The sequence below is a fragment of the Porites lutea genome, chromosome 1 (assembly GCF_958299795.1).
Source record: "Porites lutea chromosome 1, jaPorLute2.1, whole genome shotgun sequence".
Taxonomy (NCBI): domain Eukaryota; kingdom Metazoa; phylum Cnidaria; class Anthozoa; order Scleractinia; family Poritidae; genus Porites; species Porites lutea.
Genome location: NC_133201.1, coordinates 17,087,182 through 17,231,360, shown reverse-complemented (window position 1 = coordinate 17,231,360; position 144,179 = coordinate 17,087,182). Strand labels below are relative to the sequence as shown.

The window sequence follows — 144,179 nt, the reverse complement described above, 5'->3', positions numbered from 1 at the left end:
TGTTCGTTCTTTTCTTCATTTTTTCTTTTGTTTTGTTTTTTGTCCCACCAGAATGCTTCCTGGTCAGGTCAGGACTGGTCGCTGGCCTGACAAATGACATGCTGATTGAAAAAATATTATTTGCAGCTTTGACTAGCAAACCTACACGGCATTCACAAAGCCGTAGAACTAGACCACTCATATTTGTTTGTTGAATTTATAACTGCAATATTGTAGTGATATTTGGCATAAATACGACAAGTGGTATTTAGAAATTGTTATACAGTTGTACATGATTTCATGAGCCGTTTGGCAAGTAAAATTTGAGACAATTTTGAAATATCACAAGTGGTACAAACTATGTTATTATTTTGTGAATACTTGTACCCGCAAAAGGTTTGTAATTTTCACATGTACAGTGTAGGTATTTCAAATTAAGCTGAAATACCACTGCTCTAAGCCAATCAAATTGCATAAATTTCTCATGTAGACTAGTAGCATAATTTCAGTTATTTGTTTAAAAGCCATGCACTTAACTGGTTAATGACCAGGCAACTAAAAGTCTGTCTGGACAAATGGGTTCTCTTGGCCGGACATTGCACATTGACCGGCTGTTACTTTGAGCTCTGGCATAGCAAAATCACTGTATCTTTTATAAATTTTGATCTTGCTTATTGGATTACATAACTGATACATGTGCTTTAATACCATACATGTAGGTTGAACTGAGTCTCTTACCATTGTGCATGTGCACAAGTGAATGATCGGAATTCAAAACTTTCGAGCTTTTGGGGGCCTCCCTGCTCTTTTTTTTAGTTCACAGCATGATGTATATAATTTGTATCTTATGTGTGGGAGTATGTCTATTACATGTTATACATGTAGGAAAGGAGGACACCTTTTGGGCCGGAGTTGGGCCGGAGCAGAGAGGGGGTGGGTCATGAGGTTTTGAGCCTTGTGCAAGGGGTGGGTCGTGCAATTTGCAGCTACCCTTAGGGGGTGGGTCACCCTATTTTATTACATAGATAAGCACTAAGTACTAACGAGACAGTTGACCACACTTGTTATATAAAACACAGCCAGCTGGAATTATTGCTAAAATACTCACAAACCTGTTGTGTGAGAAAATGCAACGGGTGACAGACCGCACATCCCGTGAACCCTTTATTAACCTTTTTTTTTTTGGCTCTAACGAGCATGTCCTTTAATGATTTTCCTTTTTTGTAAGGAAATGATTGGTGGTTCTTTAAAAATTTATTAAAGTTATGGTTGGCTTTGTATAAGATTCCATTTTTATTATTCAAGCTTCCTTTATAGTAGACACTGAGGGTTGGTATTGTGTCACAAATGGCAATATTTCTTTTTCCTCCTTGTATGTTTTGTTTTAGGAGTTTAGACTCGTTTTTGTAAATTTTATTTCTGATAGTAGGTCTTCTATCAAAGTTTGTGGGTAGCCTCCGTCCATCAAGCGTTTTTTTTTTTTAAATTTGAATTATTTTCCTCAAAGGTTGTTTCTGAGGAGTTTTTTCGTAGGATTCTCAAGGCTTCTCCTTTGACAAATCCTTTTTTAACACTTGGAGGGTGACACGAGGTGAAATGTGTGTGTATGAAGGTTTCCGTTTGTTTAAAATGTGTCTTTGCATCAAGGATAGATTTTTCTTGAATCTTGTGCCTTTGTATAAAACCGTGTCTAAAAACGCTGCATCTCAGTGTCAGATGTTTCGGCCATGAATTTAATAGTTGGGTGATGTAAGTTTGCTTGTTCAATGAACGTTTCGATGTCTGGTTTACTCATGTCCCATAGGGAAAAGACGTCGTGTATGTAGCATTTCCAAACTGTTGTTCTAAAGACAGTTTTGCTTAGAGTTGTTGTTTCAATATATGTCATGAAAATATTGGCAAAGGAATCAAAACTGCTGTCTTTGTGCCCATTACAGTTCCATGGTTTTGTAGGTAGTGCTTTCCATTGAAGTGGAAGAAATTTTCTTTGAGGATTAATCTAAGAATTTCCGGCAAGTAATGTGTAGGAATGGGTTGTCTTTGTAGAAATTTTCATATGCGTTGTGACAGACAATTTCAATATACCCTCGTTTTGCTGTATATTTGTGTCAAGACTCATAACGTCCATCGAAACAAGAAATGTTCGGTTTTTCACATTTGTCTTTTCAGTGAAAGGTATGATTTCTGTGTTTTTGATATTGGTTGTAGCAGTGTATCAACAAATTTTGTCAAGCACAGAACAAGGTTAGGCCATCCTCTTTTTTTTCTCCGTTTACCGTTGTGCGACCGACCCAAATGTTTGGCATTTTTTTAAAATAAAAGTAACGACATAGTTACACCATTTTTCACTTGAAATAATTCTTTTAATCTGAAAAATGAGCATAGTAACAGCACAGAGAAAAACAAGAACAAAAACATGAACATTTTTCACAGTATATTTTACATTTTGTTAATCCAAATATGTGAATGTTAACTTTTAACGTCGTCCTGGGGTTCCAGGGCCCACTATTCCGAGACTTCTTGTGATTTTTTTTAAAGTTTTTTTTTTTTCCAATCCGACCGACCGACCCAATATCAGGAAACGCATTCGACGGTAAACGAAGAGAAAAAAGGGGATGGCCTTAGAGGAAACCAAACATCCATGTTTTAACTAGGGGGTGGGTCGTGCAATTTCCAACCTTGCTTTAGGGGTGGGTCAGTCATTTTTGTGCCGAAGGGAGGGGGTGGGTCATGTGTTTTTTATCAACCACATTTCCAAATGCTCCGGCCCACCCCCTCCCCCTCCCCTATACTTTTTGACCAGTCCCTTATTACATGTATTTCAGTTAATTTTTGTTTTTTCTTTCCATGCACTACCATACACAAAAACAAAGGACAAAGAAAAAGTAACTGTAATGAGGATTTAACTGCGAACATATTCAAGGCGTGACATTAGTGCTGTCCCATAACTCATAGAGCAAGTTAGAACAGCTACTTAAATAGCACTTTGCTTTGTTTTTTATTCAGCAGATCTCCTTGATACAGTGTATGCGATGTTGGTGCAGAAAGTTTATCCATTAGTTAGCTGGATCACTGAACTAAACTCCAGCCACAAGTTACTGCGCTGTATGATAAGTTAATAAAGTCAAGTTTTTCAAATGTAAAACTTGAAATGCTACATGTACATTTGCTTCCATGCTAAAAACAAAAAAAACTGTTGTCCAACTTGTTGATATCAGTATTTTTGAATGATTATTTTTATTATTGTAATAATTTTCAGAACATCTTGAGTAAATGTTTGGTGTTTTTGCATATATTTAGTTTTTTGGACCAAAAGACATGTTCATGATATGCATGTACTGATGTACGTAGAGCAAAGCCATGCACGCCCTCCTGTGAGCTGACCCTTATCGCAAATACATAGAAAATGTACCTTCCACCAGTTAAAACTTATTGTTAATGACATTTGAACGGGCTGTTAATAGGAAGGCGAAGGAATAAAGTGCAAACAATGGGGAAATGGTCTTTAGAAGCAAATGTAGTTGTGCGTCACTTGCGCACAACCTTTTTTACAGTACGCATACTAAGAACATTTATACAGTCAGGAACGAAGCACTACCGTACAATATAGATGCATTCTTCTGTTTGTTGCGGTTAAGTAGCCTGCTTTCATTTGTTTGGGCTCTCTAATCACAGAAAAAAGCCAGGTTCTAGCGCAAGCTGCTTACAAGTTCTCCCACATTCCATTATCGCTCAAAGTGGTGTCTTAATATATCAATAATAAAACCCATTAAATTAGCATAAACTTTTACACCATAAAACAATGACGCCATTCCATGTCATTCACTTTTGAGGTCGAGGTCATGAACATAAATTTCCCTTCTCTAGCTGTACTCTCAATGATCCTACTCTTGCCGAATTCAGGAAAAACACTTTCAATAAAACTTTATAGGTAAGCCACAACGCTCTTAAAACAGCAGAAAATTTTGTTTTGAAAAGGCGGTATAGGCCGTGAAAGAGAGTTTTACATATACAGCCCTTTTTTTACCTATTTGAAAACCGAAATTTTCCATTATAGGATTAAAGAGTATTGAAGCTTAAGAAAAAATGTCCATTGAGAATGTATTTATAAAACTACAATAGAAAGCAGTTTATTGAGGGTACAGCTCTAGAGGAAAATGCGAGTTCATGACAACATAAAGGGTTTTGTTGGATTTTGTTTTTTTATATAAAATTTATGGATTATAATAATAATAATTAAAAATTTATAACGCGCCTTTTCCATGCAAATATGATCAAAAGCGCGTAATAATGACAACTTAGGATGCCACCAATCGATTGATAATAAAAGGATCATCAACGCGAGAAGATGTTAAGGTTTGCACTGAAATGATATATAATCCATTTATTCCCATTTATCCAGTGTCTTAGCTTTCTCTCGGAAGCCTCTCAGAAACAAAGGAACTGTGACGTAGATTGAGGAACTAAAATTAAGAAACACGTCACTTCACTAAGATACAAGCTAAGTGAACAAGCGTGCGTTGAAATTATATGCAACAGTACTGTTAACATTGGCGACCCCAAGAAAGGGATAAGCACGCACGCAATTCCAATTTTCACTTTTTGAATTCTTTTGTCATAACGTGACATATTAGTCTGTCAATTTCGTCATCAGCGGAATTAAGTGCGCCAAACAAAGTTAGACGTCAAAAAAATTCCGAAAAAATCTCATTTTTTAAAAACGAAATTTTTTTCGAAGAAGTTCTTGTAGTACGTAATTTGTTCTTTCAGTCAACATAAAAAATGTTTGAATCATGAGCACTTTAAAGAAAGCTGAGGACAATCCTTTATTTCTTTTCAGTCGAAAGTCCTTTTAACGTTTCTCTCAACATAAAAAATAAAATAACACATGCTATTTCCATTTCTAAACAAGCCTGTAAAATGAAAACTCTTCTAAGGGGTTTGATCCTTTTTTGCCCCGTGATATCAGAGAAACGCATAGCTTAACCAGAAAACTGTATAAAATGGACAGCCGTCACGGATCGTAAGTGCGTCTTATAACTGTTCCTTGTCATCTTTAAGCATAGAAAATTGGCCACTCTCACAGAAATTAGTGATATTACGCTATGTCCGCGGGAGGAGGCTGTACTGATGGATATTTGCAAGAGCAACAATCGTCTATATTCTGTCCCCTTTCAATGTTTAATTACAAACCTAACTGTGATAACTGTTTATTAGCACGATGCCAAAATTGCGTGCAGTTCTATTTGTCGCGGCTCCACTAAATTCTATACCAATTACAGAGCATATTAGGAGAACTGGCCCACGCACAATGTGAGTACACTGACCAAATGCCACGTGTACAAGTGTTGTACAGATGATCATAAGAAAACGGTATCTATCTTTTTAGAAACTTGTCCTCCAGGGAAACCGGCCGTGTAAAGAAGCCTTAATCTTAGAACATGTTCACTGCGTGCAAAAACTTGATAGTCGAGGGACTCGTGTATACATCAGCAGCCTTAAAAAGTTTGCTTGACAGCAATGCGGCTGAAGCAGAATTCCTGACTCGAGAATTGCAAGTTCAGTAAAGCTCACGCGAAAGATCTTTTATCGCAAACTTAGACCGGAATTGGCGTGCGAAGCTCGCGCGCCTCGCGCGTAAATCCCACGCCGGTTTCTCGACCCTTGAAAAACTTTGAGAAGAAAACTGACCGTTTTGCATGCTAATCAAATCCAGGAGCCCATGGTTCTTAAGGGATTATAACACTGAAACTCGCTCAATATCAGGTCTCGTAGGTCACGATATTAGACCATACTTCGTCATAAACATATTGACCTGAGAAGCAATATAAACAGCTCAATTTTAGGCTTAAGAATCATTCAACTTGGCTTTAGGCCAAACAGATTAGCCATTAACGTCAGGAATTAAAACCAGTCTAATAATTTTCAATTAGCTCAAAGCAAAATAAGTTTCACCAAAGTAAAACCATAGAGCTACAACAGAATTATATAACGTTTGACTAAACCTGAAGCACAAATTTTTAAATCTTATTGACCAACAGTTTAAACTGAGAAAACACGCTATTCTACTTGTTTGAGAACCTGTTTAAAGCATTTTTCAGTGTTATGAGGCATCCTCTAATATATAATAAATTGCCCCCCTCCCCTTAAGTTCATCAGCTCTTAAGGAAAGGCCCAGCATTTTTTACAATCTCATAAAAGACAGTTGTGTATTTTCTGTTGGCCAAGAAGTATTTCAGTCATGTAGTCAGATGTGCTGTCACAACTTTGGTTACTAGCACTATAAGTTTCATATTAATTTGGTGTAAGGGGGGGAGGGGAGGGGGGAATGGCAGACACCCTAGGACAGCCTACCCATCTATTTAGGTGAATAAATGAATGAATGAATAAACAACTTTATTAACGTGTCAAAATCTTCCAGCTGGCCACAACTAGCCTACTAATCGGGGCACCTAGTTAATAAAATCTATTTAATAAGCTTAAGATTACGTTTGATAATATTTACAATAAATATTCACTATAAAGTTACATTAATAACGTTATAAAAATATTATATATAAAAATGAATAAATAAATAAATAAATAAATGAATAAATAAATAACAATAATAACAATAAAATAGTCTACAATCTAATTAATCTTAAAGTAAATAAACAAGTAGAGTCTCAAGTATTACACAAGTTGCAATTTGAACATCTGTTCTCAGCTATGAGACTTGAAAGGTCTTTTTTCTGAATACTTGTTTTGAAAGCCGATAATGTGTCTATAATCTTGGACAAAACTGTTGAGAAATTGCATACTTGGGGGGCATTTTTTCTAAACTTCGTAGCTGACCGATTCTTCCCTCCCCCCCACCCCTTCCCCTGGCAGCAGTGTTGTTGGGTCTTCAAAAGAAAGCCGGATCCCTAAGCGTTTGTAAGAAGCAACTTTGAACTGGGGGAGGGGGTTTTCTTTACGCAAAGCCGTTGATTTGGAAATAGTTTTGTTGCGTTAGGTAGTGCGCATTAATGAAAACATTTTTCTCGAGTAGTTTTGTCCAGGATTGTAGGTCCCTGTCCTTTTTAGACAATTTGGACCATGAGAAGAACTTGGCCCCAAATAGATATGGGCTAGTCAAGGTAGCTAAGCCTTATTAGTAATATAAATAATTAACACATGTGCAGTGGAAAATACCATCAACAAAATTTATGAAAAGCAAAAATGAGTGCAAGCAAAATGGAAAAGAGAGACAATCCAGAAACAGAAAATTCACTTCAATATCTCAGAGAGAAAATGCAGTTATAGATATGACTCTGATCTTTCCTATTTTAAGTATTTTCCCTGCTGTGTGCATATTTTTAATTTTCTAGTATGTGGATGTGTAGGGAGTAAAGGGAGGAGATTTTTCAGGGTTAGGGTTACCTCGATAAAATACATCTGTAATATGAGATATCTTGTACCACACCCTTCTTTTGGCACATTTAATTCTTTATTTTAGAAGTATAGGGGGCATTTTAGAGTCAAGACTCTCCATATTACAAAATTCTGCTTACACCCGTGAATAAGTTAAGGCATCACATACATTTAACAGATGTTATTTCTAGAGTTTGGGTGTTTAGTTTTATAGCATCTAGTCAAAAATGGAAACGTAAAATTTCATAGCCCTGGGTGGGATATCTCTGAAATATTATCACCAACAGAACCAGGGCACTGCAGCTAGTGTGCAAAATGGGAGTTGGGGTGGGATATCTTTGAAATTTTATCAGTCGCAGAACTAGGGCACTGGACTTGGTCTGGACACTGGTGGCTAGGGTGGGGTATCTCTGGAAAGTAATCATTGGCAGAATCACTGCACTAAGGTTGCACATCTCTGAGCAACAGGGCGTTCTTGAACCATAACTGACGTGAAAGTTCATTGTCGCAAGAACTGTAATTATTACTACATAAACAGACTAGCATTTAGAATTTTTTTCACAGCGTTTTATTCAAATCTCAAGAGTAAACGTTTTGTACTCGGTCACAACTTACATGAGGAGATTTTTCCCAGTTATCCAGTATTTTAATATAGGAGTTTTGCAGCTGTTACACAGAACCCCATCTAAGCTTGACGAGTCCGCGTGCAAGCCAAAACACGAAACAATATCACTCATGGACAACCGTGAACCGCGCAAAATTATGAATGATCTGCGACTTATTAGCCTTGAGACCAATCTCTCATATTACACCGAAAAATTTGTATTTTCTGCACTCTACGAAGATCGAATAGATAACTAAGACCATGGCAAATTTTAAAACAGGCGCCATTTTTCTTTGGTGCATTCGCTGCGATCCAATACTACCGCGAAGATCGTCTAGCGGCTCGCGCATACTTGCAACGTTACCACTTGATGTTACGAACGACTGTAAAATATAGACTTCATTTGCATGAAGAATGAAAGTTCTTTAGCGCAAAATTGAATTTTGCCATCTGGGAAACACAATAACCAGTCTATAAAAATCAAGTTATAGATTAGATTACATTCGCAGAGTTGAATATGAATCAGGCACTGCATTAACTTCTTTGGATGACAACGAGTGAGTCAGAGTGTTCTAGAATATAATCTTTCGTGTTTTTCCTTTAAGTTTTTTCTTCTGATTTTCGGTAAAGGCTTGTGGGAGAGTCATCAGAGTTATCCAGTACAAAATTTGTTCCAAGCAGTTGTGTTCAACTTAGAATCCGGCGAAATCATGCATCTGGAGTTGCAAACCTACAATCTTAAGTGATGAAGAGCCAAGTGCGTAAAACTATTAACAGCAGTTCCTAGTGATTCTATGAAGGGAAAGCTCTAATTTTAAAGAGGGTACAAAAAATCAAATTCGTTGTTTCTTTGCCATGCATGTTGCGGGTCTGTCTTCTGGTTCACAACATTTGCTCCGGATATCGAATCTTGAGTCGATCGTTTAACCTTCTGGCACTGCCTGCATTATACGAGTTAACTCTACTTTACACTTTCCTTCTCTGCCCTGGTGTATTCTCTATTTTGGAATCCCCCATAATACACTCTGTTTTCCCCCCGAACTTTGCATAAACTATCGTTTCAGATGCTCCTGGGAGGACTGTAAATTCCAATACAATGACTTATGCAAAATTAGCGGGGCAAAAAGAGGTATTGTGGTGCATTCCAAAATAGTAAAAAAAAAAGGTTCCAAAGACGTGGTTTTGAGGGGAATTTCTGAGGGGTAAGCCTTGCCTTAGGTGAACTATGATTTCCCCTGGTGGGACTAATAGACCTTCTTTATTGATGTAACTATGTTTATGCTGTGACATTTGTGACAGTATTCAGTAGCTCATGGATAGACTTGGCCAACCTCGTTCCCAGGGTTCTATGGGGGCGGGTAGGAGAGAACCCTGGGAACGAGGTTGAGTACTTGGTCCGTGCGGTTTGGTAAAATATGGCGCTTTTTTAATTATGGATACTTTTCTGAATTGATTTTATGTTGGCTAATTACAGCATTAGTGAACGAAATTGTCTTATGATGCAGGAGTCTTTGATCAAGATGGCATTTACAGAGCATGAAGAGAACGTTTCAGAGTTTACTACAATATTTAGTCATGAGGGTGACAATGAGGTTAACTGCTTAACGCATAAAGGCCTTTTTTCACTATCTTAAACGTATAAATTACAAAATATTAACTCACAAGCGAATAAAAACAGGTAATTTTTTAAGCGAATACAGAGCGAAGTAGACCCAAAAAGTTAGTAATTGGTTCAAACAAATGAAAACTTTCTGAAATAAAAAGACGATATGGTGAGATAGAATGAAAGCGATGAATGAACTTGTTTTTGATACAACCCTTTCTACTTTCTTGTGTAAAATGGTTTATTGTCTTAGTGTCCTTCCTCTTTGCTTGCTTGATTTTGCAAATAGGTGATTGTACCGTCTATAATCCGGCGTAACAGGACTGAATGAAATCTAATTCCGCCTGTAATCTTATGAGCGATAAAACAAAATCGCAACCAGGTTAGGCGAGAATCCAAATTGTTTTTTTTAATCCCCTGACAAGTATAATTACAGATTATTCATTGCACAAGAAATTTTATTACCGATTCCCTAGCCTTACTTTCAACGCATTCAAGAGTGTGCGTGCAATGGCGAATACTGCATTTTTCTGTCCAATTATACTAACTTACGCATGACACATACTTTCCTATTACATCGTCCTATTAATGCTGAAATCAGGGCAGTCGATAGCCAATTAGATTGGACAATATGAGAATTTTGTTTTTGAAATGAGAAGCGAGTCAATGACTGTGTACAGAAATTCAGATGTCATTGAGCGCTTTTGTTCAAGAATTTTATTCACAGAAAGAGGATGAAGAGGAGAGTGGCGCCGTCTTCCAGGCTGAACCATGGAAAACAAATCAGGGCGTCAGATAGGCTGGATTTGTAGGAAATAATACTTTTCAGTCTGCTTTGATGGAATGTTAAAGAATATTGCAAACCAATGGATTGCATACTGGAAAAGTTGGAGAGAACTTGGAAGTCTTACGGGAGTGATTGATTTGGAAACCCCACCCTATAAACGATTTTAACGACTGCAGGAAGCCAATTTACTGACTAAACGTTTTTTTGCTGCTTACTGACTAACTAGTGTCTTTTAAGCTGTTTACTGACTAAGTAGCATATTTTTAGCTGTTTACTGATCCTACAGCTATACCCCGTTGACACCCTCAGTTACAGTTGAGCTCCAGGTCTTAATTAACGTTGTCTTGTAATAAGGTGGATTTACAGAGCATGAAGAGCAAGTTTCAGAGTTTTATTCTCTTGTTGTGGATAATAGCCATAAACTGTAATGATGGATTTCTCACATTTGGAGAGTGGAAGACGAAATCCGGCGATCCTATACCACACCCTTTGTGTTACGGAGCAGTATATGATGAGCTTTTAGAAAGTAACATGATACAGCCTGATCACAGCGTGCTGGATGTTGCTTGTGGGTAGGGAGCTGGCATGTTACAAATCAAATCCCAGAATGGCTGCAACATCCAAAGTCAGCTGCAAAGTCTGGACATCAGCGCTGCAAATGTCGAATAGCGAAGCGAAGACTGTACGACACTGGAATTACCGTAACGCGCGGTAGCGGAACGAAGATGCCCTATGAGGAAAATTAGAGTATTACCAGGTTATTGTAATTTTAATCTTACGCTATCGGTTATGCGAGAACAAGCAAAAGTAAGAGGTCCGTTCGTCGGTTACGTAGGAGGTCCAATGATTGATATTATCGTTAAAATTGCTTTCTCTCACAAAATTATCGAATATGTCTTTGTTGAGGCCGAGAAAGAAGTTATCAAATAAACAGTCGCAAAACCACAGGCACACCATCCTCTGTTTGTGTTTCGGACTGGATTCACTCAGAAAATTTAAAATGAACATTTCTATGCTTGGATATCTTTGAGCCGTGGGAATTACATTTCACGTTTGTAAAAGTGTTCTTTCTTACATCTCAAAATTAACAAAACAAATAAATTTCAAAATAAGAACTAGAATACTCTCAGAAATTACAATACTACTGAGTCAGAAAGTTTTGAGGGAGCTGGTTCTTGAAATAAACGCACAAGAATCCAACATATTTCAATATTTTTAATCTTTATTTGTATATATTAAAAGTAAAAAAAATAGAGGTTTGCGGGTTTGTATCTTGATATAATTATAAGAGATAACTATATTTCACGTTACATTCTCAGTAAGACTGTACATTCCGGTTCTAGTTTATATACCTAATTATTTTATTTCTTTACAAAAACGCTTAGACAGATTTTAAATCATCTTCAACTTTTTTGAAAATTTGAAATGTTGCGCCTACTTTTATTCACGCGAGACGCTCTATCTAAACAAAGGTGCCCAAACGTACTGTGCGAGTTATGGGAATCTGTACTAGGAATTGAGCAATTCTTGGTTTGCAACCTCGTGGCAAGGCGCCATGTTGGGGATCAAAACAATAGAATTTTTTCGCGCAGAATTTACATGAAAATAGAGTTTAGTTCCCAGAGGAGAGAAATGCTTTTGTTCTTGACCACCAACATGGCCGCAGTGACGTCATATGCAAACCCGCAATGGAGTTTTTGTGTATTGAATAAACCGTAGCCGAAATTTGCGATTATTTTTGCAATAAATTAATAATCTTTGACTTGGAAAGTACAAATAAAGTTTGAGATAAAGTGTTATCATACCTCATTTAATGACTTTAAAAAGTTTTTATTAGTTCGTCTTCTTCCTTTGTGGTCTATAGTTCACTGTCACACTAGTACCCAGGATCCCAATGACGTGTTCATATCTGAATGACAACTGGAAGAGTTTCATAGTGTAATCATCTAAGTATAGTTCAGTGTAGTTTTACAAATTAATTAGATATATATTATCTTGACGCCATCTTCTGTACTGCCACAAAATGATTTATTTCCAATTCCATTCCAGCTTTAAGAAAACGTTGAAAATGCAGAAATTGAAAAGTTTTGAATGTGAATTTCCATCACCATTGCTTGCCTTCAGTTTGTGAGCCTACATTTTGTTTACATTAAGAGGGGTATAGATCTGGCCCCGGTTGTTCGAAAGCTGGACAGCACTATCCACCGGATAAATCTCTACCCGGTGGATAAGTATTAGGAAAACCAATTGCACTATCCACTGGATAGAGATTTATCCGCTGGATAGCGCTATCCAACGTTTGAACAACTGGGGCCTGATCCAAGTTGTCTCCCGTCTTAAAGGTAAGTCAAAGTGCTGGATAAAAAAAAGTTGTACTATTTAACGGATTTGCTTTTAAGCGTTGATCTAACAGAAATAATTATCAACTTGAATTTATCCCAACATCAGAAGTAACCAGCATACCAGGTTGAGAAAACATGTCGATCACCTGTCTTGAATGAAGAGCATAAACATAATGAACCAACCCGAAATTGCAACTGTTTTGAAAATAACATTGGGGCAAAAACGTTGTTGAATTGGTAAATTATAAGATGTAAGAAAGAGAGCGGAATTGCACAAAAGTTAAACTCATGACTTGTACCGACAAGGAAAGATGTTTTGCTCTGCTGGGAAAACTTACAAGCTGTAGCTAAAGTGAGGAGGAGAGGTTTGTCCGTCAGTCTCCAGATTTTCTCATATAAGCAAAAACGGGAAGGACTCTATCGAAAAGTACCGATTCAAAGGAAAAGTCAAGGCCCGGTCAAAGTGCCGGCGAAAATGTTGATTCAAATTCTTCGAGAGCAAGAAGTTGGACAAACAAGGGAATATAAGGTGAATGGGCTCATTTTTTAGGGTTCACGTTTTTGAAAATACGGACCTTTGAGGTCGAGAAATTTGTGTTCACAGAAATGGAGGAGGCAAAAATGAAGTACGGTGTTATCTGGAGTGAAGCAGCCTATATCGAGATAAAAAGTTTTTAATATTGATCAGACAATATTGCAAATGTTTGTCAAACTACAATTCGTCGAATAACATTTCCCTCCCATGGGAGAGGGAATAAAGTGCTGAGAAAAAATTCTGGTCCAAAACTAACCTCACCGGCGTGACTTACTCAGCCTGAGAAGCAAAATGTTTTTTTATCTCTCTTTTCTTTTTCTTCTTCAGTCTTTCTTTCTTTCTTTCTTTCTTTCTTTCTACTTTCTTTCTTTTTTAAAGCCTATTAAGTTCAGTAGTTAATTGAAATCGCTAAAATCAATTCCAATTTTTCTGCCGGTTCGCTCTGAATCTCGTGCTTCCGTAAAGTCAGGCTACAGGCGTTTTCTTTCACTGTCCGGGTGATACAAATGTGCGCATGCGTAAGGTACTGGCCAGACCGCGGAGTTGTTCTGAATGTGTGCTTCAGCTCTGAAATTGGCCTTGTTTTCTTTGGATGCAGGAATGTTTTGGGTTGCCTAGCCGTTATGTTAATTCTTCAATCAGCGACAAAATTTATTCAGATACTTTCCTGACTTCAAAGGGGAAATGAAGCTTGCCCTTCCCTCACCCCCTCTATACAATGTCGTGCAGCTGTTTGAGCTGCTTGTAAGAAATATATATATAAAAAACAAATTTTAATGGAGGGTTGGGGGGTGGGGGTGGGCGGGTGTGAATTGTTTTGTTCTAAGAAGTTACCCATTTAAGGACAATGTCTATACAATTTTGTTGCCGACTGTTGGTTGTTTTGAAACCCCTACCCCCCCCCACCCCCCTCACCCTTAAACGCCCACGCTCTCCCCATTCTTCCTCAGTGATAAAGTGAAAGATGTCAGCCACGACAATGCATATGGCATGCTGATGAGCCCCAATAAGGGCGAAACTGCCTAGGTGATATGGTTGTGCGCATGCGTAAGGTAATGGCCATACCGCGGAGTTGGTACTTGTGCTTTTGGGCTGAAGTGGTATTGTTTCAATAAGAAACAGCTTATTGCTTACTGTTTTGATTTATAAATCTCGATGCGTCAAACAGAATGCTTTGCATTTCCCTTTAGCTGAATAGTTGTTTACAGGGAGCTTAAGGAAAGTTTTTTTTTTGAGCTAAACAAGTAAACCGGAAGTGGAAGTTTTGCGTTCTTTGGCAGCGGTTTGGCCCCAGCTTTCTTGCAAATCGCTGCTATGAGATTAAAGTTCAAATTTGTTAGCTTCAACACATTTAAAAAGGGACAACGCCCCACGTCTGGTTGATGTGCATCGCTGAAAAAAGCCTTTATAAAACTCGAGATATGTGTAACGAACGGGCAAAGCTCAGGTTTTAAAAACCGGCCGAGAGAGAAGAAAACGTGGAAAATAAAGAAAACTAGGTTTGTCCAACAATCGAACCAGGCTCTAAAGCAGATGTAAGCTTTTTAACTTTATGGACTCGGTCTTTAAATGAGATTAAAGGAATGTCGCGAAATTTAAATACCCCGCCCTACGAGAGTACTCCCCTGTAATCCATATCCCCGGCGTTGCGCGTGCCAGACGTTGCTCATAGACTGGAAAAGAGGGGAGGAGCGCGGCTCATTGGGTTCGTAAAGTACTGGATCCCAGTCGGTTCAACATGGCGGCAAAATGGTCTGCCTTCCTCAAGGGGAGAATGCAGAGAAACTGTTCGAAAGAAGCCAAAATTTACAAAAATCAAGGGAGGGACTGTCAAAACTAAAGAGGAAAATATTAGCTGAAGTTAAGTTCCTAAAATCGGTTAGTGTTATCATCAATCAGCCTACATGTACGTACAATAATTGCAATTATTGTAGCTTCAGATGCATGTTTGTTAAAATGATTCTGTCGTAGACAGCATCTTTGACTTCTTGACCCGTACATCTGAAGAACGTAACGTAGTCTTGGTAGTGCTAGAGTGTAGTGTTCTGAAACAATTCGCATGTTTTTTTTTTTCCAGCTAAACATTGATACAACGCCTTTGAAAGACTCGCACATGATAAGCACAAACCTTTTATTTCTCGAAGCTGTGCTCGCAACAGCTGAACAAGAGAAAGATGTGTGTGCTGTTTTCAAGCCTTTTTGGGATATCACACGGGAGTTGAGCTATGTAGTGGATGTTGCTGTCGACAATGGTTATTACTGGATTACGGTTACTGCAAGAAATGCATCTGCACTCCATAGGACTTGGCAAGGTAACAATCTGTACATTTTGTTTTAAATAATTATAAAAGCCTTCACAGGGTTTTCAGTAAGATTTTAAGCATGTGGCAAAAGGTTTGGAGTAGGTGGAGAAGGAAAAAAACTCGTGGCAAAGGAGCAACTTGCCAGTGCCCAAAATCGCTAGTTACTGGAAAAATTTTGAAATCTGGGCCTCTTAGAATGCATTTTCAGCATCCTGGAGCAAAAATTAGAGTGTTTGAACAGAACACAGACATCATTAAATTTTGGCTTTTTTATTCAGTGACTCTATTAAACTGGGGTAATTTGCAAAGAGAAGTAGGCGGTAAGTTCATGTGAAATAGCTGGCGATTTAGCCCGCCACCAGCTTTTATTGAAAACCCTGCATCACTCATGCCATTCACTTTTAATACTGAGTGGCAATTTGCCCTGACAAGAGTCAGATTAGGGCTAAGCACTGACTCGAAATAGTAGGCTTCTCTTTAGGGTTGGGGTTGTTGTTACGTAACTTCAAATCAAACTTACATCAGCAGTGAATCCTCAGTGGTCTACAGGGGGGGTACTCCCTATGATGGCCTCTATGAGGAGGCTCCGCCCGAAAGGGGTACCTTTTTCAGGCTTCAGGTATATGAAAGGGTAGGGATTTTACTCGTTGAAGTATCTGTCATCTGGGTCTGTTAAAGGGCCCAAAGGGCTAACAGATAAATTTTATGGCTTTACTAAGTCGAGAAAACGTTCTATTTTTGTGATTGATTCCTATTTAAATAACAGTGGATTTACAGCTGTTAAAAGGGATGCAAAGTTCTAAACAAGGTATGTGAAAGAGGTACCATTTGTCAGTAGAAGGTATATGAAAGGGGCACCTTTATTGTGAAGAGTGGTATATAAAAGGGTAAGGGGTTGGACCTTAAAGCGGAGCCTCCCGGCTAAAAAATTTGTTGAGTATCCCCCCCCACGGTGCTCTAGATATTGGTTTATGTAGTACAGTAGAGACTGCAGACCCATACTCTGAGTTTGAATCCCACTCCGGTTACTCTAATTTTTTTTTTATTTAAAATTGAACAGACTTCTTTTATGAACATTTTGTTGAGCAGAATTTCAATGGGGGGTAGAATACATTACTAGTGAAAATGGTATGAACTCAACTCATAAAATATTATCACAAATATACTTCTGTAGAAAGAATCCCGTATGATTAGGGAGTACAGGCTGGTGTATGGATCCCGTACAAATAACCACTGGGTTTACATTATGTATCAACGTCAACATGTCTCCATCTGGTAAACCCTGGGGACATCAATGGGTCATGCAGGGGTTTGACAACTTACTGTAGTTCTTACTGAGGTGGAGAATTTAACACAAAACAAATTACATCATTTTTCACGTCTCTAAATACCATGATGAAAATCATAGGTTGCATTAATTTTGCATTAGTCACTGGTGATTGTTCTCAGCTGCCAAGAGAGATGGCTAGATGCATGAACCAGTGACCTTGTCTTTGATGTAAATTGAAAAAATTGATTTACATTGCATGCAGTAAGTTCACCAGAGGTGAAAATCGTACTCCAAGCTTCTAACACTTTTAAATTTTTTAAAGACAAAACTTGAGTACTATGCTGAGCCCTTGGATTATTATTGTCAATGTCATTGCAAGGTTAACTACTGTGTGTATGTTAATTTTGAGAAAATGTGCTGATTATGTGATAATTATATATACAGGTCATGGTGACTTTGGTGATAAAGACATCGTCCATCAAGCCAAGGTACTGTGTGTTGTGTGTGTACAGAAGAATTTAATGTTGACCCCAGAGGTATCCTCAAAAGGCAATGTTTTCCTCTTGGTGTGAAAGCATGGTTGTTTTTAAAGAGTAGGAGCAGGGCTTGAAAAAAGTCCCATCCCGTCATCCAGAAGAGTGAAAAATCTAAATCTGAAGGTGGCTAAAAATTAATGTGTAGAAGGGGTTTGGAATTTTTTTATGCTTCTACTGTTTCAAAAGCATATTCAACCAGCAGTTATGGTATAGTGTAACTAGAAAAACCCAGTTTTAGTCAACTCAGCATGCAAAGTCAGAAGGTTGTGTCCAATGGCCCGGGGCTAATGGATTTTGCTATCGGGCTAGTGGTGTTTGTTCTTAAAGGGACTGGTTCACGATAAGGCATGTGTGAGTTCTGACAGTAGCTGATTGTTTTTAAACCAATCGGAAGCGAGTTAGATGCACGCAAGTAAATTTACAAAAGAGAGTATTTCGGGGCATTTGGTTTGATTTTATTTATCCCCATAATTCAAGTTTATTCTATGCTACTCCTCAGATTACATGTTGCGGCCGATAAGAAAAAAGATTTACAGCCCTGTCCTGCTTTGAAACAAACATCTACCAATGTGTATTTTTACGAGGTTGTACCCATGCTAACAAAGCAGTCACCGATCGGCAAACAAAATTTGTAAACAAACACCTGATTACTGTTCTCTCAGTTAACCTTATATAAACCCAGAAATACCTACAAATAGTGCCTGACCGGTGACAAAAATACACAACGTATGAGTATAAAGATTATCCATAATTGAGCATAAATTTAATTGCTTATGAGCAAATGAACAAATTCATTCGCGTTGCATCGGGTAGTGTTCCACAAAACAATGTTATCGAGTAGAACACATAAAAGAAACTAGATTATAAACAGAATATTCAGGCAATAATTTATTTTAAAAACATCAATTCTTAAACATATACGATCGTAAAGCAAAGATACAAGGAACATTTCAAGTGTACCAGATCGGTGCAGATCACGCGGCCTGTTGTGGTATAACTACAGGTCGGAGTCAAAAATCAAATCAAAGTTGAACGCACTCATGCCTTTAACCACTTTCCAAGTGTCGTGTATTCTTTTCGTAAGCCACGCACTACCCCTAGAACCATACCAGATCGATCGGCTAAGCTTCTCTATCTCCAAAGACTCTTGAGAACTTCCTGTTGCCGGACGGCCACGATGCTCTTCTAAACCTCCGTGATCAAAACTTTAGTTTTTGTGTCTTCTTAAAACGTAACCAGTCAAACAACACAGCCACAGGTTAATCACCACTACCGAAGTATAACTAGACCAGCCAAAGCGAGGGATGTCCGAATAAAACGAAGGATTTTCAATGATTGTACCGGTAATGGCGATTTCGAATTTAGTGTTGACCTGACAAATTTATTCTGAACAGACAAACAGTGCGCATGCGCATAACCGTGATCGCATCCCTTTAACTTGCCCAATGGGCAAGTGCTTTTTTTTGGGAAATTCAAATTACCGAAGGATTGTAATCAATCCTGCTAATCAAAAGGGTTTTGGGGCTAGTTAAAATGACTTGTGGGCTAGTACATACTAGCTACAGCTTGCCCAAATGATTTTTTTGATTTTATGATTAATATTAGTGGTAAAATAATAGTAAACGTTCTCTGATGATGGCAAAGTCTGGGTTGGAACACCCAATGAAATCCTGGGCCCGGTTCCTGAAAGGCCGATTAGTGCTAATCCAGGATTGAAATTTTGTTCTGTTTTTGTATTAACCTTCCCGCGTATTGCTTAGAATAACATTAATTTTTGTCTTATCATTACTATACCTTGGAGTGAAGGCTCAACACTATTTTGTAGGCTTGAGTTGCGTTTTCTTAGACAAGAAAACTTTAATTAAAATTTTGCTTAATCCTGGGTTAAACAGTTTAGTTACTTATGTAGTGGTTGTTGCCTGCGTCACAGATGAAACTAAACTCTGGTTAAGTCCATCTGTGAAACAGCGCTGAAATCCTTGTTTTGGGCCCCAGCTGTGTACCTGGATTCAAAAACTGTTAAATGTTTCTTTCAATATTTGTCCCCATTTTGCAATGCAAAGAGTTTTTTAGCATACATCTACCAGAAAATATGGCCTGACCTTCAATACAAAAAGTGTCGCTTATAGTATGTCGGTAATGTGTCAGTTAACTGTCAGTCATCTGTCGGTGTAGGGTAGTTGTTCTTCACAATTACCCATTGTTTTGACCCGTCACAAAAATTAATGAGCCATGACCATGCTTAAATTTGTTTGGCTGGTCAACATGACCGACAACAGTCCAAAACCTGCTTTGTGCCCTGCTGTTACTACCACTGTATCCTTGTTTATTAATTTTCCTACTTTATTGGACAGGAATAAAAAGCAGTGAGTAAGCAACATCTATTGAACTATTCAGCACCACTTATCATGGTATCCTGTTTTAATGGAATCACAGAATCATTAGCAGGTGCCTGTTTTAATGGAATCACAGAATCATTAGCAAGTGAGTAGAGATTTAAATACAACTAGAAACTTAGTACAGAAGAGAATAATACAGTCAAACCTCTTTAATACGGACACCAAAGGGACAGGACCAATTGTCCGCTTTACAGAGGTGTCCATATTATAAAGGCAGGGAATGCATGATATTAATTGGCATTTCTTGGATCAAACAAACTGTCCGTAATAGAGAGGTGTCCGTAACACCGCAGCAAAACATCTACACATGCGCCAGTTTGAACATTTCCGATCTCTTTTTCAGTCACACTTTCCAGTCAGATCAAAGTCTCCCACATGTGCTCGGATTCATTCTGTGTGCAGCTTGTGGTTCAGTTGTTTTGCTTCATGCTGCTCGTGTTTTTGACTATTTTGTAGTTATTGAAATTGCTTTTATGGATAACCAGGCACAGATCACTCAAACAATTAGTCGATTAGATTCAGAAAAGGTAAGTTGATGATAACTCAGTGTTTAATTTTGGCTAGAGCGTCAGGTAAACTGATTTTCATTCACGAAAACAAAGTTTTTGACTGTTATTTTTCACTTAACCTGGCTGAAACTAAGGCATAAAAAGTTATCATTGCAAGCTTGTGTATTGTAGTTCTAATTTTCAGTTCTTCATTTTCTCAGTCTTCATGTCTTAAAGCTGATTTGAGCTTGATTTGGAAAACGACAACAGACAATCGCTTTATAGTTTTATTTACCAGTGAGTTTTACCGTGTTTTGAAACGAAACTCTTCAGAGTTGATTGCCATGAAAAAAATTAATAAGCTTAATTATACTGTTGAGGTTGGCAGCAAGTTGACAACTCTATTTATTTTATTTTTTTTGAAATTTTCATGTCATGTATTTAGCAGCTGGAAGTTTCGTGTTTGCATGAGATGCAGCTGAGCCGCACAGTCTGAAATTACTGAAATCTTCAACCAAAGAACAACCATGTAAAATAATTGAATCTATAGGCATTTTCTTGAATGAAAGTCATTTATAGGCATGTTTAGTTTCCCGGCACTGAAAGCTCTGGTTGTTCATGACCGCAGTCATCAAAGTCGAAGTTGTTATTAAATCCCGCCCATCCTTTGTTTTGAGTTCTTGTTTTCTCTGATAATAAAAAAAATTATTGAACGGGTTAAAATTTTATTTCCTGGTGTTGTGATGATGATGATGTCTTTATTTTGGTTTCTTTCATAAGTATTGTTATTCTTTTCTTAGTTATCACCTTCTCCCAAATTAACTTATGCCAAACCAGTAGCATGCAAGAAAGCCAGTAAAAACAAATTCGTCTTGTTGAGCGCTCGCAACCTGCAAACTTCAAACATCATTATTTTTCACCATTGGTGCAAACAGATAACCATGTGGTGCAAAAGTTTGACACTAGAAAAATATATACCTTATTATAGGAAATTAACGCTCCATGAAATTAAGGTATTGGAAATTAACGCGACTTAAATTAACGCAAATTTAATGGAAAATGACTTTCGAAGAAAGAAAATTAATGTGAAAGAGGAGGCAGAATTTCATAATGAAGGAAATTAACGCGATTAAGACACAGTTGGTGGTGACAACTGGAACAAATTTATTTCAACACTGGATGCACAAAAATTCAAAACTGAACAAAAGTGAGCTGACATCACTTCTGACAGCGACAACGATGAAGATGAACTCGAAATAAAAGAAAGAAAGCTTGTAGTTAATGTTTTTTAGGTGTCAAGAACTTGTGTCTGGACAGGTTCCAAAATTGGGGTTAAAATACTGGAAATTAAGAGCGCGGAAATTAACGCTGCACTTAATTAACGTCGCGGAAATTAACGCTCAACAAAATTTAACACAACTTAAATTAACGCGAATTTTAACGATTCGCGTTAATTTCATGGAGCGTTAATTTCCCATAATAAGGTAAGCTTTCGAATGGAGTGATTTTTTTCGCCCCCTTTTTTGTCTGTTTCTCCCTTTTTGCTTTTAAACTTGACATGACGGCAATGTTATGCTTACGCAATTGGTTTATATACTTGACCAGAAATAAAAAGCTGACCGGATGTTAACTTTTGTACTCATGCGCAGTGCGTTTTGCCGTGGTGTTGGTGTCCATAAGGAGAGGTTAGACTGTAATGTCATAGTGCCTTATTTTTGGGCACATGCACAATGCTATATTCAAGGTTTTTGGCAGTCGTAAAAGTTTAACATTGTATGTAGGTGTAAAAAGTAAAATGCGAACAAGTTTGTTCCAGCTTTTGCTTCTTTATGCTGAAACAGAAGAAGAGAGAGACAGGGGCAAAAAGCATTAATAAATTGATTTTTAGGTTAGTAAACATTGTGAATGAATAGAATGCGAGACTGGGGAGAGATGTGAGAGAGATGGCTTGCATGCTTTGTGCAAAGAAAACTATTTTTATTGAGAAAAATACAACTATTTTGCAGTCTATGTTTGTCATTAATAAAATGACACAATGGATGACCGTTGGCCTAAGGGGAAACAGGGTCTGGAATGGGGGATTCTGCTCCTGTATTTATTCCCACTCAATTTTCACATTTTCATCCCACACTTTTTATCATAAGATTGCTTTCTTGAATCCCATTTTTTGTTTCCCTAGTACATTTATAGTTGAAAGTCTAATTGCTGCAAAACCCTGTAAATGTATGATGTAGATATTTTGAATTATACCTCAGAATAATGGAATGGAAGGAGAAAAGTGGAAGAAATGAAGAGGAAGAGAGGAGGGTTTTTTCCCCGTCTCCCTACTCCCATCCCCTGGATGTTTTTTCCTGCTCACTTTTCTTTGCACCTCCTCCAGTATTTGAACACCTGAACACGCTATTCTCTGGGGCTAGAAGACTCGTCTGATTTAAGGGAACAGAGCTGAGATCATTGTACTGTTTCCCATAAGTTTATCTGATCAAATAATTTTGAGATTAACAATAGATGTAAAAGCTTGAGCAATCACTAGTATGCTAGGACCACAAGCTCATTCCTGGCATCCAGTTGTAAAAGTGAGGCTTTAGTCTGCTTGTCTGTTTGTAATAATATTGTTACTGGACAGCCTGGGTCAATTTTTATTTACACTGTATAGAGCTCTTGCTTTGATAGGAGACACCACTGAACGCTCACCTGGTTGATTCACATTTGCTGCTAAAACCTAAGATTTCCCGACAGACATTCAAATAATCCTACTTCCCATGCCCAGATTTGGTGGATCATGCTTTCCAGGTAGCAGCAGTCTTATCCCTTTTCCTGTCAGGATATTTTGCATTAATTTTTCTGAATCATGCACCGAACTTTGGTCAAACCCGAGATCCCAAAAATACCTTTCCAGACCCTGTGGAAAGCCATTACAGATCATGGGGGGTGGATGGTAGTACATATTTGAGACGGTCTTTGGTTTAGTCCACTGGGTCTTTGTTCTGGTCCATATAGGTTTTCTTTTTAGTCCAAAGGGTCTCAGGTAAAAGGTCTTTGTTTCAGAAACATCCATTGTAAATTACTTACTTTTCTACATGTTTCTTTTTTTTAAAGAGGCATCAGCAAACATAGATGTCTGTGTTAAAGGTCAAGTTTTGCCTGATCCTGGAAAAGAAGCTCTAGTCAGCCATGTTGAACAAAGACTCATAAATTAATTCAGTCCTCATGACAAACAATGGTAAACTAGTCTAGCTATGCATATTTTTTTAATCTTTATATGTCACTTACATGTACAATGTACATGACTTGTAAAGTTTATTGTCTAAACATATTGCCCTTATTGAGTTAAATGGTATGGGACATATATGGCCCAAGTCTGGAAGTGATATGGTAAAAGCTATGGTCCATGTATTTTTATTATGTGGATTTGATATGGGCTACAGCCCCGCATATCAAACCCATAGATATCTCTCTCTTTCGCTCTGTTGTCTATTGCTATGGGATGACTACATATTTCATAAAGGTCCATACATTCTCCATAGCTTTTTGCTTGGGAATGGTATGGTGTGCCCCATAGCAATACCATATGATCCTCACCCTGTGTTCTGTGGGATAATTTGCTGGGCAAATTTTAAGACTTTTTCAAGAATTCAAGACTCTGTATGAACCCTGCATATATATACACTTACATGTATTAATCTTCATACATTTCTCTAATTTTGGCCATGGTCCTTGCTTTTTCTTTCAGACCCAGAATTTGTAAATAGCCTGCAATACCGGTTTCAATGAGTAAAAAGGGATGAAAACACTATTGAACATGTCTATGATGGTGCCATTTATCAAAACAAATGTGGACCAGGTGGTTTCCTTTCAGAGAAATATAACCTCTCAGTGAAGCTCAATACAGATGGTGTAGCATTATTTCGATCATCACATGGTTCAATTCAAAGAGGTGGTACTGTGGTAACAGTGTTGAAAAGTTGACAAACGTCTGTTGGAGATCAAGCCCCCTGGTGTAATTAGTAGAATCCTTAAAAGTGTTTAACATCACCTTAAATTTTGGAAAGGTAATATCATACTGTTAAAATTTATAGATCTGCTTGATTAATATTATTATTACTATTTTTATTTATGTTGAGAACAAACATATAGAATTTAACAACGCATGAAAAAAGGTTGCATTTTTTGTGGCTGTAAAGAAAAAAACTGTAGGTCTTTTAGCAAGAGTTGAAATGTCTTAACTTTGAAGTAAACAATAATATTTTCATTTTCAGTAATTATTGTTGCAGCAACAGAGTACCGCAACTGGTTATTTTACTATTCCGTCCCCTGCATGAAACGTGTTCTCAGTGAGGAATATTATCAACATTATATGCTTTACTGGTTGGTGGAATTTTCTTGTTGTCTGGCAGATCAATTTCTCCTGAACAACTTGAAATAGCTGGAAAGTTTCTGATGCACTTTGTTGAGATGTTTGATGCATACTATGGTTAGTAACTTCATGACATGAAATTAGAGACTTTTTACCTTTTGTTTCAGTTTCTACTATCACGAGTAGACACTAATGATTGGGTATTAAGTTTTATTCATACATTAGCAGATAATACCACTGATCTGCACTAATCCCTAAATTATACAAAAGGCGAGTTGAATAATATTATGATTTGCTTTAATAAGCCAATCAGAAATAGAGAAATGTCATAAAAAATAGATTTGTATTATAGCCTGAGTGAGTACTATACTTATAATGATTAACATAACAAAGGTTTCGTGATAAAAATAATTTCTACTATGTACCTTGTCCTCTATGACTGGTTTTGTTAGAATTAAATTTCGACTCTGCTTGCCATGAAGCCTCCAGTAGCTCAGGGGTTAGAGCATCCAAACTAGAACTCAGAGGGTCGTGAGTTCTATTCTCACCTGGAGCTCGGAATTTTTTAGGAGCTATATATATGGTGTCAGAATTCTCCTTTCTTGAAAGTAATTATTTTGTACCTTTTCATTTTTTCTCCATAGGCCCAAGATATGTGTTGATGAACCATCATGTGCTGCTACACTTGAAGAAAAACGTGTCTGACCATGGGCCCCTCGAGTCTAGTTCACTTCTTGTTTTTGAGGATTGGAATGGTGACATTAGAAACTTCCATGGAACACAGAACATTGCAAACCAGGTAAAATTGCACCCCTACGATATACTCGTTTGGCACCAATTTTAATACTGTTTTGGAACTTAGGGCCTTTGAAGCTCAAAACTATTTTCGAACACAAATTCTCTAGACTGATCTCCATACATTTTGTTAAAGAGTTAGTTGAGAGAATTTGATAAAGGATCAAAGCATTTCTCTTTAAAGTGATCATTTTACTAATTCTCATAACCTTCTCTTGATAATGCATTAATTTTGTTGGTAAAAGATTGTTGTTGGTCACTCTTAGTTTTTATTTATTAATAAATAATAATTATGTAATTTACGACTGATTGTAACTTCCAGGTGCCCAGTTGCATGTATGTAAGGCAATGAAATTTACAGTGTAGTTTACTTTTTTCCTTTATTTTTTATCATAGTGTTCTAACGTAGAGCGGCAGCATGCTGTTATAGAATACAATGAGACAGAGTGCTGTTTTGTGGTTCAAGATCTAAACTCAGCACAATCATGGTACTTATATAAATGATTGTCGTGTACTGAATGCAGCTGTGAGACTTCGTCTCCATTGATGTAATAAGGTTTGGATTTGGTATCCTTTTAAAAATGACAACAACAGTAAAAGAAAGTGTGTGGTGAGTGTAGTCCTAATTAATGCCCCAATATGACTGTTGTTGACAGTGACTGACATTTTGACAACCGACCACCTTAAGTCATAGTCAGTCAGGGTCAAAGTGAGTTGTATCTTTTTAGTTGATGATATTTGATATTTTGCTCGATATAGTTAGATGAATTAACAATGCATACCTAATGTATTTGATTACAGAACTTCCTTAACATGCGTACATTTAAACAGGAAATGCAGGTTTTGAATTCCTTGTTGATTCATCTTCAACACTTCATTACCCATCCTTGGGGCTGTCTAAGCCATAGGAATCATACAGACTCCGTGTTCTGTCATCACCGATGGCAACATCACAGTCAGGTGGAGTCACCTCCCCTCCTTATATCAACCCTGTGACATCAGTGAGTACTGATGGTGTACCACTGTATACAAGCACTGAACCAGTCAGTTTGCCTGGGACTGGTGGCCCAGTATCAGAAATAAGAGGCCCATCTGACCCAAAGGTCAGAATTTACGGACTCGGGAAAAGCAAACCTGATGAACTCTTATTTTGCTACGATTGGCCTAAAGCTATCCAACACTTTACCCCCGCCTACAAGTTGTGGACACGGGATAACTTGCGCAGACAAGGGTGAGACGGATACTCCTCGACTCACAGATGTCTATGTTTCAAAGTCTTTAGTGGCGGACAAAATAAAGGCGCTAAAAACAAGAAAATCCACGGGTCCTGATAACATACCTCCAAAGCTTTTAAAGCTAGCAGGCGATGCGATTGTCCCGTCACTCCTCAGCCTATTCCGACTCTCCATTATCACCGGTAGGGTGTTCACTAGCTGGAAAACTGCGAGGCTTACTCCAGTATATAAAAAGGACGATGAAACCGATTGCTGCAATTATAGACCGATATCATTGCTAAGCGTACCAAGCAAGATCCTTGAATCAGTAGTCAACGACACAATTGTTCGTCATGTATACAAAGCTAATAATCTAGTCACGGACAAACAATGGGCATACCGTGCAGGATTTTCAACAGAACTGTTACTAATACAACTTACTGAAACATGGAAAGAAGCTGTGGACGCAGGCTTAGTGGTAGCAGTTGCCTTCATAGATTTTAAAAAGGCATTCGATAGTGTGTCGCACGCCATTCTCGAAACGAAGTTGGAAAGGGACTTTGGCATATCAGGGCTACTCCTGGATTGGCTTAAAAGTTACTTGAAGGAAAGACAGCAATACACAGCTGTTAATGGATCAACTGCAGAGATGATACCAATCTCTTTTGGAATTCCTCAAGGGCCTGTCTTGGGACCGACACTTTTAAAAATCAAATCAAATCAACTTTATTGGTACATCCAATTAAAATGGGTTTTCACATACCAATTACAATAAAATCTAATATGAACAATAGAATTTCAATATAAACATTTGAAAGTGAAAAAACATTACCATACTATTTAAAAAATATAAAATATGCATAATTACACCTATTGAGTGTCAATGGCTTAAAAACTCGTCAAGGGCACGTCCTTTAATCGCATTCTTAAAAACATTAAATGACTCTATGTTTGCTAAACTTTCTGGAAGGTCATTCCAGAGCTGAACAGCCCTATATGAGAAAGATCGCTGACCTGTTGCTGATCTAAAAGATGGTACATGAAGTTTATCTTTATTCCTAGTATTTCTAGTATGCATCTGCCTTCTTGTCGAAAACTTATTACACAAGGATGGTGGGGCTAATCCCTTTATACATTTGAAAGCCATTAAAATGTCTCTAACCTCCAGTTGCTTAGCAACCGGCAACCAGTGGAGTTCCTTTAACATCGGCGTGATGTGCTCATACTTTCTTGTGCCAGTCACAATCCGTGCCGCAAAATTCTGAACTTTTTGAAGCCTAGCAATGTTCTTTTTTCACTCTCTTCACGAACGATCTTCCGTCCTCAGTATCTTCCGGATCCGTCTGTATGTTTGCCGACGACACAACGGTTTACTGCATAAGTGACACGGCAGAAAAAAGTATTGCCAAGTTAAATTCTGCACTTCGTGAATTAAACGAGTGGTGCCTCATTAACAGATTAACACCCCACCCAAGTAAAAGTGAGGCTATGCTAATCTCTAGAAGAAATCCCCCGGTTAACATACCCCCGATCTTTATCGGAAATTCTACGATTGAATGGGTATCGAAATCACGGTTACTGGGAATGACCGTCGATGAGAAACTGACCTGGACTCAACATATGCTGGAACTCAAAAAATCATTTGCTAAAAAACTAGGATTACTTAAGAAGTCGAGATTTCTCCCTAGAAACGTTCGTCAGGACCTCTATTTTAAGGTCATCTTGCCTTCAGTGACCTATGGTCTTATACTATGGGGATCCTGCTGCAATTCCGACTTATTTCAGTCCCTGGAAAGACTTCACTGCAGGGCTGCGAGACTTATCTTTCATTTGCCGAAAGACATGGCATCTTCTGATGTCCTACAACAGGCTCAATGGCCGACTCTGTCTATTTATTATAAATTAGCCATTTTTATCTGTCTTCATAAAGCTTTCCACGATAGGTTACCTGTCACATCAATCGATCTGATTTCTAAGAAACGGGCCACAAACTATTCAACCCGGACTTGGGCTTCTTTAATTGTTCCACGCTTCAACGCGCGTTACATGAAAGACTCTGTCGCGTTTAGAGGCTCAGTGGAATGCAGTGACCAACAACTGTAGTGCCCTGACAAAAAACATTCCTTATCGTGATCTCAGGCTAAAGCTTAAATCTCAAGCTAATTTTAATGAATTCAGCTTTAAGATGACATCTGCATCCACTTGTAAGATGACTTTGTATATACTTAAATTTATGCTCATAATTTCATATTTGTAAGCGTTAATTTAGTTCAAACGTTTTGTCTGTATATACCGCTAGTTTTTAGTTTTTTTTTTAGTTTACTTGTAATTAGTTAATTGCAAACGACCCCACAAGCTCATGTAGCTTTAATACTCATCGTTTTAAAATAAAGGCTATCTTTCTGTCTATCTATCTAAAGGTTATTAAGTTGTTATGAATGCCAGCATGCTAAGAAAGCCATGTCTGATAATTTGGGGGTGGTAGATTTTGCAATCAATCTAGTGTATATTCTGTTCTCAACTTGCTTGACAGGCAAGTGAAGATTTTTGGTGAAATTGAAATTTAAAAAAACCGAGGTAGATTATTCAGTCGGTGACACAGCTGCAGCTCAAAAGAAGAAACCCAGTACTCCCATTAGGAATGGAACCTATGACCTTGTGGTTACTAGTTCAGATGCTCTACCAATAAGCTACATGAGACTCATGGGAGCTAAGGTTACTAAACTGGGTTCATGTGACAAACATATTGCATGCTGCTTGGACTAGAATATTGATATGTCATAGAAATGTGATGGCGAATTCGAGGCCTGGTATGTATGGTGCAGGTCAAAATTAAATTCAGGTAAAAGGTTGATTCTCAGACTAGTTTTCCTTGTCTCCTAACCCTAATAATATTAATGCACTAGAGCTGGGAGACAAAAAAAATTGAGAACCAACCTAGCTTGAAAAATTTTAACCTAAATTTAATTTTGACCTGTATCAAATAATTATACAAGAAAGGTGTTTATTCACTCAGTGACACAGGCAGCTCTGAAAAAAAAAAATGAGTGCTCCCAATAGGAATAGAACTATGACCTTCTGGTTACCAGACCAATATTCTCCATAAGTCCACTAAACTAGGTTCTTCCACAAATCTTATTAGCTCTGTGACACGATTTGCTTATTGTAGTGTGGTTGTTTTTCAGGCTAATGTTATGCCACACCCTCCTCTGAGATCTCGCCCAACAAGTGCTGGTGCTACCAGGACGTGACCCAGCTCTACGGGCAGAGAAAGGATACCTGGTCCTCCTGTTGCTAGAGGTAGCTATCATCATCATCGACATTATCATCATGATTATCATCATTATTATCATCCGGCCTTTTCAGTTGGGATGCTGTGAATAATGATCTTATTCCATGCATTCTGTCCATCATTGTGTTCGCAAGGTCCTCCCTGTCAATTCTGGAATTCCTTGAGATCATATCTGGGAATGAACATGGCCACTTGGTTTCCATAGAAGAAGGGATTGAATGATCACCCCCTATAACTATAATATCAAATATCATAAAAATTATTACTATTTAGGAATAGACTAATCAAGTTGGACATCCCTGATTAAAAGTGAATTTCTGAATATGACTGGACTAGTCTGGCTAGTCTGCAGTTCTGGTGGAGTTAAAGTTACAAAGATTTGTTTATTTTGGTTGCTTATTTGCTTTATTTGCAGTGGATTTTCATGGTTTTATTTAAGATCATTTTTAAAATGAAATCCTTGCAGCAATTTTTGGTAGCTTTTACCACACTGACTTAACCATATGAATGTCAGAATTTTAACAAGAAAACATAGCACAGAATAATGACAATTACAAGTATGCAGTAGTAGTAGTAGTAGTCACCAGAGATTGAAATCAAACTTCTTATGTTTCTTTAAAATTGTATGCTAACATTAAGGGCACTGAAAAATCTGTGATACTTTCCTCTAAAGCATTCATAGGCGGGAGAGGACGGGGGTTAGGGAGCCCAGAAGGATAGGCAGCAGGAGGGATATGAGTTGGGGGGGGGGGTTAGGGAGCTCAGAAGGATAGGCAGCAGGAGGGATGTGAGTGGGGGGATAGGGAGCCCAGAAGGATAGGCAGCATTAGGGATGTGAGTGGGGGGGGGGGGGGGGGTAGGGAGCCCAGAAGTATAGGCAGCAGGAGGGATATGAGTGGTGGGAGTTCTAAAAGTGCTTGAAGTCAGAGCTTGCATGTAATATTTTGCATTTGAAAAAGGTCTAAAGGGAGGAAGCCCGGGGATGGTACTCCCTTTTAGAAGCCGTATGGGTATGTACTGCCTCAAAGGGTAGGGTTATTGGGCCGTTTCAGTCTGAAAAAGGTATAGACTTTGCACATTTTGGTCTGGAACCAGCAATGGTTTTCAAGGGAACTAGGTGGATGTATAAATGTGTTTGTCATTTTAATTCCAAATGAACAAGAAAGCAAGATGATATGCAAATTTGAAATGGATTTTAAACAAATGTTATGTAAGTAATTTTAGGTCTGAAATCGGGTGTGTATAATAAAATGTTTTGTCTGAAATAGGGTCAGGATTTTGAGAACCGGGCGGTACATCCCCACCAAGATTTCTCAGGAATACCCCACCCGGGGAAGAAGGCAAGAAAAAAGGGGTGGGAGCCAGTAATGCAAGGTATGGGAGGTAGGAAGTTTAGCACCCCCTCCTGTCCCCCCTGCTAATAATGCTGAGATTTTCATGTGAATTGTCTCCTGAATTTACAGGTGGATGGATAAATGGTCCAGTACAGATAACAGCTAGGGAGCAAAGCATTCAAGATCTGGTAAGCTTCTTTGAGCTGCAGTGAAATTTGTTGTCTCAAAACCTTGTTTTAGTGGAGGGTTGATGGTATGTACGCTGGGGAGCCAAGCCCTGGGGGGTTACTCCCTATGATGACCTATGAGGGGAGTTTCAGCCCAAAAGGAGTATGTTTTTCGGGCTTCAGGTATAACAAAAGGGTAATCTGTCATTTGGGTCTTTGAAAGAGCCCAAAAGATCTAACAGATGAATTTTATGGCTTTAAAACGTTCTATTGTTGTGATTGATACCTATTCAAATGACAGTGCAGTTAAAAGGAATGCAAACGTCTAAACAAGGTATGCAAAAGGGGTACCATTTGTCAATAGAGGGTATACGAAAGGGGTACCTTTTTCGTGAAAAATGGTACTTAAAAAGGTAAGTGGTTGGGCCTCGGAGTGGAGCCTCCTTGTATAAACATTTGTTCAGTACCTTCCCGCCCCGGAAGCCAAGTCTTTGTGTAGGGCTATGAGGTATTGGAATGGTTTTTGGGGAGGGTGCGGATGCCATAGAAATATTATGCTGCATGGTAAGCTCATTTATCGTTTAAAATTGTCTCCCAAAAGTCTTTTCTATAGACTGCATACTGCTGGTCACTCAGGTGATGGTGTCGAGTTAGGACCATGAATAATGTTAGTAATGTATATCATAATTGCTTCAGCTTGGTGCATTATGGAAGCCGCAATGCATGCTGAATATTTTTCAAGACAAAGGTTCAGCAAGGATCTTTTCTGACCTTGAAATTTATCACTTTTTGCATCGTATAGGGTTCTCAATTTTAATGTAAAAACAATTGAATAAATTTTGTCTGCTTACTTTTCCGACCAAATACCCTTGGAACTTGTTGTGTCACAACTTACCAAATCTTATCCTTATCTTGACTATCTTGTGTCACAGTTTGTTTTGTTTTTGTTGTTATTTTTATTTTCTCTAGGAGGAACGTCTGTTACGCATGGGTGATGAACTCAGCCGACTAGCTTCATACGAAGCAGAGTGTCATCGTAAAGATGGCGTCATTGCAGCTCTGAGAGATGAGGTTGTAGATCTGAAAGGAGCTCTGCAGTCAAGTGGCAGTTTCAGGTACATTTGCTCTTGTTAGTGTCCACTTAAGACAATGGTTAGCTTGTTCCAGGCTCCGAGATGGTCGGGTCCGCGAGAAAGCGCGAACACGAAAATAAAACTGAAAAAAAAAACCGTTTTCCAATTATGCTCTCATATTTCGCGTATCTTTCACTTATGCGTCATCCCTACTATCTGAGAGCCTGGGACAGGCTAGACAGTGAGTGATCCGCTTTCATGATGAAGGTTTTCCTTTAATGAAAAACAAGCCCGTTTGCGGTTTTTAATAAATATTTTATTGCAATTTGTACTGAATAACCTATAGAAATTTGTTGAAAATGTACATCAGAAACCATGGTCGTGATATCTTGTCGGGTTGAAAGTGGTTCTTTGCATGCAGTTAGTGAGGTAACTGACAACTGATTCAACTTGGCGATAAAAAAGACCAAAGCCAGCTAACGTTGCTTATGTCGAATTGGTATCCGCATTTGACATGCAGTGACGCATACCTTAACGGCACATCTTTTGTTTCCAATTCGAATTCTGGTTTGTCGTTCTAGTCAAGACGATAAAATGACTGGTTTTGAGTAAATAGAAATTGCCTTTTAGAGTCCCTTTTTAAAAATGTTTTACTCGCATTGAAACGCAGTTTCTATTATAACAGAAAACACTCTTCCTATAGCCTGCGTATAGCAAGCGTTTCTGTGCGATTTAGGAGCAAAGAACGAGGAACGAGAGTCAAAGTGACCGCGCGATAAATGGCGCAAGTAAAAGAACCATTTCTCGCTCGGTCAAAACCGAAAATCCCCTTGCTCTGTCTTTCTTTGCTCCGAAACCTAACGGAAACGCTTGCTACGCAGGCTACTATTCCTACCACGCAGACTACTACCTGTGTACGGTCGCTAGATTCGAGAATTATTCTCTCTTGATTTGAGCCATGATTCGGAGAAAAATGGTTAATTCTGAGGTCACTAACAAAGCAGCATGAAATTTCTCAGTCATGAAATTACGCGTAGAAGTGCTGCAAGGGACTCCCAAATGAAAATAACGGGAGTAATCGTCGCCTCGCGTAAGGATAGAAATGCAGATTTTGGTTCAACGTAGGTTACTGAAGATGGAATGACATTAGTCATTCTCGTATAGATGTCGCTCAGGTCTCTGCGCAAAGAAATATCTTTGTGAAAAATCTAAAACTCCGTCAGACCGTGTTGGATCGAGTATGGTCTTCTTTAGGGATAAAATAAAGCATGAGCCACTCTCATATTAATCCTCAGTTAACAGGGGTTTGAAGGAACCACTGACGAGCTGTGCCACAAAATTTATGAAAATTTAAACAGTAAGAAATGCCACCAAATGGAGTGAAACATTAAGGATAACCCCTCAAAACATTAAAAGAAGGTACAAGTAACAAGGCAAATGTAAAAGAAGGCTCTCATGGATAAAGTTTAAGAAGATTGAAACGGATTGCAATGCTGGGTTTTGAAAACTTATTAGCCTTACAGTTTTTCAAAGTTGTTTGCAGCGTTTAATATACTGCTTAGAAGGCATGGTTGTTTGACAAGAAGTTGTAAGTTTGTAATTTATAAGTAATTTTTTTGCTAACGTTAAGTTCCATAGCGCAGGGGCACCAAACGAGAATATAGTTCAAAACCACTTAAACATAACATTGTCAAGCGTATTTTGGTATTTAAACTGTAGATATAGGCATATTTCTATCCCCTAAAAATTTTTCATCTGTTCGGATTTCCTAGCTGAAAGTTTAGTGATCCGAAAATTCAGAAAATTATAGGGATCAGAACTTACCTTTTCGAAAATTTCAGCCAGAAAAAAGGCTCCCGAAAATTCTAGGTGACCTTTTTAGGGTAAAAATCCGTTAAAAATGGGCAATTATACCATTTTTTAGATGTTCGAAACTCCTGGGAGAGGCAGGTAAGCAAGAAATTTTACAACAAATGTTCCGAAAATTCTAGATCTCAAATCGTCTTCCGAACAGATATTTTCCGAAAATTGACGTTGGGTGCCCCTAATAGCGCATTAGGACGCGTAACTTGCAATATTGGCAAAATGAACTAAAACCGCCTCTCCCAGAAAACGCAGTGAAAAGAACCAAAAACAACAACTCGTCAGGTTTATCAAACTTTTTGATACGTTTTTAGCCGCCCACGGCTTACTGCACGGCAACAAGGTGACATTCTCTAATGCAACGTTTTATGGGGTGTTAACCCGTAAGCTGAACATTCGTTAAGAAATTCTACTCTTGGTAAAGTCACCTGCATTTGACATATTGAACAATTTAAAAAAATCCGGTGACAATTTAATGTTTGCAAGGATGCGAAATTTGTCTTATTGATAACTCTTTGCTACTGTCGCCTTTGTGATTGCTAAGCGATTGCAAAGCCGCTTTTGATCACTTTAAACAATCAAAGAGCTGTTTGAAATCATTTCACGACCATTATGTGATGCTTTTGTATTTTTACTATTATCAGAGCTGGAGGAGAGGATTCAGCGTTTTCTAATTCAAGCATAATTCATCAGCTTCGTGACCAAGTATCGCAGTTGCAAGCGATTGTACAAGACAGGGAGAAAACGAGAAGGCAGCAGCGCAGAAACTAGCGATGTACCAGAAACAACTGCACGCCAAAAACAATGAAGTTGCTACTTTAAAAGACCAATTGCAGGCACAGGTTTGTCCTAAATATTGCCAGTGGAGATACTCTCCATGATGCCTATACGGGGGGGGGGGGGGGGGGCGCCCAAAAGGAGTACCGTTTTCAGACTTCGGGTATATGTACAGAGCAAGGATTTCGTGAGTTGAAGTATATGAAAGTGTAGGGAAAATCGTCTCTTTTATAGGTGTTCAGAAGGGGCTTTAACTTGAGTATTTCGAGCCGACGTATCTTACAGCCGTATCAATTTAATTTATTAAACGCTACGCAAGAAGACTAACTGATAGTAGGTATGAGATAGGGGTACCATTTGTTAATGGAAGGTATACGAAAAGGACTACCTTTTCTGTCGAAAATGGTATATTAAAAGGTAACAGTTTGGATAAGGCCTTTACCTATGGAACGTTGTTGAATCCTGATTATATGAGCTTTGCTTCTACAATTATGAAAGGGGTTTTGAGGGTGTTTTAACTGGCCGGCCGTAATCAAGATTATAGTTGTTATTATGATTAATAAACATCGTACTTGTTCTCAATGAGGGATGGCAAAAACACGGTGGAACAGTATTAATTATAGCCGAAGTGTGATGAAACAGGCAATGATTACAAGCAGAATGTTTTCAATCTGCGTGTTGCTTCATGTGTTTCAAGCGCTGGCAACCGGAATTTTACTTGAGTTACTATAAAAGACTACACAGAAAGTAGGCTTACTGCAGTGAATTTAAGGGGAGAATTTTTCAAGGTTTGTTCTTTTCAATGAAGGAGGAAGGATTAGCACAGTTGGTTAGTACGCAGCCTTCTGTGCGGGAGGTCCTGAGTACGATTCCCAGGTGTGACCTCAAATCCTTCTATCGACTTCGTCCCTTTCCGTGTAGCTTTAAGTAGCTTTAAGTAGCTTTAAATATGCGTAAAACGGATCACTGGTGGAGAGAGGGCGGATAAAACGAGCGCACCGTCAGCCTCAGGTTTGTTAGGGTGGATTTCCACTGTCGCGTCATTTTTGTCGTGCGAACGGGCGTAAATAAAATAGAGACAATCCTCGCTCAACTTTCACGTTTACACGTGGCCTTTCATACATTCTCTATTTCATTTACGTGCGTAAATTTTACGTGCGCTCGCACGGAAACATTACGCGACAGTGGAAATCAACCCTTAGTCAAATGAATATTTCGAGCTTCCGACATAAAATAAGGACTCTTTACCTTTACCTTTTACTGTTTATTGGGGCGCTTGTTTATGTATTTTGATTTCCTGAAGCAAGTTTTCATCGACAACTTGGAAAACGTTCTATTTTAAATAGACTTTTACTGTAGAAGCTTATGGAAGTTGGATATTTTTGGTTATTATTCACAGCCTAAGGCTTCCGCTTGTGTTAAAACGGACCCAAACGCAACCACAAACAAGATCGCATCGTTACGCACTGACATCGCTGGGAAGGAGCGAAAAATTGCTCAACTATCCAACGAAAATGAAAAGCTAAACAAGCAAAAAGTGCAGTCCACGACACTGCTGAACGGGTTACAGAGTGAAAACTCTGCAAAGGACGCCTTAGTGCATCAGGCGAAGAGAGAGATTGAAAAACGTTAGAAGGAACTACATGAAAAGGATTCAACAATTTCCACCATGTCGACAAAGGTTAGATATAATACACGAAGCTAATGTTGCCTTAACCTCAAAGATAATTTTAAGCGTAGCCTGCGAGTACAGCTGTCTCTCAACACTCCCCCTTCGTTGGGAAGTTTCGAGAGGCGCCCTCAGCTACGAGGAGAAGCCACTAGCAGGCTCTCCATTTCTGGAGGGAACGAAGCCAGCCTCGAGGGACTCGCGGCTCCATCAAATGGTCATGGAAAGCTTGTTCGCAGGCTATGACGAGAAACGATTACTTTTTCCGCGTTAGACTTTCGGCTGTATCGAGGTTTCCCAATAGGTTTTTTCGGGATCCGGGATTTGCCTTACTGGAATCTCTGGATCCGGGATCCGGGATTTGCCTTATTTGAATCTCGGGACCCGCGATCCGGGATTTGCCTTATCTGAATCTCGGGATCCGGGATCCGGGATTTGCCTTATTTGAATCTCGGGATCCGTGATTTGCCTTATTTGAATCTCGGGATTCGGGATTTGCCTTTGTATTTGAGGGCTGGGATTCGGAATTTTAAAGCAAAATGGGGCTGAGATGTGCACGGAATGCTGGTCTCCTTCGCAGCCATTTTAGTGTAGTCAGGCAACGCTCCCAGTGTAGGCAAAATCCTTTCTCAGGTTAAACCATAAAAGATAATGCAAAAATATGAGGTGATTTGACTTCGAATAGACGCCTTTAACCTGCCAATAGCTGTCTTATATGAAAGGTTATAAACACAGCCTTTGAGCAAGCTTTCCATTTTGTGTGGCGAGCGAGCACGTGTGAGGCAGAGGAAAGTAAAGCGCTCGTTTCTTTCTTCAACCTACTCTCTCGTGTCTCCTGTTGTGTGTCGCTTGCATGTGGCTTCAAACAATGTAACTCGACTGAAAAGCTTGCTCGCATGCAGAGTAACACAGAAGAGTCACTTGTAGAATCATTAGACTACATGTTAGGGAGTTTCAGTAGAGGCGTTTTGAGCGACGCACGTCAATTGGAAGTCAGGCCGTTTCCCTGTTAATCCTCTGACGCCACCAGTTTTGTATTGCTAAGTGTTTTAACTCTTATAGAGACAATTTGCCCTAAAATTTGGGCGAGGCCATTGCCAAGGAGGCAAAAACGTACATTGCTGAAAAATGTCTTTGCTTAAGCTCTCTATTGAACTGTTGGAGCAACAACGACGGCGACGGCTGCGAAAAAAATACTTAAAAAGTGAATTCCAGCGGCTTTAAACTTTATCGTCAAATGTTGGCGAATTGTTTTAGATTTGAACTCTAAAAGACTGTATCAAAGTTCAGAGAAAGACAAAGAAAGTCATTTTCTGGTGCCTACGTCTTCCACAAAACGTGAAATCAGGAAGTTTCACGTCGTAGTCGTGCAGTGACGGTAAAGAAATGTACAAAAAAGCGTGATGCACGTGCAGAGTTGTTGTTTTGCCAATCTATTAAAACCTATTGTTTTTTGCTGGTCTAATTGACGTCGCCGTCATCGGTGCTTAAGCTCCCTTATACAGTCATGTATGTCACCATCAACGACAACGTTCTTGCTTTGCAAGCTTTCTTTCTCTTATTTTCAGCTGGGAGGGCAGAAGGCCGCTAAAGAAGTGGAGAAAGAGGCACAAAAATTAGAACAAGAGCTTTATGCGACAAAAGGGGTAAGAATTGGGTGATCTGTTATGAAGGTCCTCCCATCTGAATCACCACCTTTTTTATTTTAGAGTTCTGGGTTTAACACTTTGTAATCGGTCTTATAATTAGTAAACAGCCAGTACATAGGTACAGTTTCCATCGTGTTTCATTTTCCATTATGTGGAATAATGGTTAAGGATGTATTAACGAATTAGTTAATTTAACTATCTTAACCATTTCTCTATGAGCCTGTTTACATGGAGGTGGGGGACCCAAGGCAGGTGAGGTAACCCGCCTGTCCATATAATCTCTCATTTTAATTTGATCACGTCTACATGATGGGTGGGGTGACCCGCCACATGTAACCACGCCTACCTGGGGTCCCCCACCTCCATGTAAACAGGCCCTAAATCATGCGCTCCTCTTCATTGAAATTGCGCCCGCAGTAACATATTAAATTCACTTTTCAAACGTTACCAAGGACCTTTCATGTGGTCAAAAGTTAGTAGTGAGCTCAGAAACTTGACAAGCCTCAAAGCATTCAAGAAACACATACGCGGTGTGAACCTTTCGAGCCATGTAGATAATAATAGTAACTGCTGTGACCTGTGTAAATTCTGAGTCATGAACATTTGTATACAGTTTTAGGTTTTAGGTAAGATCATTAATTTAAAAGTCATGTAATAGATTAGTGCCAATTCTTAGAAAAGTGTCCCCAATTAGCTAATATAACAGTTGAGCGAAATACATTGACAATAAAATAAAATTATTATTATTTTAGTACATATTTTTTATTACATACATACACAACGGAGTGTTAGAGACATGTTAAGCCTATATTAATCAGATATTTACAGGATAATTTGGTTGGCTGGATTTCATAGAAATTGGTAAAATATTCGCAAAGTTATGACGCTATGAAGGATTAATTCATAGCAAGCCTTATACATAACTCTACTCGACAATGTTTTTGTACAAAGTTACATGTGATAAGTAAAGCCAAGACAATTGAGTATCCTTTTATTGTTATTGTTAACACGTTTTACACGAAGGCTATTGATAAACCCACATTCCTTTCGGTCCAGTTCATTCTCGTAAGCCGCCATTTTATTTTCGTGCACAGTAATATTTAGGGAGTTATTATAACTCCAAAAATGGAGTAAAAATTTAAGGTACAGGATAACCCCTTTTGGGGGGTTACTTTAACTCCTCAGTATTAACTTCAAATCTGGGGTGATTTTTACTCCTGAAAAAGAGTTCTTTAAACTCCTTTTTGGAGTTAAAATAACTCCGAAAAAATAACTCCACTGTAAGGACTTAAATTAACCCCACTAGAGGAGTTATTATAACCCCTTGAAAATTACTTAACTGTGGGCTCTTAAACTTCCTCTGTGACTGTATTACGCTTGCAAATGCGTGCAGCGAGCGTGCAGCAGGAAGTTCGTTTACTTGTTTATTTAGTGTAATGGATTCGGCTTTTGAGCTTTTGTGTTGTTGATACATCTTCATGTTTTGAAAACAAAACTAGACAAATGTCCTTTCAGGAATGTCAATAAACTGAATAGTTATGTTTCCCTGTAGTTTCTTAGTTAATACCAAAGAAGTCTGGATTGTCCAAAATTAAGTTTTATCACAAATTAAATATCATAGTTTCTGTTAATGCTCTTATCTTTCGCCAAATTTCTGTTTTTTTTTCTTATTCTGTTGTTTTTAATGAGGTCATAATTCGTTCTATATTGTCTAAATGTCTAGGTTTGTTCTGTTCTGAGCAGCTGACAGGTTTTCAGAGTCCGTTGAAGTTTAATGAATGTCGAGCCACTTGAAAAAAACATGTAAATTTTCTGCACAGAGCCACGCAATATTTTAGGTTTATCGGGAAAGTCACACTTTGAATTTTTGCGGAAAGCAAAGCTTCCAAGTTTCCATGAAAGCAGCTACTGGAAGAAGCTAACGCCAACAGTAATCACAGTTTTATTTCGTTGTAGTTGTACATGTAATAATTTAAATGCATGCTCGTATTGCAAGCTCGTTAGGGACGGACCATTAGAAAACTTATGGGGCGGGCGGGCGAAGTACAAAAAAAAAATTCGCGCGAGGGAAAATTAAATGAAAAAAAATTCTTGCACGCCAATTAACCCTAAAAAATATTCATGCTATGGCCTAAAAAAAATTCATACAAGGAATTTGATAACGAAAAAAAATTCCTGCGGCTCGAAAGTTCCCCTCCCCCCCCCATAACTTTTCTAATGGTCGGTCCCTTAGCGCAGGTAATTCCTTGTAACTAATTGCTCGTTTACTTAAGTAGCTTTTTCTTTTTCTGCCGGTCTTACATGCATTAAGTTTAGCCGTAGGATTATTTGTAAACGGCTTGGCATAGGCATAGGCAGTTCATTGAGATAGATCATTTGTGCATCGTTACCCAATCCTATATTCAAACAGAGTGTCGACTCTTGTCTGTTCCTGTGAATGAGAGTACCAATTATGTTATTTTACTTCTTTGATTTCTTTTTTTGTCCTTTTCAGAAACTTCAAACCACAGAGAAGCAATTGAAGGAAAGGATTAAAACCATCGCTGATTTAGAACACAAGTTAGAGAAGATGAGAGGTCATCTGAGCAGCAAAGGAAGACAGGTTAGTTGCCATAGCACCTAGCCCTGAATATCCCGGATGTTGTGCCTGAATCAGAGCAAGTCCGACTACATTGCAGAAGTTCATAATATCGCCAGATTTGATAATTCTCCAAACAGGAGTCGAACCCATGACCTTTTGGTTATTGCCTTTTCATAGGAAATTAACGCCTCACGAATTTTAAAGTCGCGTTAATTTCTTGAAACGTTAATTTTCCCGCCGTTAATGTGGAGCTTTGATTTCCACGATCATAAAGGGGCTGTGTCACGGCTGTCCGGTTCATTTTGTCAATATCTAGTGCCAATTATGCGTTCTTATTTGATATGGAATTTACAGCTGAACTTAACGTTAGCAGAGAAATTACTCGTAAATGACAAAATCACAGCTTTGTGCCAAACAAATGTATCTACCATGCATTATATCAAACGCTAAAAACAACAAAAATGAACTCTGAAAACTGTTAGGCTAACAACCACAATTGCAATCCGTTTTAATCTTCAAGTTTGTCCATCTGTGCCTTCTTTTGTATCTGCTGTGGTATTTATACTTTCTTTTAATGTTTTGAGTTGTTATTTTTATGATTCACTCAATTTGGTGGCAGTTCCCACTGTTTGAATTTTGATAAATTTCGCGACACAGCTCCTTTAATTTCCACTATTTTGGATACACTTCTGACATTCTTGACACCTAGGGAAAAAGGAGTATTTTATCAAGGTGGGGATCCGTCAGTAACACTGAAACTGTCAAGAACCCTCGAAGTGCCAGATTTCTTCGTTAGACTCCCTTCGTGCCTTAGGGACAGTACCACGAACAAAGTTTCCATTTCAGATTATACGTTTAAGGCCTAGTTCAAACGTCGAACTTTTCATGTACCGATTCTAATCCCTTCAATTAAGAACATGAAGAGATCCACATTTGAAGCAATTAAGTCCGACATATTTAATTTGGGTCAACCCATGAATTAAGATCGAGCGGCCCACATGATTTTGGACTGTGGAGCGACTTCGTTTCAAACGTCGAACTTTTCATGTGTCGAAACTAATACATAAATTACTATAATTCATTTTCACTGATAAACATTGTAGACCATTGTACGTTGTGAAAATTAATTGAGTCCGACTAATTAAGTTCGACGCCCGAATCAACCGTCGAATTGTTGTGATTTGGGCCGACCCAAATAGGTATCAAGTTTGGTACATGCAAAGTTCGACGTTTGAACTGGACCTGGCTTTGTTTCTGTTGTCCCGAAAAGTTTAGTTTCTTTGTGAGCATCGCGTTAATTTTCTCCATTTTGAAATGTTATCTTCTCTTCCTCGTTAATTTCCTTTATTTCAAAGTCGTTTTCTCTAAGTCGCGTTAATTTCCAATACAGTCTAACCTCTCCTTACGGACAACTCTATAATACGGACACCTCTCTATTACGGACAGTTCGTTTGGTCCCAGAAAAGCCAGAACTCATACATTTCCTACTTCTATAATACGGACACCTCTGTTAAGCGGACACTTGGTTCTGTAGCTTTGGTGTCCGTATTAAAGAGGTTTGACTGTACCATAATTTCATGAAGCTTTAATTACCTAGAATAGGGTAGTCCACATGCTCTACAACTGAGCTTCAAGCAACTTGAGGACAATAAGACCATTGAGCTGGGTTCACTGAGGAACACCTTGTAGGTTGTGACAATGTAACATCGACCCAGGGGAGGTTTTGTGTCCAGCGGTTTTTAGTAAAAACAAGGGTTTGTGGGGGTTGCTCAGTCTTGATTGCGGGCTCAAAAACCTCCCTTAGGTTGATCTTATTTTGTATTTACCCACCTTGTATACTTAAATAAGTCCCATAATGCAGTTCGATAAAAACCGACCCAGTCCCACCCACGCATAACCTTGAAAATGACCCAGTCAGGTAATCAGTAAACAAACCTTCTCTCTTAAAAGAGCGACAAGGCGATTCAGCAGGAACTGGATCACGCTAAAGCTCAGTGTCTGGACGCACAAAGAGCTGATAAACTGCTTAAGGTTGACTTTCATCAACTGGAAAAAAGAGTTAGTGAACTGGGATTTTACAGTAACGCATTTTGTTAAAGCGTTGTTGACATGGCTTTTTTGAAACAATGAAACAATGTTTCTGGGGGGACTATTCCCTTACGTCAGCTTTATGGGTAAAGGGTACAGTTTTTAGTCCCCTTTTTTGTTTAAAACAGAAAATAGAATTTCAACTATTTGGTTTTGATATAGGGCATGGTTTTGTGCTCTCTGTGGAATTGTGTATCCTTTAGTGTCTTTCATCATTCGCCATTCTACAGACTTGATTTGAAAAAGAGCAGGAAAAATCAAATATTTTGCCTGAAATATATTTAAGGAAAGCCTTTCCCATTCCCAGCTTCTTTTAGCTTGCAAGTAAGCAACAACACGCTGGTATAATGAATAACATTCTCAGCCAACAGTTAGAGGCAAATTTCTTGGATAAAATCCACAGTATTAAGGTGTCCTTTGCTAAAGGTTACACTTCACAATCCCCCGGCATCTTGTTATATCATGCGGCCATTTTATTTGGGTATCACGGGAATCAGGTCACGTGCAAGCGAGCCGCCAAAGCGATTCTCAAAATGGGAATAGGTGGGGCTTACAGAAATAACTTCAAAATGCCTGTGTATTTATGTCCTTCTGTAGTGTGATCGTTTCCGGCGGAAGTTGGTTGAACACACATTCCGCGGCGGTGTTCAAAGAACAGTTGATCATGAACTGGATGACGATGAATTGCTTGATCACGTGAGGAATCTGGCTCAAGAGAAGTTAACTCTAGTGGAAGAAATCCAGCAGTACGCAAACTCGGAAAATGAAGTGAGTTCAGAGTTTTCCGAAGATCCTTGTTACTTTTTCTCACGCAATGCTTCCCGAGTAGCTGCGGAGGAGACTATGTTAGTTTCGAGTGTGATAGTGTAAAGTGCTTCGTGAACCCTACCCCCAACACGACTTGTTTCATGTTTTATTTTCTTCAAAACTTCCCAAATGAGCCTTTCCCCTCCCCCCTTATAAAATGAGAGGGTCTTTTGTACTTCGCCACCCCCATTCGCGGCTTTTTCCCTCAAATGGAAGGAGGTTTTCCCTCCCCCCCCACCCCTCCCACCGCCAAGAAATAATCGAGAGTGTTCGGATAAAAGAAAAATGAATTATTTTTTGTATTTCATTAAGAAGATGAGCTCTTTGGTAACAGTTCTTTTGTGTGGAGATTTTATTAGTGTGGGTGTGGTAAAGTAATCGCTGAGCCTTGGACAAAATGTCACCCTTTAGCTAAAAAGCTTAAAAACCGCAGCTTCCTACGTAACTGCTAATGAAAGGCTGAAAAACTGAAAACTGAAGTTCCTTACCCCTCCCCTCCACACCCTTAAATTTATCGGTCAATGGCGACCTTTCTGTCGCAGCTCTTTGTCTCTTAATTCAGTTTATGTTGTCGCTAATGAAAGTACGACAGCTAGCTTGCTAAATCTGAAATAGTTAGTAAGGTTTTTAGAACTAAATGGGATTTTTGTTTTCGTTATGCTTTTTTTCAACCATTTACCCTTTTTTCTCTCTTTGACTATGATAGAAAGAAGCAAAAGACAAAGACTTAAAAGATTCAACGGGTGAACTGAGGAAACATCTAGAAGGCATGCTGGTTAGTAAATCACAGGACACCCAACATTGGACCACTTGAAGCTGGTTTTCACTAGCGACGGAGTCGTAGTCAGAGTCGAAAACGCAGTCGAAAGAGCTCTTATGACTTAGTGAAAATCAAAGATCGGAGTCGTCAGAGTCATAAGCGCGACGGAATCGGATTCGGGAGAATCAGAATGTTTCAATTTTCTTCTTACTCCGCTTATGACTCCGTCGTTTATGATCAAGTGAAAACCAGATTGTCGGAGTTCGAAGCAGAAGAGGAAGGATAAACCAATCACCACGCACGTTCCCACGCTTGATGATTGGTTTAGTTCTCCCGCTTCAGCTTTCGACTCCAACAACCTAGTTTTCACTTGATCGTGAGCGTCGGAGTCGTAAGCAGAATCAGAACGCTGTGTTCACTAGATCATAAAGTTCTCCGCTTCTGATTACGACTCCGACTCCGAATCCGACTCTGTCGTTAGTGAAAACCAGCCTTTATTGTGCACAACATTTCTCAACAATCATAAGAAAAATCTAACGAGATGTTTGCAAGGACAGAATTGCAGGTTACCGTGTTATTGCATGTCATTATAAGATTATACAGCAAACGAGGTAACAACTCAATTCACAACTCTGAATCTGAACGCGCGAAAGTGTCAAGTATCTCAGACATCTTATGTAAAAGAGAGGAGGATAGATGTTACCTCGCGAGCGTTTGATACAAGTAAACTTATATATTTCATTAACTTTGAACCAGCCAACAAGTCTTCACATTCTTATGGGAAATCTCTTTGTAAACTTGATTTCAGTCACAAAAATGTCACAACTTACCGATTTTATGGCGACAAAGAATGCCCCCCCCCCTCCCCCTCATAAAGCAGGGATTACATATCTCACTCTAAAGCGATGCTAGAAATACATACATTATCATTTAAAGACCATACCATTGAAGTTTCATAATTTCACTTCTTGGATCGCGCTTTATGGGTTATTATACATTCCAGAAGTTTTGCTAGTACGTTTGTGACGATAGTGGGAACTTCATTGTAAGAAAGACTAGCAGTCGTTTTGTTGCTTAAACTTCATGTTAAGAAAATCATATATTTCTATGCTGTGTTTTCCGGAGACGGTCTGAACAGCAAAAAAGCTGTACTTTTTATTTCTTAGACTCGTATTCAGAAAGATCGTTTGTTTCTCTGCTGTATATTCCATCCATAGAAACGACTATCGAAGTCAGGTCGGACATGTACCATCCTTTGAAATGTTTTCAGTTATTATGGTCAAAATTAGGATTGTTATTAGATTGCGTTTGAATTTCTTGTAAATAGGTTGACAGAGTTTTTGCATTAAGGACTCGATGTAGTTAAAACAATAAATAAAGGAGATATTAAAAACGGATCGCCCTCGACAACACTGCCATTGTTAATCAAGTTTATCATGATGCTTTAGCCTCGTGCAAACGGACGCAAAATTGTTGGCCAACAACTCCCAAAATTGTCGGATTTTACATGTTTTGTCCGTTTGCACAACAGTGCAACACAGACCCAACAACACGCAATATTGTTGGCGCCACAATGTTGGAAGTAATTGCATCCGTTTGCTCGTAGCGTATAACCCCGTGTAAACAGGACGCAACATTGTTGGCTAATAATGTTGCGTGTTGTTGCATCCGTTTGCTCGTAGCTTATAACCCCGTGTAAACAGGACACAGCATTGTTGGCTAATAATGTTGCGTGTTGTTGCATCCGTTTGCTCGTAGCTTATAACCCCGTGCAAACAGGACGCAACATTGTTGGCTAATAATGTTGCGTGTTGTTGCATCCGTTTGCTCGTAGCTTATAACCCCGTGTAAACAGGACACAGCATTGTTGGCTAATAATGTTGCGTGTTGTTGCATCCGTTTGCTCGTAGCGTATAACCCCGTGCAAACAGGACGCAACATTGTTGGCTAATAATGTTGCGTGTTGTTGCATCCGTTTGCTCGTAGCGTATAACCCCGTGCAAACAGGACGCAACATTGTTGGCTAGTAATGTTGCGTGTTGTTGCATCCGTTTGCTCGTAGCGTATAACCCCGTGTAAACAGGACACAGCATTGTTGGCTAATAATGTTGCGTGTTGTTGCATCCGTTTGCTCGTAGCGTATAACCCCGTGTAAACAGGACACAGCATTGTTGGCTAATAATGTTGCGTGTTGTTGCGTCCGTTTTCACGTAGCTTATGACCACGTTCCATATATTAAAATTTTAACATGACTCCGAGACTTTCTGGTCATTTTTTTAATATTTTGGTTTGGTTTTCTTCTTGCTCAAGTCTTCTCTGGAAATTGCGAGACAATCAAGAATTCGTGAAAAATTTGGAATTTTGTCCCAAAAGCCTCGTAGTCGTGTTAGAATGTTAATATATCGAACGTGCAAGGGCTATTGTCTTAACGGCCTTGCTTACCACCAGATCTCTACAGCTTTGTTGGTTTAAAGGGCCGCAATAGTACACTTGTAGCATGAGCTGAAGATCAATAGACAGTATCAGTACGAGAGAATGCCATCTTTGTTTCACTAAATAGGTCAAACAACAAATGAATTGGAATGAATTGTAACGTGGACTTTTTATTTCTACTTTTTCAGGATTTTGTTTGCAAGAGTCTAACGAGGCTGTTTGGCAGCAAAAGGCTGAAGACGCTCTGAAGAGAGCCACAGAGGATTCCGATTCTGGTGAGTGAAAACTTCGGGTACCGAATATCGCCATCGGCAAATCTTCGTACAACATTACCGTGAGGTTTTGGAGTATTTTCTGAAAATTTCGAACTAGCAAAAACGGTCGAAAACGTGTATCACATCTACCGAATAACTTACCTGTTCTTGCTTTAATTTTGGCAGAGACGTCTATCAGTGTGGAAGATATGTGTCGTCAGTTAAGAGATCAGAAGGAAGAGTGTCGGAAACTGAAGGGAAAGTAAGAATTCCAAGTTCACTGGACTCACTTTCACTCTTAAAGGGACTGTGTCACGAGGATACTGGCAGGGCGGTATCGGCTGTTTTAGATCAATTCTGTGCTGAAGTCATAACTTAGTCTACCCCAAACACAAAAGATAAAGATATCAAACAAATTTCATTAGGCATCACTTACCATCGTGAATTTTGCAGGCATAGCATTAAAACTTGAAAAAGCTGGCCCACCTTTAAGTTTTAATCCAGTTTCATACTTGCCATCCCTAGCATTAGACGGCAGGAAACAGTTTCAATGCCTAAATCTCGGCTTATATAACAAAACTTGACAATTATTTTTGGAATGCAATTGATGCGAAAAACGTTTTGGCTTTTTGTGACTACTGCGTATGCACTATTGCCATCGGGGTAGTTTTCCTAAAGTTACTTCGGAGCTATTTAGCATACTTAGGTTTCTGAAAATGAGTAAGTAACAATAGAGTATACTTCGGAGTCAATCAGCATACAAAAATAACAATTTTTGGGAATCTTTCGTCGATGGTCCTCGATGACAAACGAAATCCTCGGCTGCCTCGTGGTCTGCTTTAATAGTTAGTATAACCGAATGAAAATGCAATGAAATACATCATTTCTCAAGAACCGTATCCTCACTTCTCATTCGTATCTTCACAATATTTGTATAACAGATTTCTCCTCTCCAAATCAACTCCTGTGAAAACATCAGTATCGTTACTTTGTGTAATGAAATTTTTGCGTAGACTTTGGGTCACGTACTAGGCAACCAAGTAGTTCATAGGATCACGTTTCACCAAGGATGTTCATTTTCCAGGCAAATGACAAGCAATTCGCAACACGCATAGTAAGGAAACAGAATATTTTTCGAGTTTTTGTTTGTTAAAAATTCTATGTAAATGATGTTTCTGCTATTACAATTTATCGCCTTTGAAGTCTTGTGAGTCTTCCCACTCAATGTCACGAAAGATCAAAAGTCTTACGAAAATCTTCTTACGGCAGCAAAGGAGACTAGACCATTTGTAGCGCATTGTAAAAAGGACATGTTGGAGTGGCTTAGCGTCTTCATAGCAAACAACAATAGATTTCTCAGTTTAAGATCAGTGAATAATAATAATATTAACAATAATTAAAATACCTCTTAGCGTTAAACAATACAGAAGACTGTTAGAGATCTTCATCAAGCTGGGAAAACTACATAAATTCAATAATTTTGGTTGTTTTTGTGTCGATGGAAGAATAGTTTTGTAAGCAAAACAAATTTCATTAATTTTCTTCTTTCCATTGTGTGTAGGATTGCAGAAATGGAGGAGACGCATCAGGAAGTCGTGTTAAAGTTACGAGAGGACATGAAGAGAGGGGAAGAAAAACACATTTCCCGCGCAGTGGCTCAAGTGAGATCCGAGGAAAAATAAAAACAGCATGAGATGATGCATGAATTTAAACAAAAAAAGCGAGAGCGGATACAAGCAGCAGTGGATGTGGAGAGAAAGATCATGGAGTCACAACATGGTAGCGTTACCCAATTACAACAGGTACTGAACTTCAAAAATACCATAATACTCTTTGTTGTCCCTCCAAAGTTTTGCATAAGCATTGTTTTCAATTTCTCTTGTGACTTATAATCGCCCCAAGAGAAATTGAAGCAATGCTTAAGCAAAAGTTTAGAGGGACAACAACCAGGACTATTTGCGGAGATGTCAGTTACTGGAAATAAGCCATCAAATTAAAAACAACAGTGAGGGCTGCCACCAAATTAAGTACACTGTAAAATAACCGCTATTTAGGGGACGAGGGACGGTTTCACCATTGTAAACTGAGCGGGAGGTCGCGGGTTCAAACCCCGGCCGGACCAAAACTCAGGGTCTTTAAAATAACCTAGGAGAAAGTGCTACCTTTGCAATAACATCTGCAAACGGTTAGACTTTCTAGTCTGCTCGGATAAGGACGAAAAACCGTTACCTGCTTTTTGCCTAAAAATGAACTTAAATTTTCCTATTACGGTTGCCTATAACGATTTGCGACCTGTACTTCAGCAAAGAGTGGATTCCACAATTGAAAACCAAAGATCGGTCTGAAAGAAAGGGGTTTTTTGTATGTGTTTGTTACGCGCGACAAGACGCTGTTTAATAACGAAATGACCGAACTTTCTCCTTAGGCCTACTTACGAAGTCAGCTTCAGGAACAATCCGCAGCCTACAAAGAACAGCTGGCTCGTGTTGAACGTGAGAAAGAAGAACTACGGAATTATAAAGAAGACGAGGTCGCTTCTTTCAAGTAGCCTTAGTACATCATCGTTAAATAGTGACTGGCTAATACTCAGTAAACGGTCGATCATTTAGGGTTTTTATCATCTTCATCAGTCCTGTTCGTTCAGCCCTCCTCGTGGCCGAGTGGTCAGCGCGTCGGACTCGCAATCCCGCGGTCCCGGGTTCGAGTCCCGCTCTGGACACTTGCTGGATTTGTTCTCGGTCGTCCCCAGTTCAAATCCTCGGCCACGCTTGGAAATAGCCAATTGGTGCCTCCTGCCAGTTGGGATTTCTAATAATCGTTTGTTGTACTGATTTGAATCTTTTTGTTTCTAAGTATTGAATGGAGTGCCTGTAAAGTAGCTGAATAAACTAAGTGCAATTTCCACTATGAATGAGTCTTGAAACCTTTAAACCCCATTAATTCTTGCCCTTTGACTCTATTTTGAGCAGTGACTATTGCCTCTTGCTATACGTAAGTCTTCTCTCCTCAAGTTTCTTGTGCGCGTCCAAGTGTGTCTGGATCTCCCTCTCTGAAGCTTCCCTTATGGGATCCATTGAAGAGTTGTCTTGACCACATGTTCGTCTGGTCCCCACAGTGTTTTGCCAATCCATCGCCATGTTCGTTTTTTTTTTTTTATCTCTTCCTCCATCGGCCGCTGCCCTTCCTGTCTCCACAACTCTTCATTTCGGATTCTTTTGGGCCACCAAAGCCGTCGGATCTTCCCTAAGCACTTGTTAATAAACACCTGCAATTTCTGCTTTAGTTCCTTGGTCAATCCCAAATGGTGAGGTGAAACCCAAGTTAACTCAATACCCCAATGAAGCAATTCAGTTATTTTGTTGGAAATGTGAATTTAAGCCTGCAATTCCTATTTCCCGCCAGTGTTAAACGAAAAAAACAAAACAGAATCAAGGTAGAATTGAGAAGTAGAAGAAGTTCTTGAAAGGAATTGAATTCGTTAATTGATCCTTCAGGGATGTCTCACATGCAAGTGATGTGGCGTTCCAGTGAAACTGCAGATACCTAAAACCCTAGAACAAATTTAAGCTTATTGCACTGGCTACTGTCGATATTCTTACGATTTTTTAATACGAGCGTCCGAATCTGTCAACAGCAAATTTTTGTTTTTCAGTTATTTCGTGTGTTCTAGTCTTTTAATTCTAAGAGTCAATTTGTTGTCTCAAGCTAAAGAGGGCGGATGATCATACAGAAATGCCTCTTAAGTTTTGAGAAAAAAAAAATTTCGCCGACACGTTTTGTTGCTGTCATAATTCTAGGTCAAGCGAACAAATAGGCTACATCACTTACATGTGAGACACCTTTGAAGGAAAAACAGAGCTCTGCGCGCGCTCATTAGAGTACCAGCGACCTCGCACGATTACCCGATAAACTCACATCGAAAAGACAGCAATAGATTTCAGAGATTACATCATTTGTTTTATGCATGTATACTTATAGGAACAAACTCGACAACACGCAGTCACGATAGTGGCAATGGAAGTATGGCTGTTAAGACTGACTCGGCAAAATCGACAGTTGGAACAGGAGGCAATGCTCGCTAAACAGACCGTAGGTTAGTAAAATGCTCGTTCCATTGAATTTCTCCATTGCTTTTCACAATTAGAGCGGTTTTCACTTGACTGTCGTAAAACCAAAACCAAAGTAAATACACTAGCCAACCAAAGGGCGTAGTAAAACCAAAACCAAAACCAAAACCAATCCCTTTCGACAGTCAAGTGAAAACCGCTCTAGCTGTGACTGAGGCCATGTTTACACGAGTCCTGACATTTTTGAAACCGCATATTTTCTTATCCTGATTCGTGCGAACTGCGAGCGTTTTCACCGAACAAGAGCTAATTTCGCTTGGCGGATTCACTGGTTTCGTGTGCACAAAAAAGGCTTATTCGTGCCAAAAAAAGGATGCAGTTTCAAAAAATATCCGGATTCGTGTGGATAGGGCCTAAAGCTGTTGAGCTTGGCCCACGTGTTTCGAACCAGTGTTTTGTCATTGGTTTTAGATATGATTTGAAGAAATAACATTGTAACGAGCTTCTACACCTGAAGATGGCATAAGTTTGCCGCAACATGTCTTGTTAATTGAAAACTGTTGTGTTATTTCTTCAAATCGTAACAAATTTTTTGCTCTCGCGTCCGTTTTAGATATGAAAAGTCAAAAAAGTAGTACAACATTGTTCATTCGAGCGAACCTGTTTTCCTTTTACAGTTTGAAAAAAAATATCGGTTTTCTTACGGAGAACGCATTTTTCTGCTTTTCAATTTTTGTAGTATTGACTTTCTTTCTGCTCACATTCTCTGACGCGTTTTTAAGTCGTTAAAATAATCCAATGTTCAAGACACGTTAATCCTTCTTTTCAGTTCGCGAAAAATAAAAGATCTGTTCTTAGATTATTTATAGCTGCTTTATTTTCAGACGTCTGAGTTTGAGTTGTAAATTTAATGAAGACTGCTTCTAAATCAAGCTTTGAATAATTAAGGACAGACTTAGCATTCAAGATATAAATTGTTTTGTTTCTTTTTATCGACACTCGAGATCTGTTAAACAGTGTTCAACGTCAACTTTTTAAAGTATCGTAAGAGGCCTTGACTGACTATTTTGGTGGTATGTTAAACTATTTATGAAAAATTAGTATCTCCCTTTTGGTATTGGAAAACGTTGAAAGCAAAATTCAGAGAACTTTCTTTTGTTCTCTGTTGCTTTGCATTTGTACATTAAATGATCTGATTGCGCACGACTTTTTAATGGCTGTTAACGGTAATCTATTTAGCACTTAAATCGTTATGTATCACTTAGGCATTGTTAGAAATTAATTTCGTATCAGGATCGTTCTACTAAAAAGTGAGAAACTTAGATGGTAAATGAACATCATTTGTTATATAAGTATTCTCTCCGTTTTCTTTCAAACTAGTCTTTTCAAACTGTCTTTTTTAAATTAAAACATGAAAGATGTATATTTTAAAAGACAGTCCCTATGAAGGAATCGTTGCATAACATTAGTGTTAACTATGCAAATTCGGTTTGTATATAACTTTAGCTTTTCAGTGTAAATACTTTTCATTTTGTCTGTCAGTAGGTTTCTGGCCTGTTCCATGATCCGAGACAGTCGGGTACGCGAAATTGAAATCACGCGCTCACATTTCGCGTGCCTTTCACTTGCACGTCATTCTTACTAGCTGAGAGCCTGGAACAGGCCAGTAGGTTTGTGCACGAAGAAAATGTTTGTGTTCTGTTTATTTACTGCTTGTTTGATGAAGCAAAACAAAAAAGTGGATGCGAACATTAGATAAGGACGTTTTGGTTAACGTAAGTTTATGGACAGAAGAGTGAAAGATATCATTTTTTGCACGCAAAATCAGACCAACATCTCCGCGCAAAGAATCATCCCGACCCTCCTCCCCTAAGAAAGATCCTATGAACTTCTCTAGACCTCAGTCTCCCAGAAAGGAACCTAAACCCCAGACGAGATCAGTCGAGACGGAGACTGTGCCCCAGTCAAGCGTGGAAGCCACTCTGCAGTCAGATGTCTACAAACTGGAACAACTGGTCTTGTTACTGAGGTAACAGTTACTGCAGGACCGTATGTAAAAGCAAAGCGAAATACTTGAATCCTATTTTCCTTTAACGCGTTCAAAGCAAAGTACCTCCTGAAAAAAGTTGTCTTCGGATATGTCAGTTGCTGTGGTATTTCATGATAAAGGAATAAAGTCACAAGCAATTTCCGAGTTCCAAAAAACTCTCACTTTCAAAACGAAGCTAAGGGCGCTCAGTCCATTTGCCCGAACTTGGCGGCCGGACCATTGCCGGACCAGTCAGTTTGAAAATGAAATGGCCTTTTAAGAGTTTTCCTGGAAAAACCATCTTTTTCGTGCACACTATTCAGTATTTGACTGATCTAGCTGGATAGTTTTGATTAAAAGTGAAATTCTCCTTACGACGGGAAGGTACTGGCCGCTCAGTTTTGACAAATGGAAGCACCCTAAGGGTTTTATTTCAGTGCATGGGAATAAAATATTATTTTCATATCAGTGGCTTCACACATAGCCTCGCTTTGAAACAGAGGCTTGGGTCAACTCGAAAATAACCTTTTACAGGTCTTACACACTCTCAAACTATACCTTAAGCATCATTTTTTCAAGTATATTGTCTCTATAAAATTCAGCATTTATTGTAGCTTGCGAACAGCAGACGCATTTCCGGTCGTCGCTTCTCTCCCTCACAGGGTCCAGAGGAGATGTGTTTGTCGTTAGGGACCGACCATTAGAAAAGTTATGGGGGCGGGGGGGAGGGGAATTTTCGAGCCGCGGGAATTTTTTTTCGTTATCAAATTCCTTGTATGAATTTTTTTTAGGCCATAGCATGTATATTTTTTAGGGTTAATTGGCGTGCAAGAATTTTTTTCATTTAATTTTCCCTTGCGCGAATTGTTTTTTTGTACTTCGCCCCCCCCCCCCCCATAAGTTTTTTAATGGTCCGTCCCTTAGAACATCAAAACCCGTCGAGAACCCCTGAAAAAATGGGTTATTTTGATCGCGTTACATTTTTGTTACGCATTCTATATACCGCAAACTAAGAGACTGAGGGCTTGCAAGATCGGCTTACAGTATAAAATACGGAAAGGGAGGAAACAAATTTGGGGCCGATTTTCGAATTCCCGAAACGCACCTCGTGCCTCGGTCGCCCTTCGGGCGACATGCCGTGCGCCACCGAGGATATGGCTGGCGGTTTTTGATTTTCAAAATGGCGAACCCATAAAGTCGATCTGGGTCAGATAAGAAGCGAAGAAATCGTTTACAGTAGATTCATAAAGATCCCATTAAGCTAATTAATCCTGCTAAGCGACAGGTATAGACATTTTTTAAGGTGAGACTTCAAATAAGTAATTCATTTATTCACACGAAACTCCTCTGGACCCTCTGTCTCCCTCCGAAAATAGCTATTTTTCGGACGGAGAGAAGCGACGACCGGAAATGCGTCTGCTGTTCGCAGGCTACATTTATTGCTAACAATACATTTTTCAATTGCTCCAATGTGCACTAACGCTAAATTCAACTTTGCCTGTTTGCTGTCCGCCTTTTCCCTTACAATCCTTCCAGTTCTTATCCCAGTCAGGGCAATTGCAAACGACGTTGCGCCCTCGCGTGCATGGGTGACGCGTGTAGTTACTTTACACTGAAAACACAGTCTAGACAAGACTTTTTAAAGACCGCGATATACGTTTAAACACTTTTTTGCAAAAAACACATATTTTTCACCTGTTGACTCCTTCGACGACCTTCAAGAAAAAATGAATTTTTCTTCTTTTTTGTCACATCATTTGTTTACAAATTGGTGAATGAAAAAATAAGACTACCAGCAGTCTCTCTTTTTTCTTGGTCCGTCGAGAAAAACTGTCGCTCGACGCTCTCGCGCGAGTGCACTCCCCTCGCTAAATCTGAAGGAAAAGAGAGACTGCTCGCAGTCTATAAAAGAATAAAAATAACTGACATTCAAAAAGAATCCCAATAGGTTAACTAAATAAATGAAATACAAAAGGGAGGGGCTGGACTTACAAGCACGTGACCTGCTGGGACCCAGACCCCTGAAATATAGATTTTTTTTTAGACGCGAAGCGGCCCAAGCTAAGAAAGAGGCTGAAAGTCAAGGCGATGTGGTACAAGCATTAAGAAGGGATCTGGCGGGTGCTGCAGCACGCATGTCTGATATGGCCGGCGAGTTAAGCGATAAACAGAAACAGAAACTGGAACAATACGAGGAGAGGATACTAGAGCAAGACACTGAGCTGGAAGAACAAAGAAAACAGCTCGTGCAGCTGTCTGCATTGGTGGATGAACAGCAAAAGGACATTAACTCCAGGGGAGACAAACTTAGTGAACAACAAAAGGTATGTGACGTTTGTAAGATATGTAACTCTATTGCTAAGAGTCTTCATTGGTGGTGATGTAAGACCATGAATACACCACATATTATTATGTTTAAAATATCTTGAGTGCTGTCCAGATCAGGATAATATGATTCAAGATCCCTCGGGTTACCAGCCGCTGCTTAATTAGCTCGGTTGGCTTAACGACGGTCTGCCGAGCGGGACGTCGCGGCTTCAAACCCCGGCCGGACCGACACTCGTGGTGGTCGTCAAATAAATGAGGAGAAAGTGCTGCCTTTGTTATGTCATCTGCAAACGGGTAAGGAGAAAAAAGCGTTTGCTCTGTATAGCCGCAGCCTTTGTTCACATGAAAACTGTGGGACGTTTTTTTTATTGTTCATCACATTTACCGTACTACAGGAAAAAACTTTTAAACTGAATTAATGGTTGAATTAGTACAGTGCAAAAGAAATAAAGCGGTACAACAACGTAATTTAATTAATATAAAATTAAATTAAATTTTGTTTTTTTTGTTATGAAAACTGTGGGGCGTTAAAGAACCCACACATAAAAGTGCATTAGAATCTGAAAAGCAAACTTGTTGCGAGGAGCGAAATGAAAGACAACAGCAAAATAAAAAGAGGGTAAATTCCGCAGATTACCTTCTCTCTCCCCAGTCTTTGCCCGTCCTTTTTTCACCGTAGTTTTTCTATTCGATTGTTGCAACTCAACTGAGAGCCTGAGACTGGTGTTTTTAACTTTTCCTAGGCGTTAGTGAGGCAAAAGCGGGACACGGTCAAGAAGGGAACTGAACAGGTTGAATACAAAGAACAACTGGCCACAAAAATTGACGAGGAGGGTTGTCCAATACTCACAAATAGACTCCATTGGTGTTAGTGGTGATAAGAAGGGTCTCCATTGGTACCAATGGTACGATTGGTACCAATGGAAAAGCACCCTATTCCAATGGTTCTATTGGTGAATATGCATCTCATTAAGGGGACTTAGATTATCTTCTCATGTGGTCTTAAAATATGAAAAATCAAACTTCAGAAAATCGTAGGGAATTTATTAGAGAAGCCTCGAAAATTGTACATGAAGGGAACGTTCATCTAGAAATTTTTAGCCGTCTTCTCCGAACAGATATTTTACAGAAAACGGTCGTTTGGTGTCCCTGGCTAAATAATGTCAAATTTCGAAAAAGAAGAGTACTTACTGATGGTCACTAAAGTTCAACAGATGAACGATCGAATGGAAAGAAAAGTCCAGCTTCTGGGTTCTTATGAAGATGACTTGGAGCATCTAAGGTAAAGAGACAAGAAACAAAATATGTAAATAAATAAATGCACTTTATTTTAGTGTCAATGTATTTAGAACGAAAGTACCAAAGGGGACACTGTTTTTACGTCTCCTACTGGAGACGGGACCGCCATTTTACGTGGTCATCCAAGCCACCCAACGGTCTATCCGCTCACACTGCAAAGGGAGTACCTTCATTTCTTAGTCAATTTAAGACCCTGAGTGTTGGTCCGGTCTCGGGAATCGAACCCGCGACGACCGCGACCTCCCTCTCTGCAGTCAAGGACTGAGCTAATCCTGCTGCGGTAATAAAATGTCCTATAAAAAATGCTTTTAATTTAACATCTCCTTCGACCGTTCACAGTCCTCTATTTTTGGTAAGATCTTAAGGGCCGAGCTCTCACCGGTACGGGCGACCATCTGGGTCTCATATGTACCGAGGGGGCGGGCTTCGGGTCCCCGCCCCTTTCTGCGGTTTTCACAAACATGCGAATTCTGAAGTTCACAAGCCAACTAACGATCGCGTTTTTCGCTGCCGCCAATCATCCTAACGGACCTCTTAGGAAACAAAACTTTACTGTAACGGGTTCAAAAGGTCATGGTCTCTGATTTGTGATCGGAGGATTTCGATCCGTTTCGTATGTTTCTTTGTTTCAAGGTTCGTTGCTTGTAATCGTAATTATGATTGACGGCAGCCAAAAACTCAATTGTGAAGGCGGCCTTTGAACTTTAGAGTTCGCATGTTTGTGAAAAGCGCAGTAAGTAGATTTCACGCTCATCCCAAGACTGGACTCGGAACATTTAAAACCAAGATGGCCGCCTGATTTCGACGATTTTACGAAGAAATAGTTGACTGATAACAGTCTAACATCACACAATTGTTCTGGAACGCTAAAACCCAGGCAAATGTCCTGAATAAATCCGCGATCAATTCCATAATTCTCATCATCTATGTTTTATAATGGTCTCGGTTATAAAAGGAGAATTTCAAACGATAAAAGCAAAGCTCCTGTTACATCTTGTCGTCATGGCCTCGTTCTTCTATTTTTCTTGATTTATAGACTGTTCATAGACCCCTATTTTTCAGTAGGGTCGTCGAGATCGAGTACTTACCCTTGGGGGCATCCAGCTTGGTTTCAATTGTACTAGGTCTGGCCTGGGGATTTCCGTCGAGTAACAAATCCACTTAGGGGGCGGGGGAAAGTTTAGGAGGAGACGAGAAAAATTTCTGTTTTTCTTCCCTGCCTCCCACCACCGCTAAAACCCCGACACCACCCGACCCTCGTTACATTCGAAACTAAAATGGTCGCCCGTAACGGACTCGTAACGTTAAGTGCTCGATCTCAACGATGTTACGGCAGAATAAACGACAGTGAACGTTTAGAAGTCGGGGTAATATGTCGGGAAGGTAAATGTGCACACCTATATAAAATAAATAGATGGAAAAAGTGAAGATTTTTGTGGTCGAATTACGCGAAATATTTTGTCCTTCGTTTCAGAAATAGTGAGACAGTGGCAGGACAGAAAACGACTGAAGCTACAGGACTTAAGGTTGTCGTGTTGCTCGGATATTGTTAGTTGCAGTTGTGTAGAACGTGTCCTCTTCAGTATAAGATGATGTAACATCTGTTTCTACCGCATCCCTTAGCCTTCGCAGCTAGCGGGATTAGCGGGAGTGCTGTAGTTTTTTGGCGGCGGAGCCGCGTGAAGATTAAGAACCCTAGCGGCTTTACGGCTCGCTTCGCCAATAAATTACCCCGGGCACAAGCATCCCGCCCGCAACGCAGGCTACCGCATCCCTCTCTAATAACTTTGTAGGAAGAGAAGGCTAAATGATGGGATCAACGTTAAATTCACCTAACCTAAAAATTATTTGTTTACCACTGTTTTCATTAAGGCTCTTACTGACACAGAACATCAGCGTTAAGCCGTGAAGTTATCGCCATAAAGTCTGTAAAGGGTCATAAGGAAGTGGATTGTGTGATTCATATTGGTTAATGTGCAGGGCCCAGTTATTCGAAGGCCAATTAGCGCTAAACCAAGGTTAAATGTTAATTCGGGTTTCTTTTTCTTTTGATCAAAAGCATGTCCCCGAATAATTTTATCTATACTTTTGAGAACATCCAATCATCAAATTATAAGCGAAATTTATTAAACTGAATTTGATTTTTAAGCTTTCTTATCTGAATTCAAATTTCCTACTTACCCTGGGTTATCTTAATCCAGCTTTGAACATCCCTGCCCAGATTATATTAAAGCTGTCTTGTTTTTACTGGAATTTTTCACTCTGATTTTGTCGTATTGTACCACATAGATGGATGTTCGAAATCGCCAGGAAGAGACCGCCTACCTTAGAGCATTAATGAGTAGATTAAGAGACGACCTGGATCAACAGCGGAGACTTAATGTTTGTTTAAAGGAAAGAAAGTTAAGATGATATTCTACCTGTGACCACAGGTAACCCAAGCTCACAATAAGAGCCCGTAAGCAACACTACTTTACATAGCTACTTAATAATAGTAATAGGACTGAGTGCAGTCCAGTTCGGTCTTTAATCATACGAGTGATAAACCCGATTTCTTTAATCACGAGTATGATTACAGACCGAATTGGACGACACGAAGTCCTGTTAGCAATTAATCACGACTGTAACAAAATTTGTGATTTTTTAGGGTTTTTTCAATCAAAGCACGAGAAATTCCGAGAGTTTTTTGCTAGCAGTGACAAAAAAGCCATTTAAGCGCGCTCGTGATGGCACGTACTATCCAGTTACTTAGACATGACGCGTACTATCCTACTAGTGCTGAAATCAGTACAATTGATAGCCAATCAGATTTGAGGATCGGCGGGGCTAAATGCAGGGTGCATTCGCAGGCCAGAAAACTGCCCGTGAGAGAAAAACTAAATGTGGTGTCCTTCATTCTCGTATCTGATCTACGCTCACTTAAAACACAGAGAGTTTTGAAAGGTTTGTGAAAGAACCTTGTCGGCAAAAACAACTAACTTTGTTGGCTTTTTTACTTGTGGCCAGAAATCCGCCATGGATATGGATGAGCGTGATACAAAGAGACAAATACATGGCTGTTACATTGACGAACACACCAGACACAAGGTGATGAATGATAAGTATACTATATAATATACAGTAAATGTTGTTTCACTGTCCATGCACTCGTTAGTTGTGGCAAAGTTCCCTTTCGTAAACGGTCGCTGCCATTTTTGAGACACTTGTTAGAACATTTTTCACCCGTGATTGAGAGTGTTTCTATCGTTACACCTGTGAATATAAACAATCACTTATCTTCTAACGTTACTTCGACTAACTCTTCACTTCATACAAATTTGTTCGTCAATCCACGTTCAACTTTCCTAAACTTTGCGGTCTTCAATTCTAGATCTGTTAGAAACAAGATCGAGAGCATTATTGACCACGTCGTAGAAAATGACATTGGCCTTTGCACCGTTACCGAGACCTGGTTAAATGACGCTGATTCCGTCAGTATTGCTCAGTTATCTGTGGCCTGTTATTTCTTCAGGAATTTTTCTCGACAATCGCAAAACCGTGGTGGTGGAAGTGGGATTGTGTTTCGAGACTCTGTCAACGTTTCATTAGTGGATGGGAACGAAAACAAGTCCTTCGAATATTCTGAGTGGATTGTTAAAGTGCACGATCGCTCAATGAGACATATAATGGTGTATCGACCTCCATATTCTTCGTTACATCCTGTTCCTGCCTCTGTTTCCTTTGATGAATTCTCTCAGTTTTTAGAGAATGTTGATGTGCCCCAAGGTTCTTGTTATCTCTGGAGACTTCATCCTTCATTTAGATGACCTCCGTGACAATGAAACCAAGAAATTTATGGATTTACTGGAAACGTTTAGTCTTTCGCAACACGTTTCCGCCCGACCCTTTTATCGGGTCATACCTTATTATAGGAAATTAACGCTCCATGAAATTAAGGTATTGGAAATTAACGCGACTTAAATTAACGCGAATTTAATGGAAAACGACTTTCGAATAGAGAAAATTAACGCGAAAAAGGAGGTAGAATTTCATAATAAAGGAAATTGACGCGATTAAGACACAGTTGGTGGCCGAAATAAAAGGAGAAGATTTTGACATTACTTCTGACAGCGACAAAGATGAAGATGAACTCGAAATATTGTAGACCTTCGCCCTAGATTTTGCGAAAGATAAAAAATAAAGGGTAAATGGAAAGAAAGAAAGCTTCTAATTAATGTTTTTTAGGTGTCAAGAATGTCTGGGCAGGTTCCTAAATTGGGGTTAAAATACTGGAAATTAAGAGCGCGGAAATTAACGCTGCACTTAATTAACGTCGCGGAAATTAACGCTCAGCAAAATTAACGCGAATTTTAATGATTCGCGTTAATTTTATGGAGCGTTAATTTCCTATAATAAGGTACCTTGGATCTAATTATTACTCGTTCGTCGGATGATGTTGTTCTTGCTTCTCCTAAAGCTACTTTTCCCATCTCCGATCATTTTATTATTCAGTGTCCTATCGGCTTCCCGCGACCAGCTTTATCATGCAAAGAACTGACTTTTCGTAAACTCAGAAATATTGATATTGCCGAATTCTCGGCTGATATTGCCTCTTCTATGGTTTGTGCAAGCGTACACTGGGACAACATTGATGCACTCTCCGACTGCTTTAACATGACCCTTACTGACATTTTGGACAAGCATGCCCCGCTTAAAACAAGGATTATGATAAATCGTCCAAAGATCCCGTGGTTTAATGATGACATTAAACAACTCAAGCGTAAACGTCGTCGCCTTGAAAAGAAAGCCTTGAAAACTGACCTCCCTGGCGTCTGGAATAATTACCATAAAGTTCGTAATCAGTACTCTGCACTTCTTAAATCTGCACGTGTGAATTATTATTCAAACCTAATTGATCAGTGTGCGGGTGACTCTCGCAAGCTATTTCGTGTGGTTAATTCTTTGTCCAGGGAACCACTTGAGACGGCTCTTCCAGAGCACGATGATCCCACTAAGCTAGCAAACGAATTTGGCACCTTCTTCCTCAAAAAAAATTGAAATCATAAAGGAAAATCTTGACAAGTTTCAAGTTCAAGAGCCTCGACTTGCTCCTGTTACTCCAAAGGAGAATCTGGAGAATTTTTCTCCGCTATCCATAGGAGAAGTGTGTAAGATTGTTCGAGAATCCTCCAATGCCTCTTATCGGTTGGATCCTGTTCCTACATGGCTAGTGAAGTCCTGTCTTGGTGTATTAGCGCCCTCTGTCACTGAGATGGTTAATCTCTCTCTCTTCTCAGTGGTTGCGTTCCAGAAAATTGGAGAACTGCTGTTGTCATCCCTCTCTTTAAAAACCTGGACTTGATTTGGTCTACAAAAATTTCCGTGCAGTCAGTAATCTTCCATTCATTTCCAAGGTAGTGGAAAAGGCTGCACTTCAACAAAGAAATCGTTTAATGATCAATGACGCGAAAACTGACTTTCTAATTATTGGCACCCGTAAACAACTTGAAAAAACATCTACAATCTATTATCATTGGTGACACCGTCATTAAACCTTTAGAAAGCGTCCGGAACCTCGGGTCCTGGTTCGATGCTCATATGCGAATGAACGTTCACATAGGCAAGATTTGTAGCAAGGCTTTTCGCGGACTATACAACATAAGACAGATCAGAAAATTCCTTACCGTGCAATCCACAAAGACATCGATCCATGTCCTTGTATCTTTGCACCTTGATTACTATAACGCACTTCTATTTAGTCTACTTAAATATCAGCTTGATCGTTTACAGAAAGTCCAGAATGCCGCGGCTAGAGTGACTTTTCAGATTGCGAAATTTGATCATATATCACACCCGCTCTTATCGACTTACATTGCCTTCCTGTAACATTTAGAGTTCAATTCAAATTGCTCCTTCTTGTTTACAAGTCACTACACAACCAAGTCCATCCTACATTAAAAATCTTTTATCCCTGAAACCAGCTGCTAATTATGCCCTTCGTTCGTCCGCACAATCTCTTCTGTTCGTTCCAAAAGTCAACTGCTCTGCACTTGGGGATCAGGCCTTTACTCATGCTGCACCTGTTTTATTAGCCTCCCACGCAGACGTTCTTACGGGTTCGTGAATATGAAATCGCTGCCATTAACTACAAGAACAAGTAGCAGCCTAGCCATTTTCAAAAAGCAACTTAAAACATTTCCTTTTAGGAAAGCTTTTATTTGTTGGAATAGTTCTAATGTTTAATTTTAATTTAGTTTGGAATTTTCGAATTTCATTTTTTTTTTTAGATTTTACCATAGCGTAACATATCATTGTTATTATTATAGCTTTCAGGGATTTTTAATTTATTTATTTATTATTTATTCATTAATTTAACTTCATGTAAAGTGCTTTTGAATATTCTTCTATAGTTTTAGCGCTATACAAATTCATTATCATTATTATTAAGGTCAATCGTAACCCAGGGTCGAACCCAGACCTTTCCTATCCTAATCCTTCTCCCTTACCACTACACTACAACACCGACCCGACAAAATTTGGAAAATTTAAGTACATAAACTAGTAAACTGTCTTTCTTAAAACTGATACATCAATAATAGGTGACCCTAGCCTTTTCCAAATCTTTTTTTTTTTTTCCAACGACGTTCTTTCTACGACTATTCAAAAACGTAATACACAGATTTAACCAGGGCTAAAAGCGAAGCTCTCGTTAATATACTTTTTGCCCCATTGTAATTTTATTATGGTATATTTGTTATTAGTAAAATCCAACTAGTAATCTATTATCAATGCTGTGTTCTGATTGGTTGAGCTACTACTAGGATATATGTTATAGCCCACTACTAGCGAAAAGCGCCGGCTTTGAAAACCAAAACAATGGCGCAGAATCGCGTTTTGCTAGCTAAAGTTGTTTTGTCTCGATATTTTTGACTAACTAGTTGGATTTTACCAAAACAATTATCCCTCTCGCCCTCATGGCCTCTGAGTCAATAGCCCATTCGGCCTTCGGCCTCATGGGCTATTGACTTAGAGCCCATTCGGGCTCGGGGAATAATTGTTAATTATTGTATATTTCGATAGAATAGCGCCGTATAGAGGAGACGTAATAAAGTGTATGTTATGTTATGTTATGAGTTACTCAAACAAACAAATACAATCATGTAATGCTAAACGGTGATGGCAACGAGAACGGCAAAAAATATCAACTGTTCTTATTAGCAAAAAAAAGCTTTACAAGTGCAGCACGCTTTCTTGTACATTTTTTTGACGTTGTTTTGCAACACGACAACGTGAGACGTCTCAGTTACACATCTTATATAGGAAATGTCGTATGTGCTCACCACAATTTTTGTTGCTTGTGTCCTTGGTCGCTTTTTTTTTCACTGCCGCTCATTGTCACCTCGCTGGCCGCTAGAATTTCTCATTTTCTCACCGTCAATTTTCATGTTTTTCTTCGGACGAAATTCGTCTCTTTTGTTCTGTATCTAACGCTTTACCTCTTTCCCTGTTATTCACGCCAGTAAAGACAAAAAAATGTAGTCAGACTCGATTTTGTTGTTGTTTTTTCTCTCTAAGAGGTCCGAGTGGCCATGCGATGACCCGCCAAAAAACCTAGTGTTGCATTTGGGTTGCTATACCTGTGGATTGAGTTATTTCACATTGGTATGCCTGTGGTGCGGACAGAACACTTACGGTCACGTTATTTCCAAATTTTCTCGGATGCATAGATAACCAAATTTTCTTACTCATATTGCTCCGCTGCGCGCTAGACGTTTCACTGTCCCCTATTTTCTTGTAAAATCGTCTAGATCGAGCGCTTTGCGTTACGAGCGACCATCTTGCACGAGTGTCAAAACTACTTAGGTGGCAGGGGGTGGTTTGGGAGGAAGCGAGAGAAATAGAGGGACTGTAATAACATCACTGCGGCTCGCGTTCACGGAGCACGTTGTACCAGCAACGCAGGCGCTTGATTGGTCATTAAACGATAGATGTTAATTTGCGTTGACAACGGGCTTAGTTTAAGTCGCCGACACTGACAAGTCGTTGACAAGTCGTCGTTTCTTTTAAACGTACGCTTTCATAACACATAAGCCACATCTTGCGCAAACACGCGAAGGATTTTTGGTATTTTGAGGATGAATCACGTAAGCCAACATGCTTCTGAAGCATCCCAGCCAGAGATGTTATTACAGTCCCCTATTTTTCTCGCTTCCTCCCAAACCGCCCCCCGCCCCCTAAGTAGTTTTGACACTCATGCAAGATGGCAGCCCGTAACGCAAAGCGCTCGATCTCGACAATCTCACGGAAAAATCGGTGACTGTGAACAGTTTACTGCGCGCGCTCTCCTTTATTACTGGCTTTATTATAACTTAATTAATCCAGAGAATATATTACATGTATCTTACCAATGGTGGCGTCGATCGTTAAAAATGGCAACGACCGTAACGAAAGGGAAATATGCGTCGTCGTGATCCATTACCTTCAGTGAATGATTATGGAGATGAGTCAGATGCCAAGACAAAGCATCTATAATTCTTATTCTGCCTCAGCCTTCGGCTCAATTAATAACACTTACCTCGACCTAGATTATTCCTAATATCACACAAACCTCATCCAATAATTGTTTATAATTGTGTATGCAATTTCCGTTACAGGAGGAACTTAAAAAGAAAAAGGCAGCAGAGAAACTTAAGAGGAAAAATTACGAAATAGAGTCACTCAAAAAGGTAAGAAATGTGGGAGAGCTTTTCATGTATTTATGGTATGAAATGGTCCTCCTGGATTGGTAATATTTAATTCTGCAATCTATAACTGACTTCACTTAGTGTCGCTTAATTTCAGACTACATAACAGAAGAAGATCGGCGACAACATTGTTGAGACATTTTCCTCAAATGGTGTAACTCCGGAGAACAAAACAATCCACACCTCTCCTCTGTCTCCTCCATTCAAAGTTGGAGTGTTTTATGTTTTCTGCAGGTAGCTCGAACAGCAACACAGCAATGTACCGAGGGGATGGCAAAAAGTCAGACAGACCCTTTAGGGCGCAGTGTCTCAATTAATTTTGTCGCCAATGGTAGATAGAGAGATATGTAAGTTATACATGTATCTATTGAATAAATGGTAAAAGTATTATTTATAAAAGCTTTTGAGAATGTGTGTAGTGGCTACAGTGGCATATCGTGTAGAGATGATGACCACACTGAAAATAAGAAAGAACTGTTTCAGCCTCAAAGTACAAATTCAGCCCTGCAGGCCGATATCTGATCCAGCCCCTCCTGGAGTCATTGAACACAGTTCAAACGAAAACAGCCCAATCTAAACGCTCTTCCAGCCCACGCTGGGGCCCATTTCAGCTACTGGGTCCAAATCAACCCTAGGTAGTTGGACTATATTGGCCCTGATTTAAGGGAGCCAAAATGAGATTCAAAAATAGGACTGCATTTTACTTACCGAAACGGTCCCATTTTTAGGGCTGAAAGAGATCTTTCTGATTTACTATGCACCTACTTTATAACTGAAAACCTCTCTTGCTGAAATTCAGAGCCTAATTTGGTTAAAGCCTTGTTTTTCGTACATTTCAGCATTTTCCCATTAAAATCTTGACGAAACTTCATTCGATCTAAAACTGTTGAATTAAAATTTATGGCCGGTGATAAATCGGTCGCTCTTGTACAGACCCCCCCCCCCTCCCCCTCCTCTTTTCCTGTGGGGAGGGGGGTCTGTACACAGGCTTGTCAATTTGCTTCTCTGTCATTGGTTAAGGCACGGCTTTTCTAAGATCTGCGCGCGTCGCCGAAACTGTGGTTGCGTTGTCTGTGCTAAATCTGCCTACTTTATTACGTGTAAACCCTTTTCTTCTCTTCTTTCGTTAATTCTCAATTCACCCCATTTTCCCTAAAAATTCAATCTCAATGCCCTTATAAATGACTACGCGCGATGTGAATGTGTAAAAGCCAAGGTGTCCGAGGTTGTATTTTGTCAGTTTATAGGAACTTATGTCCGCTGACCGAGAACTGAATGAAACTGCAGTCAAGTTGCAACTTCTTCGAGTCCAGCAGAGTAAGTGCATGGAACTCTGTTTTGTACATGTATTAACCTTCCTTAGCGGACATTGTTTTGGCTCAAAACATAAAAGTTTTCACAAAATTGAACTTTGTTATCTCTGAGAACACATAGTTCAATTCCCGATGTCAACGGCTATTAAGGGATTATTTTTTTTCCCTTCAATCTTCTTAATAATAATAATAATAATAATAATATAGATTCTTATTAAGCGCATTTCTATCCTCAATGCGCTTTACAGTATGAAAGCCGATTGAAGATCATTACATTTCTAGCCTATTGTGACATTATACATCAAGTATTGTAAAACTTTAAAAAAAAAAATCCTAAAATGTTATCATGTTTGTAAAAACTTTAAAACCAACTTGTAAAACTTAAAAATCCTAAAATGTAAGGCATGAAAATCAATAATCAAGTCAGTTGTAAAACTTTTAAAAAAAAACCTAAAATGTTAAGCATGAGAATCAATTGAAACATTTCCTGAAAAGAAATGTTTTAAGTTTTGTTTTAAATGTTGTAACACTGTCCGCATTTTTGATATATTCTGGGGTAGTGTTCCATAACTGAGGTGCTGCAGTGGAAAACGCGCGTCCTCCATATGTTTTGGATTTTATGGCTGGGGTGCATAATAGCGAACGGGATGACGATCGTAGAGCTCTTGATGGATGATAATCCTTAATCAGAGGTTCCAGACATCCAGCAGATTTTCCATTTAAGATCTTATATGTGATAAGAAGAATCTTAAAATGAATCCTTGCTTTCACAGGTAGCCAGTGCAGGCTCTTTAATAAAGATGTAATGTGGTCAGAGCTGCAGGCTTCTGTTATCATTCGAGCTGCGGTATTCAGAATTGAGGAACGCCATACTCTAAACATCGTGGCGGAGATGTTGCATCCGCTATAGAAACTCGCTGAGATCGGCCAAGCAAGTAAGAGGAGAACCATTTAAGAGCTGTTTCTGTGAAATTAAAATATTTTCTTAGCCTCGCGACGAGAATTTGGTGATCTAGGGTGTCGAAAGCTGCGGACAGGTTAAGTAGCACAAGTATTACTTCACCGTTGGAGACAAGAGTCTTTAGGATGTCATCGGTAACTCTGAGTAGCGCAGTCTCTGTTGAGTGATATTTCCTATAAACAGACTGTAAGGCAGGAAACAGATCATTGTCATTCAAGTAGTTGTGAACTTGGATGGCAGCTGATTTTTCTAATACCTTGGAGAGGAATGGTATGTTAGCTATAGGTCTGTAGTTCGCTAATAAATAAGGTTTAAGATCAGGCTTTTTCAATTTTGGACGAACCAGCGATGTTTTTAATAAGGTCGGAAAGATCCCATTTGAGAACGATTGTCTCACAATTCCGCTGATCATAGGTAGTACAGAAATATGTCGGACTTATGTCTAACGAAGAAATCTGGCCACTTCGAGGGTTCTTGACAGTTTCACTGTTACTGACGGATCTCCAACCTGATAAAATACTCCTCTTTCCTAGGTGTCAAGAACGTCAGAAGTGTATGCAAAATAGTGGAAATTAAAGGAGCTGTGTCACGAAATTTATCAAAATTCAAGCAGTAGGAACTGCCACCAAATTGAGTGAATCATAAAAATAACAGCTCAAAACATTATAAGAACATATATCTGTCTGGATTTGCAAAAACATGGCTACAGAAATCTCTCTTATATACCCTCTGACTGAACCTTGTAGTGGAGCATGTTTTTTTTTTTTTTTTTTTTTCATAGTTACCTTTTATTTATTCAATCGGTACCGGATAGGCCACAGTACATAGACTTTGATGAGTTTCTCGCTGGCTTTTAACCTATTACCCCGCCCCCCCCCCCCCCCCCCCCCCCTCCAAAAAAAAAAAAGTTTTTCATAACTTCCCATAGTTCTCATTGTATGTCAGTTTGAAATCAGCGAGCGTATTAGACTGACCTCGGCTCTCATGGTGGGTTATCTTAGAGTTTTTTTGGCCGCCTTGAGCAAAGTTTTCCGGAAGGCATCATTAAGCCTTATGAAGGAACAATTCTCTCGTCTGGCAAAGTCTGCTACGTCCAATATCTTCTGGTATTTCGTCTCCTTTCGGGCTACACGGGTAAAAGACTGATCCCGGGCTTGAGACGGAAAGATTGGATATTGCGAGCTTTATTGTTGGCAGTAACATATGGCGTACATTTGCGGACAAAAATAATTGAAAAAAAAAGACAATTTGAAGTTCAAAAATTAGACTATCCATGTCGAAATCTCGTCCTATGAATTTGAAATCGCAATGAACGTAGTCGAAATGGCATCATTCGAAATTGAAGTTACTTTGAACAAGTTGAAACTATAAAGGGAAAACTCGATATCGCGGATGTTGAAGTTCAAATCACCATTCCAACTAAAATGCAAATTACATGATTTGAACTTCAATTCACCTTCTCCACTCTAATAAGCCACTTAATCGTCAACAATGCAACCATAATCTTCCACAAAATTCCAAATGAAACCTTTAATTTGAACTTTAAAGTCACGTCACATATTCGAATTCGAAAAACCAAAATTTCAATTCGAAAGGAAGCGGAAGTAAAAATACACAGAAACCGAGTGACGACTAGGTACGAGTCTACGGATGGGAGGCTTGGAACCTGAGCTTTCCTCATCTCTGATGTGATCATCGTCATGGCTGCTCGATGGCTACCGAACAACGAAGAGTTTTTCGTTGGACTGGTTACACTTTTTGAGGCATCAGAAACTAATCTAAACTCAGTATCATACGATAATTCTGAATTTTTATTTCGTCGACTTGATGCTCACCATGCACCAGAGAACTTTGTCAACTCTGCTAACAGTGTTGACAAGCCTACACGACTCCTGCAGTTCGCGGATAAATAAATTCTAATAAAGCCTTCATAGCTTAGCTTTAACTAGGATGTCCTTTAGGGATTTTCCCTTACGATATGAGATGATGGGGGCTCCTTAAAGATTTCTCTCAGTTGCGGTTGATTTTCTATAAGGTGCCATTTCCCCATGAGTGTGTCCATTAGGTTAGGCAATGTCAGACGGTATTGTGTTACAAAGGGCAGTATTTTCTGCGCTAGCGACATTTCTCTATCAGAGAATTTAATCTCTGAAAGGTGTTTTTCTACAATTCTAGCTGAGTAATCTCTATTCTGCAGGCGTGTTTTGAAATTGCTCATGTTTTCCTCAAAAGTAAATTGAGAGTAATTTGTTCTCAGAAACCTTAACGCTTCTCCTTTTATAAAGTTTAAGTTTGCCACTACAGCCCAGAATCTGTTGGATTGTCCTAGAGTCACCCTTATCATTCACATTGTCCGCCATATTGACCAGAGAGTTCGAGTGAAGGGAAATCTTTTCGCGCCAAAATGCAGTTATGCAAACATCCCGTATGTACAATGTAGCGAAACTCTTATCATTTCCGGTTGCTGTGTATTTTTACTTCCGCTTCCTTTTGAATTAAAATTTTGGTTTTTCGAATTCGAATATGTGACGTGACTTTAAGTTCAAATTAAAGGTTTCATTTGGAATTTTGTGGAAGATTATGGTTGCATTGTTGACGATTAAGTGGCTTATTAGAGTGGAGAAGGTGAATTGAAGTTCAAATCATGTAATTTGCATTTTAGTTGGAATGGTGATTTGAACTTCAACATCCGCGATGTCGAGTTTTCCCTTTATAGTTTCAACTTCTTCAAAATAACTTCAAGTTCGAATGATGCTATTTCGACTGCGTTCATTGCGATTTCAAATTCATAGGACGAGATTTCGACATGGATAGTCTAATTTTTGAACTTCAAATTGTCTTTTATTTTCAATTATTTTTGTCCGCAAATGTACGCCATAGTAACAAGTCTTTGGCCGCACAAAGTAGGTTCTAGGGTTGAAATCTATTCGGCAAGAGTTTTTTTTAATTGACAACAAATTAACAACATTAATACACAGCAGAAAGTAAAATAATAAATAAGTAAATAAATATGTCAGTAAGTAACAAAACAAATTTCAATAAAAATAAAAAGTATTGAAAAAAAAATAATAGTAATAATAATAATAATAATAATAATAATAATAATAATAATAATAATAATAATAATAATAATAATAATAATAATAATAATAAACTGTCAGTTGCCAAAATTGTGGCAAACAATATTAAATATTCGGCAAGATGGGAATTCATGCTGATTTCTGACCAGGCCAAAGACTTAGTTAAACAAGAATCGCCGAAAGGCGATTTTTAACTGGGCTGCCAAGGGGCTATTTTTTCTGAGGGGAGGGGGCGGCTATACACACTCAGGCTACCATAAAACCTTGTCGGCAACCATTGCATGCGACAGAACCTCAAGTGAGACTGAAACATAAACTCATTCAAAACATTGTACCCTTTTGAAAGACTTTCGTAACCCAAAAAAAAGAGTACCATTTTTAAGTGGGGGCTGTATAATAACTTTTAAATTCCACCACTATGAATAAAAATAGACAAGTTAGCCATTAATTCTAAGCAGGAAACAATTTGCATTATTTCCACGTACCCCTCCCCTAATCCCTCTGTGCCCGTAAATACAGCGTGACAGTATAACGTGACGTAACTGGAAATTCCAAAAATTGTTGTCGTTCTACGAGTATAATGAGCTGATTTACACTAGACATAAATATTGTATTATATGAAAACCAGAAGTATACTAAAACAGACAGTTAACTGCCCATTGATCCCGCCTGATCCAGGGGCCTCACTGACTGCACGGAGACTTTACTGCGCTTTTCACAAACATGCGAACTCTAAAGTTCAAAAGCCACCTTCACAATTACATACATACATACATACATAAACTTTATTTATCCTCGGATTTTAGTGTAGCTTACATAGCTAGTGTCTCCGATCCTAACTAATTTTAAAAGTTACAACATATATAATATAATATTAATTAATGTATTATTAACTAAAACCGTGCACTAACAATTTGAGCTTAAATTCACTAAAATCTACAGTCTTTCTAAAGTGATCAGGTAGAGAATTCCAGTACTTAACAGATGAATAGCTAAAGGAATTTAGACCATATGTGGTTGTAGACGGCTTAGGAAGTGATAAAATATTAGTACCCCGTAGGGAGTAAGCAGTAGCTCTTAACTTGATCAGTTGTTTTAAATAGCACGGATATTTACCAAAATGGAGACAAATAGTGTTTATCGCTGCCGTCAATCATAATTACGATCAAAAGCAACGAACCTTGAAACAGAGAAACACACAAAACGGATCGAAATCCACAAATCACAAACCATGACCTTTTGAACCCGTGAAGTAGAGTTTTGTTTCCTAAGAGGTCCGTTAAGATGATTGACAGCAGCGAAAAACGCAATCGTCGGTTGGCTTCTGAACTTCGGAATTCGGATGTTTGTGAAAAGTGCGATCCTAATTTGCGGTCCACAGTCTACAAGAAAACGCACTATTTTTTCCACAAGAAGAAAAATATTCAGTTTTAAGATTTTCCTCATGGTATTTTTCTCTAACTTAAAGAAATAAAATCCTTAGCATTTTGAGACCTAAAAAAGTTTACAGACTTCTCGCTCGCATGTTGCGTTCACCAGCACGCACTTCAAACAATGTAAATAGATGAAACGATCGATAACATATTTTTTACCTGATACCGATGCGAGTTAAAAATTCGCTCCAGTTCTGTTTGTCTCACCCAAGACGAACTTTTCTTCATGGAAGATAACTATGCCGCTTTATAACTCGTCCGAAGTTTTTGTGCCAGCTAAATAATATGGAAACACTATTCACAGTGACTCCTTGGATATTAAAAAGACTGAACGTGACGCACTATTATGCCTTTGTTTACTTCTGATCACATCTTCAAGCGAAGTCTCTCTTTTCAAGCGATTCATCTCAATGCACAATAATTGACCCTTATATTAGTTAAAACCCTATGGTTCATTTATATTAATGCTGTTTTTGCCCCTCACATTGACTGTGTTCGTTCGTATTCAAAACACCTTTACGAAAATAAAGGTCGTATAAGTCATGTGTGTCAGGGGCGGATCTAGGGGGAGGGTGCAGGGGGTGCGCACCCCTCCCTGAGATGACCTGCGGTTTTCTAATACAACTGGTATTCTGCAAAAAAAAAAAGAACTATGTAGTTTATTGGTGTTGAAGTAGAGCAAGAGACGAGTGCACCCCTCCTAAAAAAAAACCTGGATCCGCCCCTGTGTGTTATGTTTCGAGATAAATGGATTATACGCTTTTTTAAGTTTCCATTTTGCGGTGACTTCAGTTAACATCTTCATAAAATGGTAAAAGAAATATCAAGAAACATCACGAGAGCTAAAAAACTTACAAAGGCATGTTTCTGAAACTCGCTAATGCGGATGGGATGTTCCGGTGAAGCTTTAAACTTGTGCATTGTGCGCGAAATTCTCAGAGTCCCTATTTTTGTCCGTGTCTTCTTTATCCTCAGTATCCGAAATTTAGACCTCCAAAGTGGCGTGTGTTGCATTAAATAGAAGGAAATATTTAAAGGAAAAGCCAGTCTAACATGGCAAAGTTGTCACGTCCCTCGCTCATAGACGTGCGTAGTGCCATTCATCGGCAACTGAGTTGTTCGCTTCACTGACTACGAAGGCTTACAATCAAGTCTTCAGCCATAGTGTCGTCAACTGGTGAAATACCTTGCTCATAAATTGTGCTTCTTAATTGCTCATGTACTACATCGATCGATAATTCTCTCTTTGAGTTCACGAAGCGGCCACGGCGTTCCAAATCTGATGCTCACAGTCATCTTTTAGTGTGAACCTACCGTGAACAGCGTGTCGGTTTGAATGCAACGCGAGCATTTCTCTGAGTTTCCCAGCGCCAACATCATCTAACTGACTTAAACTCGAACAATAAAAAAATTATAGAGTGACTCCCATGATCGAATCGCTTCGAACAACGCAAATAGCCTTCTTCAGGTTCGCAACGCTTTGTGGGTTTTTCAGGGGGAGCGCAGACGAGGTACAAAAAGTATCCGTGCAAGGGTTCGTGCAAGAGAAACTCATATGAAACCATTTGTGAGAACATCGTTTCTCGGTACCAGACCCTCGTGTCTTCCCTCCCCCGGGAGACCACTTTTGACACCGACGACCGAAAGCCCATTTTATGACTGGGCGCACAGGCAGCCCAGTAAAAATTGTGCAAAAGGCGGGGGCTGTATGTCTCCTTTTCAACCGCTGGTTTACATCCGGGATCTCGAATAAATCGACTGTCAGTGAGTCGAGAAATGTTCCATGTGACGATTTATGTGGAGAAAGCGAGAGTTTTACGGAGTAATTTGACGATGTTTTGCCCGTGTTAAAGGAACAGTATGCCGTTACTGCGCATGCACCAAACTTTGATTTTTGGACAGGATGTCGCGAAATCAAAAGATGCGAGGAGAGTAAGAGAATCTTGAAAAATCCGTTTGCATCGCGCTTGGCCGGGTTCAATACGACACTAAAACTTCTCAGGATTATAGATCAATGATATATTGTTCCTGCTAAGTTTCTATTTGGGCAAAATCTGGATTTTTTGGCGTTACTTTTATTGCCGTTGGCCGGAGGACCAAAAGATTGGAAGCACTATGATGCCGATTGAAGGCTTATTTCTTCTGCTAGCTTCCATACAAGCTCAGATAATTGTGAAAGGAATACGCAGAAATGAAACAGCAACAATAAAGAATGTAAGAAAGAAACCGTTGAGACATTGATGTGACTGAGGAGATCTTGTGGAGGGGAGCTTCGTGAAGCAGAATGTTTTGCAACGACGCGTTAGTAAACTTTTAAATGAATCTCCCTACGGCCGACAAAATCGAACAAACAGGCGCTACACGTTCTGAAAAACTAGTGACATGAATCATAATATCATTCTTGACTAACCTTTGTGATGATTCATAGCGTTGAGATTGCATTTTTATTTATGTCTCTCAAACGTTTGAGGCTAGAACGCGAGCAAATCAGGCAGATATTACTGGACTTGGAGCGATTGACCTCTGACACGAGTTTCAAATTAGAAAATATGTTTTTAAAGCGAGCGGAACGAGATTTTCGGGTCGCGAGGCGGCCCAGCTAGCGATAAAATCGCGATGAGTCTTCGAACCGCGAGCCAAATTTTTATATAAGACGAAAGACTTCTTCGAAAGTCTAAAATACTACTTGAGAATATAAACAACAAATCTCTGTCGGCGGTGCTGTCCGGAAGGAAATATTGTGGGGTCAATTTGACAGTTCTATTGTCTTTTGAAGAAAAAACAGATGACACTCGCGCGTGCGCATAATCGGGACACTGTCCCTTTAAGTGTGGAAGTATTATGAGTGGTTTTGGGAAGTGTTGTGATTGCCGCGAAAGTCATTCATAGTGTGATTTACCGAAAGTGTTGACAGACAAATCTCAGGTATGTGCGGTTGAGCTCGTGTTACTAGAATACTTTGTGTCAAACATAAAAACGCTCCGTGAGTGTTTAGTTCAGGTGATTTTGTCTTAGAAAGCCTATTCTGTGCTCAAAGATTGTGGATTCTTAATCTGTTTTCGGCCGACACTGAGCTGTGGGCCTCACCGTTTGGCTGACTAATTTCTGAACGTTTCAAATGTTGTTTATTTCATCGCAAAATCCTGTTACTTCTGTGAGAGAACTTTACCGTCTATTGCCAGCAATAATGCTGTCATTGTTTAGCTTCAGCTAGTGACTTTTAACTGCTTCCCATTCCACTTAGATGTCAAATAGTTAAAATGCACTTGAAATTTCTTTAGCCACGTTTTAACAAATCCAGACAGATATATAACAAAACAAATACAATAGAAGGCACAGATGGACAAACTTGAAGAAGATTCATTTTTGTGGTTTTTAGCGTTTACTATAATGCGTGGGATTTTGTCATTTACGAGTAATTTCTCCGATAACGTTAAGTTCAGCTGTAAGTTCCATAGCAAATAAGAACGCATAATTGGCACTAGATATTGACAAAGTGAACTGGACAGCCGTGACACAGCCCCTTTATGATCGTGGAAATCAAAGCTCCACATTAACGGCGGGAAAATTAACGTTTCAAAAAATTAACGCGACTTAAATTCGTGAGTCGTTAATTTCCTATAAAAAGGCAATAACCAGAAAGTCATGGGTTTGACTCCTGGTTGGAGAATTATAAAATTTGGTACGTAATATTATGAACTTCCGCAATGTGGTTGGACTTGCTCTGATTCAGGCACAACATCCGGGATATTCAGGTCTAGGTGCTATGGCAACTAACCTGTCTTCCTTCGCTGAGATGATCTCTCATCTTCTCTAACTTGTGTTCTAAATCAGCGATGATTTTAATCCTTTCCTTCAATTGCTTCTCTGTGGTTTGAAGTTTCTGAAAAGGGCAAAAAAAGAAATCAAAGAATTAAAATAACATAATTGGTACTCTCATTCACAGGAACAGACAAGAGTCGACGCTCTGTTTGAATACAGGCTTGGGTAACGCTGCACAAATGATATATCTCAATGAACTGCCAAAGCAAGCCGTTTACAAATAATCCTGCGGCTAAACTTAATGCATGAAAAACCGGCAGAAAAAGAAAAAGCTACTTAAACGAGCAATTAGTTACAAGGAATTACCTGCGCTAACGAGCTTGCAATACAAGCATGCATTGAAATTATTACATGTATAACTACAACGAAATAAAACTGTGATTACGGTTGGTATTAGCTTCTTCCAGTAGCCGCTTTCATGGACACTTGAACGCTTCACTTTCCGCAAAAATTCAAACTGTGACTTTCCCGATAAACCTAAAATATTGCGTGGCTCTGTGCAGAAAATTTACACGTTTTTTTCAAGTGGCTTGACATTCATTGAACTTCAACGGACTCTGAAAACCTGTCAGCCGCTCAGATCAGATCAAACCTAGACATTTAGACAATATAGAACGAATTATGACCCCATTAAAAACAACGGAATGAGAAAAAAAAAACAGACATTTTGCGACAGACAAGAGCATTAATAGAAACAAGGATATTTAATTTGTGATAAAACTTAATTTTGGACAATCCAGACTTCTTTGGTATTAACTAAGAAACTACAGGGAAACATAACTATTCAGTTTATTGACATTCCTGAAAGGACATTTGTCTCGTTTTGTTTTTAAAACATGAAGATGTATCAACAACACAAAAGCTCAAAAGCCGAATCCATTACACTAAGTAAACAAGTAAACGAACTTCCTGCTGCACGCTCGCTGCACGCATTTGCAAGCGTAATACAGTCACTTCGGAAGCTTAATAGCAACCGTAATTTTCAAGGAGTTATAATAACTGCTCTAGTGGGGTTAATTTAACTCCTTACAGTACAGTTATTTTTTTCGGAGTTATTTTAACTCCAAAAAGTTTTACTCCATTTTTCGAGTTATAATAACTCCCTATAAATTACTGTGCACGAAAACAAAATGGCGGCTTACGAGAATGAACTGGACAGAAAGGAATGTGGGTTTATCAATAGCCTTCGGGTAAAACGTGTTAACAATGACGATAAAAGGATACTTAATTGTCTTGGCTTTACTTATTACATGTAACTTTGTACAAAAACATTGTTGATTAGAGTTATGTAAGGCTTGCCATGAATTAATCCCTCATAGCGTCATAACTCTGCGAATATTTGACCAATTTCTATGAAATTTAGCCAACCAAATTATCCTGTAAACATCTGAAAAATATAGGCTTAACATCTCTCTAACACTCCGTTGCGTTATGTATGTAATAACGAATAAGTACAAAAAAGTTTTAAGCGTTTAAGAATAATAATAATAACTTTGTTTTATTGTCAATGTATTTAGCTCAACAGTTATATCAGCTAATTGGGGACACTTTCGTAAGAACTGGCCCTAATCTATTACATGACTTTTAAATTAATGATCTTACCTAAAACCTAAAACTATATACAAATGTTCATGACTCTGAATTTACACAAGTCACAGCAGTTACTATTATTATCTATATGGCTAGAAAGGTCCACACCGCGTATATGTTTCTTGAATGTTTTGAGGCTTGTCAAGTTTCTGAGCTCACTACTGACTACTAACCAAATGACAGGTCCTTGGTAACGTTTGAAAAGGGAATTTAATATGTTACTGCGGGCGCAATTTCAATGAAGAGAAGCACATGATTTAGAGCCTGTTTACACGGAGGTGGGGGACCCAGGTAGGTGAGGTAACATTTGGCGGGTCACCCCACCCATCATGTAGACGTGATCAAATTAAAATGAGAGATTATATGGACAGGCGGGTTACCTCACCTGCCTTGGGTCCTCCACCTCCATGTAAACAGGCTCTTAGAAAAATGGTTAAGATAGTTAAATTAACTAATTATTTAGTACATCCTTAACCATTATTCCACATAATGGAAAATGAAACACGATGGAAACTGTACCTATGTACGGGCTGTTTACTAATTATAAGACCGATTACAAGGTGTTAAACCCAGAACTCTAAAATAAAAAAGGTGATGTTTCAGATGGGAAGACCTTTATAACAGATCACTCAATTCTTACCCCTTTTGTTGGATAAAGCTCTTGTTCTAATTTTTGTGCCTCTTTCTCCACTTCTTTAGCGGCCTTCTGCCTCCCAGCTGAAAATAAGAGAAAGAAAGCTTGAACGTTACATACAGTTTGTACATATTTATTAACCCAGGGGCACCCAACGACTGTTTTCTTTAGAATATTTGTTCGGAAAAGCAACTATTCCCTAGAATTTTCTATCAGTCACTTGGACGACGGATACAAATTTCTAGACGACCGTTTCATTCATCAACAATTTTCGAAGCTTATCTAATAAATTCCCGACGATTTTCTGAAGATTAGTTTTCGCATTTTACTTCCCAAGTTAGGTTATTTTTCATAGAAAAAAGGAGACCCAGAATTTTCCGATTCAAAAATGTGACGGAGAGATCAATAAGAAAATGTATCACTTTCGTAATACGTCAAATTTCATCGAAAATTTCGGGAAAATAATATTCAAGCCCTTGTAATTTCGAAAAGACTCAAGTTTCCCTAGGATGACCGAACATATACAAATTTTACAACGCCGCTTATAATGCTTTTCTAGATATCTTAAAGTACTCTGGATAGCCTAAAAAGTGTTTTCAATGTATTTAGGAGCAAACCGTCGTTGGGTGCCCCTGATTAACCCTTAAGTGAAAAATACTTTACAGGATGTTAAAAGGAGATTGGGCACTTTGAACGTTGTCGTTTTTAGTGACATATAAGTGAGCTTAAGCAAAGACGACGGCAACGAGAACAGTAAAAAAGCAATAGGTTTGGATTGGCAAAACTTAAGAATTTGTTCATGCTTAGCGTGCGTATATCGAGTTATGGATGCACGCGGGAAGTTTGGAGAGCACGAAAGATGCGTGAGAGTTGCACGAGGCGATAGCCGAGTGCAACTCTAGCTTCTTGAGTGCTCTCCAAACTTCCCAAGTGCATCCATAACTCGATATACGCACAGCTAAAAGCATGAGCAAATTCTTTTATAACAAAGCTCACAAAAATGCTTACTTTTTGATTAACTGCAAAATTCTCGTAACGCGCGATACAATAACAAACGGTTCTATTGGCTGATTACGAACACGCCACAATCGACTAGTTTGAATGAAAATATTCTTTCTGTAAAAGTGAGAAAGAAAATTTGCTTCTTTATTCGTTAACGATCAATGGAAACTAAGCAGAAACAAAGGTAAAAGAGTCTTAAAGTTCACCTAAAGTTAAAACTAACATGTTCGTAAGAAGTCGTGGAGTATGGTTTGGATTTGCTGAAAAGATGTTTACGTTTTGCTCGGCGAAATCCAGAAAACATGTTTTTAGCGAAGACGTCTGTCATCCTTCTTTAAACTTATATTCATTTACGAACATTGGCTGATCATTACGGCTTCTTGAGAAGACCTGGCAGCAGTTGTTTTTGTGAGTAATAAATTAATTTATGTCTTCTTGTGTAATTTGTGTTGTTATTGCGATAGAAATTTTCCCGCTTCAGTCGGATTGTCAAGAGATAACAAAGTGCATAACAAATTTAAAAACAACAATAAAAACGGAAATTTTGCCTTTAACTGTTGTTGATGACCAGTTGGTGTCTGTTCTGTTCCCAGTAAATGTCTTTCGGCCAAAATTTGCTGCAGCTGGTCTTCGACAAATTTGCGAAACGCGCAACTTGCTAGTTTTTTTTAATTCGGCTTTATTTTTGCTGCTTGTTGGATCAGGACCTAAAAGGTCAATGCCCATAGAAAAATTGGGCAATTCTTCGCTGGTTTCTTCCATATTTTAAAGAGAAGGAAAAGTGCACTGCAGCTTAAAAGACGACAACTTTGCAGCTAGGTAAAAAAAAAATGCTTACGTCATGTTATTTATGCACGGGCTTGCGTAAATAAAGATTTTGTTCATAGCTGCTCAATAGGACCAATATAGGGCAAGCACGCGCGCTATGTTATAAAACAACTTTGCACGTGCATCACGCTTTTTTGTACATTTCTTTGCCGTCACTGCACGACTACGACGTGAAACTCCCTGATTTCACATTTTGTGGAGGACGTGAACACAAGACAAAGACCTTCTTTTTCTTTCTCTGAACTTCAATACAGTCTTTTAGAGTTCAACTCTTGGAAAATTTGTCAATATTTGACGAATTGAACGAGATGGAATAAGCGCGATAAAGTTTAAAGCCTCGCGAATTCACTTTTTAAGTGATGTTTTCGTAGCCGTCGCCGTCGTAGTTGCTTAAGCTGCTTTGTAGCTTTAGTTCCAACGGTTCATTAGTGAGCTTAAGAAAGGGCATTCTGAAACGATGCACGTCAACTGGAAGTAGCGTTTATGCCTTTTGGCTAGTGGCCTCGTCCTAATTTTAGGGCAGATTGTCTCTATAAGAGTTAAAACACTTAGCAATACAAATCTGGTGGCGTCAGGGGATTAACAGGGAAACGACCTGACTTCCGATTGACGTGCGTCGCTCAAAACGCCTCTACTAAAACTCCCTTATGTGTAGTCGACTGATTGTACAAGTGACTCTTCTGTGTTACTCTACATGCGAGCAAGCTTTTCAGTGGAGTTACATTGTTTGAAGCCACATGCAAGCGACACACGACAGGAGACACGAGAGAGTAGGTTGAAGAAAGAAACGAGGGCTTTACTTTCCTCTGCCTCACACGTGCTCGCTTCGCGCCACACAAAATAGAAAGCTTGGTCGCAGGCTGTTTTTATAAAGTTTCATATTAGACAGCTGTTGGCAGTTTAAAGGCGTCTATACGAACTCAAATCACCACATATCAAAACCTACGTAGCAGGCGTCGAAAGGGGTAGGGGATATAGCGCCTGCCACGTAGGCTACACAGATCTTTGCATTAACTTTTATGGTTTAACCTGAGAAAGGATTTTGCCTCCACTAGGAACGTTGTGTGACGACACTAAAACGGCTGCGAGGGAGACTAGCATCCCGTGCACATCTCAGCTCCATTTTGCTTTAAAATTCCGAATCCCGGCCCTCAAATAAGGCAAATCCCGAATCCCGAGATTCAAAGAAGGGAAATTCCGGATCCCAAAAAAAACCTATTGGTGACCCTCGATACAGCCGAACGTGTAACGCGGAAAAAGTAATCGTTTCACGTCGTACCCTGCGAACAAACTCTCCATGGCCATTTGGTGGAGTCGCGAGTCCCTCGAGGCTGGCTTCGTTACCTCCAGAAATGGAGAGCTTGCTACTGCCTTTTCCACGTAGCTGAGGGCGCCTCTCGAAACCTCACAACGAAGGGGGAGTGTTGAGAGAAAGCTGTACTCGCAGGCTACGTTTAAAATTATCTTTGAGGTTAAGGCAACGTTAGTTTTCGTGTATTATACCTAACCTTCGTCGACATGGTGGAAATTGTTGAATCCTTTTCACGTAGTTCCTTCTTAAGTTTTCCAATCTCTCTCTTCGCCTGATGCACTAAGGCGTCCTTTGCAGAGTTTTCTCTCTGTAACCCGTTCAGCAGTGTCGTGGACTGCATTTTTTGCTTGTTAAGCTTTTCATTTTCGTTGGATAGTTGAGCAATTTTTCGCTCCTTCTCAGCGATGTCAGTGCGCAACGATGCGATCTCGTCTGTGGATGCGTTTGGGTCCGTTTTAACCCAAGCGGAAGCCTTAGGCTGTGAATAATAACCAAAAATATCCAACTTCCATAAGCTTCTACAGTGAAACTCTATTTAAAATAGAACGTTTTCCAAGTTGTCGAAGAAAACTTCGTTCAGGAAATCAAAATACATAAACAAGCGCCCCAATAAACAGTAACAGGTAAAGGTAAAGAGTCCTTATTTTATGTCGGTAGCTCGAAATAGTCGTTTGACTAAGGGTTGATTTCCACTGTCGCGTAATGTTTCCGTGTGAACGGACGTAAAATTTATGCGCGTAAATGAAATAGAGACATGTATGAAAGGCCACGCGTAAACGTGAAAGTTGAGCAAGGATCAACTTTTCCGTTTAGGCGTGACCTTCCACACATTGTCTCTATTTTATTTACGCGCGTTCTCACGATAAAAATTACGCGACAGTGGAAATCCACCCTAACAACCCTGAGGTCGACAGTGCGCTCGTTTTATCCGACCTCTCTCCATCAGTGATCCGTTTTACGCGTATTTAAAGCTACACAGAAAGGGAAGAAGTCGAAAGAAGGATTTGAGGTCACACCTGGGAATCGTACTGAGGACCTCCCGCACAGAATGCTGCGTACTAACCAACTCTGCTAATCCTTCCTCCTTCATTGAAAAAAAAAGCCTTGAAAAATTCTCCCCTTAAATTTACTGCAGTAAGCCTACTTTCTCTATAGTTTTTCATGGTAACTCAAGTAAAATTCCGGTTGCCGGCGCTTAAAGCAGATGAAGCAACACGCAGATTGAAAACATTCTGCTTGTAATCATTCCCTGTTTCACCACACTCCAGCTATAATTAATACTCTTCTACCGTGCTTTTGCCATCCCTCATTGAGAACAAGTACGATGTTTATTAATCATAATAACAACTATAATCTTGCTTACGGCCGGCTAGTTAAAACACCCTCAAAACCCTTTTCATAATTGTAGAAGCAAAGCTCATATAATCAGGATTCAACAACGTTCCATAGGTAAAGGCCTTATCCGAACTGTTACCTTTTAATTTTGACAGAAAAGGTAGTCCTTTTCGTATGCCTTCCATTGACAAATGGTACCCCTATCTCATACCTACTATCAGTTACCTTCCATTGACAAATGGTACCCCTATCTCATACCTACTATCAGTTACCTTCCATTGACAAATGGTACCCCTATCTCATACCTACTATCAGTTACCTTCCATTGACAAATGGTACCCCTATCTCATACCTACTATCAGTTACCTTCCATTGACAAATGGTACCCCTATCTCATACCTACTATCAGTTAGTCTTCTTGCCTAGCGTTTAATAAATTAAATTGATACGGCCGTAAGATGCGTCGGCTAGAAATATTCAAGTTAAAACCCCTTCTGAACACCTATAAAAAAGACGATTTTCCCTACCCTTTCATATACTTCAACTCACGAAATCCTTACGCTATACATATACCCGAAGCCTGAAAAAGGTACCCCTTTTGGGCGGGGCCTCCCCGTATAGGCATCATGGAGAGTATCTCCACTGGCAATATTTAGGACAAACCTGTGCCTGTAATTGGTCCTTTAAAGTAGCAACTTCTTTGTTTTTGGCGTGCAGTTGATTCTGGTACATCGCTAGTTTCTGCGCTGCTGCCTTCTCGTTTTCTTCCTTCTCTTGTACAATCGCTTGCAACTGCGATACTTGCTCACGAAGCTGATGAATTATGCTTGCATTAGAAAACGCTGAATCCTCTCCTCCAGCTCTGATAATAGTAAAAAAAAAAAGGCATCACATAATGTTCGTGAAATGATTTCAAACAGCATTTTGATTGTTTAAAGTGATCACAAGCGGCTTTGCAATCGCTTAGCAATCACAAAGGCGACAGTAGCAACGAGTTACCAATAAGACGATTTTCGCTCCCTTTCAAACATCGAATTGTCACCGGATTTTTCCAAATTGTTCAATATGTCAAATGCAGGAGACTTTACCAAGAGTAGAATTCCTTAACGAATGTTCAGCTTACGGGTTAACACCCCATAAAACGTTGCATTAGAGAATGTCACGTTGTTGTCGTGCAGTAAGCCGTGGGCGGCTACAAACGTACCAAAAAGTTTGATAAACCTGACGAGTTGTTGTTGTTGTTTTTTTTTTCACTGGGTTTTCTTAAGGAGAGGAGACTCTAGTTCATTGTGTTAATGCGCTATGAAACTTAACGTTAGCAAAGAAATCACTTGTAAATGACAAACTTACAATTTCTTGTCAAACATTATGCAGTCTAAGCATTATATCAAACGTTGGAAACAACTTTGAATAACTGTAAGGCTAATTAGTTTTAAAAACCCAGAATTGCAATCCGTTTCAATCTTCTTAAACTTTGTCCATCCGAGCCTTCTTTTACATTTGCCTTGTTACTTGTACCTTCTTTTAATGTTTTGAGGGGTTATCTTTAATGTTTCTCTCAATTTGGTGGAATGAATTTTGTTGCTCAGCTCCTTTAGAGTGGCTTATGCTTTGTTGGATCCCTAAAGAAGACCATACTCGATCCAACACAGTATGACGGACTTTTAGATTTTTTATGTAGGTGCTTCTTTGAGCACAAACCTGAGCAACACCTTTACAAGAATGAATATTAAATGTCATTCTTTCCGTCTTTCGCACCCTACGTGAAAGCTGAAAATCTGCAATTTCCAACCCTAAGCGAGACAGCAATTACCCAATTTATTTTCATTAAGGAGTCCCTTGCATCACTTCTACATGTAATTTCATGACTGAGGAGTTTCATGTTGCCTTGTTAGTGACCTCAAATGATGGCTCAAATCAAAAGAGAATAATTCTGGAATCTAGCGACCGTACACAGGCAGTAGTCAGTGTGGTAGGAAGAGAGTCTCCTGTTCAAGGCTCAAAATAACGGACAGCAGGTCGCCGGTCATGATGACCGGCCAAATATTTTTTAGCCCGGACAAACCCCGATTTTGGCCGGTCAAATTAATGAATATTATAATTATTTTTTGGCCCATGGAATATCGAATTACGCTGGCAGTAGATCGTTGTACGGCATTGTCGTTCAGGTTTTTGCCGGCAAGTTGGTGAAAAATTCATTCACATTGAGTTCCTTTTCGCGATTTTCGCCCGTTTTATGTCCGTTTATATATACCTTCAGTATCATCGTACGGCGGTGTCGGAAGTCTCCAAGGTTCGTCCTATATCTGCATATCGGTGAAACTTGATCCTTTTCGTTGCCCGTCACGTGATCGAAAGTCTCCTCCACAAAGAACAATTTCGTCGCTAAATTTTTGCGGCAAAGAAGTTGATTTGGCAAGAAATTTGTTCCACAAACAGCGTATTCGTCATCAGAAGTCAACAAATATACAGCAGAGCTTTCGTTTGAGTCGTCGCGCAACACTTTATCGCAAACGGCTTATCTAGAAGGAGGATTTTAAGCGCTGAGATAGGCGACGTTTGTTCTCGATTAGCTTAGTTTTTATCAGACAATTCTGGAATCGAGTCTGCAAACGAGATCATGTTCGACATAAAGAAATTATTATAATTAATCGATGCGCTGAAATTTATTCCCAGAGAAACAGTACAGGACGAGCGATCGATTAGCCCGAATTCCGTCGAAGGTGATTTTCACAATCCTCTTACAAGTAGATGTGAAACGTTTGATGGACAAAAACTGTCACTCATCCTTTAGTTTTCTAAAAAAACAACGGATTACGCTACGCGAATGGCATAACTCGTTCTTAAAGCCAAGAGTCGAAACAAGCACGGTACCCACGTAACATAACTCGTTCTTCCGGAAAATGCTAATAATTGCCTTGTGTCATGGATAGCAGTGAGAATCGAAACGGTGAACATCACGGCTCATCATGTAGGATGTAATACAACTAACTACATGTACGAGAGAACTACTGGAGAACTGACAATTTGACTAACAATAGACGACTGTTTAACTGTGACAATAGACGGATCAAAACGCACCAATTACTGATTACAAGTCTTCATAGCCAATAACATCACGGCTTAACTGACAGACGACCAATAACATTGCAACGTAATTGACCAATCAGATCAATAGCCAGAGTATAATACCATCGACTAACGTGATACAACTCACTTTGACTCTGAAGATGACTACCGCACAGGTTGTCGAAACTTCAGTCACTGTCAACAACAACAGTCCTATTCAGGACTACGTTCACCCGGACGATCAAACTCAACCTGCTTTTGAAATGACTCCTGGGTTCAAACCTTTCATAATTAATTATCTTACTTGGGTTCCAACATCACAGCAACTTTTAGAAAGAGTTGCTGTGATTTTCTTAAAAGATTAGCTAGTTGTGTGGATAGCATGCTATTTCCCCGCTATGATTCTTAAAACTTTGTTTGAAAATACACTGTATTTCCAAAATGCCTTAATTGAGGCAATTATGGCAGGTACATAATCTCTTAAGCGTTTTTTTAAAAACACTCCTGGTACAGAGAAACACAAAGATAAACAAAAAATGTAATGGTGTCATTACATTGCCATGGTGACTCCAATAATTGCAATAAAACCCAGATCATAAGAAATTTTCATCTTTATATAATACAGTTGGGGTAACCTTTTTCCCATGGATATCTTTACTCATGCTGACATAGTTAATGCTCAAACTTGGGGGGTACCCACCTAAATCCAGCCACGCCACCTTAATTAAAAAAATAAAATAAAATTTTTAACAATTCCAAAGTCAACAGTTACATGTATTACAGTACCTCACTGTAGCTATTTTCTTTCTCTCTTTTTCTCTTGAGGGCATGACAAGTCATAAGAGGCCCAGTAGAGGTCAAATATCTGACATAAAGAGGACATAGCTTGATCCTCTTGTTTTAGCTTGAATGTGTTTTCTAAAATAACATAGAAGAATTCCTGACATCAGATGTTGCCAGAGAGTTTCTTTTTCTACCTGCTTTTACTCACTGCCATAAGAGTTTCTGAGTTGCAAAACACACCCTAATACCAGACTCAACAACAACAACAACATAAGCTTTATTTGCATGACTATAATTATGTAGTTACAGTATTGCAAAAGCTTTAACATAAAAAACAAACAAACAAACAAATCATAACAATGATAATGCAATGCAATGATTACTATAGACTCAATTTGATTGGAGGGGGAGGGTGATATTCTGCAGATTAATTTTGTTGGAAAAAAGTTTTGTAAGAAAATCTCTCTCTGATCATGAGCAAAAATATAGTATCAAGGTCATTTCATGCCAACATAATTACTGAAATTTGTTTAACACCTTCTGGTAGTTTATTATTCAAAATCAAGACAAACTTGCAGAAATTATATTCTATACCTGATGCTATATGTGGTGTATGTGCTGTAGCTGAAATGCATTCTTGTCTTAAATCAGAGCTTTCTTTAGACTAATTTTTCTGTGCTGGAGACTTTTATTCTATTCCTCTAAACTACAATGAACAAGTTATTACTAGTGTTATTGTAATAATAAACTTTTAATAGTATTGTTTCACTAAAATCTGTTATATTTGATTGTTGCATTGTCAAATAGAAGTCCATGACCGAAAATAGCATTGTGTACATATTTATGTTGCAGATTGGGTTCTCCCCACTTTGTTCAGGTATAGCAGATAACAAAAAGTAAATACTTTATGGAAAATGGAGTAAGTTTGAGGGCATTTAAAAAAGATCATTATTTTCGATTCAACATATTTTGCTTTTTTTGATTGGTTGCCCATGGGAAAATTTAACCTGAGATCAGGTCCAATTTTAGTGGTTCTCAGAGCACGATCTCTGGTTAGGGAAAATTGGAATTTTAGGTGACATCTTTACTGCCTCTAGAAATATTACATGGCCATGGTTATATTTCCACTCGAGGGGTGTAATTTGCAGGTTGCAGGTCAGAATTTGGAAAAAAAATGTCCTGAACGGTTTACAGATCTTCCCAAGCTCTTAAAAACAGAACATTACAATGATGTTTTGGTATATTCATATTCTTCACAGGGTCACGCAAAACCGGAAATATCAGATCTCAGTTCTATAAATTGATTCTTTAGTCCCAGGTCTTTCAAGGCAAGAAGGAAGGTTTTAAAATTGTCACATCAGCTGATCTCATCACTCCTGCCAAAGCTAGCATATATTGTTAAAGAAAAGACTGGTTCCTCGTCGCTATTATTGTCTGCCGTACCTACGATAGAAAAGGAAATTACACAGCCGAGGTGACCCAATTTATAAGTGCACTCGACTAAACGCACAATAAAGTTTCATCTAAGTTTAAAAGCAAAAACAAATTTCACTGAAATCCATGTGGGATGGACGTTGTGGATAGCCAGCACCATTCGTTATTCTTTTTTTTTTTTAAAGTGTAAAGCGACAAGACAAAACAAAAATATATTATCTCGAATTCCAACTGAGCTTGAGAAATTCTGATTTGTAGTGCGCAGTGTGGTACTATGGCCAGAATTGAATTTAAAACTTACCTCTTTGTATAAAGAGGGAATCGCAAAACCTAACTCCCTCCAAACAATTATTTAAAACCTTCCTTCTTGCCTTGAAAGGTCTGGAACTAAAGGATCAATTTACAGAACTGAGATTTGAAATTTCCAGTTTGGCATGATCCTGTCAAAAATATAATATCAACAAAACATCCGGGGCATAGCTAGGAATTTTCAAAGGGGGGATCACACCCTGTCACACCCAGGGTACTTTTGCATGTAGTTTGGGGTGTGGATTAATTTATGGTGAGTGTTTTGGACGTCTAAAAGTAAGTTGGGCGTATTTCTACCAATGATAATGAGACTGTTGTTGACGGTGACTGATCAGTGGAATAGCCAGAGGAGTATTCGAGGGGTTCCGGAACCCCCCTTAGGCTGCAGCACTACCTGGTAGGTATAATTTTAAGAAGAATGAGATTTTAGCTTTTAAAGAAAATGAGAAGAAAAAAAAAATAAAAAGCATCACATTCTATTTCAAGGGTTACATATGTTGAGGTTTAATCAGTCTTTGCAGTAGTTTTTTTTACTTTAATTCTATTACTGTGAGGAAGATCATACGTGGCCCCTGTGTATACAAGCCTGCAATGTGTGATTCAGCACCTTTGTTGGTCTAGATTGCTTTCAGTTGCATGTTGTAATGGTTTGACCATGAGAGAGCTTAATAGAAACTCGGTGGAGGCATAAAAGTGAAAAGGTAGAATGAAATCAGCCTTGATGTTTGCAAATCAGTCTGAGGAAATTGTCTGAAACTGGAACACAAACACTAACAGCATGGCAAACTGCCTAAAACATACAGTATTCAGGAATTCATCATATGCCACCCAGGTTACCACGATGCAGTGCCCTTTCCTTACATAAAAGCTACTCACTATCAGGCTCCGAAAGCAAGACACCGATATCTATTAGGATACCATCAGCTCCAATTTTCATGTGGCGGATTTTTTGTTGGCAGTGCAAGTGTTTCAAAGTGGAAAAAGACCTTTCTAGTAGTGCTACATATTTCAAGTACTACGTAACTTAGCCTGCGTAGCAGATGCCTGGAAGTAGTGAGCACAAGAAAGAATGGGTGCGCGAGAAGGAGACACGCGAAGGGTCTTCCTCTCCCCTCGCGTGTCTCCCTCTCGCGCGCCCGTCCTTTCTTGCGTCCACTACTTCCAAGCACCTGCTACGCAGGCTATACATTATTACGAATTACATCAGCAGAACGTGAGCGACCGCTTAGCCCATTGCACAGACTTAAAAGGTAATTGGCGATGACCATGACTGAATCGAGAGTCTGCTACTCTTACTATGATGAACATTGCATTATGGACATGTACCCCGAGGCTAACAATGGACACCTTTGCACCGAAGCATCCATGATGTTTCCTTCTTGCTAATACCCTAACTGAGTAAACAGCAAATCACAGGACTACAGTGTGTGTTTTAATGTATTCAACGATAATGAACATATGTGACCCTCCACAGGATTTTAATGCTAAAGGTGAAAGCACGCGCACGACACGCTTTCACTTTAAAACAAAAGAATTTATTTTAACACGCTCTAGCACGCTTGCAATCTCGCCTCATTAGCAATTTCTTTTGTTTCAGAGGACACGCTTGAGACAATTAGGCGTGAGCAAGTCGAACAAAAGAGCGTGTTAAAGTTTGCAAACAAAAGCTCCGTGCGAAAAAGCACAACACGCTTTCAGTGTGCGCAAAAGCACGCAAGGCGTGTTATCTATAAGCTTAATAAATTTCCTCTACAAAAAGAAACCAAAAATGATTATGAATCGCACCCTTTTTTGGTAACTATCGAGAAAGAAAAAGTTATACCTCAGCGATCGCAGCGATGGTATCTGATTGAAAAAACGTTGTCGCTTGAAAAGTATCAACAGTGAACGGTGTGACCTACTGGATTTCTGGGTAGAACTATATTAGCATTGCAAAATCAAAGTTCTTTCCAGAAATGTTTACTGACGAAGCTGTGCTAAGGTTATCTTAACTTTCCTTAATTTAAAACACATTTGCAATTTTCTCAGAAACAGTGATCTTTCGGACTTAAGACACTTTCTTGCCGATCGCAGCAATCGCGACCAAATATAATAGAAATCATCAAGTGTTTTCCCCTTGCCAAAGTGTAAAATCTCTTTTCATTTTTCAGTTTCTATCTATTATTTAGTTAATGTCTTTTGTATTGTCGTTTTAAAAAATACATATAAGAACTTACAGCGCTCCCAAATTTTATTTACAAGGTACAATGCAATCTTATCATGTTAACATATAATGCTTTTGTAAAAAAGTGAAATATTTGACACACTTAATATTTCAGTAAAACTTGTATACAGGCACTTAAAATTGCTATTCTAGGACTGGTGGGGCCACTAAATTTTCTGTTCCGTCCGAACAGAATTCTCTTATTTCCTTAAACAGGTACTGAGCACGTTCTCGGCTGATCCCGCTTGGGGTGATTATGGGTGGAAGATGTCCACCTCCAGGGAATCTTGCATCGTTTCTTAAAATGTTTATTGCTATTTCTTCAGAGTTCCAGTACTTCTTGCAGAAAATAGTTCCCGAAAGTCTTTGTGGAAACGAAAATGATGATATGATTTGATCTTAGGGAGTTTCTTAAAAAACTGTGAAATATAGTTCGTCCAGTCAAATGGCCACGGTTACTATCAAATTCCAAAACAGTCTCAATTGGTATATTTGATTCACTTCGACCAGTTATCAATGCTGATTAAATCCGCTGAAAACCCAAGCCATTTTTATCATCTTAGCGGTTTTAGTAATCAAGCGTGTTCAGCGTGTCTTACCCAAATTACAAGCTAACCGTGCTACAATTCGCACACTTACCGTGACATATGGCACGCTACAAAAAAACAAAAGGTCTAGCGTGTTAAATTTGCCAAAACAAAGGCAAGTGTGTCCGTCTTTGTTTTTTTAATTTAATATGCGCATATCCGTGATCTACGGCACGCTAACTGTGTCGTGCAAGCGTGTCGTGCGCGTGCTTTCACCTTTAGCATCAAATTCCTGTGGAGGGTCACATATATGCTGTAGTTACATTTCTATACCCAAAAACAAAAGAAAAACAAAAATTACCTGAGATAAAAAATTAACGATCTACAACATAAACACTATCTCTTCACTGGAAGCGAAAAAAAGCTAGCTTCATATGGCACTGTTATTGGAAATTTGTGCTCAGAATCACAAAACGAAATTTCAGACGACCTAAAGTATTAAAACTTTCCAGGAAACCCACTGAAGATTTATCGTCAATCTAGACAAAAATACCACATTAGGAACCCCTCTATGCAAAAATGCTGGCTACACCCCTGCTGATGTTTCGACAGCCTGTACGATAGTCATCTTCAGAGTAAAATACTTTTTGTACTACTGAATTAGAGTCATGGCAGCAAAAAATCGTACTTTTAGCTTGTAAAGTCCTTCTTATGTAAGCCGTTCCTTTACAAAAGATGTGCCTTTACCTTTAAACTCCTCCATCTGCGTTGTCAGCCAGACGATGACAAGATAAAAAAATGTAAAATTGACATTTGACATACCCAAGCAAAGGTAAAATTCACAATTTACCACAAAATAGTATGTGGCTAAATGTAATTTAGGCAAAGTTAACCTCGAAGCAATGCTGGTCAGCTGTTTCCCCAGCTATATTAGGGGTGGCCCGATGTATCCAGCAGCGGCACCTCGTGACTTATATACGCAGTTGCTTGCTTGCAGTTCTTCGCAAAGTGTTGTTTCAATTGCTTGCTGTTTGCCTGCCAGTTTGTGCTTTGGTTTTTCCCATCCCTCCCTCCCTCTTGGTGTGGGCTAGGTAAGTATTGGGTTGGTAAGTATTCCACTGAATTGTTCAGTGTGACGGTGCCTGGTGGGGGCCGCTCGCAGGGTTGTCATGGATACCTCCTCCTCATGCTAGAGCATTGCCCGGCTCCACCAACTTCGAAGGCACCAACGCCCATGCTCATCTATTGGTGATGAGTTTAAGTGTCAAATACCCGGGGTGGGGGGCAGGGGGGATGTTGAAATTTTCAATTGATCAGCACATAAGGTTTATACTTCATTAATATGCTTTTATTATGAAAAGATTCGTCATTTTTAAGGAACTGAGGAGTTCCAAACCATTTCATAAACGAACCTAGACTTTTATAATTATCATCACTCGGATAAGTAAATGTTAAAAACTACACTTCAAAACCAGCTCTAACACATTATAATGAATTGCCAACTGGTCTACTTGCATGTACTTGCATGCAGTGGTGCGTAACTGTAAGTACATGCAGATAATAAATAGTGGTATTTTCCTGGCTACTTACTTTTGAATCAAAATCTCAGGCAAGAGACATCTCTTTCTGAGGGATGCCAAAGTCCTTCTGAGGGATTCCATTTGCAACACACCTCCTTCTAAGGATACCAAACTCCTTCTGAAACGTCTCCTTCGGAGGGATGCCAAAATCCTACTGAGAGATTCCATTTACCAGTTTCAAAATAGATAACTCCGCCGATTCTTCCCTCGGAGGAATTCCAAATTCGCACTTCAGGTTACGTTTTTGCTTTCTTATGCTCTGGTTTAATATCGAAAGATTCCACAATTTCAAGGAACAGTGGAGTTTAAGATAATTCCATATGCCTTTTCCTTGCCGTTCGAATTCTTTAGTCGTAAATTCTTTTAGAAAGTCAATGATCGAAAGATGCGCCATCTTGGCCATTTTGTTGATCAGGCAACTCTTGTTTCTAGTCCCCCTCGATCGCATCCTTCGCGTTCCCAACAGTTCGCGTTACCTGATCCTGTAGCACGCTCACTTTGTCAAATGTGATTGACTTTTTTCACCTCTCCTGGAGTATAACAACGAACTAACATATCGCAATTCGGGAGCTGGACGAATAGAGAACGCATATCGCTACCGCCATTCGCTACACAGAAATTGTTATACTGAATTATCTCAAATACGAGTTCGCTTTTAAAAAGAAATTACCTCATGAAGCGATGCAGTTTTTGATCGATGATCGGACTTCACTAGCTAACTGAAATAATTAAGATTACATACCACATTTTCCCGACCTCTTATACACCTCTCCACTGCGAAAGACTTTTCCACCTCGTTCAACATGATGACAATTTTTCTGACCTGGCGTTACGAATAGAAAATGTTCTTCTCCAGGCAATCGAATCTATTCGAATCTAATGGATACAATGGATTCCATTGGAACGCCTTTTCATCCCCTTATACAACAGGAGTGGAATTTCCTAAGTCTCTCACGAATAGAAAAATGTACTTTTCCATCGGAATCTATTCGTGTCCAATGGATCCGATGGACTCCATCGGAACGACTTTCCACCTCCTCATCCATCATGAGTAAGATTTTTGTAAGTCTCTCACGAATAGAAAATGAACTTTTCCATCGGAATCTATTCGTGTCCAATGGATCCGATGGACTCCATCGGAACGACTTTCTACCCCCTCATCCAACATGAGTGAGATTTTTCTAAGTCTCTCACGAATAGAAAATGAACTTTTCCATCGGAATCTATTCGTTTCCAATGGATCCGATGGACTCCATCGGAACGACTTTCTACCTCCTCATCCATCATGAGTGAGATTTTTGTAAGTCTCTCACGAATAGAAAATGAACTTTTCCATCGGAATCTACTCGTGTCCAATGGATCCGATGGACTCCATCGGAACGACTTTCTACCCCCTCATCCAACATGAGTGGAATTTTTCTAAGTCTCTTACGAGTAGAAAATGAACTTTTCCATCGGAATCTATTCGTGTCCAATGGATCCGATGGACTCCATCGGAATGACTTTCCACCTCCTCATCCATCATGAGTAAGATTTTTGTAAGTCTCTCACGAATAGAAAAATGTGCTTTTCCATCGGAATCTATTCGTGTCCAATGGATCCGATGGACTCCATCGGAATGACTTTCTGGCCCTCATCCAACATGAGTGGAATCTTATTAAGTCTCTAATGAATAGATAATGAAGTTTTCCATCGGAATCTATTCGTGTCCAATGGATCCGATGGACTCCATCGGAACGACTTTCTACCCGCTCATCCAACATGAGTGGAATTTTTCTAAGTCTCTTACGAATAGAAAATGAACTTTTCCATCGGAATCTATTCGTGTCCAATGGATCCGATGGACTCCATCGGAACGACTTTCCACCCCCTCATCCAACATGAGTGGAATTTTTCTAAGTCTCTAACGAATAGAAAATGAACTTTTCCATCGGAATCTATTCGTGTCCAATGGATCCGATGGACTCCATCGGAACGACTTTCCACCCCCTCATCCAACATGAGCGGAATTTTTCTAAGTCTCTCACGAATAGAAAATGAACTTTTCCATCGGAATCTATTCGTGTCCAATGGATCCAATACACTTGGTAGGACTTTACACCACTAGACTTCCGGTTTTCCGATGGAAAGCAGGGGGATACGACTGGATTCTGGTCGACAGTATTGGACAACCCTCGATTATTGTTAGCGTATGTTTTCCCAAAGAAGGTCGCATTACTGATCACAGCAAAGCAGAACGTTTTTCTTTAAAGGGTTTAGTGCAAAGCAGCAAAAAAAGCCAAAGAACAAAAGAGCAAAACGCATTAAGCGACAACCTTCCAAAAATGACCGGTCAAAATGACCGGCCAGACGAGAGTTTGACCGGTCAAGCCTACACTGTAAAAACTGACCAGTTATAGTGACCTCAAAAAAATGGTTAAGGTTTGAATCCCGGGTAACCGTATTTTATTAGGTTACAGTAACCAAAAAAATATAGTTCAGGTTAACCATTTTTTATTCCCGTTGAAATAACTTTTCTTTATGGGTTACATTAACCCTTAAAAATGGTTCTTTCTACCACAGCCCACGCCACTTCTCACAACGTTTAATAATTGTTTGTCATAACCTCTACTTTTTGGTTAAACTAACTTTGAATTTTTAGTTGTTATAACCGAAATAAAAAGATAAATATGTTTCAACCCATACAGTTAAGTTATAATAACCATTTTTTGTGGTCATGGTAAACCAGTTTTTTGGGTACTAGTGATGAATCTGTGGTAACCCATTTAAAATAGTCAAGAGGTGGTAGCTTTAACCATTCCATATGGGTTAGAAGAAAACGGTTGTTTTAACTGATAATAATGAATTACATTAACCTCACAATAATAGTCTTCAGCAACATTTTTAATGGTTATGTTAACCGTTCTCTACAAACAACAACAACAACATAGTTGACCACTAACTTCAAAGAAAAGATAATCATACAACATTGCAAGTAAAAAATGCTTATGTTTCTTAATACAAATACTTAAAGCAGGACAAGAAATTATTAAACAATCAGCCCTGCTTCCTAAACTATGGCAAATTTCAATTGGAATACTGCATGTCTCTCACAAGACTGCAAAGCAAGACTTTGAACATATGATTGTAAAGCAGAAACATCCTTAAGCAGAAAAAATTCAAGTAACTCCATATTCAATAGTGATACAGTACTTTGATTAAATTAAACTCTTAAGGTAAGTGGCTTTTCTGCCAAAAATGCTTTGTCAAATACATAGGGAATTAAGAATTTCGTGAGATTCAATGATATAATAATTGTAAGATCTTGCCAGTGAACAGTCAACTCCTCACCCACTGTACATGTAACTTTCTTTGTCTTACTAATGATTGAAGCGGAGCATATGATCTAAAAACTACCAGTGCCCTTCATTATTCTACAAGCCATGTTTTTCTATTAAAAAGCAAAAAAAGATCCTCTTCCAAGCAGTGGCCCATTGAGGGTAACTAATCCGCCGGATCAGGACTTGTCTTGCTTGTAATGAAAATAAGGATACTCGCCGAGCTTCATTCAAAGTTGTTTATTCCCTCAGTCGTTCAAATTTGGTGATATTTCTGAAATAAACGAAAACATTTCGTTTTTAAGTTCACTGGTTAACGCACGAAAAATTACAGTCTTTCAATGATACGCCTGTGCTTTAAGTTAAAGTGGGGAACGCGCACGCACGCGTGTGCGTGGTCATCGTGAGCAACGCGCGCGACTGAAAGCTACATTAGAAAAAAAAAGCTTTGTAATTATGTATGATAGCTTTGTAACAGCAGTACAATATTGCAATTAAGATGGTCATCCGAAGACTGCAAAATCTATGCGACTGTACTGAACATTTCCAAAAACTCTAAAGGGCCACGCAAGTGCGTGCGGTTGTCTCAAAACGCGTCTATTTATTTGCAAAAAGATAGTTTTAAAAACGATTCAGAGTTCTGTTTAAAAATAAGCAATACATACCGGTCATGCTGTTTCAGTGAAGGTCGGTGAAGCAAGTCTTCGAGATTTTGCTGGTGTTCGTTTGTCATGATTTGTCTTTAGTCGACGGGGCAGATATTTTGCTTATCTATTTCAGGCGGTCAACTGAAGTAAATTCTGCCATGATCTTCTTATCATCCTCCTTTGAATAAAAGATTTGCAAGGTATACGTTAGCTAAGAATTTTATAGAAGCAGTAAAGAACTGAAATTCAAGTGAGACATCTATTCTGAAGACGTTGTCTTCGGACTTGCATAAATTTGAAATCACATTACCTTTTTACTTGCCACATCTCCATTGCTGTCCGTGACTAAGAAACGAGCTCCCATTGACTTTTAACTGAGTGGCCTTATCCAGGCGAAATATAAAATGTTTCTATTCGCAGCAATGAACCAAGAGTACTGAATTCAGCTTGGCGCAAGGCGGTTAAAGTAAAAAACTGAACTATGAGAGCCGAATTTGGCATTGATTTTGAAATTCCAAGTCTCTCATTGGCTAGCTAAGTAGATTAACGTCAAGGTGTTAGGTAACATACTACAGTTGACAGGAAACAATGCAACATTTTCTGAAAACCCTTAGTTGTTTCTCGAGTAAACTCGCCTAACATGTTTCCAACCATGAAATAGTTTAAGCTTATAAAAAGGTTACTGAGTAAGATTTTTAATTTACTGAGAACATTTAACGCCATTTAGGGCTCGTTACGTGACGAAATAGAGTTACTTTAGGTCACTTAAGACAAATACCGGAAACCCGCTGGAATTTTGTGACCGGTGAAAAACACGAAAGTATTTTTTGAAGACACGCGAGGATGGCTGTTGGCTTCTCGAGGCGCTCAGCATTGATTTGAATGACATAACCTGTACAGGACATCTTGAAGAATCATTTCACCTAGATGACGATTAGTTCTCTTGGCTAGCCCGTCGAGAGAAACGTCAAAGAAGAAAATAGTCCTCGCGTCACGCGGCTTCGCCTCTCGCGAGCGCGTACTAGCCCAATCATTGAAGCAAGAGGCGAGTTGCATGTATGTCATTTAAAAAATTTTAACTGTCGGGGAAAGTTAATTTGGCTATCCAATCTTAACCTATCCTAAATCCCATAATAAATGCTGATTATTTGTTCTTTCTTAAGCGTAAGGGAAAAGTCTGTGTTGAAGGTTGGGTAAAAGGCTTTTATGTTCTGTTTTTGTAAACTCATACTTGCCATTTGTGTAGCCATGGCCTTCCGTGGTTTTCCGTTTATTTTAACCCCTCGGAAAAGTCAGTTTTGACCATTCAATGTTTAACCTTACTTCATAGCTCTAAATAACAGATCATTATTGGTAAGTCATGACCAACAAATTGTTAAAGATTCTAACCCATTGATTTGAGGTTCGATGCACATTTTTACCATTTGTTTAACCATTTGGTTTCGTTATTTTGACTGCCATGAAAAGTTATTTTGACCATTCAATGTTCTAACGGAATTATAACCGTCACAACAACTACTGATCATTGGTTAATATAACCAATAATATAAAGGTTACGATTTTAACTAGTTTATTTTAGGTTAAAATTACCTTTTGTAACTGGTTATAACCTTTTAATATAGTTACCATAACTGGTCAGTTTTTCGGGTCGGACATTGTCCGTTGACCGGCCGTTATTTTGTGCCCTGCTGTTATAATAGAAACCACGTTTCAATATAGGTGAAACATGTTTAAAAAAGGACTCCAAAAGGCAATTTGTATTTTGCTCAAAACCAGTCACTTTATTGGTGATTAGAACGACACACCAGAATTAGAAACAAAAGATGTGCCATTAAGGTATACGTCACTTCATGTCAAATGCGGATACCAATTCGACAAAAGCGACGTTAGCTGTTTTTGGTCTTTTTTATTGCCAAGTTGTATCAGTTGTTAGTTACTTCATTGACTGCAAAGAACCACTTTCAACCCGACAAGATTACACGACCATAGTTTCTGATCTACGTTTTCAACAAATTTTTAAAGGTTATTCAGAACAAATTGCAATAAAATCTTTATTAAAAACCGCAAACGGGCTTGTTTTTCATTAAAGAAAAGCCTTCATTATGAAGGCGGATCACTCACTGTCTAGCCTGTTCCAGGCTCTCAGATCATTGCACTATCAGATGGTAGGGATAACGCGTGATGAGCGCATGATCTGGAAAAAGGAGGTTACCTCCCGTTTGATTTTCGCATTCGCGCTTTCTCATGGAGCTGGCCATCTCGGAGCCTGGAACAAGCTAACCGCTGTCTTAAGTGGACATTAACAAGAGCAAATGTACCTGAAACTGCCACTTGACTGCAGAGCTCCTTTCAGATCAACAACCTCATCTCTCAGAGCTGCAATGACGCCATCTTTACGATGACACTCTGCTTCGTATGAAGCTAGTCGGCTGAGTTCATCACCCATGCGTAACAGACGCTCCTCCTGGAGAAAATAAAAATAAAAACAAAAACAAACTGTGACACAAGATAGGGAAGATAAGGATAAGATTTGGAAAGTTGTGACACAACAATTTCTGAGGTTATTTGGTCGGAAAAGTAAGCAGACAAAATTGATTCAATTTTTTACACTAAAATTGAGAACCGTACACGATGTAAAAAAGGATAAATTTCAAGGTCAAAAAAGGGTCCGCGCCAAGCCTTTGTCCTGAAAAATATTCAGTATGCATTGTGGCTTCCATAATGCACCAAGCTGAAGCAATTACAAAATGCATTACTAACATTATTGTAGTCCTTACTTGACACCATCACCTGACCAGCAGTATGCAGTCGAAACAAAGCAATCAATGACAAAGACTTTTGTGACACAATTTTAAACAATAAATAAGCCTACTAGGTAACATAATATTTCTATAGCATCTGTGCCCTCCCCAAAAACCATTCCAAACACCTCATAGCTCTGCACAAGGACTCTGCTTCCAGGGGAGGTGTACTGAACAAGTGTTTATACTGGGAGGCTCCACTCCGACGTCAAACCCCTTGCGTTTTATATACCATTTTTCACGAAAAAGGTACCCCTTTCGTATACCCTCTATTAACAAATGGTACCCCTTTCACATACTTTGTTTAGAGGTTTGCATCCCCAACAGAACGTGTTCTCAACTTTATAAAGGCATAAAATTCATCTGTTAGATCTTTTGGGCCTTTTACAGACCCAAATGACAGATTTCTCAACCCTTTAATACACTTCAACAAGTGAAATCCCTACCCTTTCATTTACCTTATGGCTGAAAAAGATACCCCTTTCACACGGAGCCTCCCTGTATAGGCCATCATAAGGAGTACACCCCGCCGAGCTTGGCTCCCCAGCTTACATACCATCAACCCCCCTAGAAGTTTTTAGACAACAAATGTCACTGCCGCTCAAAGAAGCTTACCAGATCTTGAATGCTTTGCTTCCCTGTTATCTGCACTGGACCATTAATCCATCCACCTGTAAATTCAGGAGACAATAAACATGAAAGTCTCAGCATTATTATCAGGGGGGACAAGAGAGGGTGCTAAACTTCCTACCTCCCATACCTTGCATTACTGGACCCTGCCACTTTTTTCTTGCCTTCCTTCCCCAATGGGGTATTTCTGGGAAATCTTGGTGGGGATGTGCCACCCGGTTCTCAAAATCCTGATCTTATTTCAGACAAAAACTTTCATTATCCAAACCCGTTTTCAGACCTAAAATTACTTACATTTGTTCAAAATCCACTTCAAATTCGCATATTATCTTGCTTTCTTGTTCCTTTTGGAATTAAAATGACAAAATAAGTACGTTTATACACTCCCGTAGTTCCCTTGAAAACCATTCCTGGTTCCAGACCAAAATCTACAAAGTCTATACCCTCTTTCAGTTGAGACTGAAACGGCCCAATAACCCTACCCTTTGAAGCAGTACATATCTATATGGCTTCTAAAAGGGAGTACCATCCCTGGGGTTTCCTCCCTTTAGACTTTTTTTAATTGCAGAATATTACACGCAAGCTCTGACTTCCAGCACCTTTAGAACTCCCACCACTCATATCCCTCCTGCCGCCTATCCCTCTGGGCTCCCTAACCCCCGTCCTCTCCCGCCTATGAATGCTTTAGAGGAAAGTATCACAGAGATTTTACAGTGCCCTTAATGTTAGCATACAATTTTAAAGAAACATAAGAAGTTTGATTTCAATCTCTGATGACTACTACTACTACATACATCTAATCGTCATTATTCCACGCTATGTTTTTTTGTTAAAATTCTCACATTCATATGGTTAAGTCAGGCTGGTAAAGGCTACCAAAACAATTGCTGCGAGGGTATCATTTTAAAAATGGTCTTAAATAAAACCATGAAAACCCACTGCAAATAAAGCAAATAAGCAACCAAAACAAACAAATCTTTGTAACTTTAACTCTATCAGAACTGCAGACTGGCCAGACTAGTCCAGTCATATTCAGAATTTCACTTTTAATCAGGAATGTCCAACTTGATTAGTCTATTCCTAAATAGTATACGGGGCAGTGTACCATTTTTGGTGAACATTCTCCTGAAAACTCCATTTCCTCTCATTTCTTACTCTTGGACTAATCACCTTAAACTTCTTGTTAACGGAAATGTAATATTCTTCTTTGGCTGCCCCACCTCACTCAAACATTTTTTGTATTTACTGCTTTCCCTTGTATTTTGCACTATCATTTAATATTGTACGATAAAATTTGGAAAATAAGCCCCGGGGCTCATATTTTTCAAAGGCCGTTTTTGAAGGGCTTATCTACGGAGGGAAATTTGCGTTTCAAAATCGATTGGGCTAGCCTTATAGTTGGACGTAAATTTACCGTTTTTGCTTTGTTTTACTTTGTATTTGAGGGCCATTTTCCAAGTACAAGCCCCCGGGGGCTTATATTTGGAGGGGCGACCTAACAGAGAGTTTTTTGCGTTACCGATTTGGGGGGCTTATATTTGGAGGGGCTTATTTTCGGAATTTTACGGTATATTATAGTTTTAGGGGGCGATTATTCAATCCCTTCTTCTACGGAAACCAATTAAGTGGCCGTGTTTATTCAACGATATGATCTTGAGAAATTCCGGAATTAACAGGGAGGACGTTGCGAGCACAATGTCAGAGGGGAATGCATGGAATAAGATCATTATTCACAGCATCCCAACTGAAAAGACTGGATGATAATAATGATGAAAATGATGATGATAGTTACCTCTAGCAACAGGAGGACCAGGTATCCTTTCTCTGCCAGCAGAGCTGGGTCGAGTCCTGGTAACACCAGCACTTGTTGGGCGAGATCTCAGAGAGGGTGTGGCATAACATTAGCCTGAAAAACAACCACACTACAATAAGCAAATCCTGCCACAGAGTTAAGAAGATTTGTGGGAGAACCTAGTTTAGTGACCTTATAGAGCATGGTCTAGTAACCAGAAGATCATAGTTTCTACTCCTTGCTCCTTGGGAGCAGTCAGATTTTTTTCAGAGCTGCCTGTGTCACTTAGTCAATTAATAAACACCTCTTGAAAGTATATTTGTTACAGATAGGTCAAAATTAACCAACTGCCTCGCTTAAGTGGAAGGTGGGTGCCCGGGATACCCAGGGGCTTCCACTGTGGCCAGCCAGCCCCTAGATAGAAAAACTGCCCCCATGGCTGGCAAATCCCCGCAACCCAGCCATGAGCCCCCATTCCAGGCACCCGTCACACTGATCAAACAGTGGAAGGAAGAAAAATAGGGATGGGAGAGGGGGGGGGGAAGACGCTAAATGAACCGCTCCACAGACCACTGCACAAATGCTCGATGAAGAACTCGCAGATCCTAGCCATGTACAAAGCTACCACAAACCATGTGAGCCTGCACTTATGGGATTGACCGCTGGATGCCCGCTACGCTTGTGGGCCGCTTGTCAGCTAAGCTTGTAGACCGCTAAGCTTGTGGACCGCTAGACCGCTAAACTTGTGGACCGCTTAACTGCCAAGCTTGTGAACCGGTTGACCGCTATGCTTGTGAACCGCTTGACCGCTACGCTTGTGAACCGCCTGACCGCTAAGCTTATGAACCGCTTGACCGCTAAGCTCGTGGTGGTTAACTTAGTTAAATTACATTTAACCAAATTTAAACTCAGGATAAAATTTTAACCTAAGTTGGTTCTCATTTTTTCTTTGTATCCTAGGTCTAACGCATTAATATTATTAGGGTTAGGAGACAAGGAAAACTGAGAATCAACCTTTTACCTGAATTTAATTTTGACCTGTACCATATATACCAGGCCTTGAATTCGCCATCACATTTCTATCACATATCAATATTCTAGTCCAAGCAGTATGCAATATGTTTGTCACATGAACCCAGTTTAGTAACCTTAGCTCCCATGAGTCTCATGTAGCTTATTGGTAGAGCATCTGAACTAGTAACCACAAGGTCATAGGTTCCACTCCTAATGGGAGTACTGGGTTTCTTCTTTCGACCTGCAGCTGTGTCACCGACTGAATAATCTACCTCGCTTTGTTTAAATTTCAATTTCACCAAAAATCTTCACTTGCCCGTTAAGCAAGTTGAGAAAAGAATATACACTAGATTGATTGCAAAATCTACCACCCCCAAGTTGTCAGACATGACTTTCTTTGAAGGCTGGCATTCATAACAACTTACTAACCTTTGGATCAGATGGGCCTCTTATTTCTGATACTGAGCCACCAGTCCCAGGCAAACTGACTGGTTCAGTGCTTGTATACAGTGGTACACCATCAGTACTCACTGGTGTCACAGTGTTGATATAAGGAAGGGAGGTGACTCCACCCGACTGTGATGTTGCCATTGGTGATGACAGAATACGGAATCTGTATGATTCCCATGGCTTAGACAGACCCAAGGATGGGTAATGAAGTGTTGAGGATGAATCAACAAGAAATTCAAAACCTGCATTTCCTGTGTAGTTGTACGCATGTTAAGGAAGTTCTGTAATCAAATACATTAGGTATGCATTGTAAATTCATTTAACTATATCGAGCAAAATATCAAATATCATCAACTGAAAAGATACAACTCACTATGACTCTGACTATGACTTAAGGTTGTCGAAACGTCAGTCACTGTCAACAACAGTCATATTGGGGCATTAATTAGGACTACACTCACCACACACTTTCTTTTACTGTTGTTGTCATTTTTAAAAGGATACCAAATCCAAACCTTATTACATCACCGGAGGCAAGTCTCACAGCTGCATTCTGTACACGGCAATCATTTACATAAGTACCATGTGCTGAGTTTAGATCTTGAACCACGAAACAACCCTCTGCCTCATTGTATGCTATAACAGCATGCTGCCGCTCCATATTAGAACACTATCACGATAAAAAATAAAGGAAAAAGGTAAACTACACTGCAAATTTCATTGACTTCCATAGGAAGCAACTGGGCACCTGGAAGTTACAAATCAGTTGTAAATTAAACAATTAATATTTATTAATAAATAAAAACTACGGGTCACCAACAACAATCTTTCACCAACAAAATCAATGCATTATCAAGAGAAGGTTATGAGAATCAGTAAAATGATCACTTTAAAGAGAAATGCTTTGATCCTTTATCAAATTCTCTCGACTAACTCTTTAACAAAATGTATGGAGATCAGTCTGGAGAATTTGTATTCGAAAATAATTTTGAGTTTCAAAGGACTAGCCGCGGCTTCCCCAGATTTTTATCGCTTGGCCAGCCCGGCCTATCGCCAGGCTGACCGAGGCTTTTGGGCCAGGCTTTGACCCCCGTCTACCCCGGTCTGACCAGGCTCTTGATGCAAGGGTAAAATACCGGTTATGTCTTGCCTCTTGTTTTATCTAGTTTTTTGATAGTGAAATGTTTTGTAACACAGGGTCAGAGAAAGGCTCAAACTTCTTTTTCTCTTTTAACTCTCCTTTTCTGCTTCTTTCTTTTTTTCAGGCAAAGTTTGTGCTAAGTTTTCCAAAGAATGCCCTTTGCCAAGTCAAGTTGTGCAAAAAATTAATATGAAATGTGTGGAGATAAGAAAACCCCAAAGACTGCATGTTGGAAAGCCACAGGAAGCAAATCGTAGTAAACAGGCACGAGGACAGTTTTAGATTTAAATTTCTTGATTCTGAACGTACAGTATCTTTCATGAGGATTTTTAATATTATTTCAGAATTTATTTATCTTTGATGCTTTGTAGTTCTTCACCTTCTGTTTCATTGTGTCATTTTTGAACGAGTACGTTATCTTTTTTACTCAGTATAAGACATAAATGCTGTATTTACAAGAATTTCAGAGATTTTAAAATAATGGTCATTTTTATTAAAGCTTTTGAAAATGTCAAACAGTGGCTTTGCTGCATATTAATTTAGGAAATACTGACATTATTGGACAGGGCCTGTGCAGTAAGGGTTTAATGGTAGTAGCTAGTAAGGCAATCCCCTCCCATTGCTCAGTTGAATATGTTTACACGGTCATTATATGGAAATCATACGGGTTTTTTGAGGGCATGTATTTGAAAACTAACTGAGCTATGGGTTGCCTATGGGTGCATATAATATTATGTAAGATCCCACACATTTCCTATAGTTTGTGAGGGTAATTTTTGGGTCCTATGGTATTGATATGGGATGTGAATCAAAGGTCCCATAGCACTCCCATATCCATTCCCAGTTGATCAATCTATGCTGTACTATGGGAATTATATGGAACTTTACGAAATACATAGCAATCCCACAGAACAGGGTGAGGATCATATGTTATTGCTATGGGGCACACCATACCATTCCCAAGCAAAAAGCTATGGAGAATGTATGGACCTTTATTAGTAAGCAATGTAGTCATCCCATAGCAATAGACAACAGAGTGAAAGAGAGAGACATCTATGGGTTTGATATGTAGGGCTGTAGCCCATATCAAATCCACATAATAAACATATATGGACCATAGCTCTTCCCATATCACTTCCAATCTTGGGCCATATATGTCCCATACCATTTAACTCCATAAGGGCAATATTTTTAGAAAATAAACTTTTATACAAGTCATGTACATGTAACTGACACATAAAGATTAAAAAACTAGACATAGCTATAAGTTTACCACTGTTTGTTACGAGGACTGAAGAAATTTATGTCTTTGATCAACATGGCTGACTAGTGCTTCTTTTTCAGGATCAGGCAAAACTTGACTTTTAACACAGACATCTATGTTTGCCGATGCCTCTTTAAAAAAAAAGAAACATGTAGAAAAGTAAGTAATTTACAGTGGATGTTTCTGAAACAAAGACCTTTTACCTGAGACCCTTTGGACTAAAAAGAAAACCTATATGGACCAGAACAAAGACCCAGTGGAGTAAACCAAAGACCTTCTCATACCACTATCCACCACCCCCCATGATCTGTAATGGCTTTCCCCAGGGATTGGAAAGGTATTCTTGGGATCTGGGATTTGACCAAAGTTCGGTGCATGATTCGGAAAAATGCAAAATATTCTGACAGGAAAAGGGATAAGACTGCTATGGGAAGCGTGATCCACCAAAATCTGGGTATGGGAAGCGGGATTATTTGAATGTCTGTTGGGAAATCTTAGGTTCTAGCAGCAAATGTGAATCAACCAGGTGAGCGTTCAGTGGTGTCTCCTATCAAAGCAAGCTATGCAGTGTAACCCAGGCTGTCCAGTAACAATATTATTAAAAACAGATGCCAGACTAAAGCCCCACTTTTACAACTGGATGCCAGGAATAAGCTTGTGGTCCTAGCATACTAGTGATTGCTCAAGCGTTTACATCTATCATTAATCTCAAAATTATTTTATCAGTTAAACTTATGGGAAACAGTACAATGATCTCAGCTCTGCTCCCTTAAATCAGACGAGTCTTCTAGCTCCAGAGAATAGCCTGTTCAGGTGTTCAAATACTGGAGGAGGTGCACAGAAAAGTGAGCAGGAAAAAACATTGAGGAGATGGGAGTAGGGAAAGAGGGGGAAAAAACCCTCCTCTCTTCCTCTTCATTTCTTCCACTTTTTTCCTTCCATTCCATCATACTGAGGTATAATTCAAAATATCTACATCATACATTTACAGGGTTTTGCAGCAATTAGACTTTCAACTAATGTACTTGAGAAACAAAAAATGGGATTCCAAAAAGCGATGAAAAAAAGGGCAGGATAAAAATGTGAAAATGGAGTGGGAATTAATACAGGAGCAGAATCCCCCATTCCAGACCCTGTTTCCCCTCAGGCCAACGGTCATCCATTGTGTCATTTTATTAATGACAAACATAGACTGCAAAATAGTTGTATTTTTCTCAATTATAAAAATAGTTTTCTTTGCACAAAGCATGCAAGCCATCTCTCTCACATCTCTCCCCAGTCTTGCATTCTATTCATTCACAATGTTTACTAACCTAAAAATCAATTTATTAATGCTTTTTGCCCCTATCTCTCTCTTCTTTTGTTTCAGCATAGAGAAGCAAAAGCTGGAACAAACTTGTTCACATTTTACTTTTTACACCTACATACAATGTTAAACTTTTACGACTGCCAAAAGCCTTGAATATAGAATTGTGCTTGTGCCCAAAAACAAGGCACTATGACATTACAGTCTAACCTCTCCTTACGGACACCTCTCTATTACGGACACATCTCTATTACGGACAGTTCGTTTGATCCCAGAAATGCCAAAAATCATACATTCCCTAGTCCCTTAGGTGTCCGTATTAAAGAGGTTTGACTGTATTATTCTCTTCTGTACTAAGTTTCTAGCTGTATTTAAATCTCTACTCACTTGCTAATGATTCTGTGATCCCATTAAAACAGGATACCATGATAAGTGGTGCTGAATAGTTCAACAGATGTTGCTTACTCACTGCTTGTTATTCCTGTCCAATAAAGTAGGAAAATTAATAAGCAAGGATACAGTGGTAGTAACAGCAGGGCACAAAGTAGGTTTTGGACTGTTCCCGGTCATGTTGACTGGCCGATTAAATTTTAGCATGGTCATGGCTTATTTGTGACAGGTCAAAACAATGGGTAATTGTGAAGAACAACTATCCTAAACTGACAGATAACCGATCGACAGTTACCTGACACATTACCGACATACTAGCGACACTTTGTATTGAAGGTAAGACCATATAGATGTCCTTGAAGAAAAATTCGCTTTATAACTTTAATTTGTCTTGTTTCGACCATACAGTCATCTGTGCTAATAAACCATGCTGTGTTGTGTTACAGCTGTATGTCTATGTGAAATTTATATCGAGAAATCAGTTTTGGGTGCTTCTTTTGTTTTCTGTCTCGTGAAACTAGATCCTCGACTTGATTGTCGAATTTAAATCTGTTATACATGTAGTTATCCAGGGTAGGGTAAACAAAGCGAAAACAATGAAGCATTAAACAGTGCATAACAAAAGCGAAAGCTAGTTTTAAAAACATGCTTTCAAACTAGTTAACGATTTTGCATTAAGGCAAAAAACATGCACGTGTTTTGCGTGTCCATTGGTCGCTTATCTCTGAGCTGCACTGTATGCTAAAAAACTCTTTGCATTGTAAAATGGGGACAAAATAATATTGAAAGAAATATTTAACAGTTTTTGAATCCAGGTACACAGCTGGGGCCCAGAGTTTAATTTCATCTGTGACGCAGGTAACAATCACTACATAAGTAACTAAACTGTGCACAAAAGGTTTACAGGGCGAGGACCTGGTTCCTTGAAAGATGGTTAAGTTTAACCCAGGATTAAGCAAAATTTTAATCAAAGTTTCCTTGTCTAAGAAAACGAAACTCAAGCTTACAAAACACTGTTGAGCCTTCACTGCAAGATATGGTAATGATAACTTGACAAAATGTTACTCTAAGTAATACATGGGAAGGTTAATACGAAAAGAGAACAAAATTAATTTTTAATCCTGGACAAACACTAATCAGCCTTTCAGGAACCGGGCCCTGAGGATTTCATAGGTTGTTCCAACCCAGACTTTGCCAACTTCAGAGAACGTTTACTATTATTTTACCACTAATATTAATCATAAAAAAGTTGACAGGCTGCAAAGAAAGCCAGTTTTACAGCCTGCCATTCGGGCAAGCTGTAGCTAGTATGTACTAGCCCACAAGTCATTTCAACTAGCCCCCAAACCCTTTTTGATAAACAGGATTGATAACAATCCTTCTGTAATTTGAATTTCCCAAAAAACAGCATTTGCCCGTCAGGCAGGTTGAGAACAAAAATCACGAGCCCGATAGCAAAATCCACTAGCCCTGGGCTATCGGATACGACTTTCTTGGCACGCTGAGTTGACTAAAACTGGGTTTTTCGAGTTACCATAACTGCTGGTTGAATATACTTTTGAAACCGTAAAAGCATACAAAAAATCGAAACCCCTTCTACACATCAATTTTTAGCTACCTTCACATTTAGATTTTTCACTCTTCTGGATGACCAGATGGGACTTTTTTTCAAGCCCTGCTCCTACTCTTTAAAAACAACCATGCTTTTACACCAAGAGGAAAACATTGCATTTTGAGGATACCTCTAGTTTTAACAATAAATTCTTGTTTATACACACACACAGTACACTGGCTTGATGGACTATGTTTTTATCACTAAAGTCACCATGACCTGTAAGTATAATTATCACATAATCAGCACATTTTCTCATTGCGTTCGACGTTAGGAGAACGCTTCGTAATCTTTGGGGATCCTGTGGTCGATGGGATACCTGTGCATGCCAGGCGTGAAGATTCGAGATTTTTGGTTACTTGGACGGGCGATGTTCAAAATCTGCGCCATTTTGAATAATTATTAAGCGCGCGCACGAATTTTAAGCCCAATAGCCGGCCAAAGAAATTGCGGGCTCACCTGGTGGACATGCGCACACAACTATTTTTATGCGCAAGCAACTATACCTCGTGCGAGTGCGCACGCAACTATACCTCGTGCGAGTGCAAGCTGCTCGTGCGTCCGTGTCGCCTCCGTGGATATCTTTGGATTATTCGGTAAGTTCATTTATTTTTCTCAAACTTCATGCGATGTTTCTTAAAAAGTTCATCGCTTCAACTTGTCAAAGCCTTACCAGGAAACTTTTTAGTACTCCAAGAGCATGTAGAAAGCCCGATGTCGGCGTTGTCCGAACTACAACAAACCGAAGACCTTCGCTGCTCTCCTGCTTTGAATTGATGTCCTCGAATTTGCCGAACAACAAAGCAAATCAACCGATAACTCTGACACAAAGTTGTCTCAAAGCAAATCTACCAAGCCATTGTGCTTTGACCCATAGCGGTCACAAATACAAACCAAACAAACCGAGTCATTGTACTCGGTGGCCATTGCGCCAAATGACCCGTTGTGGTCACAAAGCAAATAAACCGAGTCATTCTGCTCGATGGCCATTGCGCCAAATGAAAAGTGACAAAAGTCAAATGGTTACCGGGCTGATAAGTGGTGATTGTAGTTCACAAGATCATGATAAGGCTTTGACAAGTTATTCTTCTGAGAAAATTGAAAATCATAGTGTAACTATTTCTGAAAATGTTGAAGTTCGTAAGAAAAGAGTGAATTGTCAGAGGAAAAGGGACAGGGAACCATCTCGCGTTCCTGTTAAAATAATTCTAAAGGCACTAAGTAATACGAAGTCTAGGAATAGAATCAAGTCTTTTGTAAGACAACATCTTCCAGACAGTTCTTTTATCACTAATTTATGTAGAAATTACAACACCTGGAAATTCTGGTATACCAATGATCATTATTATAGTAAATTTGTTTTTTACATGAACATACAGAAAAGAAAATTTACAACAACAGATAACTATTCTACATGTAACTGTAGACAAACACATATCCGTGTGGCAGATTTAATGAATTCTGGTGGAAAAAGCTTTCCTCAAACTCATAATGATAATTCAAAATTAAATGGAGGTATGTCTCCTGAGAATGCTGTTAGTCATGATTTACCATGGGATTGTTTAACTGAAAGGCTTCGTCTCATAGGACTTATACCACATGATGTAGGTGGATTTGGAGATTGTTTCTTTAAATCAGTTTCGCACCAACTGTATAGGACTGCTGACTTGCATCTTGAAATTCGTATGGCTGGAATTGGCCATTTACAGAGTTACCCAGAATTGTATATTGAAAGCATTTCTAATGATCACTGGAATAACTATATTCAACAAATGTCAAAACAAGGCACATGGTGTGATAACATCATAATGCAAGCTGTGGCCAATGCATACAACTGTGTCATTCATATCACACAGTCTAATATAAATTCACCTGAAAGTACAATCTTAACTCCTGTTGCTGATCAGGATGGACGAAAGACAATATTTATTGGATATATTAACGAGTTGCATTATGTTTCAACATTGACTGACAAAAACAGTAGATATAAAAACAAACTCACATGCATAAAGAGAAAATTATCAGAAACCAATGAAAACAGACATGGTAGACTTCTTAAGCACAGAAATTACATGAAAAGAGTCAAATATACAGAAACAGCTAATGAAAGGGCAAGCAGACTTGAAGATAAGAGAGGCACTTATAGAAAAACAATGTCTGAAGAAACTGCTGAAAAGCGAAAAGAGAGACTTAAAAATAAGAGAGACACTTATAGAAAAAGAGTGTCTGAAGAAACTGTTGAAAAGCAAAAAGAGAGACTAAAAAGTTACAAAGACTCTTATAGAAAAAGAACGTCTGAAGAAACTGTTGAAAAGCGAAAAGAGAGACTTGCAAATAGGAGAGCCAGTTATAAAAGGTCTCAAACAATTTCTGCAGGACAAAAAGAGAGCTCTGCTGGTCCAGTTCACGAACAAAAACATGCACAAAATAACATGAACGATTTTCATAAGTCCAATCAGTATTCAGTTTGCCAATGCACTGTCTGTTTTGAAGCGTGGCCATTGAAATCCAGTCCAAGGAAGGTTGATCACTACCAGTGTCAGAGGTGCATACGAGATAAACAACAACCAAAAAAGTTTTCTAAGGAAAATGACATGGTGCCATCATTAGTACCTTTACAACTGCAGGGGTTAACCCAAGTAGAAGAAATGCTTATTGCACGTGCACTTCCTGTTATGCGAGTTTACATAAAACCTGGTGGACAAAGGGGCTATTCAGGCCACTGTATCAATTTGCCTCAGGATATAGCTGAACTAGCACATTCTCTGCCTAGATACCCAAAAGATCTATCTGTTATTGTTGTTAAGATGAAAGGTAAAGAGAACAGTTTTAAAGATGTGACAGTGCGAAGGCAAAATGTAGCTGATGCACTACAATGGCTTGTTAATAATAACTCACACTACAAGGACATAACCATCAATCAAAATTCTTTAAATTCTTTACCAGAACATGGTGTTCCACATGGTCTTCTCTCGGTTGAAACAGAGAATATAGATTTGGATGCCACATGTGAACCTGACTTAGGTCCTCAAAATGAAGATGACATTGTTTATAATGAGGGTACTGAAATGAGTAGTTTTCTGCCTATTCCAGAGTGTCAGCAGCAAGAAATAGAAGCTGTGCGCCAACAATTGTCTAATGATTCTAATCACTTGCCCTGGCCAACAGTTGGCAGTGAACCATTAAACGAGTATGTAACTCCCTTTTTAGCAACAATGGCTTTCCCAACATTATTTCCAGATGGTAAGGGTGATCCTACTAACCCATCATTACGCCGAGATATACCACTCGGAGAAAGAGTAAAGCACCTTTTAAAGTTTGGAGAAAACAAGAATGACAAATGGGTATATCGCTTTGCTACTCACCCCAGATTTGGTTACTGGGCATTGAATATGATACAAAGAAAACGTATTCTGCAACAGACAGGCATGTTCCTAAAACAAAACCCAGGAGAAGCTCATTTGACTGCTGAAGAGCTGCGGCAAATGGCAACTAGCAATAACACAAGTATGTTTATATCTAAGATATCACGCTATCTTAGTAACATTACTGGTTCTAATGCTTATTGGCACAAAGCTAAAGAAGATTTAAAAGCAATAATAGCCCATGCTGGAGCTCCAACATTCTTTTTCACATTCTCCTCTGCTGATATGCATTGGCCTGAACTTCATGCAATTTTTGGCAACTCAGTCAGTAATAATTCAACTGACAACAAACGGCAGAATGTGATTAACAATCCTCATATTACAGACTGGTTCTTTACACAGCGTTTAGAAAGTTTTATTAAATACTGGTTATACAATTCACTAGATGCTGAGTGGCACTGGTACAGATTTGAATATCAAGCTAGAGGTAGTATACATTGTCATGGTGTAGCAAAGCTGAAAAATGATCCAGGTTTATGTAAACTCTCAGAAACAGCTCTAAAAGGCTATTTGGCTGAAATGTCCACTAATACAGCTGAGCAAGTCAATATACTAGAACTCAATCAACAGATAGTGGATGGGAAAAAGGCTTCCCAGGTAGTTTGTCAGTATGTAGATTGGTTATTGTCTACATATAATCCAGATCCACCAGATAATGGCACATGGGTGAAGCCCTCTATTCATCCTTGTCAAAAGCGTCACAAGGACCTTGTAAGTTTACAAGACTCTGAACAAGATTATGTTGATTTGTTGAATACTGTACAAAGGCACACTCGCTGTAGTACAAACTATTGTCTTAGAAAGAAACAAAACGAAACAGAACTGAAATGTAGATTTAAGTTTCCATTTGAACCTTGTGTTAATACAAAACTAGAGTTTGAGCCCATTCATACAAAAGATCGAAGCACTCAATACAAAGCAAAGATCATAACAAAGAGGAATGATAGCAGACTCAATAATCACCAACGACTTCAGCTTCAAGGCTGGAGGGCAAACTGTGATATTCAAGTGATCATTGATTATCATGCATGTGTTGAATACCTTGCAAAATATGCTTCAAAAGGTGAACCAAAGTCACCTGTAATGAAACTTGCATTTAATTCTATTGTCCGTAATTGCAACAACAATAGCAACCCTACAAAATTGATAAAAAAAGTGATAATGAAGTCACTTGGCCAACGTGACTTCTCTGCACAAGAGACTATGCATCATCTCATGTCACTGAAACTTGTCAGCTCATCATTTAATGTGGTACCTATTAGTCTAAATGGTTCACGTAGAATCAAAACTATAACAAATGATGGAGATACTGTAACCAATGACTCATTGCTTGATACTTACGCTAAAAGGGAAAAATATATTCAAACCATCCCAGATATAATGGCTCTTAATTTCATTCATTTTGCAACAAAATACAAACTTGTCAACAACAAACTAACAGTTCAGCCTCATAACATGATTCCCAGAGTTTTTCCAGTATTTTCTTCCAATTCAAAAGGTCTAAATTTTGGACTTTATTGCAAATATCAGTTACTTAAGCACAAACCTTGGCATACTACACAAGACAATGCCTGGGATTGTCAGGAAGGCACTGATGAAATATACATCACAAAATGGAAGGAATTTCTACAAACACCATATGCTGAAGAGCATGTTCCTGACTGGTATGAAAAACTACAAAGTGTACAGAATAACACAGAAGAGGAACCAAATATAGAGCACTCTTCAGAAGAGCTTCCACAGCGTGAAGAGTGGATGGATTTAGCAGATCTCATACCTGGGTATTTTGTTAACCAAGATAATATAACACAACAAACCTCTCAGCCTGATTATGACTGGCAAAATGACAAGATTAAGTATGCAAATCACTTAATACAGGAAATGCCATCCTGGATAAAAACTAAGAAAGATACTTTCGATTCTACCTTTGGTTTGCAACAACAAAATATTGATGTTAATACATTCAGTGACATGCAAAGACATGCCTACAATATGGTGAAAGCACATTCTGAACAAGCCTGCCCTAAAGATCCATTGCTTCTTATTATACTTGGAGTTGCCGGTACAGGGAAAAGTTACCTCATTAATGCCATCCGAAACCTGCTCCAACACTCTTGTGCAGTGACTGCCACAACTGGCAAAGCTTCATTTAACATAAACGGATGTACAATCCATTCACTATTAAAATTGCCTGTTGGCCCAAGACATAACAAAGAATTAACAGGACAAGGGCTTGTCACATTACAAACCAAGCTGAAAGATATCAGTTATATCCTAATTGATGAATACTCTATGCTAGGACAAACATTGTTTGGCTGGATTGATAGACGCTGCCGACAAGCAACAGGCAAAAATGACGAAGTATTTGGTGGTAAATCCATGATATTAGTTGGTGACCCAGCTCAATTGCCTCCAGTGGCAGATAAGCCATTATATCATTCGAGACCCTCCAGTTCTACAGGTGAACAAGGCTATTTAGCTTATCACATGTTTGGCAATGTTGTAAAACTGTCAGTAAACCAGAGGGTTCAAGGCTTAAATCAACAGCAAGCTCAGTTTAGAGATTTACTCATACGCCTTCGCACAGGAGATTCTAATGAGCAAGATTGGAAACTTCTTTTGGCAAGACAGCCTTCCATAGCATTGAACGTGAATGAGTTTCAAGATGCCACTAGGCTCTATTTCAGCAATGAAGAAGTTGCTAATTATAACTTTGAACAGTTATCAGAACTTCATCAGCCAATAGCCTGCATCACTGCACGTCACTCTAGTGATATAGCTAAGAAAGCAAGTTCGGATGACATGTCAGGTTTACAACCGACCATTTTCCTTGCAAAAGGTGCACATGTAATGCTTACCATGAACCTATGGATAGATGTTGGACTTTGTAACGGTGCAACTGGAACGGTTGAAGATTTCATTTATGCAAACAACCAGCAACCACCAGACTTGCCTGTCGCTGTCATAGTAAAATTTAATGAGTATAGAGGTCCATCTATCAGTGATAGCATTCCACGATGTGTGCCTATATGCCCAATAACAATAACCTCACAGACACTAGATGGTTTACATGAGAGACAACAGTTGCCTCTCAAACTTGCTTGGGCAATCACAATACACAAGAGCCAAGGGTTAACACTGCCAAAAGCATGGATTGACATTGGTCAGACTGAAACTACTGCAGGCATTTCATATGTAGCTATAAGCAGAGTGAAAACACTTTCATCTTGTATTATTGAACCAATGACTTTTGAAAGACTTAAGAGTCTTAAGAAATCCACTAATTTAAAATATAGACTTGAAGAAGAAAGCAGGCTATATAATCTAGCAAATATAAATTGATCCCAAGTTGAGTGATGCGAACAAAGTCACTCACAACAGTACAGCACCCAAAATTGATTAATTAGAATAAATTGATTATACGGCCTTCAACACATGCATACATAAATGATTTTTTTTTATGGTTATAAATAGTTCACTTTCCAACTACATTTAAAGCAAAGTTCCATGTAATGTTTCAGAGTGTTGTATTAACTAGGGTTTAAAGGTATTTTAAACACCCTCCTAAAACATCTGTATACATCCTTATTTTTTTTTTTTTTCAACAGACAAGACAGAGATCTAATATGGCTTCAGGTATGTATCTCCCGGTCATACTTAAATATTATGGTTATACGTTCCTTTCTTCTATTAAACTAATGCTTCTTGTTTTAAAATCATTTTATAACCTTACCTGCTCTATATGCTCTCATTAATAAAACATATTATTTTGAACATCTAGGTATTAGATGTACACTGTTTCCTATCACTTTTGTCACCCTTTAATGTTCTCATGTAGTTATATGATACAATTTATTTTTCCCACACCTCTTGCATGTTGGTGGCGAACTTTGGCCAAAATATCACTGTTATTTGTACTAAAAATAATCTTAATTACAGTAATTAATGAGTGGTGAACTGCTCCTGTTTTGCTAAATTTTAACACTTCCCCTTCTATTAAGCCCTTCCTTTCTATTTAGCCCCCCCCCCCCCCCCCCCCCAATGCGCCTTAAAACAATAAGCCCCCTGTGGGCTTAATAGAGGATTTACAGTACATGAAACAAGGAGACTAATATTTACACATATGTTTTTTTCAAATAACACAAGCTACCTTATGCAGTAATCCCATCCATGCCAAATTTATTACATTAATCTAAATATCTTTTTACCTCCTCCTACAGAAAAACAAGACATAACTTGCTTTGTGCATAATGTCTCACCAGTAAAAAAATCTGGACCAACAAGCTACTTTAACTGCCACCTTCAGACAGAGAAAGATCTCATTGGCAGTGTATGCTTTGCAACTGAAAAGAAGGAAACTCTTGATGCAATGGCCGCACAAAGATCACCGGTTAAAATTTCAAATTTTAACATCAGCAATAAGTATGGACGAAGTGATGTAGTAATAAACAGGAACACAACCATCACTTCAACAACAGCTGATTTTCCATACAAAGCACAAGATGATGTCACATCAATTGCATCCTTGTCAAAAGTAGCACCACAACAGCTAGTGTCAATAAAAGGAAAGATATCACATCTAAGTGCGACCAAAACTATAGTCATCCAAGATTCTCCTGTCAAAAAACAGGAAGGCTATATAGTTGATCCATCTGGTTACATAAAAGTTATTTTCTGGGGTGAGCATGTTGACAGCGTCACACCACAGTCCACCTATTTCTTCAACAACTTGAGAATGAAAGTATCTCAGAATCAAAGATACTTGAACACACCAAAACAAGATAATTTATACACCATCAAGGACCCTGAACCCTTCAAACAAACATTACCTGAAGTCAGTGACATCTCAACAACAACAGAAACCATTGGAGAAATACTAGGAATAAGCAGTGTCACCAAATACAACTGTTGTTGTTCATGTTCAAAAAAAGTTACAATCAAGGGAAAAATTGCAGTCTGCGATAACTGCAAAGTAACACAAAAGGCAACCAGCTGCAGTGTAAAGTGGACACTCAAGATCCATATCCAAAACTCCAAACAACCACTGCAGAAGCTTCAGCTACAGGTTTATCAAGAAGCAGTGCCAAAGTTGTTTTCAATTTGTCACTTAATTGCAAATGAAACAACAGAGGAGGAAATCACAGAGGCTGTCTTAAACCTAGACACAGTTAAAGTATGCTTTGACACGCAAACGCGAAAACTTGTGGACATTGAAAAAATTGCCATTTAACATGTTTTGTTGCATTTTCCTTTGTAACAAACCAATCTCTAGTAACTATTTAAGTTACTAATAATTCATGCTATGAGATACAAACACTAAAACTTTTAGATATCGCAAAAACTTTTATAGCACTTAATTTTTGAATTTCATATTAAACTTTCTTGAAACTATTCCATTTACTATTATTCATGTTACTGTTAGAAAAATTAGTCTCGCTCATTTAGTATCTAAACTACATTGTAAATGAGTAGATTCTCATGTTTTAATTATTGCATTTTACCTTGTGACTAATCGAGTTAGTATCATCCAGGGCCCAGTTGTTCAAAAGACGATTACTGCTAACCCACGATTAAAGCTTAATCAAAGATTTAATCTCTTTTGTTTAAAAAGATTTCAAAAGCTAATTATAAGCTGCACATGAAGTCAAATCGAAAAATAAAACTAAAGAGCAAGAATCCTTAAGAAAATCTCTTTTGGTTATTAATTTAACTGGAATAAAAATTGACGCTAACCCTGGGTTTGCTTAATCGCGCTTTGAACAACCCGGCCCTGGTTACTGTTAAGATAAGAAAAATAGTTAAACAATGCTATGACACACAAACACGAAATATTTAGACATGGAAAAAAATCTAAGTTTCATAGCATTTTGAACTTCATCACAGCTTCATGTTCCAGTTCTTGTTATAAAATTTAGTCTATCTCTTTCAGTTTTTCAAGATACTGAGTAGATTGACATGTTTTTTTACATTTTCTCTTGCAACTAACCAATCCCATGCAACTATTCAAGTTACTATTCATGTTACTATTAAAATTTTTTTGTTAAACTATGGTATGACATGCAAACATCAGAACTTTTAAACATTGCAAAAAGTTTCATAGCATTACCAACTTCATAACTTTCTTGAAACTATTCAATTTACTATTATTCATGTTACCGTTACAAAAATTAGTCTCACTCATTTAGTATCTGAACTACATTGTAAATGAGTAGATTGACATGTTTTAATTATTGCATTTTACCTTGTGACTAATCGAGTTAGTATCATCCAGGTTACTGTTAAGTTAAGAAAAATTGTTAAACAATGCTATGACACACAGACACGAAACGTTTAGACATGGAAAAATCTAATTTTCATAGCATTTTGAACTTCATCATAGCCTCATGTCGTTGTTATAAAATCTACTCTATCATTTTCAGTTTTTCAAGATACTGAGTAGACTAACATGTTTTGTTACATTTTCCCTTGCAACTAACCAATCCCTTGTAACTATTCAAGTTACTATCATTCATGTTACTGTTACAAAAGTTAGTCTCCCACAATCAGTATCTAAACTACATTGTAACTAAGTAGATAAACATCTTTGGTTACATATTTGGGTTTCACTATTAAAGTTGCTATTGTTCATGTTGCTCTTTAAATACTTCGTCTTTCTCATTTAATCTCTCAACTAATTTCCTCCTCTGTTTTTGTATGATTTTAGCTAAATTCATTGAACTTCGAACGCACTTATTAATCTTTGATTACTACTAGTAATTAACATACACTGTAGCTAACCTTACAATGACATTGACAATAATAATCCGAGGGCTCAGCATAGTACTCAAGTTTTGTCTTCAAAAAATTTAAAAGAGTTAGAACCCGTACGATACAGAAGACGTTAAAACAGCGCTGCTTTAGCGACTTATTAGCGCTGCAACGAGCGCTGCAGAAAGGTTGCACGAACGCTGTTTTCCGTTCGCTGCAGCAGTGCATTTTTGTGACTGCGTTAACGCTGCGGTAGCGACACTGAGAGCTGCAGGAGCGCTGCCGTAAAGATGCAAAAAAATAGCCACACGAGGCCATACGGTCGATAAACAGCTTTTATGCAGCGCTGTGCAGCGTTAGTGAAGCGCTGCAAAGAACAGTTGTACAAAAAAAAGAAATGCAGACTTCAACAATACAATATAATCATGAGACATGGTAAAGGAGTTGACAAGGCCTTATAGTAGCAGAGTAAAAACCACAAGAAAGACAAAATGCAACTGATACTTTATTAGTATCCACGCGTACACGTTACAAAAGCAGGTGACATATAACAAATCTTCAACAGTCTCGCTTTGTTAAATATTCAGCAATCACGGTCACTCATCTAAATGTAAGAACATCCATTAACATGCCGACATTGAAGTTTATCTTTTTTAAAAATAAAGAGAATAAGAGCGATTGTTCTACATAAAGTTTGCACGGACAGCAGCCAAATGATGTTTTGATTCGTTGCAACAGGTTAAGCCTGACATCGCTCACCTTGACGTTTTGTCCATGATCCACGATCTGCCGTCACTGTTTTCATGAAAGAAATCAACCCAATTTTACTTTGGTCGTCGTTAAATTTTACAATGGACTAAGGAACGTACATCATCGTGAACGTTTGAATCTTGTAAATACATGCGTACCCCAGCTGAGATTCTTGTACCTGTGTTGCTTGCTCTGGTTCGACTCGTCGGTACTTCGCGTAGAATTCACTGAACAGTGCCGTTGTTTACAAATACCTTTGAGCTGGTCCATCCAAAAACATCAACAGAACTTCCACCTCGAAAAAGAACTAGATGCTAAAAACTTACAATGGATGAATGTTTGCGCCTTTCATTCAACGGTCGCAAAAAAAAACATTTAATGTTTGTCTAGAGATGTAATGAGATCTGATGCAAAAGTGCCGACCAATTAGATTACAGCCTAGAATGTCTCCAGGGAATTAGCGATAACATTCCAACACTCGCCAGTCACGGAATAAAATTTATTGAAATCTTTATTCCTGAAGCATAGAATTTGGAGGTTTATTCAATAAGTGATCTTCCCTGCGCACAAACTTACTCACATTTCTTAGAGGTACAGTCAAAGTTTTCTCGTTATGAAAGCAGTAATCTGTGGGAAAAGGCTTTTCTGGCGATTCATGTTATGAGCGCTCAAGAACGTCGTGCTATCAGATCGAGCGCAGCTGAATTGTACCGTTACTGCAGCTATTTCGCAGCATTTGAAAGTCGGCAACTGCGCTGCAAAACTGCTGCCGAGAGCTTCAAAGGCTGGCCAGCGCTTTTGCAGCCTGCTGCAACTTGAATTAAGCTGTTGTTTGGCTTCTAAAATGCTGCTAGACAGCTGCAATTTAGCTGTACAGCTATTTTGAAGCGATTTTGTGGCGCCGCACAGCGCTGCAAGTTTTGTACGGGTTTTGTCGCGTTCCCAGTGTCGTAGACGCGTGGCGTTAGGCACTGGAGTTCGCCAGGTCAACCACAGTGAAGCACTAGGCGGTCAGCAAGATTCAATGACGTTTATTAAAATCAGGCTAGTCCGACTATTTACAGCACTTGCGGTGAAAACTAGAAAGAAACGTGCGATTTTTACGTCAGAAGAAAAGAAAACTAAGATAATGCTCCGTGCACGAAAAAAGAAAGAAAAACAAACTACTGAATTACAAGCGTGACTTACGTCTGATCTTGACTCCAGGGGTTAAAAGAACTCCAAATCTCCTACAGTTGTAATAACTCCGAAAGTTCTCCAAAAGCTCCTTACACTGTGATGGACTTCTTACAACTGAATAAACGTGCTTAGGAAAAGAATAATCTAACGCATGCCTTCTGACGTAAAGGAAATAAAACTGAATAAAGCTTTGTACGCCTAGCCAAAAAACGGATATACGATGATCATGCAATAAAATAATCAATGTTACAATCACGAAAGAAAAAACAGTCCTTGAATGTAACTAATTAAAATGTCATCTCTCGCGGATAACGTGACAGGTTTGCTCTCCAGGGTTTTAATTTTGAAGATCTTTAAGTCCTTATTTGGTATCTGCAGCGTTGTGCAGCGATAATGCAACCTCAAGCATCGCTTGTATTCAGGTTGTCATATGGAGTGGTTTCAATGTTTATATCTAAGTCTCATTGCAGCTTTTAAGCAGCGGCCCACAGCGCTGCTTTACCGCTGCTTTACCGTGGCAAATTTTTGCAGCGCTTTCGCAGTGCACGAAATGTGACGTTCTCTGCTTTAGTGACTCACAGGCACTGCTTTACAGACGCTTTAAGCGCTGTGCAACCATAAAAGTGAACTGCTGCAGCGCTGCGGCAGCGTTGCGTCGTTCGTACGGGAAGCTTTGAGTACAATTATCACCTCTGGTGAACTTACTGCATACAATGTAAATCAATTTTTTCAATTTACATCAAAGACGAGGTCACTGGTTTATGCATCTAGCCATCTCTCTTGGCAGGAACCATCACCGGTGACTAATGCAAATGCAACCTATGATTTTCATCATGGTATTAGAGACGTGAAAAATGATGCAATTATTTGTTTTGTGTTAAATTCCCCACCTCAGTAAGAACTACAGTAAGTTGTCAAACCCCTGCATGACCCATTGATGTCCCCAGGGTTTGCCAGATGGAGACATGTTGACGTTGATACATAATGTAAATCCAGTGGTTATTTGTATAGGATCCAAATTACACTAACTTGTACTTCCTTATCATACGGGATTCTTTCTACAGAAGTAAATTTGTGATCATATTTTATGAGTTAAGTTCATACCATTTTCACTAGTAATGTATTCAACCGCCATTGAAATTTCTGCTCAAAAAAATAATGTTCATAAAAAAAGTCTGTTCAATTTCAAATGAAAAAGAAATTTAGAGTAACCGGAGTGGGATTCCAACTCAGAGTATGGGTCTGCAGTCTAAACTGAACTACTTAAACCAATAGACCACCGTGTGGGGGGGTACTCAACAATTTTTTTTATACAGGGAGGCTCCACCCCAAGGTCCAACCCCTTACCCTTTTAAATACCACTCTTCACAAAAAAGGTGCCCCTTTCATATACCTTCTACTGACAAATGGTATCCCTTTCACACACTTTGCTTAGAACTTTGCATCCCTTTTTACTGCTGTAATTGCACTGTTATTTAAATGTGTGGTTCCAGAAAATATCCATACCACCCCCATGGAAAAGATTTGCCGTATGATCCCCCCTCCCCTCTGGATTTTCCAAAATCAGCCCCCAAATTTACCCCCCTCCCCTCCGGAATTTCCAAAATTTTTGCACACCCCTGGAAATATTGCTATCTCTAATTGAAGTGAACAAAGAGGTAGTTTTGTTCACTAGGATGCCAAATTTTGTGAGTATCATGTATTTTCTGTTGAATTGTATAACAGGTAAGCGAATTCCTTATGCAAACTCCTTATGCCCTCAAGTCACAGACAAATTTTGTGCGTTTCACATAATCTCAGTTGAATTCTACGATTCTGCAAATAAAATGCAAGGTCGCGTAGGAAACATAACTGTACTTTTCTCGCACTGCACCAAGAAGAAAGCAACACTTGAAGAAGTATAATTAAAGAGATTAGGACCCCGTCACACAATAAGACAGTGTGATTATCGAATTTCATTCTACCAAATTTGAATATTTGAGTTTGCGGTAAAATTGCGAGTCGCCTATTTCATTGATAAGTAAATTGTCACGCAAAGTTTAACGTGCTGGAAAAGGCTCGTGTAACTTCTCTTGTGATAGAGAAACAGTCATTTAAGAGAAGAAGAAATGCAACCAATTAAAAAAATTATTTTTCGTGTAAAACTCTTCCAAAAGCCGCCCTCAAAAGCGCACTATCAGTACAGTGTCTGTAAGCAATACCCAGTTTGTTACAAATTGTACTATGTATGCCTGAGATGGCAAAGAAACACCTTTAGTATATTATGCTGAAATCGTCTTTTGTTGAAGATGTCTGTCTATTATCACAAACTTTACATTTGTGCAATATTTTTGCTATGTAGTTGTAGGGTCAAATGAATCTTTCAATAGTTTTTCTCTGTCAATACTAAACAAAGTACTTTAAAGCAAGGGGGTTATTAATAAATTTACAAAAAAGGAGACTGGATCAAGTGGCTGTCAATGATGGACATCTGTTAGTGTGCTCGCTCGTTAGTGAGGAACAGAATAATCTAATATGTGAATTTAGACGAGTGTAACAAAATCTGGAAGAAGAAAAAGAAAGAAGTTACAACAGGTAGTTCAACAAGTTTTAAAGGTCCTTCAACTGTCCATCACAAAGAAGTTGAAGCATACAACTCAGACTGCAGCAATGGTGTCTGACAAAAGCGGGAATAAAACTCCTTCTTTGACTGACATAATTATGGAGGGTCCTAACAGAAATTAAAACGAATTTGGAGAAGCTGATGCTTGACAAGGAATCCCTGAATGGTAATTGTAGAGAGGTAAAAGATAATTTGCAAAACACCAATCGTGACAAAATCTAATGGTGCAATTGTGTATTCAAACTTCACTCTCAAAATCCCAAAGGCCTCATGGGATGCGTACGGAAAAGTACTCAAAAGAGGTATGAAGGTTTTTTGAGAGTACGCCTCCACAAATTCAAAACATCAGGGTTCGAAATTCCCACAAGCTAACTCGCAAAATGTGGGCCAAATTTGCGATTATAGAGTGTGCCATAGGAAAGGGAAAGAAGCCCAATAGTGCCGATGCACTAAAAGATGAAGAAATAGAGGAATTCTACCGGACAGGAGTGCTCGGAAATAAAACACCATGAGCACTTCTGAATACAGTTTGGATGAACAATTGTATCTATTTCAGCATGAGGCCTGGACAGGAGCAACGAGATATTTAGAGCGGAAAACTAATGCTAACAGGCTTCGTTACGTGAAGTTTTTCACCGAGCGCCAAACAAAAATGAGAACTGGTGAAAACACAAGAAATGTCAGAGAAAGCGAGCAAAAGATGTACGAAAACCTTGACAATGATGATCGCTGTCCTGTCACCACCTATTTGGCCTATAAGCAACATAGACCACCAGAAATGATGGCAGACGACTCTTTGTTTTATCTCGCTGTCAACACAGAAGTTCGGAAGGCAGGGAAGAAATGGTTCAAGGCAGCTCCACTGGGAGTAAATTCACTTAGATCTATGGTGACAAACATGTTAGCAGCCTCCCAAGTTCATTCAGACAAGAAATTGATCAACAAGAAAGCATCTGGTCCAGAAACTTGTGGATAATAATATTGCACCGAATGAAATTGTGCAAATAACTGGACACAAAAACATCAATTCACTGGATAACTACTCTGCTATATCTGACAGACGACAGCAGCACACCTCTACAGTATTATCCAGGAGAGGGGAATCTTCTACTTCTGTTGCTAGTTTGTCTTCGCCAAAAGTAACAGTAGATGAAATTACATCGGTATCTACAGTTCAACCCAGCACAAGTGCAGGAACTTTGCCCTTTCTTTACCAGTGCCAGGTAGGAACAGTGAACATTTTCACAAATTCGCAGAATCCAAAAGGCAGCGATTTTGAGAAAACACATCAGTTTAAAAGACGGAGAATTGTTATTGATAGCAGCGATGAAAGCCAATAAATCGTTCTTTGGCCTTTTTTCATGCTTTTTTTCTCATCTTTTTTGCCGCCTTATGACTCACATACGGTAAACTATTACTGTTATGATTTATCTATAATTCAAAGCTTTTCATTACTTATCATGTGTTGAATTTTACTTAAATACAGATGTTTCAAAGCTTTGCTTATATTTTGTCATTGTAGAGCCCTATTCAGGTCAGTGTTATTTTTCTCAAGATTATTGTAAACGATGTTCTATGTATTTTGCTTATAAGTACTGTGAATTTGAGCCGTCACAATTACTTTTTGGTAAATAAAAATCTATTATTTTATTGATGTCTTTTTGTCGATATAATAAAAAGAACAGTACACGGCGGCTTGAAGATATGAATTTTACTTTCTTGTGGCAAAAACAATGTTTTACTCACTTGCTGCGCTCATTCGTAAAATATTGTTTTGCCACTCGAAAATAAAATTCATATCTTCGCGCCACCATGTAATATCCTTTATATAAAGAAGATATTTTGCTCCATTTATGTGTATAATATTGTTCTCAGCTATTGCTTGGAGTTGGAAGAGGTCAAGTTAAAAAGCTAGAAGACACTAATAATTATATTCTTAGACCCTATAATCATTATAATTATTAAATATGGTTGGTATAAAAACACTAGAACAAGGAGGACAATTTCAGGCCCTGGTTTTAGTTATTATAAGGTTAGTGTATCAATAACAAAGCCCCAAGCTACATAGATCTAAGAATTTTTTAAAACTGAAATCTGTAATTATAATTTAAGAGGGTCGAGGACACTTTTGACTTTACTCAATCAGTATTGCTGAAATTGATTCATTCTGATCAAACAGGCTTTATTAAATGAAGATACATTAGACAAATAATGTAAGACTACTAGACGATATAATTATTGGAATATACAGACATTAAAAAATTACCAGGAATCCGTTTATTTATTGTCTTTGGAAAGGCATTTGACACAATGGAAATGGATCTGTGTACTATACAGTGATGTAGAAAGTGCGGTCTTAAACAGAGGCTATTTGACTAATTACTTTTAAGTCTCTAGAGGCATTTGACAAGGATGCCCCTTAAGTCCTTTAATATTTGTTTTAGGTGAAGAGGTAAAGGCCCAAAAAGGAAGGCCAAAATTAGTCAATTCCAAGATGATACCACTCTCATATGGAGGGATATAAAAGTGCTCAAAGAAAACATGAATTTTATAAAAAAAATTTAGTGCCACATCCGGCCTTAAATCAAATAAGGAAAACACAAAAGCAATGTGGATTGATTCAGCCAAAAATAATGAAACTAAACCTCTAGGCTTTGAATCTTATAAAGAACTGATTAAATCCTTAGGAATTAACTTATAATTATTACAAACATGACAACAAGCATAACTTATTTAAATTTCTTTATCAACATTTGCAAAATGGACACTAATCTTAATATAATTATGGCAAGCAAGAGACCTAAGTTTATTTGCATGCACAAGGTTGGTTAAGACCTTGGGCTTATCCAAATTAGTTACATTGTATGAAAAGAGACATTCTTAAGGAACAAGAGGTTTTCTACTTTTCCGACAATAGACCACTCTCCTTGACTAAATTGAGATGTAAAGATTATCACAACTTATTTCAGAAAAGTATGTAAAATGACAGAGCCTACTGCTATTAAATGCTGATCTAGCTTCCATCCTTACTTCCCTACTAGATGGGAACAGTCATTCGATACAATCTATAAATCGACGGAAGACAATAAATTCAGAGATTTTGGTTACCATAGAATTTTAGTTACTAATAATGAACATTGTCAGTACTGTGGAACTGTTCACCAAACTAGGTTTTCACCCTACCAAATCAATATTTAGCCCTACACAAATACTTGTATTCCTTGGTTTCATCCTTAATTCAATTACCATGAAGGAAAAGATGTTAACAGCTTGCCACCTCTTATTGTAGAGGTAGCCCAAGTAATTGGCCTTATCATTTCCAATTTCCTAGGGGCTGAGTATGATCCCCTCCATTACAGGGTATTTGAACAAGACAAAACCAATGCCCTTGCCACTAATGCAGGGAACTTCAATACGCCTATGAGGCTTTCAGCTGTGTCCCTAAAGGAACTGCAGTGGTGGATTGCCTACATGTAGAAGCCCATTTCCTATACAATGCTTTCTGTGATCATACATTCACATACTTCAAAGAAGAAGTGGCACAGTGTGTTTAGTAATGGTAGTAAAATAGGGGGTAGATGGTCATCATCTGAAGCCCTAAAACACATCAACACACTAGAATTACAGCCTCGTGCTATGTTTGGCTTGAAATATTTTGCTGAACAAAAAAAGGGATACATATCCAACTGCAGCTGGATAATACAACTGCTGTTGCATTTTTATATCAACAACATGGGCGAATCTCATTCCCAAGAACTAGAAGAAATAGCTCTGGATTTGTGGGACTGGTCTATTGAATGTGAAATCTGGATCTCAGCTGTTCATACCTCAGGAATTTGTGATGTGGATGGAAATGACCAGTCTCGTAACCTTCATGATAAACATGAATGGCCTCTAACGGCAGAGTACAGGTATTCCATGTAATCCTACCAGAATTCACTGGGCTTAATATTGACATATTTGCCACAAGGCCTATCCATAAGCCAGATGTATACTGCTCTTGAAAGCCAGACCTGGGATGGACCTTTGTTGATGCTTTTTCATTTAACTGTAAAGCTTACAACTTTTATGCTTTTCCACCATTCAGCCTGATCCCTGCCTGATGAACACCCTTACAAAAATAACCCTATTTTATTTATATTTTATGGCTATTTTTATGCTATCACGTCTATTTTCATCCAATTTTATTCTCACTGAGTTATATTTTAATCCTATTTTACCTGAAAAGGAAAATAGCCCATCTATTTTATTTGTGTTTTACTTTTATTTTAAACCGATTTTTAAGCAAGTTAGAAAAGAGTGGTATATTTTATTTCTGTTTTCACAGAACATACTGAAAAAAGCATGTTAAGCAGGCTATTTTAATCCTATTTTAATATCTAAAACTTAAATTGTTCTATAAAATAGTGACAAAATAGGCTGTTTTATTTGTATTTTTCTGCACATAGGAAAGACTACAGCCATTTGCTGTGAAAAATATACATAAAATTAAGGCTATCACAATTCTATTTTATCTAAGAAACCCTTGAGAAAATGGTAAATAGATTACAAATAGACTGTTTTTTCTTATTTTTGGAGAAAAATTCCATTCCATTGCAAAATATGTATAAATTCACTACCAGCATGAGTTCAATGAAAATCCTATGAATCTTTTTTCATCATCTGGTCTGCATGAATTTTGCAACTATCGATTTCATGGCCTGAATGGTTCAGGGTCATCAATAATTTGCCATGGACCATAGAACTGTCTGTGTGATTTATTTACCGGAAGAAGTGTAGTAAGTAAGCGCTGGTCCTCATATTCTCAAGACAAAGTGTGTTCTCTTGTTCCTGAGCAAGTCCAACTGAGTCCAAACGATGACGGATGTCCACAACACGTTTTTCGTCGGAGCTTTGTAGGTAATGCCCATCGTTTCAGTGCGAAATTTTCCTCTTGTAGCTAACGCTAACACCTCAAAAGCATTGGAATATTTCATTCGGCTCTGAAAACGACCGCTTTGTCCACTCACTAAACTCAATCAAAAAGTAGATTACCTGACTTGCCATTCCGCCATGTTGTTTGAATGTTTGTTGTTTGAGTTAAATGGTTACCAGTCTCCCACCTTCCATCGTCACGTGTGCTTTCTGAACCAATAGAAAAGTATGAATTGAAGTTCCGTTTATCGGTTCAAATTCACGCGGCCTTTCTATTAACAAGAAGCTACAAGAGCACGAGGCTATTTTGCTTCCAAAATGGACGTTTTTTAAAGGCAGATTGTTCATTTATTTTGTTGTTGACACACGAAACGTGCTTCCAGTCATGTCCAAGAAAGATAAGTCAGCTGGATTGTGGAAGGTGAAGGTATGTTCTCAAACAATTGACGCTGGACATAATATTAACATTCTAATATGATCGGGAAACGTCAAGATGCAAGAAATACCAGTTATTGGTTCCTTTTTGTTTACTGGAGACGTGACTGAAGTCATTGTTGCAAATAGTTGATGGAATCCTACTTGAATAAGCTTACTGATTCTGGCAGATATGTACATGTATACAGAAGAACTTCGATAACTCTAACTCGGATTACGCTAATTCCCCGCTAATTCGAACTAAATTTACTTTCCACTGATCAAAATTTCGCTGAAATTTACCCGATAACTCGAATTCCCCCCTTAAACTCGAACTGTTTTTCGCTTTTTCAGAGCTAGAGTTACCTGGGGTTCTACTGTAGTTATGAAAATGTAAGCTTAACCGGCTTATTTTTATCGCCATGTCTACCACCATTTTAGTTTCCAGTTCATTATTTTGTTCTCAGTTTGAGACCAGCTCAGTAAGGGCTTAGCAGATAAGCTTGCTGGAAGAAAGTTGGCCTGACTTTTCCTTTTTTTTAAACATATATGGTATGTTCCCGTTTCAAAATTAATATAATCAAGTCTGTTTTTCTGTCTGTTCAATTTATACATAAACTTGTTTAAACTGTAACTTTCATGCTTTCTCCAGTTGATGACTATAAATCATTAAATTTGAATATACTTTACTATCCTGGCATAATGGATGTTGATTGATTACATGACGTTAAACCAGTGTAAACTCCTAGAATTCCTAAGAATTTCTGAGAATTTCTAAGAATTTTTGAACTTGTAAGTTGGAATTCCTGGGAATTCCAAGTCTAGTTTCATTTGCATTTGGAATATGTGGGAATTTCTAGGAATTTAGAACCAGAACTTTTCAAATTGGGAATTCCTAAGAATTCCCAGGAATTCCAAGTCCAAAATTACTGTGAAAATTCACACTTTCCTAGGAATTTCTAACAATTTTTCCCTAGGAATTCCTGGGAATTCTCAGACTTATTTTGAGAGGGTATGATGATTACACCTAGCTTATAATCAAGTTTTTTGTAAGTAACCAAAAGGTCTAGAGGTGATAAAAAGATTTAATATATGGGATCAAAGATGTGTGTCACTGAGTCAAGAGGAATTGACTAGCTGAGCCATATATCATTCATTTAGTCCAGCTTTGTGGCTATCGATTACAGTGGAACCTCGATTTAACAAACCTCTGTATAACGAAGTCCTCGGTATAAAGAACAGTCTTCTTCATCCCGGCCAAAATTACAGTAAAATGTATGGACAGGACCTCGATTTAACGAAATCCTCGTTATAACGAACACGATCCACAAGGGAAAACGTAAAATATACCTCGATATAATGAATAAATGTCAGCACGTGATAAAAGATGAATGCCAAACAGACCAACAAGGATAAAATTTATGTCTACAGTCGGTTTAGACAGTTTTTCTTGCCTGTTCTTGAGTTTCTAGTGCCGTAAATATATTGTGGCTCGGTACTGAAATGTTATTACGGTAATTATTCAGATCCGGAAATGCTAGGTTTTGTAAATTAATTATTAACTATACCTCGATATAATGTTCATTTTGGTAGTTTTCTCCAAAATTCGTTAAACGGAGGCATTCAATGTAATGAACCCTCAATGTATCAAACAAATTTTCCCAGTCCCTTTAATGGCACTTCATTAAATCAAGGTTTCACTGTACTGTGTTTGTTCTTAATTTAAAAAATATGGTAGGCACATTTGACCCATAAGTTATATTTATATTAGTACATACTTTTTAAGTATGGAATTTTTGCATTTAGGTCCTTATTCTAACCCTATTTTTGCAGAAAATGACACTATTTTTAGCTATTTTACAAGACCATTATAAAATTAATCTATTTGCTTTGTCCCTATTTTTTGTTTCAAATAGGGAAAAAATAGTTTTTAAATCACCTCCCTATTTTATTTCAATTTTGTTCTGAAGCTTCCTCTATTATATTTCTACTTTAATGATGGTTTTTGGTTATTTTTTCTCTATTTTATTGCTATTTGATATTTCAGCAGTTTTCAATTTCAGACTATTTTAACCCTATTTTTCTCAGAATTATATACTATTTTAAGGCTATTTTTTAACACTATTTTTTTCCTCTTTTTTGTTTCAAAATAACAGGTTTAAAATAGAGTAAAAATATATTTAAAATAGTGCTTGATAGTGCTTAAAAATAGAGAAAAACCAAGGAAATGATAGAGAACAAATAGGATGGAAAATAGAAAAAAAATAGAGGTAAAATAGGCACTATTTTTGTAAGGGCAGGTTGATGATTGTATGCTCTTAAAATAACAGAGAAATTAAATTATCAGAGAAAATGCTGTTGAACAAAAGAAAAGGAAACCTGGGTTAAGAGCGAATTAGCCTTCAGACAACTGGGCTCAGCTTTACAAATACCCATGGATATTGTACCCAGACAAGAAACTTCTCCAACACCCAGGCCATCAGGAACCACACCTGCTCTGGAAAACACTCCAGTTGATGTTATATCCTGTCTCACGATAACCTTAAAAAATACAACCTTTCTGGAAAAGTTGCAGATATCATCAGGGCTGTTGTGAAAGGCAGATTGATTGTTATTCCCCACAGATCAGTGAGGCTTTCGAATTTCTGACAAGCTTATACATGTATGATAAAAACCTTAGTTACTCGACCTTGAATACTACACATGCAGCACTCTCACCACCATTTCCAAAACACTGGGATGACTTTGGTTTACTCCCCCTTACAGTATGTTTTACGACAGGACTGTTTGAGAACCAAGCACCCCAACCAAGGTACAGGGAAATATGGGATACATTAACAGTTCTTAAATAATAATCTGGCCACCCTTACTCCACTACAAAAAATACTGTCACTCAAACACCCGATATTAAAGCTGATAATGTTGCTCTTACTGGATACGGGTCAAAGAGGACAATCAATCCACCTGTTAAATATAATTATTGATGCTATGAACCGCACAGATTCGTCATTCACATTTTAACCTACAAGTCATACCAAAACAAGCCAACCTAGATGCCCAGGGTCTCCTATTGTAATCCAGGAGTTGAAGCTTGACCTGCAACTACTGTATGCCCACTGCATACACTAAAAGCATACCTTCAATGCACCAAAACCTTAAGAGAATCTGAACAACAGTTCCTTGCAATGGGGACTACATGGGAATCAATGTGACACCTGTCATCACTCCTGCCTTTGAGAAAGTTGTCTACAGCCTTCATGCTCAGAAAATTGTGGTGAAGGAATTCGAAGGCGGTTCATGTACAGATGCCCTAATTATGATTCAGCATAAAGTGTGCAAGTTTCTGGATGATACCAATTGCATTGCTGTTAGGGTGTTCACTATGGGTTTTAGCAAGGCATTATTTTAATTCTCTAACAAACTTAAAGGCATCCTACCAAACCTATATCTTGTCAATTGCAGTACAGAATGTAAAGGTGGTATATTACAATGTTAACTGTGATTAGAAGCATGTAAATACATTGTCAGCTTGCAAAGAAAGTTTTCTGATTTGCATAATCATGGCAGAAACACGCTCAAAGACATCTTCTGATTCAAAACGTGGAAATTTTGAGGAAGACAATGGTCAGACAGAATGCAACCTAAATACCTTAACACCTCATATCTATATTTTCCTCTACACACACTTACATACTTAAATAAACGACCTTTTTCTTTATTTCTCAAAATGCCGCCTAGTATTTAAATTGCCCGTGGGGGGAAATCTCTATTCCTCATAAGCTCAGCTTCTTGGAGATTTCCCCGCCACAGTCACTGACCTCCCAAGTAATGTACACATTTTAAATTTAATGTTAATTAACCTATTTATTATCGTTTTTATTCTGCTTGTAATTCATTGTGTGTGGCAAAATAATAAAATAAAGTCTTGTATGATAGCCCAGGGCTAGTGGATTTTGCTATCAAGCTAGTGAATTTTGTTCTGAACTTGCGTGACGGGCAAGTGCTGTTTTTAGGGAATTTCAAACTACAGAAGGATTGTAATCAATCCTGCTAATCAAAAAGGGTTTGCGTCTAGCTGAAATGACTTGTGGGCTAGTACATGCTAGCTACAGCTTGTCCAAATGACAGGCTGTAAAACTGACTTTCTTTGCACCCTGATTGTAAGGGTACTACACAAGGAAGTGTAAGCAGGGCATATTTATTTAGTACCTTTCTGAATGACCTAGAGATTACTGTGGATGGCGAGACTGTATGCTTTAAATATGCTGATGACTGTACAATAATATTGTTTCTGTATTTGCGAACAATGACTCAGCACCTGAACTTATTAACAAGTTTTCAGAGTGGTCTAGTAGCAATTTAACGAAATGTAATCCCTGTAAGTGTAAGGAGCTTGTTTTCCGAAAGAAGACACATAACATCTCCCACCCATGGGGATTTTTAATCAAAATAAACTTTATGTCCTAACGATACAACACTTTTGATTGTATTTGTAGGAGGTGATTTCTCTTCTCACACCCACAGCGTTAAGAAATGGCCTTGCGCATGCACTATGCTATCTCATGTGATCTCCACACTCTGTTCATCACATTATAGAATTCCCATCAAACTTCAACTTACAGGTTAAGTCTTGTTTAATTTTCCAATTCTGATTGAACTTTTACCTCAGGGGGACAGTGTCCTTTACACAAATCCACACATGCGTACTTGAGAAATTGGTAGGATTTGTTCTAAAGATTGTCTGTTACATATGTACAAGTAAAAGCCATTTGTAGTGTCATGACTCGACCTTTTATTGTGCATCGCAAAAAATACAGCACTTTGACTAGTGGAATGTGATAAATTCAAAACATTCTTGAAATGTTCAGGCAATCCATTAAAAATGGAGGGGGACTGCAAACAGATTTGTCGCCACAAAGAATGGACCCTGACTTATTATCATTCCTTTCTAGATTTATCTGAAAACTTTTTCCATTCAAAAGCTTTCTTTTTTTTAGTTTACTCTGTATATAAAGAATGTCAAAAAAGTTTACCAAAGACTACTTCATTGTGCTGCTCAACTGGGAAATCATTGACCTAACCATGTCCAGGTAAGCCGAAGAAAACTATTAGCGGCACGTGTGTCGCAGCATCAACAAGAATTTTGCAGGAAATTTACCCATAGTGAACAGATGCAGTATTGTTTTCAATGACAAACATTAAAGATATAGAGAACAACTGAAAGCAAATAAATGCTGACTAAAATGGTTCGTCCCATGCTCATGATTGAAAAAAGGGAAAAACTCAAAAGTCAAGGGAGCGGATCTAACTGCCTCCAAGCAAGAGTTTACAAGATGGAGATGGTCAAACAGGCTACCTGATGATCTCTTTCAGAGACTCTTGTGGAAGTACTTGATCAAACCACTGCTGCTTTCTCTCCAGGAATCTATGCGACAATTCCATTACTTAACCTATTTTGGTGTGTGCTACTGAATGCAGTTTCACCTCGATGAAAAGAATAAAAACTTTGCTATGTATTACAATGAAAGATGAGCGATTTCATCCTTGGCAATTTATAAACACAAAGATGTTAATGTTGATAACATCATCACTAAATTTGTGCGACAAAAAAGAAAGCTGAGCATTCTTTTGAACTTTCTCTTTTCATTTTTTGTCTTTTAACGGCGTATTTTTAACCTTGAAATGCAGAACTCTTGTCTTAAAACATCTGCATGGTGATCGCGCAGCAGCCATTTTGTTGAAAATGGATATCCGTCACTAAGGTTTCCAAATATGGTCAAAACGAATATTCACGAGCATTGAACGCGAGTTACACGTTTCAATCCCTTATGGGTTTCTGATGTAACTTAATACTTCTGTAGTTTTGGTCTCTCGAAAGTTCGCCAACGGGCCGCAAACAACACATTTTACGAACGGCTGTTACAGTTCCTTGAGCTCTCTAATTCTTTCAAAAAAGCTTAGAGGTGCCTACCTTCTCTCCACATTTTAGAACATTTCGTTGATGTGAATCCTTGGTGCCGACCTCTCTAATCATCGATCGATGTTCAAACTTAAAAACGTGATAAAAATCAGCCTTGATCCATTCCCCAAATGGCCGCAAAATTTGCGATAAAAGAGGTAAAAATACATCCATTTCTGCGATAAAAGCGGTACAAAACGCACCACTGCGCTTATCATTCCTTGTGAAAAGTAGGGTTTCTGTCTCCAGTTTGTTTTGATCGCCACCTTTACAGGTAGGTACTTCATATATGATTATTATTATACAGAATATCGCTGGCTAAGTATACTGTGGGCCCTGATTTTTGAAAATTATTTTTACTCTGCCAAGTCACGCATGAAACGAAGTTGTTTCTTCTCTCTAAAATCGTCATTTGAACAGGAGCCCGGACTCTAGTTTTCCCTTTTTCATTCTCCCTTGTATTGACTACCTCAAAAAAGAAATTAAATTGATTCAGATCCTTTAATAGTGTGTCATTTCAGTCCTTGTTTTTTCTACGTACTGCTTTCTTTATGCCGCCATCTTCATAATTTGAAACCGCGTGCCAAATACTTCGCGGGCGCAAAATGTCGCTGATTTATGGTAATGGAGACTACAACTTCTAAGTTTAATTTAAGCTTTTAAAATGCTTCGCACATTCATTACACGCATCACTTTTTGCGAAGATGTCAGGTTCAGGTTCTGGACACTTTTCGATACGCAGCTAATGAATTTTATTCGAAAGTATTTTTTACTGTTTATCCTAGACTTTTGATATAAGAATTTTAAAAGCCTATTTGCAGTATAAGTTTTCTGTGCAGAGGGTCAACGAGGCATCGTTGTTTGAAGTGACAACTTGAAGAAGTTGCGAGGACGTCAGTGGGTTTGGTAATGTTATGTTTGGCCCGGGTGGTGAGGCAATAATATCCTGCTCAGTGTTTCGGTAAGATTCCTGGTTTCAACCTTTGAAAGCTTTCTCTGCTTTCGGGAGTTTTTCCCCCGTTTGTCGGCCATCTTTTTCAAGCGGGCGCGGGAAGCTGAAGTAAAATTACGTCACGTTGTTTACGAAGTTTGATTGGTTAGTTGTCTCTTCTTCTCGTTCCAAATATGGTACTTTTGAAAATGAATAATCACGAGCATCGGACAAAGCAAACATATGAGAGTTACACGTTTCAACCCCTTATGAGTTTCTGGTTACATCATATCTGTAAGACAGATAAAAAGGCAAGCCCCTTCTTTTTCGGCAGTGTTCGGAAAGTTTACAGTACTATTACTCCACTTCCCTTTAAAAATTAGGTAATTACGTCGCTAAGATCTAAGAATACCTCGAAAGACTTACATGTGTTGTTGATCCTCGTGGTACGGTTGTCCTTCGGAACGCGCTTCAACATGCCATGAAGAATGTCAACCAGGTGTTGAAACTTTTCGCTCCACCGAAAGCATGAAGTGCTTTCTGAGCATCTCTTGCTTATATAGTTGCATTTCAGCAATGGGTTTGAATTCCGATACAATGAACTGCTCACCAACTTTCAGCTGTTTGCATGAGGCTAGTTCAGCTGCCTATGCATAACACGATAATAAAACGAGAAAACACTGGGGACGAGCGCCCACGTAGTGAGAGCCTGCATTAAAAACACTCAGCGGATTTACCTTCAATAAGCTCTCCGGAGGAGGGTGGGGTCGGGGTTGGATGGGAGGAGAGGCAAAAATCTAGTACCATCGAGGAGATCATTGTAACCATTTTCACATTGCTCAGAGGAACCCAGTGGATCTGGCCCCAAAAATCTGTTTCCTAAAAGTAAAATGGGCGTGCTGGCTTAGCCTGTGTACAGACGCCCCCTCCCCTCAGAAAAAATCGGGGAGAAAGACTCTCTCTCCCCAGGGGAGAGAGGCGTCTGTACACAGGCTAGTGCTGGCTCTTGGGAACTGAAGTCTAGACTGTTTCTGGGAAGATTTATAGATTTCTTCTGAAATTCTTGCTTCACTTGCTGGTTGCAGCTAAAACTACATGATCCTACATAATATGGAGTTTACACAACGACTACAACGACGGCAATAAGAATGGCAAAAAAAAAAAAAGTGAGCGATAGGTTTAGACATGATAAACAACAACAACAACTTTACACGTGCATCACGCTTTTTTGTACATTTCTCTGCCGTCGTTGCACGACTACAACGTGAAACTGCCTAATTTCACGTTTTGTCGAGGACGGGAACAGAAGACAACAACTTTCTTTTTCTTTTCCTGAACTTTGATGCAGTCCTTAAGAATTCAACTCCAAAAAACTTTGCCAACATTTGACTAATTAAACGAGATGGAATAAACACGATAAAGTTTGAGGCAGCGCAGATTCACTTTATAGGTGACGTTTTCGTAGCCGTCGCCGTCGTCGTTGCGTAAATTCCCTAATTACACATATGTTGAGTTCACTTGAGTTTATTTTTTTTATGTAGTACCCAGGACCCCTGTTAGTACCCTTGTCACAGCGTTTTAGGCATCCCCGCGTTTTTGGCATCCCCATTCCCATATCCCTAGCGTTTTGGGCATCCCCGGTGGGGGATGCCCAAAATGCTGATCGCTTCGACTTTGCCTAAATTATTCGGCAGGACTTTTCCGCGGGTGGACAAGTCGGGAACCAAATTGACAAAGATTTATCCCACGGGCAATGCAATGTTTATCCCAGCTTATAACACAACAAAAGAACAAACGCACTTGTCAAAAGTCTGAGACACTGTTCAAACATGTCGAGAAGAGAATGCGATCTAACTTGTCTGGTCGCAGGATAAATATTACTTTAATTTTTATGAGTTCCTCAAGCTATCTCGTGCATGCGATATCGTGTAGAATTATATTGCTAAAATATCGCTTTTTGTGATGTTTATTATCGGGAGTAATCGGCTCCTGTTATTATTTGTTTTCTTTTTTCCTTTTTCTTTTTTTTATTTTTTACGGCCTGACCCACCACACGCCACCCGCTACCCGTCACCCGCTACCCGCCACCCGCCACCCGTCTACCTGTCACCCGCCACCCGCCACCCGCGGAAAAGCCCTGCCGTAAATTATTTCAGACTGGGGAAAAGTCGTGATTGTTAATCACGAATTTACGGCTGAATAGTGTAGATGCATGTTAGAATTATATCGTCTGACACTTTTCGCCGGGGTTATTGCGCAGAAAAAAACCCATAGGCAGTAATTATATAAACGTTGGCTCAAAGCATGACGAAACTGAAATTTACAACCGCATAACATCGCTTCGCTGTACAACGCTTCATTGTTTGCAAAGCTTCAATTTTATTTAATACTGAACTGTTTACAAGCGAGCAATGCCGCAATCGCCGGTAGCTGCGATCGTCTGATTCCAAACAGCCAAAAACAAGAATACTAAACAAAGTAATCAAAAGACAAACATGAATAAAACTGCGTTTTATTCATAGTATGCATGACATTTGAGGCCTGTACAACTTAACCCCGCAGCGCTACTTGACACACGAAAGGCTGTCACACAATTTATACAGAGGCCTCTTGCACATACGGGACAGAAGAAATCTGCTGCCGTTTTGAGACGTAGTAGGGGCTTCTAGTTCTATTAAATCAATTCCGACCAAGTACCACACCTTGGGAACAACCTTCACAGGGTGCAAAAGTATTATCGCGGCCGGCGTGTCCAGAGAAAGGAGCAGAGTGGCACTCTTCGAAGACCCTCGCTTTCTCTTCCTCAGTGATTACAAGTCGTCGAAGCGCTGTGCCATCCTTCTCCTTGGCCACGTAGAACAAGGACTCTAATTTTGAGTCATACTCGAACTTTTTGACAAATTTTCGCAGAGTCGTTTTTTGCTTTGTAAAGCCTTCCGGATAAGCCCTCGTTTTAAGATACTGGAAAAGATTTCTATATTTAGCGAAAGCCATCTCTAAAACGTTTTCGATTTTCCCGCGAAATCCAGCATTTTTTTTTGGAGGGGATGACCAAAACACTAGGGATTTGGGCATCGCGGGAGGGTACCGGGGGATGCCCAAAACGCTGCAGTAATATGAGAAGGGGATGCCCAAAACGCTAGGGATTTGGGAATGGGGATGCCCAAAACACGGGGATGCCGAAAACGGTGTGACACCCTATTGGTAGCCGACTGGTAAGGAGTTCACGTTGCACTTTACCTAGCTTGCATAGCAAGCTTTTTTTTTGCGATATCGCCAGGCTACACGTTTTAATAAAAACCAGTCAGTGAATATCCATTAACACTGCTGGAAAGAGCGCCTTTAAATTAGGAAAGTTATTTTAATTTTCGTTTTCCAGTTGGTTACATAGAACACATATTTATTGATTCCTTGACGACATTTTTAAAAGGATAAGGATATGAAAGGGTATTTTTAAAAGTATATATATTTTTTAATATTTTGCTAATGTTTGTCATTAAGAGTGTTCCAGTGGAGTTCCGACCCCTCAGTAGGATGCTCCGGGGTGTACATATTTTCTGTGATATTGTGAAAACTTTGGTTTGAAAGGTGGCGATTATCTTCCCTTAATCTCCTACCAACGGCTCCTTTTTTCTTAGCTTAGCCCTGGATTTTTCGTAAACAATTGAAACAATTTGAAAGAAAAAAGTTCCTTTTGTCTGAAAATGGATCGTTAAACACGAAAAACACTCAGCATACTCCATAAAAAACCTGTATCACCCGTTGAACAAAGATACTGTGACACATCTCCACAAGAGGACGGTATTTATCATATCGCTCACTATTACTAAAACGGCGGTGGTTTTATTTAAAGTATATCTTGGAGACGTCTCAGAAGGAGAAATATAAGCATGTTGGTTCTCGTGGAGTGCGTTTCTGATAATTTGTTTGGTTTCAACTTTCAGCCTCGCTTTCATGATAAACTTATTTTCACTGTAAGCAAAGACGACAGAAACGGCAGTGAAAACGTCATCCAAAAAGTGCGGAATCCGCGCTGTTCATCGCTGCTATTCCAACTCTTTTAATTTGTCAAATGTTAGCGAGTTTTTTAGGACCACGAACTACTTAGCCAACAAGAGGGTGCTTTAATCTATCAAATTCCCTCGTCAAACCTTTTCTGTCCTCTGGGTTGAGCAAAACGTCCCTAGCTCCCGGACTATTGCAAGATAAAATGAAACATCGTTTACGCAAGATCTTAACCCAGCTCTCAATGTCAACATCAGCAGTGAAAAGCTGATGTTTTATTAGCTGCTTCCTTTTGAATTCATTACTGTTAAGAATTTGGAATTCTTAATCTAATTTCCAGACCCCTTGCATCATTTTGTATAAAATTAATAGTCTCGTCATAACCTGTAACTGTCACTTTAGATCACTTTTGAGAAATCATGACTAGCAAACGAAACGTGAAGTTTGTATAAAAATGCGAAAGCTCGCAGAGTTAAAAAGCAAATATGTAAATGTGACGACCATTTCCTTTCTTTTACTATAAATGGGAACATTTTACTTCACACCTAAAATTCAGCGGAATCAGGAGTGTTTTGTTATCTTATTTTATTGTTCTTTCATATACAGATGAAAAAGCCCTACCTACGGCAATCTCAATCTATTTGTTAAGTAACAGTATTGTATAATCCTATAACTTGACATTATCAAGACTGTTTTGAGGTCCAGCAAGAAAAAAGTGTTTATTTTCTGCTACCAATATGTCGTCTCTATCCCACACATAATACCCTAAGCTCCGTATAGACACAACTAAATTGTTCACGAACAAACCGTTTAAAATAACTTCCTTGAGCTTACGGCATCTTTAAAGCAAAAATACAAAGGAGCGCTCGATTTCGAAGTTGTTTGTCGAGTGAAAATAATTAACACATATCACTTGTAAGTCAATGCAATTTCTTGCAAGCGAACGTATAATGTTCTCTGTACCTAAGAGTTCGTTACCTGCAAAGCTTAACTGTTGAAGCCGGGGCATACGGGGTAAAAAGGTCTCAAAATAAACAAACGCTAACGGGAATAGATGAAATATCTAAGCAGGTAACACTCGGACAGTGAAAGAGCAAATCACTGACGCTTTGAACGGTAACTGGATAGCGTCGATGAAGAAAGAAAACCTCTAACAACGGAAAGCCGTCCATTATGAGACTAAGAATTTCATCGGTCAGCGCGCACTTTAAGTAGCGCAGGCGCTTTAGTTTTGGTAATACCGCTGAAAGGCCGGAAAATGACAGTCGATAACAGCTTAGCACGTTTAACTCAATGATATTGGTGTTTTCCCAGTCGGCTGTTCCTAGGTATTCGTCTTTTATATGGGTCCCTTCTAATATGAGAGTCTTTAGCTTTGGGCAGTTGCTCAATAGACTTGATAATGATTTGCCTTGGATGTTGCGACACTTTGCGAGCGTTAAAGATTCCATAAAGGGGCAGTTCGCAGCAACAAGCTGGATACTATCATCAGTGACCCAGTCACATTGTGTACAGTCTAAGAAACGGAGCTGGTGTTTTCTGCTGAAAATGCTTCTAAACAGTCGAGGACTGATACAACAGTGAAGACCTGCAGAACGAAAATAAAAAGAAGATGGAGCAATTTTAAGTTCGAGCAATAAACCTGTTTTTAAATTACTCAACTTCATTTTATTTTTCGAAATGACTCTGAACTTTATTAAATTTCGAAATAAATTGGAAAAAGCAAAGTGCATAATTTAAAATATCCTTTTAACACTAGAAAAAGCAAAACACCTATTTAAAAATTAGTCTTTAAGAGTTAAAACGTTGTCACAATCGAAGATACAAAAAGGAAGTGAAAAAAAAAACCAGATTTTTTTACTTATCGATACATTGGTTGTCACATTAACATTGTTATTTTCATTTTTCTCAGTGAATCTTCGACACCGGTATTAAATTTCGCGAGGATTTAAATTCGGGTGTCTTTAATTTCGCAGTTTCTTAACAAGCGAGAAAAACGCGAAATGAAAGACCCGCGACATCAAGTACCAATAAAGTACATAAGTTCTTGCGCGCCTTTCCCTTTTCTGTATACAGCTATTTCGAGAAAGGCTCTCGGAAAAAAGTACACGCGGTATTCCAGAAAGGTAATATGGGATATGACCCATACACTGTTTCTGACATTGTAGCTGTCCAACCTACTTTTGCTGCTTCGCTTTAGCACCCGGAAACATAGCCCATCGCCTCTCGTGCCATCCTTTCAAAATTTCTATGAAGAACAGTGATCTCAAAACCACCCACAATACCTTTCGGGATTGTCGCGTGCACTTTTTCCGACAACCTTTTTCGAAATAAGTGTAGACGCCTATAACTCAGCCTAATTAAGGAGTTTAAGCCATGCTTACCTCATTCCCAGGGCTTTTTCCATAGAAAATAGGAGGGGCGGGAAGACCCTGGGGAAGAACTTGATGGGATAGTGCTGATTATTAGAGAAATTCTCTCTAAGGGTGGAGTGGTCCGGCTGGCTAGGGCCGACTCATAATATCCGTCCTAACTGTTCAATCACGTTGGCGATTTGTTTAATTGATCGAAAAATGTCACACAGTTTGACCAATCAGGAAAAAGTAAGCCTATCGATATTTGCTGACATTCATCTTCATGTGCGTGGAGCTCAGAATTACTTTCCATCTCCATGAGGTGATTGACGATTGTAATTATGCTACATCGTACTACGCTTTGTGCATTAGCTTAAATTTATGTGAATCTGTGGGTTGTGCGTGGATTTCATGATTTCCAAGCTGAATTTCTACACTTTCTATCCTTTTTTTATGAGAAATAATGAGCTGTGTTCCGTGCGTTATTCTAAAAACTACGTACAATAAAACAATCAAGAAATTCGTTTCTTTGGGAGGTTATCGGTAACATTTACGGTAGACTTTCTCAAAGTCCGTCGCTTCTTATCTCCGATTCCAGTAGTAGACTCCAGCTCTCTCCGTCGCTCGCTTTGCCGCCGAAAACATTAAGAATTTCTAGCTTGAGCTTTGCGCTCGAGAAAAAACCGCGTGCTCGACATGCGAGCAAGTCTAAAGTTAAGGTATCTATAATTTTTAACATTAAAACATCATCCAATAATTGTTTATTAAATGCTCGTAAAATGAACCCTGTCAATGTGGCAACTCAAGGGACGCCAGATCTGAAGAAAATCGATGAATTGTTAGATCAGTAAAACTTTTTACTTTGGGAAATACCAATGAAAAAATTTGCTAGTAACAAGCGATCAATAGATCTTCTCCTTGTTATTTGCGCTAAACAAAGAGACCGATTTACTTACCTAGATATTTCAAGTTGTATGCTTTTTGCAAGATATCCTCGATTCCAGCAGCGAATCCACTTGCGTTTCTTAAATCCAGAAATATTAAGTTTTCCACCTGATCCACTCTCCTTTCAAGCCAAGGCCCGATGGAATGGAATCTGCTGTTGTTCAGACTTAAACTTTGCAGTACAATACAATACAATACAATAGTTTATTGACACTCCCCTGGTGGGGCTTTTCAGTGACAATGCGACTACTAATTAAGATAAGAGAAGTAGTTAACAATTCAATTAAAAAGGAAAGAGTGCGGTGAACAAAAGCAATATAAACATACCTATTTAAGAGTTAATCGAATAATAAATATTCTCACTACGTACTATACAATATGCATATTTTTAAGTTAAAATTATAATAAAATAAGATACTAGTAAGATACTAAAATACTATCATAACGTGCTATTTAAAAAGTCAGTAATCAATTTATTTTTCAAATAAAATTTAAAAGTAGAAATCAATTTTGCAGTTTTAAGAGTACTGTCTAGATTGTTCCAAATGTGCACCATACGGTAGTGGAATGTTCTCTGT

At 38.7% G+C, this 144,179-nt stretch overlaps 1 protein-coding gene and 3 long non-coding RNA genes across 5 annotated transcripts; 1 reads left to right on the top strand and 3 right to left on the bottom strand.

Moving 5' to 3' along the window:
- Positions 1-67,303: 67,303 nt before the first annotated feature.
- LOC140946047 (uncharacterized) lies at positions 67,304-76,659 on the bottom strand. Its single transcript, XR_012166799.1, has 2 exons — positions 76,363-76,659; positions 67,304-68,327 (listed from the first exon to the last, which is right to left on the bottom strand). It is a non-coding gene; the product is annotated as an uncharacterized lncRNA (long non-coding RNA).
- A 10,329-nt stretch (positions 76,660-86,988) lies between these two features.
- On the bottom strand, positions 86,989-89,073 carry LOC140935748 (uncharacterized). The gene is made up of 3 exons (XR_012165249.1): positions 88,695-89,073; positions 87,554-87,665; positions 86,989-87,094 (listed from the first exon to the last, which is right to left on the bottom strand). It is a non-coding gene; the product is annotated as an uncharacterized lncRNA (long non-coding RNA).
- Positions 89,074-95,506: 6,433 nt separating this feature from the next.
- Positions 95,507-97,690, bottom strand: LOC140935741 (uncharacterized). The gene is made up of 3 exons (XR_012165247.1): positions 97,287-97,690; positions 96,995-97,154; positions 95,507-96,603 (listed from the first exon to the last, which is right to left on the bottom strand). It is a non-coding gene; the product is annotated as an uncharacterized lncRNA (long non-coding RNA).
- An 11,949-nt stretch (positions 97,691-109,639) lies between these two features.
- Positions 109,640-119,442, top strand: LOC140946010 (uncharacterized). 2 transcript variants are annotated; one of them, XM_073395082.1, is made up of 3 exons: positions 109,640-109,972; positions 116,410-116,437; positions 117,022-119,442. In XM_073395082.1, exons 1-3 carry the CDS (start codon positions 109,865-109,867, stop codon positions 118,029-118,031), a joined length of 1,146 nt encoding a protein of 381 aa, XP_073251183.1. In that variant the 5' UTR covers positions 109,640-109,864; the 3' UTR covers positions 118,032-119,442. The 2 variants fall into 2 exon arrangements, 1 of the variants encoding a protein (XP_073251183.1); XR_012166796.1 differs by lacking the exon at positions 109,640-109,972 and having other exon boundaries at positions 114,716-116,437.
- The last annotated feature ends 24,737 nt before the right edge of the window (positions 119,443-144,179 follow it).

Coding starts and splice junctions, on each gene's coding strand:
- LOC140946010 (XM_073395082.1), top strand. CDS start 109,865: ATGCGCAAGCAACTATACCTCGTGCGAGTGCGCACGCAACTATACCTC. Junction 109,973..116,409: donor GGATATCTTTGGATTATTCG/GTAAGTTCATTT, acceptor TTTTTTCAACAG/ACAAGACAGAGATCTAATAT. Junction 116,438..117,021: donor GAGATCTAATATGGCTTCAG/GTATGTATCTCC, acceptor CTCCTCCTACAG/AAAAACAAGACATAACTTGC.